Source organism: Periophthalmus magnuspinnatus, chromosome 16 (genome assembly GCF_009829125.3).
Source record: "Periophthalmus magnuspinnatus isolate fPerMag1 chromosome 16, fPerMag1.2.pri, whole genome shotgun sequence".
NCBI classification, from domain to species: Eukaryota; Metazoa; Chordata; class Actinopteri; order Gobiiformes; family Gobiidae; genus Periophthalmus; species Periophthalmus magnuspinnatus.
The window spans coordinates 13341899-13454425 of NC_047141.1; the positions used below are offsets into that span (position 1 = coordinate 13341899).

Below are 112527 nucleotides of genomic sequence, written 5' to 3' on the forward strand. Positions count from 1 at the left end.
CAGCACATGTGGCCTTCAGCCTGCCTTGATGAAGCCATCAAGACAACATCATCTGCAAACAGCAGAGTTGGGATCCTGTAGTCCCCAAACTGGCTCCCCTTCGGCTTCTGACTGCACCTAGAAATTCTCTCCATAAATACAATGAACAAAACTGGTGACAAAGGCCTGGTGATGCCGACGTAACTAGCCTTGATGTGGTGCTCATCATAAGGGCTTTTGTGCCATCCAGTATCTAATCCTTAAAAGTAGACATTTGTCATTCAAAACTGACTTCAACTTTATAATATTTTACATTATATATATAGAAGGGCAGGGGACAACTGCCATGTATGCACAATTAGGTGGCAAGATTTAACTTTATGCCAATTAAGCTAATATGATTTATTGAACATGTTACTGAAAATTCATGTGGTTTTACCATATTGCAATATATGGGGCCTAATGACACTTGCATTTGTGTCTGGCTAGTTTAAAAAGAGATAACCAATCTACAGATTTTGCTAAATTGCTGATGTCCTCAGTTGTTGATCTGAAATGGTCAAGAAGGTCTTCAGGGAAATTTGCTGTACTAACTGAATATGATCTGCAAAAGTCAAGGGCTGTACCTTTGAAGGATGCAGCCCACAAAAGAGTGTCCTTCAGCGGATGTGGAGGCAGTGTCTTCACATCTGTGGTATATATGAAAAAGTAACATCCAGTGTTTCTGACATCAGTTATAATGTAAAAGTTAAAAGGAGATAAAAGGCATACAGAATTTAGAAGGGGCAAGGTCTATCCTAAACATATTCCCCAATTAGTTTCACAGTAAAACAAAAACAGGTTTTTAAATTAAGTCTTTCACCTGAATTTTATTTACTGTGAGGTACTTTTATACGTACTTAAAAGTAATCAGTTATCAGTATAAAAACATTGAAACCATTTATTTTAGTTTCTTCATTATTATTACAATAATTTCTCCTGCCTATTTGTCCATGCAGCCTTGAGTGCATTTTTTGCAGTAACTTATAGAACACTGATACCACCTACTGGCAGCAGGACAATACACACGAGGGAAAAAAAGGAAAATCTTACTATGCACTTGCTTATGCACAAACTAATAATTCATCAGGAAATTCAGGTATTTTTATTTCAAGAAAACAAGATTAATAAATATACAATGGCATAAAACTATTGGTTGATTCAAACATTGCATGGAAACTGCCAGTGAAAGTCTTTTTGGTCAGCGCTGCCTCTTTGCTTGAAATTTGTAGACAGCTGCAGAATTTTTGGTCTCATTCTTTACCTTAATCTTCCTTCTTTTATCCTGAATGAAAAAGACATGTTATACTTAACATCTGAATTATGTAAACATTTCAATTAGAGCCATCTCTTACCTGCAAATCTTTTCTGGTCTGAATTTTTTCACTAATGACAAACATCTTCTTTTCCCTGTCTATCCTCTGGCCAAGGATTTTATACTGGTGTCTACGCTGCTTACTTAGTTTCTATGGAAAGAAATATTCAAATACATTAATATACATTGTTATATAATATTATTCTCATGGTTGAGGCAGCGTATGTTAATGAACATTCATGACACAAATGCAAACATGCCTAGGGCCAATTTCCAACTATTCACTCAAGCACACGCACATAGAAACAGCAGTGTAAAACACTGGAGGCAAGGTGAAGTGTCTTGCCCAAGGGTACATCAATATGTACAGATGAGAACGAACCTTTGGGTGATCATGGGTAAGCCTACTGAGCCACTGTGTGACAATAATGACTAAAAACAATTATTTATTATTTTCTTTTTTTACTCACCTCAACACTTTGAGGATCTACAGCTCCTTGGATGCTCTTTGTTTTCAACGTATCTATAGTTGGCCTGTTGAACACTCTGTCCACCAGCTCAGGCATAGTGTTGAGGTGAGTCGCCAAATCAAATGACTGAACTAAAAAACAAAAAAACAAAAAAAACCACAGCACAAAAACATTGAATTGACCATGAAACGTGAGGCCAATTGTTAATCAAAAACTGGAAATATCTGTGTAATCCCTCAATTGTCCAGGTCTGATCCATAAAAACTGTAAAGATTGCTAATGGATAAGATAAAGGTCCAAGAGTACAATTCAAATTCTACCTTTTTTTTTAGAATCCACAAAGAATATGTGCTTGTTTTTTGGTTTGTTGTCTGTGTCTAGAAGATGAAGCTCTCCTTTTAACCTCTCAATTTTCTGAAAAGTACAGAATGAATTTCAGCAAAACAAAGCATCAGAGAGTATTTATCCACTGGGTTTACAACATATAACAACTTACCTTAGCTTCTGCAACTCTCTTCATTTCTATGTATTTGATGTCCTGTGTCCGCATCATCTTCTTCTGTTCCTCTGTCATCTCTTCGTCAGTGGATTTCTTTGCTACGTGTACTCCATCCTACCATAAACATAAGTGAAACTTTGAACAAGACCACAAAGCCTGATCAACAAGAGAATGAATGTTATTGCTACCAACCTTCAGCTGAGAATTTATCATTTTGAAGTAGAACTCATCGGGATTCTTGTCCAGTGCTTTCTTTCGCAAAGCAGCAAGTGTGTTTTGCTTCTTGTGATAGTCACTGTATATAAAAAGATAGTCTTTTATAGATGACAATACAGGGCATAAATAGAACTGCTGAATAGAGGCAGGAGATACACACAAAAGGTAATATTGCAACTACTTTTGGAAAAATTACTATAATTGGGTATTTAGTCTACAATACAAAAAAACAAACACATGAATGACATTACTGCCCTTTTGTGGTTAATTTTAATGTCAATGTTTAGTACGATACTTGAATCTCAACAATCACATTTACAGGCACCATATATCACATTTTTATGGAATCCTAGAATATTATCTGAATATTTTCACAGGAATAATGAAAAATATATTAAGATAGAATGTCACTATTGCCCATCCCTATTATCAGTGCTTAATACACCCGAAATACACCGTTATGTTGAAATTAGAAACGACTTCATTATCATTATGAGTAAGCAGTAGCACAATAGCAAGTGTAGTGAAAAGCTTTTCATTAACACATCTGCATACGATATTTCCATGCACAATAATTACAAGTGTGGACAGATTTTTCAACTTACTCTGCTCTAAGTTTGTAGTCTTTCTTTTTCTCCAATAATCCCAGATGTTTTCGAAATCCGGGCTATTGATAGGAAAAGATACCATGGTTAACAGAGTTGACATTACAACTCCTCATAGACATATGCTGTTTATTCACATTGACCCGAGCTAGCATGCTAACCAACAACAAACCTGAGATCTTTCATGGTGGTTTTTTTGTCGGGATTTCAACGCTTTCCTGAAAGACGACATTTTGTCCAACACCACTGAGAACTTCTAGTACAAATCAAACAACTTATGATAGTTCCTAGTGAGAATTTGTTAGCTTTTCCAGTGCTCTGCAGCTCTGTGCTATTCTAGGACACGTGGATTCCACTTCCTGCCCGGACCGGTGTAGTTCCTCTTCGCAGATTCGCAACGTAATAACGCAAGTTAGTGTTTATGATGGTAATTACAGTTTTGTATAGTGTTAGTAAGTAACAAAAAATCTATGTCATGTAGTGTAAATTAAACGCAACAACAGACATTGTGACTAGTTTGTAAGTTTGACTATTTTTTCCATGTAATACCCATTTTAGACACTTGGGGGAAGCGCAGTATCACTTTTTATTACAGCTAAAAATCATCTACATTCTACACATCTTCGTTCAGTCTCTCTTGAAGTTAAACGTTTTGGACTCAGGTATTAAGGTTATAAACATATGTTGCAATCACTTAACCATTTGGATTTCAGTGAGGTTTGCGTGCAACCATGAATGTATTTAAAAGATCAGCAACATTTCCCTCCACTTATCCAAATGATTTAAGACTTGAATATATGTTCAACATGTTATTTTTCATGCTTCCTTGTTTGTTCTAGGTTAAATTCAAAGGTGCAATGTGTGGATGGTCCATCACTGTGTCCATGGACAGCTTTGTCTGGATGTTCCACAGTATGGCATTATTTTATCTATCTTGCATTTATTCAATCACAGGTGTTTTTATTGCTCAGAATGACCTTGGACAAAATATTTTTACTGTGAGCAGGGTCTCCTCCACAGATCTGACCTGTAATTTCGATATCAGCTGCTTGTCTCCATGAAGATGGATATGTTTAATGCCATACTGTGGAAAATTTTACACAAAACAATAACATCTGCATTGAGAAAAGATTGTGGCAGACCCACCAGAATGTTACATAGTGTAGATTTAATTCCATATGTTCTTTGTAAAAGTCTATTGGTGCCTTTTGAACATTTTATTCATGCATTATAATAAAATAGCAGCAGCATTTACGGTTTGCCCTTTTATGTTATCTTATTTCTAGGGAACAGTACAGGAAGTTTCAAGGCGATGGGGTCATCACTTCTCTGGGGAAATACACTATCCTCTTTCCAACACGATTTTTTGAGAGGCCAGCAAAAGAAGGCACCGCTCAGTCTCCTAATCTCCTCCAGTCTCCCAGCCTACTGAACATGTGGGAAGAGAGGTACGCAGAGTGATATTCCACCACTACACAACCATTTTCCCTCCGTGTAGCAACTCCCCAACCCACCAACCAACCACCAGGAATGTGCTTTATACGTGTGAGATTTTGTCTGTGAATGGGATCAGTGTTTCCACATTATGTCATAGGCCTGTTTATCAATCTACTGTCTAATCATTGCTGCAGAGGTTTTGAGCCTAAGATCCCACTGTCTGTATACTGTAACATGTGTTTAAACTAGCACACTCAAGAAGCAGCCAGGATTTACGGGTTAAACGTTGTCTGCATTTTAACTTAGCGAACTCTTTCCTGTTTAGAATTGTATTAATCATTAAGAGTGTCACGCATGAGGAGCCACAAGAGGCTGGGGCAGTAGTGGAGGGTCATTATAAGGGCCATGATGCAAACTACATACACATATTATGCTGAAGTGTTTTCTAAATTTAGCGGATCAAGATGAGAATCTGCCTGAATATTTTAGAGCTAAGCAACTACTACAACTACTACAGACTATAGGGAAGTGAATCTGTACAGTGGATAGTTAATAAAATGGCTGACCAAAAGAGATACCGTGCCCAATCATTTACTCATTATGAGTGTTTAAAATAAGCCAGTTTTTCTAATGTTTATAAGTCAAAATATGATGCAACTCACTGATGCAGACTCCAATTAGAGAAGTTGTCAGTTTAACTTTAACTTCTTTCCAACTCAAATATTTTTAATCAATGAATATGGTGGTTACATATAAAAAATGCTTCAGGTTTTAAATAAACCCCCATCTCTTTCTTCAAATTGGCAAGTGCATCATGTGAGGGTTCCCCAGGTGTGCCACTATTGAAAGTTGTACAGTTACATTTAATACAGTAGTTGTAAGTTGCCATGGTACAGGGGAGAATGTCTTTCTAGTCTTTCAATTTTCTTTCCTATTATTAGTATTAGACACTTTTGATAACCACAACAATGAACATATACATAATTATAATTATTTTGAGTATCCTGAAACTTTATTCAAACAATATTATGTCAATCCAATAGAAATATATTAAACATATCTTCACATGTAAGGGTTTAAGTAGGAGACAAATCTGAAATGACTGTAAAATGTGTAAAAAAAATATCACTTATTGAATTTTCTCCATTTTTGTTTTTAATCAGCTTTTTTTACAGCATGTTATTCAAAACTATTTATTTAATATTCAAATTTTGCATGGCTTGAAAACACCATTCATAATATTATTGTTATTTTGTTAATCTGCCCAAGTTGATGCTTTGGATTATGGTTAATGGTTATATTTACAGTGGCACATTTACAAGATAGTGCAACTGAAAAGCTAATATTTACCACATACTGTATCTGTACCAGTATTATCTAAAGGCACAACCCTGGACAAGAATCTGTTGGTGGAAACTATAGGAATGCCCTTGTGTGCCAGCTTTGTTTACTTTTCTCTAGTACAACTGTCAGAATACCACTGCTGACACTTTGAGCTCAAGGCTTTGGCATGTCCATCTTCAGCACAACACGCCTGGCCTCCATCTGAGCAGCATCCCCTCCGCGTTACACCAAACATGGATTAAATAATTCAGAGCTAATCCTTTAAAATTGTTGGTAGCGGCTACTCCCAGAATGCCTTCCAAATTCTTCTCCCTGCCGGCTGTCAGCGGGGACTAGGTGCACTTCTGGGTGGGATTCTCACCATAAGCTCCTGACCGCGGACTCTTGTAAAACAAAACTCATCTACGATTAAGTGCTCGCAAAGTGCTTATTATCCCGGCTGGAGATTTAAAATATATTAGTGACTTGTTTTATATATACTGGGTAATCGAGGAGGTGCAGAGAAGTCAAGAGGTAGCTCTCAAGTGTGCTGAGGAAAAGCTTTTATCACCCATTGAAATTAAAGTATCTTCCATGGTGTAAGGGCTTGGAAATGGCTACTTAAGAGTCATTACAAGTCTGGGTTGGCTTCTGGATGCTGCCAAGGCAAGTGAGAGAGTGTGGAGATGGACAGATGTTATAAAGTAAGACATGACCATATTTGGAAAATGTTGGAGAATCTTAAATATCAGGAAGCCCAGAAGCTTTCAGAATGCACAGTGTTGCTATTTTTACCAGCAGTGTAATGACTAGCCATTGTAGCTGGTGGACAATAAATTAAATTGAAGTAACTCAAATACTAGTTTTAACAAAATAACTCTCCCTATTCTGAAGTATTTTAACTAACAATAAACTCTTACAATTTAAATCTACCTGTGATGGCCCCCTTCATTATGGTGAACGTAATGTCTAATCACTGTGGCCTACTGTTTGTGTTTGAAGGACTATCATTCACACCACACACACCCAGTGCACACAACTCATACTGACAATAGAAACAATGATTATTGTTTTTAAAATAAATGCTCCACCAAGAGCATAAAACTTAGATGTCTTGCACTCTTGTGTTGTGGCTCCATGAGTTGGGAATATGGGAGTATATTTATAGTTTAACTAAGTCTAATGGAAGTACATGGATGGAAGTAATAAAGCAGATATAAATCACTGGCTAAACCCCAACAGGCATAAGAAAAGAAGTTTTTGATCCAGTTAAGGTGCATTTTATTGGCCCCGTTCTGTTGGGAAATTTGTTGTCTGCATTGGAAACCTGTCAGGAGCAGAGAGAGAGCTGTCCAGCAAGATCTGATGATGACCAGTCATCAGGTCTTAAGAGTTATGGAGTAGAGTAAATGTGTTAGGTATGTAAACAGTGTAGCACTTCGATTCTCAGGCTGTGTGAAGAAGATGAGCACTTGATTCTCAAAAGGAAAACTAACTAATCAGCTAATCTTATAACCCATCACCTCAGAGGCTTGGTGTTGGTTAATATCTCTCACACACTCATTTTTATTACATTATTACAACAAATTTCAAGCTCTTGGTTCCCATTACTGTAAATGTCCTCAACAGTTTCAGATTTCTGAGTAAAGTTTGCAATCATTTAAGTTTCATTTAGCAGAGCATGACTGTCATCTAACTCTTCACACAGAGAGAAAATAAGTCTTCTTTATTTGCCAACTTGTTATTGCAACTGCAGCTTCTCTATGGAGGTAATGCTAATGAACAACCATGCTAATCTTCTGACTTGCGTTCCAGGTACACACAGAGATGGCCTTCATGAGAGAGATATAAAAAGACGGGCACTTAACTGTTTTAGTGGAGGGCTCATTACTTCACTTTAGCTGTGATGCATGGACAGCACCTCTCTCTAATTTGCTCCAGCAGTGTGACGGAGGGACAACGCCTCAAAGGGTAAAATTAGAATTCATAATGAAGGCTTTGAGGGACCATGGAGACACTGGTCTGTCACAGGACCATCAAAGACATGGGTCATATGTTGAAAGTTATGTGAGGGCAGAGGTGAGGAGTACAAGTATGATTATGGCAAGTTATAGTTTCAGGACCTGCTGAGAACAAAAGGAGACTCAAATGCTTTTGAAATGTGGGTTATTTTGTTAAAATGTATCTTTGTCAGCAGTCTAGGCCAAGATGTACAGGATTTCCTTTCCTTTCTACAACCACAATACCTTTTTTTTTACTTTTTCTACTACTGTAATCAGATTACAGCCCAGTAATCTAATGAGCTAAAATTACAAATACCAGCCCTAGTAACTCTTAAATTGGTTTAACAGTCAAAAAAATAAACAGGTCTTTTGGGGGCAGCTACAGATCAGAATCAAAACAGTCCTTGGTTTCTGGAGGACTGTACATGTGGTCTCTGGTGCCATTTATGTGAAATAAAGTTAAATAACAGGAATGTTTGTTAATTAGTGGGAAGATTTCAAGTTATTTATAATTTGTTTTTTGAGCAGTATGTTTTTTTTCCAAAGTAACTTACAGTAATCAGTAATGAAATTACTTTTGAAATAAAGTAATTAGAATCATCATTAGATTACTTTTAGAAGGTATAATCAGCAGTCACTAATCACATTAGTTACAAGTGACCTAGTATAGTTTCCCTGCCACAAGGGCTTTCTCCTTATTTAACACCTGCTAAATCTTCTTTTCTGTATGACTACTGGGAGGCAAATCATGCTTTAATGTTTCTGTAAAATGAACAAAAACATATTAAGAGAAATAACAAAATACATTTGGCTGAAAGTAAAGTTCTGTTTTTAAAGGTGTACTGTGCAGCATTTCCGGTGAAGGGTCCGCTCCCCTCTTGTCTCCATAGAGATGGTATTACTTTGTCTGAAATGCTCCACAGTATTAAACTTATCTATCTTTTATTTATTTGATTACAGGTGTTTTTTAGTGCTTAAAAATACTTCAAACATTCTTACTGTAAGCAGGGTCGCCTCTTCATAGATATGGCCTGTAACTTGGCCTGGTAGTGCTACCTGTTTGTCTCCGTGGATATAGATAAATTTAATGCCACACTGCAAAGCAAAAACATCTTAGTGGAGAGATCTCAATGAAAAACAGACTTTTTTTTTTCATTTTTACCAAAATGACTACACAAATCCTACAGCTATCACCGATGAAGAAAATAAATATAAAGTAAGTAGCAAGCAGTGGGCCTATGCCGGTAGCAGTGAAAACGGGCAATGATCCCAATATGGCATCTTGAGAATAAGCGGTTAGGCTACGTCTTCGGGTGAGTAAATGGTGAGGAGAAACAACTATAACATGCTAAAAGCTCAAAAGAGTTGATTTTGCATAAGAGGTCTGCTTTAATCATGATTTATGGATGTGTTAAAACAGTCTTCTTAATATGTTTTTCAATTATGCCAAACCTACTAGCCTAATCATTTACATAGCTGATATATTTTCACAGATTCTTGGCGAGTTTCATTTTCATCATAATAAACCCAGTCCCCAGCCCTTCTGTCAACAGCACAGCCATTACTACTGCAGACTTACTCTGATTAATGCCACTGACTCGAATTATGTCATGCCCAAATCTCTCCAAATATGAGCCATGCCAGCTGCGTCGGAGAGAGCGTCACTACCACCTGTTGAGGCAAGTCAGAGGAATTCATCTAATAAAATTAAACCAGGGATAGCCTTTTGCGTACTTACCAAATAGTACTAGTAATGTTAAATGTTACTGATCCGGGAAAGAACACTAAATTGGCCCCAGCTATGTTTTGCTATTACCTCACATAGCAACTGTTCTAACTCCCCATTCATCCTGTGTTAGCAGGTTTCATAAGGTGTTACCTGAGGCCAGAACAACCCGTGGTCTGTTACGTTTGGGTAAAATGGCACACTGGTCTAAAATGTCACATAGTTTTCCACTTGGATTCAGATCTGATGATTCAGTTAGTGGTAATTTAATAGCACTATGACATATTTTTATGTAATGTCTGTTTGTTGTCTGTTATGTAGTCTCGCTGTCTGAAAACAAGTTTATACAATTTTGCCACAGCTTGTAATTGGGATATTTATGTATTTTGGTGTTTTTATTAGTTTTACTTATTTGGGCATGGCAAGTAGTTAAAAGCCTATAATCCTATAATCATTTACTTTTAGATCATTCATCTGACCATTTTAGATTTTCCACTGTCCATGAAGTTCAAACATCTTTATCATTATATGAGGAATATAGGAGCGAACAGAAAGTAGCAAAAACAATACACACTTATTCTTTTGCATATTAAAGGAGCACTATGTATGTTTTCTGGGGGGTGGTCCATATCCATTATTTGCTTGTTTCGATGGAGATGCCATTGCTTTGCTTTAAATTTTGGCATTCATGCAAAGCAATGGCATTAAACTGCCTATCTCCAAGGAAACAAGCAAGTAGTGCCACCAGGCCAAGTTACAGTCAGATCATCGTACAGTGTTTATGTTTATGTTTATTTATTAAATATGGGACAGTGCACATTGATCAACATGTGTTAGTACAGCATGTAAAAGTGCCAGAGTTAGCCATGCAGGCTGATGGCAAGACAAAAAAAGGACATAGGCACAGAAAACATTCAGTCCATCACACATGACAAAGCACATTAAAGATCAGTGAATAATACTGTAGACATATTAGTAAAATTAGAACATGCTAAAAGCACAGCACATACATGAACAACAATAAACATAATTCACAGTCACTCAACAAGACAGAGACATTTGCTGTGATGCAAAAACACATACAGATTAGTTATGTTCACATATCTGATTGTCCAGAAGACACCGCTTCACAAATCTACTAAAACTAAACTAGTGAGGAAAAAAAATCACATAATTGAATAAATGGCAGATAGGTAAGTTGATGCCCTACAGTGAAACATTCCAGGCAAAGCAATAATATCTCCATTCAATTCAATGAAAGTTTATTAATATAGCACATTTATATATAGCACATTCAGCTGCACAAAGTGCTTCCCTTAAAAAGTCAACAAAAAACAAATATACAGATAATATGATACATAGAAAAAGAACAGTAAAACACTAATATATCCTGTCTAGGTAGTATTAAATGCCAAGGAGAAGAGATGGGTTTTCGGTCTAATCTTAAACTGTGTGAAAGATTGCAAGGATCTGACAGGCAGAGGCCACTGTTCCATAGTCTGGGCGCTGCCACAGAAAAGGCTTTGGGTACAGTCAGCAGCAGCTGGTGAGCTGACGTCAGAGCCCTGGGTGGAGTAAAGAGCTGCATTAACTCCCTCAAATAAAGTGGACCCATAGAGTGCACACATTTAAACATATTCAAAAACATTTTGAATTGAAATATGAAATAGGGAGCCAGTGCTGGTTACACAGCACAGGCATGATGTGCTCTCATCACAGTTTTTATCAGCAGACAAGCTGCAGCATACTGGACATTCTTTAAGCACTGCAGGGAGCCCTGGTCCAGCCCCACATACAAAGAATTACAATAATATAGATTCAACGTTACAAATGTGAGGATTGCCTTTTCAAAATCTGTGGAAGGTCGGGCTTTACTTTAACAAAGATTTATCACAAAGCTAATGTGCTTGTCCAGTTTGAACACATAGTCCACAATCACCCCAAGATTTCTCACTGCAGGGCGACAATAAGAGGACAGAGGACCAGTCACACTGTCATACTCAAGCAGTGGGTTAGTTTGGCCAAACACCACAATCTCAGTTTTATTTTGACTTAAGTTCAGAAAGTTTGTGCTCATATGACATTGATTTTTATTGCAAAGTAGTCTACAATTATGTAGCTATAGGCATTGCTATATTTAAAGTAGGCTATCATAAAATCATTAAATAGGCCTAGGCCTAATGAAAATGTTCATATTCCAGTGTTGTAATCACCAATTGATTTTATAATTGTGTAATAAGCCAATAATCAACAGGACTCTGTGTCCTCAGTTGTACAGGTATGAGTCATATAATAGTAAATTCATGAATAATAATCAATTCTGTTAATTGAACAAAAGTTTTATAGTGAAGACGTTTAGCTGCTCATGCAGGCTGAATCTGCAGTTCTTCAGTTCAAATGCATCACATTAAATTAAACAAATGTAGTATTTGTTTGTGGTTGGCTCTTTATCAAAACGAATAGAATCGACACAGTCTGTCCCTGTGCACCCATTCGCCCTTATTGTATGAGCGCAGAGTGGGCTGGAGTCACCGGGCCCTCGCTGCCTGGACTTGACTCGTTTGAAGTGGCAGGAGACAGAGGGAAGAGAGGGAGGGAGGAATGTTTTTAGGGGGGCGGGATCTTGTGACTCAACGTAGTCAACTTCCTCCTGTAGTGGGACAAAGTAACCGGCAAACGGCATCACTCTTCGCCAAAGCGCTTTGACTTACGCGCGGAACAATCCACAACAAAGTTTTCTGGAGCTGCAAGTTGATCCCTGCGTAAATCCGACGCGTAGCGCACTGGAGACGCACAACCGGTTCCTGGCAACTTTACCTTCACTGTTATCCTGGTAGGACCTTTTTTACGTTCTTTGTCGTGTTTTTACGCTCAGCTGTTGTCCAAAAAGTCATTTAACACTTGTATGGTATGGTAAACTTTTTCTAAGAATGAATGACACACAGATGGAGCTTTTGAATGAAGAATGTCTGGACAGAAGCTTTCACAACTGCAGTAGTGACAGTTTGGTTGACTCGTTTGATAAATGAAGCACTTTAGTTGCCTAATGGGAAAATATTAATCCAACCCTTTATTATGGAAATTATTATGTGACCTTTACTGCATGTTATAGTATTTTCTGTACCATTTTGCCTCACCATAGCCCTTTAGTGCAAGTAAAGTCATTTATTTCATTGTGACATATAGCATTAACCCCATTCATTCATTAATTAACTTTTTTAAATGAATGAATGAATGTTTTCCATCCTTCTGATTGTAATTTAACATTGCAAAGTTAAATCTATATGTTCTTGACCCTCAGTGAACTCCAGCCATGTGCTATACAGTTTTGCTGGATTCCCCTTAACCATGTGATCTAGACTGTGATTAACTTTACTGTCCCCTTATATAAACAAAGACTAAAATAGTGACACACAAAATAGATGGTATAATTGCAAACTCATACATTTATTACTGCATTGTTATAAATAATTAAGTGTATTTACTTTATCTGGAATTCAATTAACCTGTTCTACACATTCTGATAGCTAATATGATTATGCAACTGTATTTGATGACTCTCTCTGACTGTTTTGGCTCTGATCTCAAAAATGATTGTAGATAATAGCAGGTGTGGGCATGACAATGTGACAAATCCTAATATTTAACACCTTAGTCAAACACAAGTTGCGTGTAGGGAGTAGTGTGCATGTATTAAGGGAATGTGGATGACTTCATTTGAGGGTCTGGACATCTTGCTCTACAGGCCCTTACCACTTCCCCCTCGTGTCTGCGAAACCGCACTGACACTGTGTGGTAACCAGTGTACGCCTATTGCAAAGATGTGTGACCCAGTGAACTGCAGAAGAGGAAGTGTATTAAGAAAGCAATGAAACTGAATCGCCCAAGTCTTGGTATGTGGGTGTCAACTAGGATGGTTACACTTTGTTTGGTTTGACTTCAGTTTCGTTGAGATTTTGAGTTGGCTTGGTCGTCTTTTAGTGGTTTAGTTCTGGTATTTTAGTCCTGGTCAAGTCCTATTTTAGTCCTGGTTCAGTCCTCGTTGGGATGTGGTGTGTGTGGACTTGATCATGTGGTCTGAAAATGGCCACGCATGGTTCATAGCTGGACACTTGCACAAAGGAACTTCTGTAAACACATTTGTTAAGTATATTTGCTAATATTGCTGTTGTTGTCTCTTTGGGCAGTGCAGTAGTGTATGTTTGTGGTATAAATGGAGCTCAACAGTGAGCGCCCACCCTCCGGTTCCGGAAATAATTCTCCCATTCATTTTTCCAATAGACTTCATGAAAAAAGTTTGCAAGCTTGCTCAGGGCTAATCAGCTACGTGGTAACTAATGACCAGAAGAGCTAAATTTCACTTAAAATCTGGTTCTGAAACTTTATAAACCACCAAGTTATTAAAGCATTAAGAACATAAAACAACCGTGCTATGGATATTAGTTGCCACATAGCTGATTAGCTTCTGCAATGCCTTTCAACTCTTAACAGTTTAATTTTGGAAAAGTTTATGCGAAAAATCAATGGAAAATGTTCTTCCGGATCCAGTGTGGGCAGTCACTCTTGAGCTCCATAGTGGTGGTTAGTAGAGTGGCTGTATATAGAATGACCCAGGGAAAGGTTAAGGTCTAAGGTTAGACTTTATTGCTCCTGTAGGGAAATTTGTCCCCTATATTTGACCCCTCCTTCAGTGCAGCTGAGGCAACCTGTCAGGAGTAGCAGACGCTGCAGTGCCTTCAGTATTCCACAGTAGGGCATTCTATATGTCTATCCTCATTGAGACAAACAGGTAACACCACCAGGCCAAGTTACAGGTCAGATCTGTGGAGAGGCAAGTATACATACATACATACAAGTATTTCTGAGCAAAACAAAGAGACACCAGTAATAAATATCAGATATGTTTAATGCCATACTGCGGAACATTCTAGGCAAAGCAATAACATCTCCATGTAAACAAGAAGGTGGTGAACCCACTACCAGAAAAGTTACAGCTTTAATTTGTCCCATTCAAGCAACGCCATTGTTCTAATAATAACAAGGCAAGGTCTAAAATAAAAAATATTAATTCACTTGTGTATCATTACTTAAATTATTCATGTACATTTAGTGCCATTAATCCTCTTTTGCTCTTTTAGTAAGTGTAACCCGGTGTAGTGTACAAAGGAAAAAGAACCAGAATCCCCCAGGCTAAACTATCTCTGTCCTCCCCAGCAGCAGGAAGTGAGCATAGGGCTGTGGAGGGTGTGTCGGGCCTTGCAGTCTTGCTCCCACTGTTTTTACATCATCATAAAACACACATGACATAGATGCACTTTACCTGGTGCGTCATCCAGGCTCAGCTGATTCATAGGCTTCCCTCTAAAGGCTGGTGTTACAGGAAATCAATAAGAGCTTTGGCAACATATCCATAAGATCAAAAGAGGCAAGGGGCCTTTTCAATATTACACTATTTTCTGATCTATGTTATAATGTTGTTTCCTCATCACAAACATATCCGGAGTTGTGTTTTGTTTCATTTACACGTTTAACACACAAGCTCTACATATTTAAGTTCTTCTCAAATGGAAAACACTCCGTTCCACCTGGTGATGTCATGTGCTCCACTATGTTTTAAAACTTGATACACCTTCTCTACTGAACTAAAGGTAAAAGGTAGCTGTTAACACAAGGTGGAATAGAGAATCTTTGGAGATGTAGACGTAGACAGACTAATAATAAATGGTTACTCAGACATGTGTGAATGAAACAAAAAGCAATGTTTTTGAGGAGGTAGCTTTCTAACATGGCTTAAAACTCAAGAGTCAATTTTGTGTAATATAGGACCTTTAATTAAGTTTACATTCCAATTTACTTTTAGTTTACTTATATCTGTACATTATTAGTTAGTAGTACTTATGTCCAAACATTTTGTCTGTGCATGCATTAAATTTTTTCCTATATAAATAATGTAGCTTCTGTCAGATTTTCTCATACAGTGCTGACTTCCAGGACGTCCAGTTGGTTCCTATAGATTACACCTTCAAGAGGAATGCAGCCTGTAAAGCATCCCACTGTGCATCCTCCATTGACTAGCTATTTTTACACTCACTGTTTGTCATAGTAACTGTCTGAAATGCCCCAGCCGCCAGCCACCAAATGCCCGTCATTCTGTCCTATTTAGTATGTGGGGCACAGACACTACCACTGCCTGTATAATGTTTTTCTGTTTGCTCTTTCCTCTTCCTCTTTGCTGTCTCTCTGACCATGTCCACATTCTTTGGAGGGCTCAGTGTTTTTGCAAAGGTTAGTCCCGCGTGGAGCCTGGATCTGGGCCAGACCCGGACTTGCACAGGGAATCACACTAAAGAGATCGGACTGCTTGTGGCCGGGTTTCGCGGTTGGGCATCATTTGAAATCAAGCCAAGAATAGCAATGGAGAAATGGTGGTCAAGTGTTTGCAGGTGCTTAGGGAGCTGGATTCACATTAGTGTTAAGGCTCTCGGATTTTGGATAATTTGAGTCTGACTAACAGTTTGTGTCACACTTTGGGTATGTGCACATTTATGCAGTGGATTACTGCTGGTTGAATGGTAATGTTTAAATACAGATGGTCCATAAGAAAATGCAATGGGGTTTTGTGTGGTGCTGTATGTTCATTTTAGCTCAGGCACTTAATTCACTGGTTTTCACTGGCTCAGGGGATCACTGTATGAAGCAAGTCATTGACAATCCAATAATAAGTGATACTAAAACTATCGAAACTAGGTACTTTTGAATAGTCTGGTGCTGTATCAGAAAAAGTGTACCTCCAGATAGACTAGTATACGGTAGGAACCTACCTGAACCACTGAGGGATTAGACAGACACCAAAACACCACATGCTAATATAAAAGAAGGTTGTTTTGTTTTTTTATTATCATCGAGGTATAATGTGGGTATAATGTGCATACTCATTTGACTATTCCTGATAAAATTACAATGAAAGTAGTTACACATATAATATGTAAATGCAACTTCATTCAGCAACATGCCCACCTCACATTGTAAGTGAGCATGGTAATATCTCTATCTTGTGTGACAAACTCTTACTCCACATTTCCCTGTAGCCATGTTTTTTCAGTTGTTTCTGTGCTTTCCCCTGGTGTCCCCCCTCCTCTCCCCCACTCTTGGTGCAGGAGGGTGGAGGGGGGCGCGTGGCTGGCTCAGGAGTACGTCTGCATTCCCTCTGAGGGGGAAGTGACCCTTGGGTGCCTGTGCAGGGACCAGGGCCAGGTGCTGCGCTGTTATTGTGAGGACCGCTGCAGTCAGCTTCCTCAGTGGAACGCTCTGTTAGTAAACGTCTGAAACTCTATCCTATGACCCAGGGGCCCCATGGGAGGTAACATGCCCCCTCGCCAGCCACTCATCATGCCTCACGTTTCTTCTCGGCTTTGTACTCAAGTAAACTAGGTATGGTTAAAGGATACTTCAATGGATATTAGCTATGTTCAAAAAGTACTGGACAAATGGGGATGTTGGTTGGAAAAGTATTGTGATAGGTAATGTATATTATAGCAAATTCTATTCAATATTTGGAATCACATTCATAGGGAGATGCTCTATTTGTCGTTTTTATTTATTTTTTATTTTAGTTACTTAAGTATGCTCCCACTTACGCAGACACATCAAATTTGGGACTAAACCCGAAAGTGAAACTGGAGTAGATCAGGACAAAAGCAGGATTAAACCAGGACCAAATCAGGAACTATGTATGCTAACTAAGGAGATATGAGGTTCTACTATTTCAAACAATGCCAAGGTTCCACAGCTAAGGTTCAGTCCCTTGCAATAGTAAATGTACACCACCAGGACTTTTAACATGCTAACATCGCTATGAGCCTATAGTCAGACTTACTCTAGTATTTTGCTAACATTGACTTAGCTCTAAATTGTGAATTTAGATGTTTTCTAATATTGCTAGAGTGGACACTGAGTTATAGAATGAGTCTAATAGTGCCATAAGTAACTGACTGTCTGCTAATGGGGTCATTACATTCCTTTAGGGATACAATTACAGGTCCATACCTAGCACTTACCTGCATCTCTCAAAGCTAAAGCTGTTTTCAAAGGAAATGCCATCTTGTACGCTTCCAATTGCATCTGTCTTATAAACACACACTTACTGGTTTAATACAGGGTAATTACAGTTTATAGAAGAGAATAGCAAGACTTCACTTACTCCAGCAGGTCCACTTAGTCCATTACACTTACTCTGGAACAAACAATGCTACTATACTTTGAGATTTAAAGTAGAAGACAGTAGAGACAGTGGCTTTGCTCACACACCCAGTCTGATCCCAGCTCTGACCAGTGCAGGCTGCCTTTGTGTCTTTTTGCAAGACACTTCATACACATTGTCTGTGTAAATTTGGTGTGCATGAGTGATGATGATGGGAAGGGCTGATGGTTGCTGCAGTTTTCTCATGGACTTGATGTAGATATAAGTGAGCAGGCTGTTAAGTAGATCTACATCCGTTCAATCCATACTACACAGATCAACTCATGTGGCATATTCTTTATCTGTTATGTCATTCAGGTTTTGTTAACACTAATAATGATTGGTTCAAATGGAATCGCAGTGGTGTTATAAAGTGATTTGGCCCCTACTACTTCGACATAACGCTCAACACATTTCTGGGGCTCAATATTTATTGTCTGTACATTTCTTTCATTCTTGTCATTGTAGCGAACTTTTCTCCTTTTTTGTAAGATAAGATTTCAGCTGCAGAGAGTGAACTTCTATGACTCTTTTTTGCTAACTCCCTACAAAAGTGTTCCATTGTGACACTTATGTATTGCAGCTCATGTTTATAATGATACTGTACATTTACAATTTGTTTTTATATCCTGCTTTCGGGTTACTCTGTAAGTGGTGTAACATTTCAACATTATCGTCATATATGTAGTAATAACATATCCAACTTCAAAGTTTGTTACAGTGATGGATCTAATAGTGACCCAATGTACTGTCAGTCTTTGTCTCAAAATGAAAATTAAGACTTGCACTATCTTGCATCCACGTTTTGTTCAGTTTATTTCACATACACCAGATGTTATTAGTGTTGAGTGTTCATGGGGATTCATGCTGTGTCATCACGTTTTGTCCTGTTCTACGTTCACTCCGGTGACTCAGACCTGAGCAGTGCCATGGCCTAAAGCGTTGAAGGTGAGTTCATGCGCCAGTGAATGAGTTCACCATGTTCACCATAGGATGCTATTGGTATGCTAGTTACTAAGTGTTCCATTAAACCTGGTCATGCTTGAGTTACATTAGATAAGCCCATTCTCAATTCCTGGAACAACTGTGGGCAACTTAAATTAAAGAAGGGGTATTATGCAAAATCATTTTTTTAGGTGCTTTTTACCATCTTTTAACATTGTTCCCTAATCAGAAAGATGCCTGAAGAGGTTCTTGACATCATCCATCACGTTTTAGTAATTTCGATCTCTCCCAGGCCCTATTCAAACCATCCTTACGGTTAGCAATATGACCCTTCACTACAACTTCACAAACTTAATGCGATCTGCAGTAGATTCATTAGCTAAATATAAGTTGATTGCATTGTGATATTGCTCTGAACGGGGAGTGACTTAGCAAGACGAGCAAAAGGAGGGGAGCCTCAGGACGTTAAAAACAAATTCAACATTTTAATATGTTGGTTTTTGGCATGGGTATCTAAATATGTAATGTGTTAGCAGTTAATGCCCCATAGTGTAACAGTGTAATACCCCCTGTTTAAAAATATGCAAGCTTTACTTTTTTCTCCTGGTTTGGGGATAAAAATATGAATTTCTGACTAAATCGTTCCATTCCACAGAGGGAGTACCATTGCAGATATCCGTAAATAAGAGTGACACGTGGGTATTTAGTCAGCAAAGTGTCAATTAAACCAGTCATAACAAACAGAAAAGTATGAGGGAGACTGGGGAGACAGACAAGCTGAAATTCTGTGGACAAATTACAGTGGTTTTCTACAAGTAGTAATGGTGTAATATGAATTCACATAATCAATGGGTATGATGGGCTGTGGTTAATGGCTAAATCATAGGATAGCCTATAGTTAACAGAAGCACAAGAATGTGGGGGAAAAATACATTCTCCAGTTAAGGAGGTGTGTAATTTCATCTTAATACGCAAGGATAAAAAGAAAGATTAGGGCAACCCCGTAGTCTGCGTGTGAGAGGAAAGAGATCATCTTCTTTAATAGTGTCCTTTAATCAAGCGCTAAACCACAGCACTGAGAAACCACCAGACTGTTGTGCATGGCAAGCAGTACAAAGTGAAAAATCTATCAAAGTTAATATTACTACTGCACTGTGGAATTTTTATATGTGTAGGGTTGGGCCATACGGTGATAAAAATCTAATCGTGCTTAGGCCTGTCACGAAAACTACTATATAAATGTATATTGCACTGTTGTTTATCGTCTATATTTTCTTCAGCAATATGTCACACTTCAAAATAAGCTGATACTGAAACTAGTATTGAAGCAAGACATTAGATTTGAGCAGGTATTGGTATAAAAAAAATAATAAAAAATCACATTCACGGGGCAGAAATGAATCTTTCCAGTTTTATAATGATCTTGAGCTGTATCTCAACCACAAGTATTAAGACCACATAGACTAGTACACACCCATGGACCAGATCACATGAGATTGTCTAAAGGAAGAGTGAATTTTATTACTATCATCACAGTATTGGAATCGGTATTGAATATCGAGTCTATTCCTTAGCATCGAAATCAAGTTTGAAATTTTAGTATCGTGACAACACTAACTATAATAGGCATAATCATGATCCCATCCCCATAACAATATCGGTTACCTGGTTGCCTTTTACCCTACTTTACAAAGATGCACATAATCCTGTCTCTTGCAAACTCGTGGGCATGATTGACAGGCACATTAACCAATCAGAAACCCATAGTCTGTTTGTGTCTAAACAAACATGGCGGCTTATAAGTAAAAATTTAAAATGCAATTTGGAACATAGTATTCACATGGATCTTTTGAGCACATGAACAGCTTTAGACGTGGCCTGCCAACGAGCAGTCAGTTCGCTCTCATCTGAAAAGTATTTTAGCTAATCAGGCGTTTTAATGTGATCAATAAAATTCTTTACAAGTAGAAGCTGACAGATTTTGTCACAATGTGCTGCTTATACAATGTAGCCTCATAGCCACTCAGCAAAAGGCTGCAATTTTAAAAGTACGGTAATTTTTTCCACAAACAAAATCTGTCTGTCATATTCTGCATAAAAACTGCAAACCCTGTAGTTTAAAGATCTGTGCGAACATGCTCTAAACTCTCATTCTCCTAGGTTGTGTCAATTCTTCTGAACATGTTTAAAATGTGAACATTGTACAGAATCCCACTATTAAAACATAAATCGTGAGTGTAACTACAGTGCTCACAATTAGATATTTTTTCCAAATCGTTCAGCCCTAGTGCAAGGCTGAAATTGGGTACTCCAGGTTTTAATTTGTACTTTTTTCGCAATTCAGAAGTGAATTCACCCATTTACACAATTTTGACTACAGATAAAGCTGTTAAAAAATAACTATTCCAGATTTTTTTTTTCTTCAACTCTTTCCCAGTAATTAACCACTTACACGGATCCCAGCGAGTGTTTTTCTTTCTGCCAGACCAGCGGAGTCGACATCCTTCCCTGCGGATGTACTTCCTCCCTGTTTAATTGGGTAATATTTAAGAGTGTGTGGCATGTAGTCTTTAACCCCGTGGTGACACACAGCAGGCCTCAAACACACTGCTCTGCCGTGGGCCCAAAATGTCACCTTTCAAAACACTCTAAACTCCAGATACACAGAGACACAAGGCAGCAGGCATATTTCAACAGGGCCTGTACTCAAAATGTCTGGGAAGGTCATGTAAGCTTGCTACTGCTTATGTGCACCTATTTACAAGAACATACATAGGTTTCATTCACAAGAACCGAACTCAAACAAACTCATTTCAACAAATCAGTATTTTGCATCTGCTTGAAAACAAGTCATTGCTAGAATTTGTTGTAGTAGTAAAGGTATTCCAGATTATGAACAGAACTCCGAAGTGAAACAGTTTGCTGAGTTTTGGAGATATTCTTTGCCAGTTATTAACTATTGCAATTGGGCAAATCCAAACCAATTTTTTCCCAACTCACTGCATCATATTATAGCACGCTTTGGTCTTATTAAGCTGCAGCGTGTACGATTTCAGCTAATAAACTAAAACCAAAGCCTTTATGGTGTTGTTTCTATTGTACTAAAAATTAAAATGTGCGCTGTGACGATCAGCAGGCATTCCTCTTTACCACTTTGTAAAATTAGGATACCCAAATAAATTGCTCATGTTTCACGCAAGGCTATGACTCACAGTTCAAGATAGTTCAGTTAGATTCTGTGTCTTTTTCTGGGCAAATAAAGTTAAAAAGAACAATTTCGAGCTTCCTCCAAACATGACTTCCTCAAACTGTGTCCCCTCATGGCTCCTGTCTGCTCCTCTCTCCTCTGAGCTATGTCTCACTTACAGTATGCCAGCTCCAGACTTCGCAGGGATGTGCCCAATGTTTCGCGTGCACATTGTTTTTTATAAATACCGACTTTGATCTGAACATCTGATGAGCTGTGTACGCACTTTTCTGACCTTGTTTTTCTGAGTACAGAGGCTTTATAAATGAGGCCCCTGACCCGTACCACCTGCTTGACTCCATGGAGATATCATTACTTTGTCTAGAATGTTCCAAAGAATGGTATAAAACGCATCTTATCTTTATGGAGACATCTTAGCGGCTTACCCAGATCTGGATTTAACTTTAGATCCTCCAGTTAAGGGGTAAATGCTCTTTAGCCTGAACCACAAACCCACGCTGACATGGTAGACAGCTTCTTTCCTTTAAAACCAACCACTCCATGTAAACAGTGAGTCCCACAACTACCACTGCTCTCCACACCTCCTCCTGTTCCAGACCCTTCTGTAGGTGCCTGCCTTATGTGCCTTCTTGTTTGCTTGCCCAAGTGCCAAGTGCATTACTGTGGACTGCTTCCCAAACTCTTAACAAGCCCGGTTCCCACATCTGCAAGGAATGAAGCAAGCCAGTGACATCATGGCAGAGGAAATGGAGTCATGAGAGAGAGTGTGGGTGGATGGCAAGGTGTCGTAGCTCAGTTTGAGGGCATTTCATTCAAAATCACCCTTCTCAACTTTGCACTGAAGAATTTTGAAGAACTTAAATAGTATGGGAAATTGCCTGTTTGGATATATAAAGCGAATGGCAAGATGGCATGGATAATATAAAAAAAAATTCAGTATTTTTGTAGAATCCCAAAAGCAGTAGTACTAGTAGTAGCAGCAGTAGTAGTAGTAGTAAATAATCAAACGTTGATGGTTGACCTACACAATCAACAAAACCTAGAGCACTGCTTTTTTAAACCTTGCATTACCATTTCTTCTAAATGAGGAAAGCTTTTAGGTTGTTTGTAGATAGCTGATATTTTATTATCATTGGTTGACTTGTGTGGTTGTTTCTTCATGTTCACAGTGTTGCAAAAGGGATTCTGGGAAGTATATTGATGGAGAATGATTTATTGCACTTCATAAAAACTCATTCTATTATCTCATCTGATAATCGAGTGTAGCTGTGAGAAGGAGGGTCTGGCACCATGCAAGTCAACACTGGTCTTAACTTTTAACATTCTGAGAAGCAGATGTTTATGTATTATATCTGTTAATACATGAATTTCTATTTATTGTTGGCTGGAAATAGAAACATAAGGAACTTGAACTTGAACATCAAGTCAAGCTTCTAGTTTGGCCTCTATTACTCTCTATAGTGAAATTATTAAAAAAAAAAAACAAAAAAAAAAACACATGCAAATGCACATAGACAACTGGACTAGACAACAAGTTTCTGCAATTGAAAATTAAAAGTATTGGAGTAATCTTGCAAGCATTAAACAATACAACATAAAGCTATAGCATGTACAATGTAGGGTTGTCTAAAGTATTAAAAAACAGATACAAATCGATGCTAAAAATAGTATCAAAACTAGATACTCCAAGTATCAATATTATATGAAATATGAAAATGACATTTTATTGTCTAAGTAAAGAATCAGTATTGAGTATTGTGTTGATTAGTATTGTAATCGAGTTTGAAATTGACACTGACTACACCGATTAGTTCTAATCCTTCATACCTCCTGTATTTATCAACACTTTTTCTCCACCATTCACAGTCAGGTGGCAGAGACAAAAGTACAAACGTAGTAGACAGGCTGAGACAAGCCAGGCCCGCTGCATGTACTGAAGTGTAAGATTTATGTCAGCCGCCAAGTACGCACATCCAACTCTATTCAACAACCCAACCAAACAGACAAGAGTGCACTTGGCATGACTCCGATACACTTTTTTTTTTTTTTACTGTTCTTGAGCAAGGACCTAAGAGAGGTGCTTTTCTTCACCTTCACTGGATCCAACCCAAGCCCACTTCTGGTGTGCTGCAAGGAGCCTTAAATGGTAGACAGTGTCCTGGTTGGGCTATAAAAGGCCTCTAGTTGTTTGGTCGATTCATTGGTTGATGGTGTCCTAGTTTATCAAAATTGTAGTCAGCTAATTTTATTGAAATTATAAGGAATTATATGGGACAACAGTGGACAGGAAGTTAGTGAGAGAAAGGGTTAGCTGAAGATTTGGTATTTCTTTGGTATTTATATGTAAAAATGCAGATTAAACTCATGATTCATAAGTTTTTATATACATACATTGTGTCCTCCTAGTAGGTTTTTTGTATAAATAGTTGTTTTTGAATGAACACCCATGCAGTTGTGAATGCAGTTTGGGATACACAGATAAGTAATAGTTTTGAAAGATTTTACCCCTTTTTAGTTGACTAAGCGAACAGCAGGATCGACCAATAATGTCTGAAAGGCCAACAAATTATATAAGTGGACATTGGTAATTTACGATAAAAGTAAGGAAAAACTCAAAAAGAAAGGAACCAAACGTCTTTGGTACAACTTGCAATTGAGAATGAAAGGATGAGGAGAGAGTGGTAGTTAAGGGGAGCCATCACGGTCTGTGTCTGTCACCAGGCCGCCACTGCAGGGCTTAGGCAAAAACAAAAGACCCACTATGGAGTAGACCACAGAGGCATTGGCTTACAGTAAAATGAAATGCAGTATGATCACAAATGTGCAGTCTCTAATGTAGTGGCTATATTCTTGAAAGTGAATTGAAACCTTAGCAGTTAAATATTAGAACATTTTATTGTGGTACATGCACATTTTCTAGCCTCAAAGCCACACACTGTCAGACAAAGCCATCCACTGTCTTAGATAAGTGGGACTGTAACATCTCCCATTGTCTCCAACTGGATCTAAGCTACACTATTATACATGAATCAAAAGCCAATGTATGTGAATCAAGAGCCAATGTACCTGTTCCGGCCTGTACCTGCTTTTTTCCCATGTATTTGGGTAAAATTTGTTTTGCTCCAGTATAGATGCATTGTATATTGTCTGCTGTGTATTGTGTACTGAATACTGTAACAATTAGAAAGCATTTAATTGACCAAGAATCAGAAAGCGGTTTTCATGTTAGCTGTTGTTAGGATTACAGTGACGGTTAAACCCCAATCTGGCCTCTGAAAGTTGTGAAGTTGTGAAAAGTGCTTAAAATCTCACCACTGTGAATAATTAGGATGCTAGGAATGCATAAGGTAAGTGAGGAATAACTTTGGACCACTGCTGATTAACTAGTTCTGTTCTTCAAGTTTTTACTTTAAAATCAGGCACAGGCATCTTTTTAGTCATGATTCTGAGTTTAGCATGTTTTCTTTTGTGTTATGTCAAATGGCAATGATTAAAAGCCTGTATTTAGGTTCAGAAAATGATTACATGACATATTTAAAAAAAACAAAAAAAATTGTTATTAGAATGTATTTTATTTCATTAAAAACTAATTAGAAAATGTGTTTTTTAGGAATATAATTCAGCCAAACTAATAAAACTTTGCACCAACCACAAAAGCATTAGCTAAGAAAAATCCCACCCAACCCAACATAAAATTTTAATTAACCAAAATGCGTGAAAACCAGATTTTCACTAATAGTCCACCATTAGATGCTTGTAAATGCCATCTGTACGAAAAAAATCCCTGCTTCTATACAATGTTTACTGTATTCCTTTCAGAAATCTGGCAAACACCCTTTAACTGTTTCCCCATCTAAACCCACCATACGTTAGCAATTGCCTTGTTTCTTTAATGGGCCTAAACAGTGAGCTTCAAACGCAACCACATCCAATGCTGGCAATGGAAACGAGATCAATGGATGAAATGGGGGCCAGACGGTGAGCCAAACACAGAGTAAGGGCCAATGACACAAGCACCATGATTTCACTATGGAGGTATTCGACCCCCCTCCTTTGAAAAAAAACATCCTTCATCCCATCGCACACGGCTCTAGTAAGTGGAAAATGTTTAAGCTTTTGGTGATTGCTCTAGAAGGAAACTGCTGAGAAAGACTTGGGAGATGATGCGAGTGTCAAACTTACAGTAATTTGTCAAAAAAGTAGGTGCACGTCTTTTTTCTGTGTGGTGGATTGAAACGTTCATCTTGTGGCGATTGGTTCCACTGGGGTTTTGCATGGGATAAGATGTATTATGTGGCTTTTATATGAGCCATTAAATAAAAAAAATATGAAAATCTGATAATAATTATTATGATAATAATAATTTTGAAAGATCAACAAGCAAGCCATTTCATTATTCATTTGGTTTTGCTTGATCTTCTAAGTGCACTGTTAACGGTGCAATTGTCAATGGTGTGTCAATGCAAAGTTGATCATGCCTGGTATTCAAACAGAAATATTGGTGCCTCTGGTTTTATTGATAGAACTATTCTGAATGCCAGGTCAAGTGTTCAATCCCTTTCTTCATTGCCTGCTTACTGCCATACTATTCTTGGGCAAGGCACTTCACGCACCTTGTTTGTACGCTTGCTTGTATTTGTAGGAGTAATAAAATCTATATTGTCTGAATTCTTAGCACCTACTTATAATATTTAGCAGACGTGTCCAAATTGCCTGGCCTGGGAACAGATATCTAATTTTGTCCTCAGAAGTAAATTGGTGTAACCTTTTGTAAACATTGTACAAAAAAGAACAAAATAATGGCAGTAGACCTTAATGGAAAATCTATATGAATCTCTCTATGGTAAACACGTGGATTTTTCCACACTTTCCTGTCTCGTGACCCAACACAGCACTGCATATAGCTGTTAAGTTTACCCGCTGCTTGACCTAAATGTATACAGTATTTGATCAATGTCCCGGCTTGGAGCTTTAAGTAGACTGCACCGGAATCTGTTTTATTTTCACCTCTTTGCATTTCTCCAAGTCTTCACCTAAACACGAAGCCTTAAGAGGTGGGGATAGGCACGCAAAACGGGGTCACGCTAGCAATCTGGTTAATAGATTGAGAGAGATAGACACATCCGCAACATAATTCAACCAGCGCTATCAGTGTTTACCGGAGCACCTGTTTTCTACCGGCCAGTCCATTTAACAGCAGAGTATAGGGACTTGTTTGCATTTTATCACACGTAATGAATTAGACGGGGATGACGAATGGTGTTTTGCATGGGTGCATGATAAAGAGATCCCATTGGGTGACATAAGCAGATAAGGTGTTGACGGATTGCAGGACTCTTCTGGCAAAGTCAAGAAACTATAGCTGTAGGACCGGTGAACTTGCGGATCTCCTTGTGGCTTGAAGGAAATGTAGATAAAGGTATTTGGATGCAATGTAAATCTATTGAAAAGATCCAATCTGGCATTTAGCCTAGTTATTTGTGGTTACTTACTACCACTACTACTTCTGATATTCCTCCTACTGCTACTGCTACTTCAACTATTACGACTAGCCTGGTTTCTTGGAGGTATGACATTTATTTAGAATGACCTTGGTTTAAAAATGACTGAAGCACATTTTGCTCTCTACTATTGAGTTTTTTCTGTTATGGATGTCAAATTGAGGTCTTTTCACCATTCATATATAGATTTTAAATAGTTTTTTGCTATGGCAGTGGTCCTATTTTTATCACGTGAAATTTATGAACAAATCTATAATAATTTTTCATGTGATTTTTATAGGTTTGGGGACCATAGGAGTTACACATTGACTGGCCTCTAAGATTACCGGGTGACGCATTACAGCAGACAGAGCCAAAGTCTAAACTGTAAGTACAAAAAAATGTTATTGCACATTAAATGTTATTGCAACACATCACTTACATAATTTTATATTATTTCAAATACTATTGTTGGTAAATCAGTGTATTTATATATAATTTGTGTATTTGTCCTATAGTTTCAAATGCATTTTCCAGTTTGAGTTCATGAGAGTACAGGCAACACTTCTTATATTTTAATACAGATCGTGCTATGTTTGATGTTAGTCTTCACAGGTGTGGCGTCATGCTTTTAAGACAGGTATCAGTTAAAGACAAAAAAAAAACAAAATCCCTGTAAGTATTTATGTAAATTTATAGCGTCTGTCTGTAGGCTGCAGTGTTTTTCTTCCCATTTTCCTTTCAAGTCAAGGCCATACCTCCTCTGAGTAGTGTTTTATGTTATGGCCTTTCACAATAAAGGCTTTTCCTCCTTTGAAAATGCTTTCCAGGGAAATGTATGGCTCTGAGTCCATGCTTTTATCTGGACAAGCCTTATTCCTTAATCCCAAATGAGAGTGTGGTGCTTCTCAGGCCTGAGCTGAACTCTGGTGAGAAGCTTCAAGGACTATTATACTATTCGTACTGATGTTGAGTAGATATATGGATCCCTCAGATTAATAACTACTTTGTTTTAAAAAATTCTATATTAAATTGGACAAGTGATCTGATTAGTATTATGCAGTACTGTAATCAATATACCATACCACATATCCTGAGTTTTTATTTTACCATCATCTCAGGGGACAGCAGGGGCTCTCGTGCACACTGTTGTTGTGTTCTTAGGTAACACACTTTTCCTATCTTGATTTCTATGAATGTGTGTGGGTAATTGGTATTGGTCAGAGGGGCTGAGGGCACAGATTGGCAGCCCCGCTTCTGTCAGTCTCCTCGGGGAAGTTTATAATAGACACAAAATTTTATGGCGATATTCAGTGTCAGGAATTTTATTTAAAAATTGCCTTTGTTAGCGTAAACAGAATATGTGTCACTAACTTAAAAAATGTCTTAATGGTGGCTAGTCTAGCATAGTGTATTTAAAGCTACAGAAGGAACTGGCTGAGTAGTTATCACCTACTTTTAAAGCAACGTATCTATTTTAAGTTTCTTCATTGTCACTAGGCACCATATTGCATACCTATCTTATTTAATCATATGTCAAATCGTGGTAGCATGATTTATTATTTAAGAAACATGATTTTTATAATGCTATTGATATCTTGATTATCCAAAATGCAAGCTACTTGGGGTGCCACCAGTGGAGCTGGAGGAAGAATCTGGGGTGAGGGAAGTCGAGGAGTCTCTGCTTAGACTGCTGCCCCCGCGACCGGATGAACAGAAGAAAATGGATGGATGGATAGCAAGCTACTGTATTATTTTCTAATGATTAAAACAGCAATGATCAACAAAGTCTAACATACAAGATGTCAGCATATCTGATGTAGACAGCCATAAAAGTAAGTGGAAACATTTTGAAAAGGTCCTGGTACAGGTTAGCTTGATTTATGGACACCTTTGGACACCTTTCCAGCTTTGGGCTTGCTGTATTTCAGGCACATTCTTGACTGAGGAGAAAGAATCCCTCACCTCCAAACCCCCATTAAAAGATTCAGTCTGCCTTAGTAACCAATCAACACAACCCCCAAACCAGAATGAGCCGCTATAACAGCTGTGGACACGTGACCTAACCTCCGCGATGGAAAAGAAGGTGGACTTGGGGATTGTAAAATTAGGTCAGGAGAGATCTGTTCCTATGCACCCCTCCTCTCTCACTTTGCCTCAGTCAGCAGAATCATCAGGGGAACTTTGGAGTATCTGCAGCGGTCCTTAAATGGAAACCGATTTGATCATTCCTAGATTTCCACAGCCATGACATCACCTTTGAGTTAAAGCTCCATGCAGTCACAATGTGGAGAATGCACTGGGTTTGGTAGCAAGTAACAAGAGATCTATGTATGAGATCTGCATGAGCCATATTCAGATGCATTATTGTGTTGTACCAAAGTTGATCATTACATTTTATAGTGATAGGAGTTCAGAGTTGGAAGTGGTTGGATGGTAGTCACATACACATATCTATCTCCATGGAGACAAGCACACACCTGAAAAGTTACATTGTGCACGATTATTGGTGTCTTCAGGGGAGCTTTGATTGCAACACCTCTTCTACTTGTTTAGCTCTTGCTCTTAATAAGCTCCTCAGTTTGAAATCACATTTGATTTCATCATCAACTGAAGCGCACTGAGATCCTGAGCTTGTGTGAGGAGTGTGAGTGGTAATTAGTCTCCGCAGGAAGTCCCCACAAAGACATCCAAACAGAGCGTGTGTGTGCAGCTGCCCGTGCATTGTCCTCGTCTTGTCTGATGGGCTGTTTATTTTCCTGTTTGATCCTCCACACCCGCAGACGCTGTGTAGTCGTGTCAGGGTGCCACTTGTCTTTCACTACGCAGAAGGGATTACAGGTTCTGGTCTTTGTTTGGATATAAAACACCATTCTTTCTTCTGGCTGTTGTGGAGGATGTGTTGAGCTGTTTGGCCCATAAAGTGTGATTGCGTGTGCATTGTGTATAGCTGGTTGTAGCTATTTTTGTAAGTTCCAAAAATTCAGAAGGAAATGAATGTGCACAGGTGTTAAACAGCAAACTTGGAATGGAAACCGGAGAGCAGCTGGTTCTTTACTTTACGAGAACTGTTATGAACAATATGCAACGACACTTTTCTTTAACTTGTTATCATTTCAGATAATTTTCCCTAAAACCATTGAGTAAGTTCATAACTTTGAAGTGAATCTGACTTTATGCTCTTTGTAGTATAAATAATATTTATTTATCCACAAAAGTTATCATTTTGAGGGTATATTCCTTCATATATTATTCTTGTTATATTAAATCGGGCATGCCCAAACTGTGGCCCGGGGGCCAAATGTGGCTCTCAGACCAATTTTTCTTGGCCCTCAAGCTTTCAGGTGAATTGGCCCATATTACCTGAAACAATACTTTTTACTGTACATTTCTGAAAATCTGCTTGAACAAGCCCATATCAAATATTGTATGTGCCCCATTGAGGATGTAAGCATGAATAAAGGTCTAGTGGTTCAGTCTAACTTGTAATTTCATTTGAAGTATTCACTGTATAGGTGACCAGTCTATGGCCCTCAATCGGTCCTCAGCTTTGTCTGTGTTTTTATATATGGCCCTTAATGAGAAAAGTTTGGACACCCCTGTATTAAACATTTTGAGAACTTTTTCCTATTCAAGAGACATAATGTTTCTTTTAAATGGTTAATCGCCATGACTACGGTCCTAATTTTTCATCATTCTGAAACGTTTGGACTATAAAGGAGGAGTAAAGCTGTTAGGTTTTAAAATACTGAGCAGCAGTTGTGCCTTGAAAACTCTTTTTACTTTAAAAAATTTGAACTACCTTGATTTTGAAAAAAAAGTGAAAAGTAATTATGCAACAGGGATGTCCATTCACAAATGTACTACAGTATGGACATTATAGCTGCAGTTTGAGGGTAAGATCATATAAACTACAGTAGATTGTAAACATGGTACCTCATAACTACAGCATAAAAATTTGACTGCCTGCATCTCCATTTTCCACCATTGGTCCCCACAGTGAACCAGTTGTATTATTTTGGCATGTTTTATTCCGGATGCCCTTCCTGAAACATTAATCTATATTCGGGAAATGGAACAAATTTGGCATATGCATGGATCTATATAATGCAACCATTTGAACTTGTGAAAGTCTTATATATAGGTATTAAGTTCTGCTCCTAAATGGCCCATTAATCTTGCCATATATGAAGGAAAAATATGAAATAACATACAGCAAATGTCCAGAGCATGAACACTTTTATTGCCACTATATCTTTGGTATGCACTAATTATCCAAGTTCATAATTCTTTACGTCTCTAAACACCATATTAATACGGCTATACTGTCTCTCATAAAACTACAGGTTGCGGCCTTGGTGAAAAGATGAGGAAACTTCCCCGCCAACTTCTTTATAGCCGCACGACCCCAGGGCAATGTTTATATGTTACCACGGAGACAGGTCTGACAAGGGTAAAACGCCTGCATATACTGGAAATGACGTCTGACATCTTCCTCACATTGGCACATCTATATTAGCTATCCACACCAGCCTAATAGGTTTTTCACTATACACAACCTATAGTATTTTGGTCTGGCAGGATCACGGATGATAATTTGCAGCTGTTTTTAAGACTGCGGCTTGTTCGCAATACTTATAACGGCTAATACTCGGTGATGATTGCAACCGTCCACCTGTTAGCGCTAATTTATTCTCGTCTGGGGATGCTGGGAAATGTATTTTTGCGTGGGCGTTAACCTCAAGGTCAGGTGCCATATTGCCGCAGCCACGAGACCATATTCTCTGGATGAGTTCGAAATAATTACTTGCAGTTGTGGCCGGAGCACTGTGCAGATTGCAGAGTGCACGGCCTCGGAAACCTAAGACCAAAGCAGCGTTGTCCAGACTGATTGTGCTGACTTGGCGGCATTAACGGACCACCTGTGAATGACTTGATCTGCTCTCCCTGGATTTTTTAAATAGTAGGGTAAGTGTATGTTTAAGAGCGAGCTGGCTTGAGCAACTTTAGCTCTCGACTTACTTTCAAGAGGGGAACTGTATAATGTGAGTGTCCAGATGGAGTCGTTTTGTTCACACTTGGCATCAATATGTGTTCTTTGAGTTTTCATAAGGTCTCACAGTATAGAAAATGGCATGTTTCTGAGGACAATTTACTTATTTTTAGCATTATGGGTAAGCATGAAATGGCTGCTGTTAACAATTTTAGCATGGCAAATAGACAATGAGCGTCGCAATGTGAAAACACCATATGAGTTTTGGATATTATTACATCCCTGGCACTTTATCAACACTAATAACTTACTGTTGTTTTTCCACTGACTCATGTCGCTTTTCTGCTGGAGGGGCCGTAAACTGCTTGTCTCCATACAGATTTAATTGTTTTGTCTGGAATGTCCCACAGTATGGCATTTACCTTCTCTTTCTCTGTGGAGACAGGCGCGTGATGCTACCATACCAGGCCAAGTTACAGGTTCGATCTGTGAACAGGCAAGTCCGCTCATTGTAAGGAAACATGTTTTTCAATGCATTTTTGCCATGCAGTGGAACATTCATGGCAAAGATTAGCAATGACATCATGGAAACAAAGTGGCAGACCCCCTGCTGGAAATGTTACATAGTGCACCTTTATGATTTATCATTTTTAAGATGACTTAACCCAGGTCTTCTCCCTATAATTTTTAACAGTGAAGTTTGTCAATGGATAGCTAGAAAGATAGCTCTTATTTTACTTTCATTGTGTAGTGCATTGAATATAGTCGTTGTCTCAAGCTCTTGTATTACATTATATTAAAAAGCCATCCTCTGCCATTTTATTTCTTGAGAAAGCTGTCATGTTCTTTACCCATCACCTGTTCTTAAGTTCGCTCTCTAAAGTTTCCCATGACATACTTCATTTTGGTCCAGAAACAGAGCCAGAAGCACTTGTAGGATTCACGTTTTCTCCCACACAACTCATATGACTTACATCTCTCCAGTAATAGCAAAAATACTGTTTGACAAATGACAAGCTGTTCTTTGTGTAAATACTCTGGATACAGCAGAGTTTAGAATGACCTCAAACCAAGTCATTTTAAAAGGAGCACGATCATCTTCTATTATCAGATTATGGGATACAGGTCTCCATAGCGACGGCTTAAACTCATGTCTCTCAGGTCCACTTTTGGATACAGTGTAAGCATGGAATAATAGAATGACCCCAAAATCTCTCACTGTTGACATTTGGTTGTGTTTGTATCCCTCCTGTTTTGTCCAGTGTGGACATTATTTGTACATAAATGGTTATTGCATCAGAGGGACAGTGTCTGCTCTTTCCGTGAGGGTGGGGCTTGTGAAAATCCCATCCTCCCTAAGGCCCTACAAAGCACTAACTAAATCAAACCACACTCACAGTGAGAGCTTCCTGACCTTACATGTACTCCTTTTAGCAACACTGGAGTTGGACCAGGGACTAAAGTCTACACATTTAAAACTACAGACCCATCTTTCTTCTTTTTGTTTGGCTTTACACATATTCACATATTTCCTTTACGAAATTCAGATAACTCAGTACCATTTTAAAATATCAAAGGTTAATTTAGCCAACCTGAGATTATAGCACTAAATACTCAATAGCAATTTTGATACTTATAATAATTTTTAAGGCAATTTTCAAAACTAAATAATTAAACTGCGCTATTAATTAGTAAGTGTATCAAGTTTTTTCAGTACCAATACTTGCTTAAATGAGTAAATTGAGTATCTAGTTTTAATACTAGTTTAGTACTTACTGATTACATACAGTATCAGATACTTTTGACAAGTTAGTCAGCTAATTTAAATGTGGATTATTCATTTTTATAGTACAAAAATAACAAAAATAAAAACAAAAAAACATTAAAAAAGAGGACCCAAAAGACAAACAACTCAAAAATAAAAACTGAGAAATAAAAAAACTACAAACCAAAACTATTCTCCTCCACCACAGCCCCCTCTTCACCACTCATCATACAGCTTTTACATATAGAATCTGTTTAACTCTTGCCCAACTCCAGCTTGGTAGATCTTAAACAGTCAACCAAAACAAAGCAGGTGTCAGACGTGGGATGTTTGCCTCAACAGTGAGGGCTCCGATTTCAAAGGGATGTCCCATCAGTGGATCAGAGGAACAGGGCGAGCGGGAGGATGTGAGGAGGCTAGGACAGGGACCAGAGCCATGTTTGGTCACAAATCAGCCTGGGAAAGTAGACGAAAGGAGTTCCAAGGATTAATGAGTGTTTGTTCAAAGGGAAATGATATACTGTTGCTTTCTTATGCCTGACAACAAGACACTAGCATGTTTTTATTGTAGAGTTAGCAGCCTTTCTATAGAATCACACTCAACAACTGACATCTCTTAACACCTCACGGTATTGTTGAAAATATGTGTATTTGCTTGAGTATTATTTATAGTGAACTCAGTTGCCCCATGTGTGTGGTCATTTAGTTAGGGGCTCTCAAGTGGACATACAAGATTGGAATGTGCCAACACTATGCATCCTTCGATTGAGCAAGAAAATCCTGGCCAATGGTCCAATGTTGGTGTCCACTGCCCTTTTTTCTGTCTTGTAGAGTTTATGAATGTCACTATAATGTGTGAGCAAATTGGGGAGAAAGTCACCTAAGTAGTACTATTTAGCTGATGCAGTGTTTTTTCATTTGTAAAGGTTAGTGAATAAAAAATGTCCCACCATGGAGCTTTCTTACTGTTACTTAGATGGAAGCACTTGTGTTTACTCTTTCATGTGTGACAGAGGATGATCAGAGACACAGTGAAAGGAGGGTTTACGCTAGTTCCAAAATATCAGACACGATTTTGAGACATAGCTCAAGATTTTTGCCAAAAATTGCACTCTGAAACAAATATTGCACACAATTTCAACTTTTTTGATATGTTTATAGCCTTATAATATGAGCACAAACTGGAGGAGAGCTGTGGCCTCTTCTAACAGCCTTATGCATGCTAGTACAAACCTTTCTATTTCCACTACATTCATAAAATTCCTTTTTTGTCATGATCATGTTTCTCAAATCGCAGGCCACAAGCGACAGTCTAGTGTGTCTCATAATCCCTTTACCTATAGCCATTCATTTGCTTGACCCTTTGCTATTATCCTTAACTTCTTGGCTGTTACCTTTCTCACTATCACAATAACTCCCTAAGCCCTTTCAACATTCCTTACACCACATTGTTTACTAAACTCAAGTGCATCCCGGATCGACTCTCACTCTGTCAAGATGTTTCTCCTCAAGATTCACTCTCTCCTTTCTCACTCCAGCTCCAGTTTTCCTTCTGCCATCTAAACATTAGCCACTCTCCAGGCAGCGATTGTCCAAAAGGCTCCACTGGCACACAGGAGTCCACTGCATAACTCTGTCAATGCAAACCAGATGTGAAATGTATGGCATTGAGGTTTTTTTTCTTCAAAGGGAGACAAATGTGGGCCAAAAATGTAGACTTTTGGCTATCCTCTTTGAGATATAAAAATAAGTCTATTCTGGAGTCCCAAGCCTTCCCTCATGGTGGTTAAAGCAGTACTGTATGATTTAAAGTAATTGCAATGTAATTGTTTGGTTCCCGGGACGATCTTTGTGAAGAATGGGGGTTGGGATGTGGGAATGGGAAGATGACAATTGCATTTCAATGGCTAAATAGGGACATGGATTACATAAGTCAGTGGGGCATTTCAAATTGAATAACTGGGCTTCTTGTTGAACTTGAAAATGTTGTGTTTTTACCATAGCTTATTATAGTAGCACTACAGTTAGCAATTACAGATATATAGTTTTTATATAGTTCTGGTCATATTTCACTCTTGTTGCCACGATAAAGTTTTAAAAAATGACTTTGATCCTAAGGTTACGTGATACTCGATATTGAGTTTAAGCTTTTTAAAGCATGTTACAAATTGGTTGTATACTAGTGCAGATATGTATCACAAACACATCCATCCATCCATCCATTTTCTTCCGCTTATCCGGGGCCGGGTCGCGGGGGCAGCAGTCTAAGCAGGAACTCCCAGACTTCCCTCACCCCAGACACGTCCTTCAGCTCCTCCGGTGGGACCCTAAGGCTTTCCCAGGCCAGCCGAGAGACATAGTCCCTCCAGCGTGCCCTGCGTCTTCCCCGGGGCCTCCTCCCGTTGGGACATGCCTCGTCCTCCACAAACACACTACTTCAGAAAGGTTTTTGTCCTATCTGTGTTTTTTCAGTATCGATATATGTCCAAATCTAGTTCTTAGTTTCGGTTCTAGTTTTACTGTTGATTTCATTAAGAACTCGAATTTTTGCAGCTATTTTCTCATACTTGATTGACACCCCAAAATTGTATGTATGCATGATGGTGGAATCACAAAGTCACAAAGTATGGCATTAAACTTATCTATCTCCATGGGGACAAGCAAAGAACATCACAGAGCCAAGCTACTAGATCAGTGGAAACGCGATTATGTTCACAATAAGAATAGTCCAAGAATAAATGAATAAGTGCAAGAAATATATTATGTTTAATGTCATACTGTGCAACAAAGCAATAACATTTACACGGAGACAAACAAGTAGTTGTCCCTGCACCAGAAAATTTAAATAGTGCTTTTAGTTCTGAAATTTTAAACTATTCCTGAGAAAATTAGTGTACTTTGTAAGGTCAGAGAGTTCATACACTGCACCTTTGCACACCTGCCAAGCCACTGTCATCCAGCACGCCAACCCATTCCACGTGTAACCACATAGAGCCTGCCACACACATGTATACACACACACACACGCACACATCACAATAGAAAATCCTCACAATAACCCGATCCAGAAGCCTCAGTGTGTACCGCATTGACTGACCGCTTCAACAGCTCACCTCACAATGGGACCAAGGCTAATATTAAGAGACATCAGGCTTATCCCGACATTTGCCTGCTCATTAAAAGCTGCCAAGTATGGACAAATTACAAAGGCCGCGGTGACGTTTAGAGGAGCAGGTAGTCATTTGGGTCCTCTCTGTTTATGATGCAGGCTTTGATTTGGGGCCTGAGTCACCGCCCACACCGCACCATAGTGTTTAAACGCTCAGGGCCAATGACAGGTTAGTGCTGTGCTGTCTGCTTCTGCGGTCTCTTCTCTGTCCTCAAATGAGACGTCTCTCAGGTGCTCCAGAAACCAGCCCCCACTCACGTATGCCTTTCCTTTGGACTGCTGAGTGTGTGAGACCTGGAAGCTTATGCATTGTGTGAAGTTTTGTTGCTTTATTGAGTTAGTCCAGTTAATTTTGCATAGATCTGGATTAGAGATAGACAGAGATATGAATTTGGACTTAGTGTATCAGCTATTACCCTTAAGTCTCCAGCATAGGTTGATATTTTGCTGTGGTCAGTGTGCTGCTTAAAAAAAACACACACAAACCTTTATTAATTAAAAAAGAGATCACTGCACAAAACTACACTACACAGCTCTCTTATAGGTTTAGTTAAATTACATAATTGGGGGAAAATAATCAAAACTGGCTCTATATATCGCCTCTAAAATATCTGTAGAACTTATCGGCCATCAGTTGCTCTGGATTCTAAACAATCATCAGCCATAGAAAACCCATGTCGGTCGATCTGGAGTGTGATATATGTTACATGCTTTGATGGGTTAGTTTGCATTCATTTAAAGGTGCACTATGCAACTTTTATAGTGGGGAGTATGCTACCTGGTCTTCTCTGTAAAGCATTAATAGCCCTGTCACGATAACACATTTGATAGTGTGATATATTACTGAAGTAAATATAGATGATAAGTGATAATACTGAAACTAGTTTATGGCACTGACACAATAACCTAAAAGCAGATTTAAACTATTCTAAATGTACAATATTATTAAAAAAAATATATGTATGATCTGCAATAAATAAACAGCAGTACTTTAGTTTGCATCTGTAATGAGTCATAGAAGTTATTAATTTAACCTTTTGCAGCTTAAATCTTATCACCTGGCCAAAAAATAACCAAAAATTTCCCGTGGCAGGCCTAAGCGTTAATCATATCTTCTTTTTTTCATTTTCATGTGTTTTTCTGCTTAAAGAATAGAAAAAAACATGTATTCTTACTATGAGTGAAAATAATAAATGTCCCAACTTTTTACTAATGACAACAACCAACCATACATCCCTCTTTTGGTTGTCCCACACAGCCATTTAGGCCCTTGGTCCGCATCCTACTTTAGAGAACGACTGATTTTTTTGATTGATGCCTCATAAATTGTACAGAAAACAAGATATCAAGACATTATGGGAGTACTGTCTTTTAGATCAGGGGTGTCAAACAGATTTTCACCAAGGGCCACATCAGCAAAATAGCTGACCTCAAAGGGCCAGATGTAAAATAAATGTAACTACTTTTTGAACTTCTTAATTAACTGTTTCTGTATTTATTACTTATTCAGGTTTCAAATATTGCATATTCATTTGCATAGATGTAAAAATATGGCTGTGTAATGGCTTAAAGTGCCTATATTGCACTATTTTCTATGTTATAATTTTGTTTCCTCATCAAAAACATATCTGGAGTTGTGTTTTCTTTCATTCACACAGGTTTAACACACAAACCCTGCATATTTAGGCTGAGTTCTTCTCTCAAATGGAAAACACTCCACCTTGTGCTGTCATGTGGTAGTATAGGAAGTGCTCCACTGTGTTTTTAAACTCCATACACCTTCACTAGAATCATTTGAGTTCAGCCCTGGAATTGCTAATCTCTACGTTGTGTAATATAGGATCTTCAAATTTCTAAAGTACGACCCACCATGTCCCACCACTTTCAACAACTTATCTGAAAATGTATATGGTCACCCAACCAACCTCCCCTACATTCTTCATAATTTGTGACAATTTGCAAGCTGGACACCAAATGGTACTGGTCATTTGTTTCATTTGTATCACTCAAAGAAATAAGTTGCACAAAAATGCCTTTTCCTTTTTGTGTGGGCCACAATTATCTCTGAAGAAATGGACTGCATAAACAAAAACATAATTCCTACTATTACCACACTTTGTTCACAATAGCGTTTTGTCCTCCTCTTATAAACAACGCTCACCACAGATTGCACAAATGACTTAGGCATGATGACACTTTTGTATTGTTCACCATAGTCATCGAACAGTACTGTATCCAATAAGCAGCATTCTCTACACCTCCCCCTTACTTCCTTCATGACTGATTTCCTCTTCTTCCTGTGATAAGATTCATTGCTCTACATTTGATTACAGTACTTGATTTATCTCGTGCAGTGAAACCAAATATTTGACTCATGAGCAACAGCATTCGGGGGCCAGCTGTTGATTTGTGACCCCAAGCGGACCCAACCACCAGATGATATACAAGAGAACAATTAGTCTTGTTGATTCCAGTTCCGCGTGTGGAGGGGGGGCTCCCATAGGGGTTGACCTTGGCTGGCAGCCTCTTGAGTGATAGCATGGGCTCTTGTAATGTTGTGTCATGAACATAAGCAGAGGCATCAGAAAGTCTTATGCAATTCATTCCTTTGCCATGTTCCATTATTCACAAGTGGAGAAGGTCTGTAAGTGACCGCAGAGGCATTCTATCAGACGTGTTTTGAATATATTGGTTTGTCTTTTTGTTCATAAATAAATACAAGTGTCAGTGATTCTAGGGGTTTTATGTTGAATCAAGAATATCTTAAGAAAACACAATGAGAGCATCTAAATACCAGAGAGCCTTGAGAATAAATAACATAATAACATAGCCATCTGCACAGGACAGTTGTTCATTCTTACGCAATATATGCATGTGTATATGTGTGTGCATGTCTGAGTTAATGAAGCGAGCCCACTGGGACAGCCACAGTCTAGTGCCCTGCGAACCATATTTTTGTATTTTATTTTATTTTATTTATTTATTTATTTTGTAGACTGGCATTTTGACAGTACTCACATTTTAACGAAGTATGACAAATAAAATACTTTGCTCTTTACTTGGACAATAAAACTTAGGAGTGAGTATCCAGACCAAAACAAAGACTAGCAATTTAAAAAAAAAAAATCTAAAGCAAGTTTTGAAGGGTTGTTTTGTTTGTTTGTTTTGTTTTCTACATTCCATGTGTTCATTCATAGTTTTGCTGCTTGCAGTGAGAATCTACAATGTAAATAACCATTAAAATATGAAATGCATGCAATTCTTGTATTAGTTTAGCAGTCAATATTTCATTTACCCTGTGCCCTGTAAACTGTAAACTCAAATTTCATTTTAAACCACAAAATTTGTCAGAGAATTTATGCTATGCCTTTCCAAAATCTCCTCCATACAATCCTACAGAACCTACATTGCTCTCCACAAGTGTCCATCTCTCTCTGTCTCTCTCTTCTCTCTCGCTGTCTCTCTCTTTCTGCAGCCGTGGAGCATCAGCGTGTCTGGCTCTTGTCCAGCTGCAGACAGACCGCAGTGTCACGGTATGTGTTTATCCCAAACGTGGCCGCTTCACTTTCCTCTCTCTGATTTAAGAGGCGTCATCGCTCACAGATCCTGCTCCAACGTTTGTTTCGTCTCCAAATGTCACCTTCTCTGTCAACCCAGATTGTTGTTTGATCTGAGCTCTAGTGTCTTCTCCAGGGTTGGTGTATCTCATCTGAGATTTCTCCAAACATCTGGACAGTAATGAAGATTAAGCAGCACTTTTATAACAACTTCTTTTTTGATAAATCATAGAAAGCTAGTGAAAACATGTTACTGTCCACTAAGTTACTACCAGAGATTGTAATGTGAACTGCTGAAAATGTCTGCCATATGTAGTCCTTCTTCTTAGTGCGTTCTCAAGCCTTGAAAGCGTACAACACGGTGACATACATATATATACACATACATACATATATACATATATATATATATACACATATATAGACGCACACATACATGCATACATACATAATAATAATAGCCAAGTATGGTAATCATAATAAGTGATGCCTCTGATGGTAATCAATATTACGGGCATAAAAGTTGACCAGAAAACAAAACACAAACCACACCGAGTATGCAAAAAGGATAGAATAAATTAATTAATTAATTAGAAAATAAAATAAAACTAACAATAGAAAAAGTTTAAAGAGAATAATGATTGATTTGCATCCTTCCTTTGGTTCTCTGATGGTTACCATCTGCCCCCTCTCCAACATACAATCATCAATAATATTATCTGAAAGCAGGTCACGCTCCAGCTCAATGTTAAGTGATCAAGTGATCAGTATTTTGACATACAGCGAGGAGGTTGTACGTTCGACTCTCAGCTTTGGAGTTAGAATATTCTTCTGCAACTTGGGAGTGGTTGTTTCTTTTTTTAACTATTCCACTTTTCCCTATGAACCTAAAACATGCATGTTAGTCCTCCAGCCAGGTACTCCTGACCAGCTGGAGTAACGTTTTATTTACACTACACAGCTTTGTTTAGTATAGATATTAGCAGTATCCAAAAAAAAAAAAGTCTATCTGAAAGGTAGGGTTGTCAAAATACCAAAACTAGTATCGAAACTAGATAGTCATTTGAGCAATTATGGATACTAAAAAAAGTTGCATTCACAAGACAGAAATGAACCTTTTCTGAAAAGCTTTAGAATGATCTTGAGCTGTATCAGAACAAGTATAAGACTAGTATAAGCACGTGCACCACTATGGAACCTACCAGGATGACTGAGGGATTACACAGATATAAGAATTTAAAGAAAGAAACAATTTCATGTGTAAATGAAACTTGTGTTGTCTAAGTTAAGAGTGTTTTTCATTATCATCTTGGTATTGAGTATTGAGTCTATTCCTTAGTATCAAAATCTGGTTTGAAATTTTAGTATCATGATAGATATTTGTTATGCAGCTTTGGAATCAAATCTGCAAGCTTTTTGCTGTGAACATTTTCTATACCTGAAATCATTATTGGCCTTCTGCATGTTACTGAAAATAACTACTTGCAGATCTTTCCAAAGCTTTTGTCATAACACAATATGATTTAACTGGCCTATTTCATATCAGCCATTGTTTTTAAGTACACAAGTGCACTTAGCAACAGTACTGCCTGCTGTTTTATAGTTTCAAAGCTTTGATCATCTTTCTATGACCATATTTAGCCCTACTATATAAAGTACTAAACATTTTCCATTCCCCATTGTGCAATAGTTTAATGTGACTTTCTTTACCTTTCCAATGACCAAATGTAACCTTTGAACTTACAAAACACAAGTTCAAGTTGCACTATGCAGTTTTTTGGGTGGATTTATGGGTTATACATCCAGATCCAGTTACAGGTCAGATCTGTGGACAGGTGGCCTCCCTGTTTTTCAAGGTATTCTTTAGACTGGAACCCTGAAATTGAGTAAATGCAAGATAGTTGTAATGCAATTATATCTCCATGGAGACGTGGCATGTGACTCACCACCCGAAATCTTACTTAGTTCACCAAAGCTAAAATGACTCACAAGACATGATGTTAGTTGGTCCTTTTGGTTTTATCAGGGTGGTCCAGATCAGTTTCCTTGCAGCTTTTCCTAGAGACATGAACTACAAGTTGATATGTGGTTTGTGATCCATGCTGTCACAGTGAACAAGAGTATAGGATGACAAGGGACACATTTATCTGTATATAGTGGACAGGAGAGCGCCTGTCCCTGCTGTTGTTGTAACACTGAGTGAAGTACTTTGTCTGGCCCTGTGTATATTGTACTTGTAGGTTCTTTTAATGGACAGCAGGAAATAGAGGAGAGCTGCCCGGTTTATTCACAGCTGGATGACTGACTGTGCGTTTGGTGTAAGCAAAGTTTGGTCTAGGGATTAAGGCTCTGGCCTGTGGGACTGGGCCATTCTAGTGCCCAGCTATGGATGCAGTGTTGGACAGTGACAGTGCTTATCAGGATCGAACTCTGATTAAAGGTTAAAAGCTTTGCCCTAAACATCCTACATGTTCATAGAGATACATTAGCAAGAACAAAACTATGTATAAAAAAGTAAAGTTGCTGGGTCACTACTGGTTAATACATTTACCACACTGTAGTGTCAGAGTATTTTTGAATGAACGCCAAGTTTAGTATTTACCATCTTAAATTGGTTTAACATTAGACTAACAAAAAGAGGTGTGACGACACAGTGACGAGTGAGTACTTTTTCATATTAGTCTTATTAGTTCCATCTGATGCAATAACTTAAGCTCAGACATTCTTGTTGGTCCACCCGTTATCAAACCAGACTTCTGTATTCAGATAGATTTCTTCCATATCTTTTTACTGTTTTTCTTTCCAAATAAATGCTTTGTAAGTATAGTAGAATAGATGGTGTAGTTGTGTGTTTGAGTGCAGCAGTGTGTACTCTATTGACATTTCTTTTTTATCTTTATTTATATAGGGGAACACAATGAATCTGAACCCTTTTTCATGAGAAATAACTGTTCCCTTTTGATGAAACTGTTCCTGTGTTGCAATGATACATAATTTAAAAAAAATAAATAAATAAATAAAAAATTGAATAGGCTATTTATATGATGAGATAGGTCAAATATGGTTAGCTACAAATTATACATTAATTTGAATGAGCGGTTCTGAATTGATTCCATAAAGCACCTAGGCATAGCACTTGGATTTCCTTATTTCATGTTTCGACGTTCTTGAGACAACACTAACTGCCATAACAAACCCGTTATAACCACCTGACCTGTTGTTTTCCATTTCATCGCATTATACCCAATAACCTGATCACCATTACCCACTTACAGACCTTAGAGACAACATGCTGCAATCATTTAAATTGTCCCACGTGATAAATGGTATATTTAATCCAATTCCCCCAGATGAACTCCACATGGCCCATTACAGACCCGACTGCACTGCTGCCTACTCTCTGAACTCTATAATTAAATGCACTGGCGTATTTCTGGACCCATCCTGTGTGTAGGCAGTGGCCATTTTCTTCTTGAAGCCCACATTTTTCCCAAGGGGCTGCGTTTAGTCACTGCTCTGGAATTTTGGAACATTATTGACCCAAAAAGAGGCTGTTAGTCACTGGACATGAGGGAGATAGAGCGCCGCTGCTGCTGGGAAGTGTGGATGTGAGGGTGTACAGTAGGATATGTAAGCCCAAGGGGAGGTGCCATTTTGGGTCAGCTGTTTCTATGGAGACCCCCTCTGCAAGGGTCAACTCTCCAATGATTTTGATACCCAGAGGTAATGAGTCAAATGGAAACTTTATATCATTAAATTTTGTGGTTTAATCTCAAGCCAATGTTTTTCATGGGTGAGTTTTTATAGAGGGCTTTAGTTTCTTAGTGAAATTAGTCTCAGAGGAATTAATTGAGAATTCCCAAGTCTTGATATTTTATAACAAGAAGAGTTCATATTGATACTTTGCATTGGCATTGTGCTGGGGGTGTTTTTCATGTATGTTTATGGCGGAATATTCAGCAGTTCCCATAGTGACATAAAAAAAAAAAGTAAGATAGTCTGAAAACCCCAGAAAAAAACACATTTTCTACAACTGCGATCAGTGTAAGAGCTAATGGTCCTGTTTAGGTGTTTGATATTTAACAAAAAGGTGAGAGTGACTGAAACACTGAGTTAATGGTAGTTATCTTGTGACTGTAATATTATTTGATAAGGACTTGTTTAACAGCACAAATCAGCTCTGTTGTAGTTCCAGCTAAGTCAATTCTTAATGGTCAGACAGTGGCAAAACAAAGCACAATTTGAAATAAAAAAAAAATAAAAATCTTTCGAACTGTGAAAAGTCCTTAAATATTATGCATAATTATGAGCCTTGATAATTCCTTGTACAACTGTTTTATAATTTATGTATCTTGAAAGCACCTGGCTGTATCCCTCATTCAAAAGATATAAAATGTGTTTTAAATTGTTGTTTTAAATCTCTATGGTAATGTTCCACATTTCAGATTATTTTGAAATCCATGGATAAAAATTGCTAAACCATGTTGTAGAGGTTTCTATGAAACATGGACAAATGAAAGAAAAACAACTCCTGGTTTCATCATTTCCGTGTTTTCTATTAACTTTGCCTTTACAGTATAAAACAGAAGTGAAACAGAATTGAAGTTGACTGAGAATGATGCAATTGCTGCTGTAGATCTTATCAGGGAGGATGCAGCTCAGTTTTCATCTTATCACTTGCATGGTTAGTGACTGCATGTTTACGAGAGTTACCATAAGGTGACAAGAGGGCCATTACAGTGAAGAGGGCATTTGATAAACACACACTGGCAATAGACCACTGCTGTGGTTTGTCTGGGTACATTTTGCTCATAGATTTGTTACTTTATGTAACTGACATCAGGCAATAGCTGAGTGACTTATTTATCTTTATTCATCAACTGGTTCAGGTCAGTAAGTTTGCCCTCTTCAAATGACATTACATTCTGAAGCTATTGAATCAAACTGATAAACTTGACAAAAGCATTGCAGAACAACAATACTGACACTTAAAGATGAATCTCAGTGAAATGGATGCAGTTGGCAAATCGCAAAGGCAGTAGTTATGGAAGTGCCATAATTTCTTCTTATTTTGCATGAAACCTGCTGACCCTGTAGTTTAGATCTGTTTAGAACATGTCCATGAACTATTGTATTATTTTGTCAGTTCAGATATCAGTCTTTTTGTCATTTTTTTCTGGACGTGTTCAAAATGTGAACTTTGAGCAGAATCCTACATTTAAAACCTAAATCACAAATTTAATCTAATTGCAATGCTTGTCAGAAAAAAAATATTGGACTTTTCCTAAATTGTTCAGCCCTACTGACCATTTCTCTCTATTCTAGAAGTCAATAAAACAAATTCATCCAAATGTTTATTTTAGCAAAGCAACTTTAAGCTTTTTGGAAATCCAGACACACCTCAAACATATACCTCTTTTGATATGAGGATTTCCTCATACCCCACATGGTATTCCTGTTCATGGTTTAGCAAGTCAACTGTTACTTAATCTTATCTGATTGCTGGCATACACTAAGCATGTTTGCACAATCCTGTATGTTCCAGGTGACCTTCAAATACTTGTAGTGAAGGCGCGAGACAGAGAGAAGCCAAGGACTGCATTGGATTGAGCAATATAGGAACGTGCAGTAAGTTGATCCAAGTTACAGTTAAACGTCATTCTTGTGCTATGCAGTATATGGCAATTTAATCAAAATTGCAATGTGAGTTGGCACAATTATCAAATAGCAAAGGCTGCAATAGTTAATAGAATGTCCTCTGCAAAGAACAAAATATCCTGTCTTTGTATAGAAAAATGTTGTACCTGTAGTTTAGACCTCTACAAACATGTTTTGAAAATTATGTGATTCTTGTATTTATACTTCAGTCCTCTCTCAAACTTGAATGCTTCTGTAGTAGTTTACAATGAGCTCTCTGAACAGAATTCTACTTTTTAAACATATATCACAAATCTAAACACAATCCCTATATGATTTTGATTTTTTTCCAAAACCATACAGCCCTAACACGAATGTACAGTAAGTTAATCCAAACCAGTTACAAATAAACTGCATTCCACTGGTGGAGTCACCTATATTTGGTAATATATTTGCATTCGTTGAAGACAACAAATATCTGTGTTCTTTTGTATTGGAAGCTGAGTGACAGCAGACGTCATAGTCCAGAATTCCCTCCTCAAAGTCATGCCTGATCTCGTCTACTAGCAAACAAGCTAACGCACATGCTGTACCCAGGCACCGCACGTAATTCCTGTGCTGTGGAATATGGCATTCAGGGTTACGGCTGATGACAATCTTGGAATTTTTAAAGAATAGGTGTGTCAAATCTATAGTTGCTGTTAGGGCTTGACGGCAATCGAGGGGGATGTATGATTTCAGTTCACAGCGCATATTTTAAAGAGCCTATATTCCGCTATTTTATAAGGGCATGTTATAATGTTTATCATCAGTTGTGTTGTGTTTTGCTTCATTCACACATGTTTAACACACAAATCCTGCATATTTATCTTGTGTTCTTTTCTCAAACTGAAAACACACACACTGCACATTTTTTATTTAGTACTTTTCCACATTCAGTGCACTTAAAGAGCTTTACAACAAGGAACGACTCACCCATTCACACACACATTCATACACCAGTGTACACAGCCAACCTACCTCAGTGCTCAGGCATGTATACTTTCTATTGGCAAAAGACAAAAATATTTAATTATAAAAGCAACAACTATAGGTTATTCTAGAGTATTGAAGAATAAAACATTTCAACTGAAACTAAAATAGCTGTTAACCTTAAAACTGCCACTTGATGACATCGCAAGGTGGAACAGAGCATTTTGAGGGCAAGAGTCGCAGACGCCTAATAACAATGATTACTCAAACGTGTGAATGAAAGAAAACACAAATCCATGTCTGTTTCTGGGGAGGTAACAGCATTATGACATGGCTAAAAGATTACATGAGTCAGTTTTGCGTAATATAGAACCTTTAAACACAGCCAATGCATTAACCAGACCTAACAATGAACTGTCAGAACACATGGTTAGCAGTTTTTTCCCTTATAAAATGGAGAGGTCATTCTATTACATAAATAATTGCAGCCTCTGAGAATTGCGCTCTCAAAATTGCATATTAGGAGGTTGCTGCACCCAGTCAAAATGTGCATTTGTAGTCAATGATATCATTATATTGTACTTTAATTGTATTTCTTTTGGCTGATGATAATTAATATTTAGTTTGCTCTATGAATACTAGGAGTGCCATTAAAACTCACTTCAGCTCAATCAGTTTTACACATTGTGAGCAGATCTTCCAGACATTAGATAATTCCATGCAGCCGTATAATTGTCTATTTCGAAGTGAGGAAAAAGTGACATTGCCACCATAAAAACATTACTGTCACACAAGATTAAATAACCCCAGATCATCTTAGCTGGAATTTAGCTTAGTCAACAAGTCTGAATTTTAGTATCCGTGACAGGGTGATGATGTCATTATGTGGAGGGCCAACCACAGCTGCTGGTCCTGACAGTGTGCCATGACCCCAGATGAGAAGCACTGACTGAAACACTAAAGATGTCTCCTTGAAAGTGCTGATAAAAGGATATATGAGAGAAGTGATCCAGAGTGTGCACATGTCTGAGATTTTTAACAAAAAGAGAGGAGATTTTAGTAATTTTGGTATTATCACCATCATTTAGTTGATAAGGAGTCGAGAACTGATGATGTCTGTCTTGTATAAATGTTTTATCACTCCAGTAGTAATAGTTAGTGTTATTATGATACTAAAATGTAGTAGTTGTCTCTTGAATATGATCATGTGATTTTAGTTATGATGACGTTTAAGACCATCTGCTATTCAAGTATTCAGGAAAAGTTAAGGAAAGGTGTTAGTAGTAGTAGTAATAGTAATAGTAGTTGTAGTAGTAGTAGTAGTAGTAGTAGTAGTAGTAGTAGTAGTTGTTGTAGTAGTTGTTGTTGTTGTTGTTATTGTTGTTGTAATAGTAGTAGTTTTAGTAGTTGTTGTTGTAGTAATAGTAGTAGTAGTAGTAGTAGTAGTTGTTGTAGTAGTTGTTGTTGTTGTTGTTGTTATTGTTGTTGTAATAGTAGTAGTTTTAGTAGTTGTTGTTGTAGTAATAGTAGTAGTAGTTGTTGTAGTAATAGTAGTAGTTGTAGTAGTTGTTGTAGTAATAGTAGTAGTAGTTGTAGTTGTTTTAGTAATAGTAGTAGTAGTTGTCATTGTAGTAATAGTAGTAGTGGTTGTAGTAGTTGTTGTAGTTGTAGTAGTAGTTGCTGTTGTTGTAGTAGTAGTAGTAGTAGTAGTAGTAGTAGTAGTAGTAGTAGTAGTAGTAGTAGTAGTAGTAGTAACAGTTGTAATAGTAGTAACAGTTGTTGTCAGAGTAGTAGTAACAGTTGTTATAGTAGTATGGAGTATACAGTAAAGTATATAAAAGGGTTGTGATACAAATCCTACAAGACCAAGTACTCCATCTTTGTTTCCAATCTAACCATGCAACTCAAATTTCTCTGGCCTTCTAAAGACTCTTATTCATGACATGTAATTAATCAATTGCCCCTGTGGACAAATTTAAAAAAGTACTTTACACGCAGAGCAGCCACTTATTTCTGCAATGTTTTAGTTGTTGATGTCACTATCACTGTCATTATCAGTTTTTTTTATCAGCAGCCACATACCACAGATGTTCAAACAAGTTCCTTCTTAAAAAGATAAGGCCTTACACTTACACATCACTGTATCACTGTCCAACTTTTCAATATCTGTATGTACTCGCAATGCTATTCATTATTTATGCAGGGAGTGGTCTGCAACTACTCCTTCTCAAATACAAATACAGAACAACTTTGTGAGATCTGCTGGTGGTCTACCAAGTGTTTTGGATAATAAATATTTACAACACAGGAGCACATTTTGACTTTTCACCATGTGGTTGCAAATGTGAGCTCTGTCCGTTGTCCACGAAGCCTAGTGACGATACCGGTCCTGACCCTCCCCTCCACTTCAGCCACCACATTCTCATGCTGGTAATAAAAGTAAATAGTGTTTTAGCTGCCTGGTCCTTGTCGACTTGCTCTGTTTGTCTTTTTCCACTTGCTCCCACTTGTGCTGCGTGTTTGGTTTGAGTCGGAGTACAAGCCCAAGTATTTACTACATAAATATTAGAAGGGAACAAGTCAGTGGTGTTGAAATGGCAGTGAGTGCATTCTACAGGAGATGAAAAAATGATGAAGATACATTATAATGATACTCTAAGAGTTGATAAATATAAAGAACTATTATATGCTATTGCTTCTATTGTACTACTACTGCAAGGAGCATTATGCCTACAAAGTATTTTCTTTTACAACTAGTATTAGTACTAATGCTACTAGTACTAATACAACTAATAGTGTAATAATAATAATAATAATAATAATAATAATAATATAGTAATTTCCACTGTTTTTACTACTTCTTTACATTTACATTTTACTATGCATTTTATTAATTGTAAATGCTGTATGTTTTAACTGTGTACTCAGGACTCCCTGAGGTGAGGTGCAATGGGACCTCCTGCTAAAATAATAATAATAATAATAATAATAATAATAATAATAATAATAATAATAATAATAATAATAATAATAATAATAATAATAATAATAATAAATAATAATAATAATAATAATAATAATAACAATAATAACAATATTATTATTATTATTATGTACATTTTTTTTTTTTTTAATGGTCATTGATTAAAATTGGTGCATGTCATCACCAGAAATATAATTTTGGCCCTATTTGTCCCACATTATTCATCCATCCATTTTCTTCCGCTTATCCGGGACCGGGTCGCGGGGGCAGCAGTCTAAGCAGGGACTCCCACATTAATACTTTTTAATTCTTTAATAATGCTTATATAATGCTAATTATTTACTATGTGCTTTCCAGAGCTTTACAATGGCAGACCGCTTCGACTGTGACAACTGTAAGGAATCCCTGTACGGCCGGAAGTACATCCAGTCGGACGACAGCCCCTACTGCATCCCCTGCTATGACAGCCTCTTTTCCAACACATGTGACGAGTGCAAGGAGCTGATCGGCCATGATGCTCGGGTAAGAAAAGAACATAAGTGTAAACAGTTATCAAGTTTATCAGATGTCAACATGATACGATGGAGCGCAAGTCATTTTGAAATCTAAAGGTTGCCATTTTAAAACGTTCCTGGCCCCCCACCCAGGAGTCGAACCTAGAACCTTCTTGCTGTGAGGAAAAAATATTAGCCACTCAGCCACCATGCCACTCTTCTCTCACATGTTCCTGCTTTTGGACCTATTCAAATCAAGTTCTATCGTGTAACGTTAGAACGTGTAATAATTAGATTTCTTTTTCCAACAGCTAACCTGTTAGCCGTCGTTTGCACATAGGAAGCGAGCATGGGTGCGCTTCTGGCTACACCGCTCAAGATATGAACATCAATAACAGACCAAATAGGCATTTTCTTTTGCTGAGCTTGGTCCAGCTAGCATTAGCAACAGGTTTGGCTGACAGCATTGCTAAGCGCCCACACCGCTGGTTTAGCGGGGGGAAGCACATTACCTGCAACAGCCTCGCTCTGGACTGACTCTTTGGTTGCTGTGATACTCCTGATTGGAATTCCAAATATGGATCTCGGTTCTAAATGTGCTTTTATAACTGTTAACCTCAACGAACTTCATTTGGCTGAAGCCAAACGCTATGGGTGACGTCACACTATCTTAGTCCACTTCTATTTTACTGTCTATGTTCCATGCTTATTGAAATATTTTCAACAGACTACACAAAAAGCTCAATAATTAGAGTACTGGGCTAAATAATAAATGACTTCTTAGTAGAGTTCACCATTAAAAATTACAAGCTGCTTACAGTACCACTGACGCATCCCTCGGGTTAAATGAGGCATTGCCTATGTATTTACTGTGGCAAGTCACAGTTATGCCTGATTTAACCTGTAATTATACACCCAATTTGAGCCAAGTCCATATAGGCCATGGGTTCATTTCTATCTCGTAAAAAGTCAACCATGAAACAATCTCTTCTTTTTAATTCTCGGAAAAACAAAGATGTAACTTCCCCTAATGAAAAACACTAACAAGTCATTAATCATGTGTACTCAACAAGCACAGCAAAATTTACAGATTATGTTTAAGACCAGTGAATTATTAGCAGCCTCACAAGCCATGAAGGAAAATTAGACCGAGCACATTTTTGGCATCTCCGGGCCTCTGTAGCAAACTCCCCTTTTCGACAGGACATTTTTCAGACTGGAGTGTGGATCATTGTACAGAGAGAGAGCATAGTGTGGTTAGGGTTTGTACACAGCTCATGTGTCATTGTGACCAGGGACAACACTAACCACTGGATTCTTCATGTCTAATAACTCCACTCAAAATGTGGCAATGGTGTGTCAATGGCTATGTTGACATGCACACCAAAAATCTGATTGTTGTATGATTTCTAGAGCTATCAGGTTAGAGCAGTATCATCTGATTTCTTTCTGATTGTTTACTCCTGTGCAGGTTTTGATAAGGAAATTATGCAAAACAGGACAAATTAATATGACAAAAATGAAAGAGAAATGTAAAATATTGAAAGACTTATTTTAAAGTTGTCATCAAATCAAATACATCAGCTCAAAGGTCAATGATTTAAACTCTGCTCTAACTAGTACATACTGATGTTGTGTTCTTGGGCAAGACACTTTATGTAGTATGAATTTGGTGTGCATGATTAATCGCAGCAGGTGGACAGGCCGATGGCTCAGATTGGCAGCCTCACTTCTGTCAGTCAACCCCAGCTCTTAGAGTATCTTCGAAGGCACTATAAAAATCCAAGGCTATGTATGCATGTACTGTATGTATTATTATAAATTGCAATAATGAATGGAGATAAGATTCATAAATACTAAATGCATGTACAGAATGGATAAATACAGTCAAATACAATTCTGAAAGACATAGACAACTGACATTGGTTTCAATCAATAGTTGTAGTGCTTTATTAATGCTCATTAAGAGGTAGTCATTATGAAGTGAACCTTTTATTAGCATGTGAAATACGGCAAAATTAAAATGTAATTAAAACAGTTGATTTGATCCAGTGGCTGTCATGATTTCAGAATGGAACAATGTGTCAGAATCCACTCTATTGCCTTTAATAGAGGCGATTGTATATTTGTAAACATCCCTTTGCTTTCTTAGGAGCTGTTCTATGAGGACCGGCACTACCACGAGCACTGCTTCCGCTGTTTCCGCTGTGACCGCTCTTTGGCTGACGAGCCCTTCACCAGCCAGGACGACGCCCTGCTGTGCAACGACTGCTACTGCAACGAGTTCTCCTCCAAGTGTGTGGCCTGCGACAAGATCGTCATGCCTGGTAATGGACTCAACCAATCAGTTTAGACATGATAAAGAACAGTGATAAAACAGGGCTTGGAGAGATAAACATGCGTAGATACCTGCATTTGTAGATATAAGACATGAGGTCAGACATTAGTGGGCGTCAGGAGGGGATGAGGAAACCTAAACCTAAATGCCTAAATACACAAGGGTAGCATATATATCGGCCATACCACCTTGAAAATGACCAGTCTCATCTGATCTTGCAAGATAAGCTGGGTTGGGTAAAGTTAGTATGGGGATGAGAGACCAGTGGATTGGTAGTGGCTCTGACAAATACTGTTATTATGTCATTTGGCCAGACACATTGGCTAGATGCACAGATTCAGGCTGCCAGTCAGTCAGGGCAGCTGTGGCTACAATAATAACTTACCACCCTCGAGCAATGTAAAGTGCTATGTGCATCTTAAAAGGTTCTATAAATCCAATGCATTATTATATCACCATAGTTATTTGAATGCTTAGATTAATTTGAAAGCACAACTGAAAAACATATTTATTTTCATTTTTTGCTCATTTTTGTTCCATAGTCCAATCAGCTTGTGGTACTTATTACACTGCAAGTCAGGTGTAGGACAATCAACAATTTGCTGTGCACTTGTTTGCTTTTATAACGATTAAAAGTTATAAAAGATATAAAAGTTAAATTTTTCATGAATCTGAATCATCTTAATGATAATGAAGTAGATAGATAATGGCTCATTTTTCTTCAGTTCACTACTTGAACTAAACATTGTAGGCTACATACTAACAAACTTGTCTTGGTTTAAATTGTTGTACTCTCCTCTGAAGTGGTTAATGCACATGTCATGCAATGTTATACCTACACCATCTAAACAGTCCCTCAAATGGTTCCTTAGTTGCCAAGATTCCTGTGATAAGCTGCTCCCAGGTCCCATGTGTAGAGATATACTGTATTATTACTCCAAAAGGTCCCTCATTTCCTGATATTAAACCAGTATCTCTCCCTAACCCAGTTTTGAGGCTTCGGAGTTCATCTCGGTTCAGTTTTATGAATTATACAAATATACAATGCATGTACCTTTGCCAGAAACCCCTACAGCTTAGCATCAACGTCAAACATGGCGTTAGTTCAAGAGGACATATAAGGAGAAGACAGAGGAGCAGTTTATTGACAGTGGATATAAACAGGAGCACATTCTGCAGACTGTGCTTCCAGCTACGACTGACCTACTTCCAACCTAAGGATTAGGTGAATCGACTTGTGTAAATAAAACATTACATTTGTGTTTCAGTAACATAAAAGATGTGAGCAGAGGAGGAACACTTCTTTGAGGCTGCATTCAAACTTGTCCTGGTGTTGTCCTGGTTTGATCTGTTTAGTCCTGATGTAGACTTGGTTTAGTCTTGTTCTGGTCCTGGTTTAGTCCTGGGTAGAGTTGTCAAAAGTATAAAAAAATCTGATACCAATCAATTTTAAAACTGGTCTCGAAACTAGATACTCATTTGAGCAGGTATTGATACTAAACAAGTCACAGGACAGAAACAAACCTTTCCTGAATAGCTTTACAATGATCTCAAGCTGTAACTATAAGACCACATAGACATAGACTACAGTAGTAGTCTACTACTACAGAACATAACTGGGCGACTCGTGGTATCAGAATAAGTAATGAGTATCAAGTTCAAAATTTTAGTATCGTGACAACACTAGTCCTGGGATTAATCCATGCGATTTATGTGCATCCTAGAGTTGGTCATTGGTTTAAAATGGATCGTAAACTGCAATTGCACCAAATTGAAGTTAAGTCATTTATGAGGTAATATAATGACGTTTTGATTTGCCTAGTATTAACATTTGGCAGAATTTACTGGCTTTTACTACTGCCAGCAGGCACTTGTTTGTTTTCACACATGGGTTGTTAATGTGGTATAAACATCTCAAAACACACATGGAATTGCAATACATTTAAAGGGAAATTCAATAGGCCAAATATTAACTGGGTCATTGGGAAATGACACAGTTTGAATCTTAACCATTGTTTAATACACTTATTTATTCCTGAAGTAGTGGACTGTTGCTGGGGTGGCGTAGTGTGTTAAGGGTTTGACCTATAACCAAATGGTAACTCAACTTTTGTTGGAGGACAATTGACGAGTTTGAGAAAATTCTGTCATTGTAGATTGAGCATTTAAAGACTAGAGTATATGTTGATTGATCCAAGTCTGATTACTGTAAATGGGCACATCATATATTATTGCAGGATAGGGCCAAGGGTAAATAATTTTTGGCCAATATTAGCAAGTTCTGTCTGCTAACATGCTTGCATACATTGAAATGCTGTTGACTATTTACTCATTAAAGAAAATTGTTTTTTTTCATTTGCCAAAGAAATCTTCATATTATGCAACATATTACCATTCAAATCTACTCTAACTCTATGACAATAAAACTAGTAGAACTCAGAAGGCAGAAGGTAATGCTATGAAGTGGTTGGGGACATAAACAAAATCCGATTTCCTGCAATCGGAAAGTACTGCGGTGACTGCGGTATTATGATTCAAAATAAAATAAACCGTTCTGAAACAAAATGAGTTTTATATACCATCACGCAACAATTTCATCTTTTTATAGCCCGCTTAAAGTACCACCAGGAATACCGAAATGAGTTTACCAGGAGATTTAAAAAGGATAATAGGTCCCTTTAGCCAGTCATTCTTTCCATCCATCATTATGTCTATTATATGAATGTATTTTTCTTCTTTTTTTTTCTCAGGCTCGAGGAAGCTGGAATATGGCGGCTCCACATGGCATGAGGGCTGCTTCATCTGCCACAGTTGTGAACAGCCCATTGGCTCCAAATCCTTTATCCCAGACAAAGATGAGCACTACTGTGTCCCCTGCTACGAGGACAAGTTCGCCCCTCGCTGTACACGCTGTAAAAAGGTACTGTGTCAACAAACAAACTAAGGAAAAATTGTTCTGGATGCTTGCGGTACAGTCAGAAATATAGCACACTGCAATTACACTGACTCATATTGATACATGATTGACAAAGTGGTTTTAGCTTTACTTGCTCTTTGTGAGGACAAAATACGCTGTATGCCGACTTGAACTGGGGTGTTTTTACAGCATAAATTCTCAAACAAAAAATAATAACGAATTTAAACCATGTGAATCAATGTAAATGAAATTTAAATGTTTAAAGGTTATATGTAGCCAATTCATTAAATAAATAAAATAATATAAAATTTTACTGGAGACCTCAAGAGGATTAGGGCTGATCTTGACTGCAAATAAGGCTCCCAGAGAATCAGTGCATTGTTGACTCATTGATGCACATGAACACTGAACATTTTACATAAATCGGCCTACTTTATATCATATTTTAGCAGCAAAACCTTTCTCAAATTCTCCATTGAAATAAATTAGATTCCTGCTGAACCAGAAGTGCCACCACAATAAAAGTGCTGTTTAGTAGCATTTAAAGACAAAAACGAATGAGGTGGAATAAGGTGAAGAGTGATATCTGGCTATCCATTTGATCAAACTAGCAGATTTATAGAACATTATGCACAATTCTGAATGATGGCTTTCTGAATACACTATAGTGATATAAAACATCATTCATCATTTTATTTTTCTTTGTTTTAGACCCTAGCTAAAGGTGGAGTAACCTACCGGGATGAGCCATGGCATAAGGAGTGTTTTGTGTGCACGAGCTGTAAGACCCAGCTGGCCGGTCAGCACTTCACCTCCAGAGATGACAGCCCCTACTGCCTCAAGTGCTTTGGCAGCCTGTACGCCAAGAAGTGTGAGGCCTGCTCCAAGCCCATCACAGGTAATGACAGCTCCAGATTCAGTCAGAAATTAATTTAGGCCGCGCAATCTAATATTTCCCATACTGTAACTTAGGGCTGCAAGATTAATTAAAAAGATTAATCACAATCAAATCAAAATCACAATTTGAAAATCACAAAGCCTGCAATTATTGAAGTGCCATAATTTCCTCCACAAACAACAACATCCATATTTCCGTTTTCTTCCATTTATCCGGGGCCGGGTCACGGGGGCAGCAGTTTAAGCAGGGACACAGATTTTCCTCACCCCAGACATGTCCTCCAGCTCCTCCGATGGGACCCTGAGGCGCTCCCATGGTGTTTGATGGTGTATTGAAGAGTGACGTAGATTGTATCATACTGAACTATGGAAGCAAGCAGTAGGTGTGCTAACCTGCACAGTGGACATTTTTGAAGTTGTAGTGTCTTGTTTTGTATCGTCCTTTTGTATATTTATAGAAAACTGTCATGCAGGAGCACGGATGACACGGCCTTGTGGGTTGAGCATTGGAGAGAATCTTACTGCTAACCATAAAGATAGTTTGAATAGTACTTGAGAGTGATCGCTAGATTACTCAAGCATGCATGGATCACATCTAAATCCTGTCCAGGCGTTTTTTTGATGAGGAACAACATTGTAACATTATAAAAGAAAGTTCCCAAAAGTCGATTTTGCGTAATACACCCTCTTTAATTAAAATATTATTTACTCAGTTTGATAAGACAGGTAGATAACAGCTTTAATAGGCAGATTGTATTAATTTATAGTATGTTTTAATGAAAATATTTTTGTTTTACTTAATGTCTGGGTCATTCATGCAAAAAATGTATTTCTACTGGGATGGTAATAATCTGTCAGAAATGTCAACACGATTTAAAATTATGCATACTCAGCAACAATTCGTCTGATATTGAAGGGAAAACAAAAAAGACATTTCTAATAGACGTGACAGTGAAGCCCATGTGTTTATGGTTTGGACAAATGGACTGCTATTGTGTACAGCAGGGAACATGTCTGAGGAAACCGTAAACTATCACTTCACTTTCTGCTGTTTCAGCATTTGGGAGGATCAGCCAGGCTTATGTCATAACACTATTTGCTTTGGTCTTGCTGAATATGATAATATACGCAGCATTAAATGTAGCCCAATGCATACTTTGCATTAAGGCTGCAATTATTGAATAAAAATTAGCAAATCTATTATGTATGCTTGAAACCTGGCAACTTTGTAGTTTAGACACCTTTAAACATGTTCTCAAATACACTGAAACTTGTATTAGTGTAGCAGTTTACATTTCAGTCATCTCTCAATGCTCCTACGTGGGTACATTCAAAATGTGTTTTGGTATAAGATGGGACAAAATCTTGTGCTGCAAGATCTTGCTAGATAAAATTGCCAATTTGGACCCAATCTTGTTACGTATTTTGTCTTGTGTCGTGCCATCCCTATGTATTATAGTATTTTCTAATTATGACCCAAATAATCCATTATAAGTTGTTATTATTACATCACATTATCAAGCAGACCATAACACTAATTTAATAACAATCCCAAAAATAATTTTAAAACAGTTGAAGCAGCCCTATATTTTTTATTGAAATACCTTTTTCATTTTAAATTTTGTATCATTATTCACAACTGTTTATTATTCTGTGTCGTAGGTTTTGGAGGAGGGAAGTACATTTCCTTTGAGGACCGCCAGTGGCACCAGCCCTGCTTCACCTGCAGCCAATGCTCCGTCTCCCTGGTGGGGGCAGGCTTCTTTCCGGACGGGGAAAAGATCTTATGCCGTGAATGCCACACCAATCTATAAAACCTACTATTTGAGCTGCTGTACCATATCGTGACTCTGTGTTTGAACTCACAGTATTGGACACAACCATGCCTATGCAAAGATATACACAGGGTTTCTCCTGTGGTAAACATACTTTTTCCTTGTTCATAAGCAGTTTGATGCTGTATAGAAGTCATAGGATGCATTTTACAAGTAGAGTTATACATGTTTAGTACACCTTAGACACACAGAGAAGATTCCAGTGGGTTTAAAATGCAGGATTTGCATTAAGGACACAATGGAAGAATGCAATTGCTATACAATCCTACATAAAAGTCTTTATCACTAACTTGTAACGTAACTTAAAATGTAAGAAAAAATACATATACTAAAAATGTGCCTTTAAACTTAATATGCAAAATTAAAGATGTTATAAAACCAAAGAGATAAAAGTGCAAGTCACTTTTAAAAGAGTTTGTGTTGAGGTCAGAGAGGAGATGGTAAACCGACTTGTAATGATGGTGGCTTTTCTTAATGTGCTTTGAAATGATACATGCAGTGGTTCTCAAATGGTGGGTCTGGACCCAGAGGTAGTAAGTAAGTAAGTATAAATGGAGAATTTATTTTTTATAAAGTGCTTTAAAGGTTCATCAAAACCTGTAACAGATTTATTACAAAATTGCATCTTACAGTCCAGTAAAGTCACTGCATTTTGAATTTTGCATCTTACCCCAGTGATTTTGCTGTAGTATAAAAAGTAGGAGAAAGCACAACAAGTCTCTATAGAAAGTAAAATCAATTAATGAAAGAGCTAGAAAATGTTGCTTAAAAATGGTATTGGTATGTCAATCAACTGTGTTGCACTTTGGCTAAAGTTGCTCTTCTCTACAGTATGTGCACATAAGACACTTCACAGCCCATTACACATATATGCCACATATTATCATGTGTCATATTACTGCTTTAGTCTTTTTCTTTTTTTTTTTTTTATCGCACGAATTCCAATCAAGTTTGTCAATACACACGAAAGAGGTGATTAAGCTCAGATATGTTGAATAAGGACTCAGCAACAAACACTAAATACTTCATGAACTCCAAAAAGCCCTGGAAAAGCAGATGGGAACTCTCTAAACATGAATTCATTGAATAATGTCTGCATAATGCTACATTTATGGGAAAAGATGACCTAATATAAATGTTTTATGTCATTGTAGAATGTCTGATTCCCTAAGCTTGATTTTTCTCATCTATAAAACATACAGTAATGTTCAATGATTAGCTAAACAAGCTAAACTCCAGTGGCTCAGCATTTTGGAACTGTGCGTTTTGATTTGTAAATATTTATCTGTCACTAATGCTTATAGTGAGCAGCAGAACTATGCGCATTTTATCCTCTTTATCCTCTTTATTGCCACGCTTTCACATCTGTGTTTTATTGTTAGTGTGTAAAATTATAAATGTATTTCTATAACCTTTTTTTCGGCTTTGATGCTGGTGAGTCAGAGTTGGCATATATGCATTTCAACATATATAAACTGTGCCGTTGTGGTCACAGCCGGATGAACTTACTGTAAATCAGGAATATGTGATACGGCTACATGCTATGATGGTTAGCTCTATTTGTGAAGTCTAATGAAATAAATGTACGCTGCGGACATTTTTATACTTTGTGTGTTTTTTTGTGGCTGCGGTTGGGCGTGCATTACTTCTTTATGAGCTCATAGTATTCGGTAGTATTCATATGACAGAATACTGCAGAGGCTTTCAAGGAATGTTTTGACTGTACTTGACTGATAAAGCCCATCCAACAGGAGTGCAAACTTAATCTTTTTTATGTCACTATAATAAAATAATAATAATAATAAAAGTGTATGAATGCCTAGGTTGGTAAAGTGCACGCTCCAATGTTTATGCTGACTTGACTGTTTGATGGGACCGTACACACAGAAGGGGCAGACCCACTCTCCGGGCTCACGTCTTGGGTGCGATGTCCTCCTCCCTGCACCAAGTTGCGGATTTTTTCACCAAAAAAGGAAATGGAAAAGTTGTAGCAGCTCGCGCCGGGAGGGGGGGAGGGAAGAGAGAGAGAGAGCGTGGGGGGAAGAGGTAGGGGGGTGGTGGTGGAGTAAGAGAGAGGAAGAGAAAGAGAGAAAGGATGTGCACATGCGGAAAAGCTCTGTGGCATTTTCATTCTGTGTATGTGTCTGGTCGGGTCAACTGGTTTGCTTTAAAGTCCATGTGACAGACTTTCATGTTTATCCGTTTGTTAATTGGTTTGGGTTTATCTTTAGTAAATATTTAATATAGTTTACAGTTCCTCGCAGTCAAGTGGCAGTTTTGACGGAAAAAGTATGAAAATATATGAAGTAGCAATGAGTTTTAAATGGAATACCTGTACGTCACCAACACAAAGGCATTTTTTTCTGATAGTTTAATATAATAAAGCTATCATTTATTTTATTAGGTGTAACAATTGTGCAATTTAGATAAGTTTAGGCTCTTTTAAAATTATAAACATCGCCAAAATTATATTAAAAATGTTATTTTTTCCCGCCTTAAATTTAATGATTTCAACAATGTTTTCGTGAAATGTGTTTAACCTGTCATATGCATTTAAAGAATACGAGTGATTACAAGTACCAGGATGTTTTCACACTGCTTAACTCAACAGAAATGAGTTATACACTAGACTTTATGAACAAGTTAATATAAAACTTAATACACACTTCCACATGTAAGACAATGGCACTCCTCTGTCCTTTGTGTGCTTAAGCATATTACGCTGCTTATTAACTTGTGACGATTTGCATATTTTGGAACGTAATACATTAACCTTCAACCAAATGAGAAACAAAACCAAATCTATTAGGCTAGTCATGCATTTCAAAGTAAATTTAGATCATGTTTTCACAATATATTTCTCAAACAAAATTCTATGAACCAACTTTAGTTACATGTTGCCTTTTCCCTGTATGTAATCAGAGACGCATTTTGGCAGAGTGGTTAACAGTATCAGCTATAGGTTATGGTTTGTTCCTAACTCCAACAGATCCTACGCTTTTGCTAGTCTCGATGTCCTAAAATATTGTGCGTAAGCTAAAAAATATCTATTTACAAATAATTTGGAACAATGACTAACTTCTATAGAAAATAATCTTGAGCCTTTGCTTCTTGACCTTTTTGTCAACTGCACCACACCCAGACATTTCTCCAAAACATCTCTAATTTAAGCAAGCAGTTAGGAAATTCACTTTACTCAAACATATGGGAGGATAATTATTAGGCCTACATATAAACAAACACTATCATTTGAGCAGGGCTTCTCAGTATGACAAGATAAACACCAAATGTCACAGCCGCAGCCCATCAGGGGGCGCTTTTAATGCACTCTGTCAGGTGTTGTGTCAATGTTGTCACTAGTAATTTGTCTGGAAGCTGGCATGTTTCCCACACAGTCACTGCAAATGATGTATGTTAAATAAGCAAGTCATATCAGACCAAAAAATACTCAGGTCCAAGAGAATAATAGTTACTGCTCAAGTACTTTTGCATCATATTACTGTGTATAACTAGACAAACACACAGAATGCTTATCTTTAATATTGCAACAAACATAACTGTCAAAACTGTTATAAAGCTTAATTCTATATCTTAGTTTATCTCATAGTCTAAATAAATTTAAACTGGACAGTATTTAAAGCTATAGTATGTAACTTTTTTGCCAAAAAATAGATTAAAATAAAATCTTTTCATTATGGATGTGTGTATTCTGTGTCTTTACTGTGAGTGGGCTTGCATCTCCTCCACAAACCTGACTCTTACATGACTTGGAGGAAGGCCCCTTCCTCCTTATTTCCAAGGAAATGTTGTTCCTTTGGCTGTAATGTTCCACAGTATGGCATGAAACTTACCTATCTCTATGTTTTTTTCTTTCCATGGAGTCACGCAGTTGACTTTCCATGTCCAGAAAGTTGCATACTATACTAAAGTTTATACTACAGGACAACCATTCCACAACTCCACAACTGAGAATTGTTTTTTTGTTGTTGTTATTACTTCTTCTACTAATACTAGTCTAATACTAGTCATACTACTGGCATACTAGTCCTATTTTACTGGAGTAAAATACAACTTGAGTAAACTGTCCCAAGTACCTGCAAAAGTTTGTTTGCTTGTTTACTCTAATTTTCGCTATAGATAGTCTTGGCACCACTTATGTACGTACACACGTATTTGAACACAATATTATTTATTCATAATTAAATATTACATTACTGTAAAATGATAGATTGTCAATAATTAGGTTGTGGTGAACCATAAATGACAGTGTGTCCCACTATAAATGTTTGGAGGAATTTTAGAAATACTGAAGTAATTATTTTGCTTGTGGCAATGGTAATTTAAAAGCTTTGATATTACATAAAATATTGAAAAGGTTGAAACACCTGCAACATTTTTTTTCCCTGTTTTTTTTTTTTTTTTTTTTTCTATTTAAGAAGATTCAAACCATGGGATTCAAACCACTCTACTACTTGAGAGCCTGTACTACTACTTCTACCATTATTGCTAGTTAGTAAGGTTGTCAAAAGTATTGAAAATTTGATACTAATCAATACTAAAACTAATATTGAAACTAGATGCTAGATACTTGTATCAATACTAGAAAAAAGTCTCATTCACAGAACAGAAATGAACCTTTTCTGAATAGTTTTAGAATGATCTTGAGCTTCATCAGAACAAGTTTAAGACACATCGACTAGTATACACCCATGATAGACTAATATACAGCCATGGACCACTATGAACCTATCTGGACGACTGAAGGATTGCACCCATTGAAGGCCATGTGGTAATATAAAAGAGAGTACTGTGATTTAATGTCGAAAATCCCATTCTATGTCTAAAGAATTATTATGATCGTGGTATTGGAATCTGTATCGAGTATTGGGTCTATTCCTTAGTACCGAAATAGAATTAGAAATTTTGTTGCGGTGTCAACACAACTAGCTTATCCCACCTCTGACAATGAATTCTGTACAATACAGGTTAGCACAATAGTTATTTTCTAACCCCTGACATGTAAAAAGATGGTTACTTACTGATATATCTGAAGCTAAATTAAACCGTAAAAGTAATAAATAATGCGACTGTAAAAGTGTCATTTGGTCATAAACTTTGTAACACAGGAGATATTCCCGTTTGGACAAGTCGTATTCTCAGACTCCATTATAAGTGGATCATAAAAGCTTTTTCCGATGATTAACAGAGCCATCTAACCCGTCCCACATGTCCACACTGTTTACACTCCTCACCGGCACTTATCACTTAAGCCGCTATTAAGGAGCACGTATTTATTATTTTACGCTAAAATATCATTAAACATCTGTGTTTAGAAATAATGGTTTGGAGGAGCAGGCCAAAAATGTCATTGTGTTGTAATCCCTGGATATTAACAAAAGACGGCTGCTGTAGTAGAAATTAAATTAAATTTGAAATTGTATGTAATAAGTGGAATTCTTGTTTGCAGTTTTAAAAAGTCTTTTGATATCTTTGTTGCCACACCTTTCATTTTTGATCAAATACCAAAAAAAAAAATGTCCATACCACCTTAATTATTCTTGTCTGATCTGATCTCGTCTGAAGCTAAGAAGAGTTGGGCCTGGTTAGTACTTGGATGGGAGATACCAGCGAATACCAGCTGCCACAGTGAGGTGAAAGAGGCTCTGGTGCAAACTGCCATTGTGTCCTTAAGCAAGACACTTTACCCACATTATCTAGTATGAATGCGGTGTGTGAGTGATTGGTGGCACTGGCACAGATCGGAAGCCTTTCTCCCATCACTCTGCCCCAGGGCATCTGTGGCTAAAATAGCAACTTACCCCTACACAGTGTGGTGAAATCATCAAAGGTGCTGTATAAATCCTTATTGTAATTCAAGTATTATGCACTACTTTGATGGACGCAAGTGTTTACACAATGCTTCTAATTAGATGAAACATATTATTTCAGTTCTATCTTGTGACATACTTATTTTGTTTTGTATCCTTATATCTAATTAAATGTTCCTCTATTGTTCTGCAATTCAGTAATCCCTGAACAAGTACAATTATTGCATTATTCATTTGTTGATAACAGAACACAGCAGAGCACTTTGAGGTCATGTCCCGTACGTGGTCTAGACAGAACACCAAAACATGAGTCAGCTTGTGTGGAACTGCTAATATGACTGTTAGACCAGGCAACAGTATCAGATAAGGTCCACTGCACCAGCTTGTCATTTGCAGCTTTTTGGACCCATTTACTGTAGTCGGCTCTGTCGGCAGCCGTGGAAACAGCTGGTGAGAGCGGTTAGTGTCATCATTTGAGACTGCTCATCCACAAAGTGATGAAATGTTAGTGGGGATGTCTGTGTAAGCTGGGCTGGAAACGAACGAGACAACATGGTACAAAATATAGGAGGTATATTTTTAAATAAACTGTAAAGCCCAATTTTACAACCACTCACTTTTACGGGAAAAGGTGTCTTGTTAAAGCAGTAAAACATTTCAAAAGACCAAGACACAGTAGCAGTGATGGTTAGAATAAAGAGGCTTACGTTTCTACTGCTGCGGTGAAGATGGGTAGTGAGTAAATGAAACAGGAGACGATAGAAGGTATGGATAGTGTATTTCCATTGTTGACTGAGGAGGTGATTGTTTGACAGACAAATATATAGCAGAATGTGATCGGCTGACAACGATAGACAGGTTACAAGCAGAGTTGCCAGATTTTCAAAGCAACTGAGCCTTTGAAATGATCCCAAAGCAAAACCTACATTCCACAAAAAATACCCTAACTTTTCTTATCTTTACTGGATTTATTAAAGTGAAAAAGAACTATACAAATGAAAAAATCACTTCTTTTATGATTTGAAAGTTGGCAAGCAGGAGCCAACCTCCCAAAAATGCAATCCACAACATTCAAAATTTGCAAGCAACTTTTCAAAACTAGAAGCTTGTAGTCACTATAAAGAAGCGGACTTGGCAACTTTGGTTACAAGAGATATAACCTAAGAGCAGGCTTAGAAATGCAGTCTTCCTGGTTGAATGCTTCAGTTTCAAACAGAAAAACTACACAAAAGCAATACGTTATTTATTCCAGCCCGTAATTAACTGCACCCGAGACGTTTTTCCACGACTAGTTAAATGTTTATCCTCCATTAGTTCTGGCCCATTCGCTTTACCACAGCTCAGGGCTCAGAGCAGCTGGAGAGGATGAGCTGCGCGAGTGAGTAACCTCCCAGCATGCATTTGTGTCCCAGGCTGACTCTCCACTCTCCATTACCCACTGCCCTTGTGCCTTTGGGCCAGTGTGTCTGTGGCTTGGCGCAGTTCTCCTCGGCGTTCACTCCCCACTGAGGTCAGGAGGGGTTGTTTGTACAGAGCTCTCTCAGGCTGTAATGAGGAAAACAAGGACAGTTTTCCACAGTTCAGGGTCATGTCCACTGCGTACAACATAACTACAGCTTATATATAGGCCTATATATTAGAAACACATTTTATATATTAAATTACATCTTTGCTTCCAACCAAAATAAAAATTACAGCCATGAAGAATGTTTACAGTTGGAGAAATAGCCTGCCTTTTGGTTTAGTTTAATGGGGATAAGCAAAGCCCCTGGAGGACACCCACCTAGACTTTTTGTGGACATCCTAAACTTTATTTATGTATTTATTTTATTTTTTATTTTTTTGTTTGTTTGTTTTTATATATTTATTTATTTGCACTGGTGATACACTGCAGTAAATACCAAAGATACACCAAATTTTTGTTTAAAACAAACTCTCCAATAATACTTAGAAAGTCTAAAATCTTGAATAATACATAACATAAAACCCATAAAAATTTCGTTTAACATAACTTCTACAAAAATATTTTCTTGGACAGGAAGTCTGTGAACGTGTTGACTTTATTAATGACTCCTCTGTAAGTCTGAGAATAGACTTATTTGGACAGGCCCATCCTTTTTCGTGTTTAAACAGCTCACACCTGCACAAGACACAGACTGTCAATGGAAAATCTCATAGTGAAGGGCCATTACGTGTGAAGGATCCCTCACAAAGAAGAACATGGCGTGAAAATGCGTCATTAGAATAAATGTCTGTACACTCATCATGTCTAAAGCCATTTCTTATGATATAATCCAAAAGCGCTTTCCTGGTTTGCTGAGGCTTTTATTTTATGGAATTATATCTCCCCCTGTTGGTGAGATGTTGAAGTGCATGCTTTCGAAATTAGGACGTTGTCAAGAAAAATAAAATGAAAACGTAAGGAAATACATCATTTAGAAGATGGTCCTTATGTCAACTGTGTGGCAAACATTTTGAGGATTATTTACCTTCTTATCTTGTTGCCCTAATGGTATTACAAGGATTTAACAAACCACTATATTCTAAATCTTTTTGTTAGGACATTTTAAAACCTTACACAAAATATCACAGCAGCAGTTTGTAATCCATTATAGTAAATCTATCAGTCTAGTTTGGACCTTTAGTTAGCTCGACCCCCAGGTTGGGAATCACTGGCCTAACATAAGTTAAGGTTAAGCATGTGTTTCCTTTGTTATTAAGTAATTGACTAAATACAACTCTCTTACCAATCATATAGCCTATTGTCAACAACTCATCACCATACTTTATCCACTTTTTAATGTAAGATTTGTCTATGTTATGCGTAGTTATTCCACAATACCCCAGAAGAGGGCAATATACTTCCAAGCAAAGAGGACTACAGGTTTGGAGTATATCAGTGGCTCACATGTGTTTCAGACCTGTGCTTTGTATCATCTCATCTGAACAAACTCCCTGCCCTGTGTCTGGACCAAACACCCACAGTCACTTTTCTTCTATGTAGTCTGAAATGTTTCACGGTATGGTATTAAAATTATCTCCACGAAGATAAGCAAGTGACATCACCAGTCCAGATTACAGGTCAGATCTGTGGGGAGGAGACTCAACATTGGAATGCAAGGTTTTCAAGGTATTTTCTAACAGCAAAAGCAAGGCAGACCCCCTTCCCCCCCAGAAAAGTTAGATAGTGCCTCTTTTGAATTGTGACATTAGGAGTAATTTTGAGCACTTTTACTCATCTAATATGAACTATTTGGAAGTAACAACATACCCTGTCAACTGATTTTCCCAGTCTGTAATAATAACAGTGTGTTACAGTGTACAGTAATACAGTGTTAGTAGAGTGCAGATAATAATTAGAAGTTATTTATGTTATTATTATTGTTATTCATTATGTGAGATAATCTGTCACTAAAATAATCACATTTTGCATGCTTTTTCATTATTTTCTTAACTGTACTTTTACCTTTTAACAAAAAACAGAGACAATACCCCCTTAGACATTTCGGTGATTAAGAGATTTGTTGTCAATTTCCCAACTCTGATGATGTTCCACAGAAAACCATCAAGCCCCCTCCCTCCTCCAGAGCTCCAGTCTGTGTGTACTGTGAGGATGGGGGCGCCCATGGGTGGGGTGTATGATTCAGGGTGGTCAGAGTGCTCTCCTCACTCGCCCTGACCTCGCTCTCACCCACGCGATGACAGCAGACTTCTGGGAGACTTACACAGGGATTAGGCCATTTCTACAGAGCATTACCACAACACCCCAGGATGATGGTATCCGAGCAGGCTGACCAGGGCGTCTGAGGTGAGAAACTACTGCCACAACATAGACTAAATTTAAAGTAATATTAAAGCAATAGCAATCTCAATGTACTTTCCATGTATATTGATCCATTTTAAAACCAGTTGAGAATGAAGGTATGTTTTAACAATGGTTTAATAGGTTATGTTATCATCTCTTGTATTTCATATTTTCTCACCTTTGTGAAGGTCTTTTTCCGGAGCACCCTCCATTCCCAAATTGTGTGGCAATGACACAATGCCAGTTGTGTGTGTCTGTGTGTCTTTGAGCAAGACACTTCACACACATTGTGCTTCAGTCACAGCAGTAAAGGCACTGGCTTTAATTAAAGATGATCCAAATGACTACAGCATCTCATCCAAAGAGAAATTCTCTAAATTTTTCATTAATGCTAGCCATTTTCTTTATAAAACTATCGTAAGTATTTTAACTTTGGTGTTATCATGTTGGTGGATTATCTACCAGCTTGTCACCATGGAGATGTTATTGCTTGGCCTGGAAGGTTCCACGATATGGCAATAAACTAAACATTACCCATAGACACAAGCAAATGACAGCACCCAGGCCAAGTCACAGGTCAGATGCATAATAATGTGTTGTAATAATGCATGTTTTTTTTTGTTTTTTTGTTTAGCAATAAAAACACCTGCCATTTAATGCAATATCATGGAATATTCCAGGCATAGCGACACCATCTCTGTAGAGACATGCCAGTGGTGGATTCTCCACCAAGAAACTTAAGGCTATAAGTGCATCTTTAAAGAGAGGAAAATGGTTTAGCGGACAGAGACATTTAACGTTGTAGCTATTGAACAATAACTTAGAGAGATAAATGAGATGTGTCAGTGCAGCCTGTGCCAGACACTGGACAGTGCTTTGTACTGGCACAATGGAGAGATCTACACAGATGCAGTGATCCTTAAATGACGCAATACTCTCTTAGAGGCATGAAACGAAAGTTAATAGCCCGAGTCATAAAGTCATCCTGGCAGCATGACTGTCATTTCTACGGTTTATTTTGAAGAATCACCATTAGCATTAATTCAGTAAACTGTCGGCCAGTGCGTCGCATGGAGAGAGTGGGAGGTACACGGCGTCTACACTGTCTGCTGGAGCCAGCCTCAAAATTTATGCTCAAGTCGAGTGATGAATGTGTAATTTACAGCACACCCGACCGCTCGCGAGCTGCCCTCCCCTGGAATAATGAGAAACGGCTGCTCTGTTGCGCCCCCCACCCTTTCCCCCCGGCTGGCCACGATACACCATTAGTTTTTATCCCTGTCTCTGCTTTTACGAGCCGGGAGCCGACGCCAGCGTTTGGCCCTGATCAAGATCATCGTCCCATCACCGACTCTCCTCCATGCTGCAGACCCCATGGTGCTTCCCCCTCTTGGCCTCCCGTGGACCACTGTACCAGCCTCCAACGGCACTAATGACATCGCCTGTGCGCTCAGAGCGGTCAAGGAAAGGCTGCTTTTATGCCCTGTTCGAGCTATAGTCGCTTTAACAAGGCCAAATTTCGTGTATTGCTCTTAGTCTTCAAATTCTTCATTATTTGATATTATAAAGTTCTAGCAAAAGTGATGGGGTGAATTTGTTCATAGTGAGTGGAGCTATTCAGGGTAAAAAAAAACTATGTATTTCAACATCATTAGCCTCACAGTTTCTTCAGTATAGCTGTCAGCTTATATCCAGTGTAGGCCCACACTTTTTCAGAGAGATGAAGGAGATATTCAAAACCATGTCACCTCAGCGTCAGCATCAGTTAATTAACAGTGGATAGTATTTACAATTAACTTTTTTATAAAGGGAGCTCAAACCCCCAACCCCCTTACTCTATGCCCTGACTGACACCCCCTCAACACAGTGGACTCCTGCCACTTTCTCTGCACCACCATCACCCAGAACCTCAAGTGTGAGCCGACCATCAGCTCCCTCAGAAGACCCAGCAGCGGATGAACTTCATGCGGAGAGCAGCTGAGGAAAGCCAAGCTGCAAGCCCAGATGATGGTGCATTTCTACACAGCCACCTTTGAGTCCATCCTCTCCTCCTTCATCACCATGTCTCTAGTAGGTCAGATCACAACTGACCCTTCTCAGACTATTTGAGCCACTCCTTGGGTAGGCGGCTACGGTCCATTTGGACCAGAGCCTCTTGCCACAAAAAGTTTCTTCCCTTCTACTTTTGGACTCATGAACACTTTATAACACGTTTATAACATCACTTAAAGCAACTTTAATTGATCTGCTTGCACTGATTTTGTATTTGTGTACCTTGTTTTGATTTTATATTTACTTTTATTATTCATTGTTTTATATTGTTTATTCGCTGACAATGCAACTTCTATGATCACCTCACCACCTCCTCTGCCACCAGCAGATGGTATATAGAAAGTGTGTGCACATCAAACTGTGTAGTATGAAAAAGTTAAAAAGTAGCACAATATTTGTAGTTTTATGAACAATATCCCAACTTTATTGAAGTGTCTACAGAATAAGCTGTACATGTTGATAGTACTAATACTTCATTTGAGTAACACTGTGTGACATATTCAGCATCACAAGTTGTAGTTTTAGCAGGTAATGAAATGTGTAACTGAACCAAAGATTATGTTATTGCATTGCATTGTATTGTATAATATATGGAGTGCAACACCCATGGAAACATATAGCAAACATAACAGTCTGTCTAAAGTGCACATTTGCCTGGTTTTCTGGCATCTGTGAATCAAGAGTAGAAGGAATAGTTGTACAAATTTTCTGAGCCTGTTGGAAACATGGTTACAGAGCAGCTGATGAGTGGAAGGCTTCAGAAAAATCTGTGATAAATAAATGTGCATTATACAGCCCCAGGCCCTCTCCGTCCACCAGGCCTGTATTAAACCTTATGTTAAAATGTAAACACACATGTACATCTGCAGGCTCCACCCAAACCTTTTCGTGATTTCAAAGTTGAGCAACACCCAGACTTCTGGAGAACTGCAGACACATGCAGGGCTCAGACATGGTCACACATGAACTCAAATGGGTTACAAGTCAAATAGTTAGATTCAATACATTTGCTTTGCATCCATTTTAAGCATCTTAAATGTCAGAGCTTCATGCATAATTATGGCATAGCTGACAAAATGCCATTGTTATATCATTCTTCCAATTATGTGTCACTTAGCTTTTCCAGTTCACCAATTTGCCATATTCAATATTTACCAATAATCTGGGAAAGACAAGTGCCACCGACCAGGGATTCCACTGTAAAAGCTATGGGAAGTGTCTGGGAAATGTCTGAGAAGCCGGAAGTCTGGGTGCCCCTGACAAGTGCCTGCAGTCTGGCTCCACATAAACGGTTAGATTAGGATGAACTTCAATATATGTATGTTACTTTAACTTAACAGTTGACAATGGTCTTGGAATTAGGCTACATTTGGCAAGATTCTAATCTATATACTTCCATGTAACTGATGAACGCATAGGTCTGTGTTTTGTTTAAACCCTTCATGTTCAATACGAAGCAGCCATCACACACACTGAATCCATAAGTGCCATGCAAATCTGATTTGCTGATGAAAATGTACATCAAACTATAGGCAAAGACATAAGCTGAGGAGGATCCACAGTTCTTTGCTTCTCCTATACATTTTACATATTCGTCCCTTCACATATAGACATATATAATAGACCATCTGTTAATATACAATCACAAATATTTTCCAGTGCCTTTCTCTTCTTCTTCTCCTATAGTCCATATAGATATAAAGACATATAGAGTCTTATAGATTGCGTTATATCATGAACAGTGGATTGAGCAAATCCATTTTCCATCTCTCAAAAAAAAAAGAAAAAAAAAAATCAAATGAGAACCAGACTGGAACCAAATCCTCCAGACCAGCGGAGAGTCCTCAGTTTGATCAGATTGAGTTTTGGTTCACAATAGACGAGGATCAGCATGTCTCCGGAGTCACCAGTCTGTTCCAAATATCACATAATACTCCATTGTGTATCACTGTAGAGCATCTTCAATAACACATAGCAGCATGAAGTCAGTGGTCCGGGACACGACAGCTGTCAGTCAGAGTGTGTGTGGGGGAAGAGGCTGCGTGCTGGGGACAGTCTAAAGCCCAGCGGTCAGCAGCAGACAGGTGCGGGGTGCTTAGGTGACAGAGCTGGTGGTGAGGCTTGGAGAGGTGGTTGTCCTGATATGTCCTTTCCTCCTCTTGCCCCCTCCTCCTCGTCCTCCTCCTCGGCCTCTCCCCCGGGTGCCCTCTTGCTCCCTCCGGTTAGGGTTAGTTCTGGTCCCTTTGTTCTTTCCGTCTGGAAACAACAAAACAAACAACATGCATTAAGTTTTTGTATTGAATAAAATGCTCAGTTATGATTCAATAACAATTGCTTGAGACTATAGGATTAGTGGTTTACAAGAATATGGACCAGACTGTCTCTGAAACAGTTTAGCACAGAAAACCCCCCAGTGTGGGGCATGCACGCAAACTCTGCTATTGTTACACCATCAGCACTTATTGTTGCTAATGCTTTTGGAACACGCTTGGAAGGGTGTGCAATTGTTGTCACTTGAGCAACATGTTTTTGTGTATTTTTCACCAAAAACAAAACATTTGTGCACTTCAAACAAAGGCAGTATTTACGATCAATCAATTTTGAAATAAGGACAGGGGACGCAATCAAGCACTTATCTTTTGCATGATTCCAGTGAATGCTGGACAATTAGCTTGTTTTTACTGACTGATGTGTATTGCAACTTCAAGTAATGTACTGCAATTATGCATATATTTAGATCAGCAAATTTTTTGACCTACAGCTGAGTTTTCTTTATTATTAATTATTAATTAGAATTTTGAGCATTTTGTCTATAAGATAAGTGAAGACACTTGCAAGCAAATTTGAGCACATTTCTGCAGAGCTATATACTCTGATAATTGAGAAATATCTATATTTGTATTAAATCCCAGAATAGGTGCACATTCTTTGATGGTGGCTTGTTATATCTACACTAACCTTTGTTCTGTCAGGTGTCTGCTGTTTGGAGACTATTGTGTTTAGAAGAGGAGCTGAAACAGTAGATGTTTGTTATGAAGCAGAGTTTGGATCCAGGAAAACGAGTGCGCAGGGGCCAAGCCCTGGACAGTGTTCCCATCACAGACGACAACTGAACAGTCTATGGCGCCACCATCTTTGTCTACCGCGAAGCAGCACAGCCCAAAGCCCTGTTTATCTCTACAGTCCTTTCTACAAACACTCAGGATTCTTCGGTTTTTGAGCAAAATAAGAAAAAAATGTACTGTAGCCTCACTGAGAACGAAGGCTCAGGCGGTGAAAATCATTATGTGATGATGAACAGAACTCATCCTTGTCCAAATTCGCAGAGCCAATGCAGAAACATTTATTTAGCTTAGGCCAAGGTACACCACAACTGTTTTGTTCACAAGTAAACAGTGATGCTAAGACCCACACAGTAGTGCCTAAACAGGAACAAATTACAACCTACAGCCATTTGACGATTCGTTAGTAAACCCATTATTAGTAATATCATGTTGTACTCCTCAGCTGTAACCTTGGAGACATAATGCACATTGACATTTCAGACAATCTGCAAAGGCATAAAGAATCCTATGTATGTGGCTGGAACACAAAAAAAATAACTATGAAGATTTAGTTCATCGCATCACATTCTTGCTCCATCTGCTAATGGTAAAACACTGCAGCCACATAAAATATTCAAGCACTTCATGTACAGTATGTGATGGTACATGGGTATAGCATCAGACCAAGGAGAATGAGCTACTTACAGCATTAGCCATAGCAGGGGTAGAAGATTTGAGGACTAAAAAGTGGCAACGATTTAACAGTGTCATTGTGTTGTTGGACATGGAATAAAACTCCAAAAACATAATACTGAACCCTTTGTAAATAAATACACTATTTCTAAAAACGTTATGATTAACCATGGTGTATTGGGCTGAACAATGTCCCATATAGTCTGTTGCATTTATCTCAAAGGGTGTACACTATCTGCCTGTCTAGATATGTTTTTGCTTTGCCAAGAATGCTCCATGGTATGGCATTAAACGTATTCATCTTTCTGGTGACAAGTAAGTGCATGCGCCCCATAGGCCACGTTGTCAGTCAGATCTGTGGAGGATGTATGTTTTCCCAAGGCATTTATGAGTAATTTAATTATGTATAATTAAAGGCGCACTATGTGGATGGTCTGGCATTTACTTATGTCCATGGAGATGTTATTGCTTTGTCTAGATTATAAAGTTCAACTATATGGTATTTACATGGAGGCAAGGAGGTGACACAACCAGGTAAATTTACAGGTAAGATATATGGAGAGGAGAGCTTGCTCACAGTTAGATAGTGGATGTTTTTCAATGTATTTTTAAAGTGATAATGTGATTAAATGGCATACTGTGGGACATGCAGGCCAAGCAATAGCATCTCCATGGAGACAAGCAGGTGGCCCATGAAATGTTTGATGAAATGATAAGAGTTAAAATAAACACCGATACTCTTAAAAACAATATATCAGTTTCATTGTGTTTGGTATGAATGAGTAAGTGAAGCTTCAGAGCCACTGTTTAGTGTGGGAGCATTAATTAGAGCTGAGCAGATCACTAATGAAGCCCAGAGCAGGGATCCCTCAGTTTATGACAACCCTGATTGAACCTCCACCCTGTCCAAGCTAAACAATATCTGCCTGACAAACGCACTCACACATCCAGAAAAGTCTGTTTTCGCGTGAGACCCTTTGTGGAGCTTCAGGAAAAAGGGGAGAGGAAAAATGTGCGGCCAAATCAACACAAAGCGTGAGATCTGCAGACCACTAAATCACTAATGTTATACAAGGTCTGCCCCCTGTGTTTTACATAGCCAGCCTGCCAGCCAACTCCCACATGTGAGTCCACAGCTGTGCACACTGCAGGCACATTCTAACATCACACATGACACAAGGCAAAATGGATTCCTGTGCATTTTGGCAGCCATATGTATATGTCCTGCATCCATTATGGAGGAGAGGCATATCTTCTTTGCTTCAGCATATATTTAAAACATGGGTATGACTCATCACTTTTCAGATGACACTCACTTTCTGAACACGCCTGATGTCTGTACAGCCATGATTTATCTGCTGGTTTATAATATGTTACATGTGATTATACTTTTAAACTCTGTGCTAGAGCCAGAACCTAAGCATTAAACAGGGTAATGTACTCTTCAGTTCACAGTCTGTCACAACTTGCACTGGCCTGTACACCTACAGACATGAGCATATGTCTGCGAGTACGTTCTTATAAGTTTTAAGGCAGAGTGAACTTACTGTACAATACTAAAATTTCAAATTAGATTTCGATACTAAAAAAGAGACTCGATACTCAGTAGATTCCGATACCACAATGATAATAAAAAACACTCTTTCTTTCGACAATAGAATGCAATTTTCAACAGTGAATAGTAGTACTTTCTTTTATATTACCATGTGTTACATCTATGTAATCCTTCACTCATCCAGGTATGTTCCATAGTGATCCATGAGTGTATACTAGTCTATATGGTCTTATACTTGTTCTGATACAGCCCAAGATCATTCTAAATCCATTGAGGAAGGGTTTATTTCTGTCCTGTGAATGTGACTTTTTTGTATTGACTATCTAGTTTCAATACCAGCTTTAGTATCCATTAGTGTCCCATTTTCGACTTTTTACAACCCTAATGTTAAGGCAGGGTAATATGGCAAACCAGCAATTATTTTATTCAATTGGAATTTTTTCCTACCAAAAACACAGAAATATGCTTTTCAATTTTAATGTCATGAACACAAACATGATTTTATTCAGTGCCTCTTAACACATAGTTAAATTTTTCCTACAAAGTCTGAGCTCTGCAACAACTTGTTTTTAGTGGTTGTATTAAAAAGCCCCAAGTTAACCACTGACAATATGATACAATTGGACAGTCCAATTGCACAGCCCTATTGCATAGTTAGTCACTCAAAGACAAGTAAGTAGAAAATTACCAAGTACCGGTCAATAATAAAAATAAATATGTCCCCCTACTGTGTCCTCTGTAAAAGGACTGACCCTGAACATCTTGCCAACGTTCAAAAAGAATTCAACATTGATATAGTTGATCCTACTTTAACGGGGCCTATAATAACCATAAACAAGAACTTCAGCTGAATACCCTGCAGTTAAAGCAGTGCTGGCCGCTTACTTAAAAAAACAAGTTCCATTGGAGCCAGAAAACAACCTGGAGAGGGCCAGCTACTCACCTACAAACAAGCACTTGGAATGTATACTAAGACTAGGTTTTCCTCTACAAATCTCTAACATGGCATTGTTAGCCATGTTACAATTGAAAAAATGACATCCATTCAGTTCACAACCTTGATATGATACAGTAAAATATAATAACTTATGTTTAACAGTGTAGTAAAACCAGCCAATCTGATTTTACGTGCACTTTATTTCTCAGTGCAAACTGTACAAATAACTCAGGATTATTGGTATTTCTGTGGCACTGCTCGTCTAATAAAGAGGGAACCATTTGCGAGGGGTTTATTGTCGAAGCAGAGCACAAGGCCAAGAACGCCTAACAAGCTGGAGCCAAAGTGGATAAAAGACTGTAAACCTGTAGCAGAGGCGCTGATATGTGGAAGATAAGTCCCTGTGAACCTCAGGCTGCAGTGACCCTCACAGTGCAGCGTTGTTACATGAAGACAAGTCAAAAAGATCAACTTGGGCCAATCTAACCAAACCCAACACACAGGTCACAGACTCAAGAAACGCTGACAAACAGTAAGTTTTTCCACAACACACAGATGAATGGTTTGTATACAGAGCACATAGATTAGAGTTCATTAATTTGCCTTTCACAGTTTCATCTTACAACTGAGCAAAGCCCCTTTATGATCTATGTTCAGGCTGAAGTAATATGATGTGGTGGGGAGACTTCCAGAAGCTTGAGAACAACTTTGACATAGTATTTTACACAAAGTCAGTTGGATACTGCTTCGTTAAGATGTACATTCAATGTACGACTGCCGTGCAGCTACTATTTTTGATAGAAAAAGGTTCAGATTCAAAAGTATCTATAGAAATTCTGACACTGGATCTTATCACTATCCTATTTTTTATCCCTCATGATGGAAGTTTATTTTCTACATTTACCCAGCCCTCAGTGCCTTTGGGGCAACCTGTCAGGTCTACAAGAATGGCTCTGAGGATGCCAAATATCTAGATGTAATATCCTGTAAATACAATGAGAAATGTATTGTGGTTTGCCATACCAGTATTGTAATAAGTGTAATGTGACAGTGCAAGATTCATTCTATAAAGAGTAGCCCTTCCCAAAGCCTTCTATGCTCTATACTTCAGTTTTTCATAGTTTTTTCCTCTGATATTAATATGTACCTTTGACACAGGGCGTCTTGATGACCACACACTTCTTCTTCTCGGTGAGCGGTGTGCAGACAGGAGACGGGACAGGGGAGGGGCCAGTGCTGGGGGTCAGGCTCAGTGGCATTCGGAACCTGCTTTGGGAGCCCTTCTTAAAGCCACATGTTTTGTTTTTCTTTGCACAGGTGCTCCACTGACTCCACTCCGACAGCTCGCAGTCTGCAACACGAGGATCTGACACACAAGAACACAGCTCTGCCTTATGTTCTATAGTACAATACAAGTAAAGTAGCAGGTAGACATGTAATTCGTCCATTGTTTACACTACTGTTAAACGAACGACTTTATAAAACATGGTAACTTATTTTGAGTTGTTTAAATGTGCATTCATTATACAAAACATCCCTGTTTAAATAATTTTTTAAAATGGGTTGCAACTAACTCACCTAGATGACTTGTGGAGGAGAATATCACTAACGCTGTCTGTTTTCTTTACTTAAGCTAACTTCAGTTTTGTCCCCTACAAGGCCTAACTGTATATGCCACATTTGGAACTAATACTCGCTCAGGCCAAAAAAGACAAACATTTACTTCAATATAATAATGATGTCACTGACTGTAACACAAGCCTTTGATCAGGTCTACAGAGATCTGCAATAATATATGATGAGTGAGATAATAATCGAATTGCTGAAAAGCTTGATAAAACAGTAACTTTATTTACACTGACTGAAGCTAAAATGTTTGGGTCACTCACCAGTGCACTCCATGGTGTCATTGGCTGGCTGCTGGCCTGGAGGGCAGCTCACGTAGCACCGCCCACTGTGTGAATACAAGCCCTCCTTACATTTTGTGCAAAAATTGCGATTGAAGCATGTTTCACAATTGTCTACTTTACACTCTGCAAGACACAGGGAGACACAAGTAAAGAATTAAATCAAGCCATGAGTCATGGTCATTAATTCTGCTCCTCTCTTTGCTTCTATTTTAAAAAGCCTAATGGGTCTCCAGGGAGAGGACAGCATGAGTTTTATGTCCTCGCAGATTTATTAGAAATGAAACACTCGCCCTTCCTTTAAACACATGCACTGCAGGCCCGGGTTCACTCAGTGCAGTCAGACAACACATTTGAATCACATCACAATTCCCAAGTGTAAGGGCATAGGGGGACTAGCCACTATTTTACATGAGATGATAAAAGCTTGCACTGTATGTGTAATGTCAGTGTTAGTCACAATTTACTGGCAATAGTTACTGGTGATGAATATCTTAATGACTGCTGACACATTGGTAAATGGTCAGATTTCATACAGTGCTTTTCCACTTTCAAGGCACTCAACAACAATTGTTGGGCAATTGGGCGATTGTTTTGATAAGCAATGCAAGATGTGTTTTATCCAGCATGAAATATTGTGTTCTTGCTGTCATATTAAAGCTTTGTCAAAGAATCAATACACTTTAATAATCATAAACTCCACTGATCAAAACACTTATTATGTGGGCTTGTAGGCTTCAATCCTGTCTGAGCAGCTTTCCCTACCCCTCGCACTCACTCTACTGTCAAACAAGCACCTTTCTTCACTTTCACATAATTATGACTTAGTGGAGGATAAAAAGCAGACTCCCACGCTCCATCCCAGATCCATCATTTTTTACATCTGGACCAAAACAGTCGACCTTTAAGGCTTTTTTCACATCTATATTCATCTCATTCTTGTTTACTGAATAATGGCACTGTGCAGCTGTCTTCAGAGTGAGGCCAGGAGTGATCTAAGAGTTGCCTGGGAGCTCCACTTTCTCTCCTGCTGAACGCAACGACTATATTAGAGCCCTGACAGCTAAATATGACAGCTCTGAGGCGATAATGTAAGACAAATGACGCTAGGAAGACTTTGAGAAAATTATAGGATAATAACAGTTAGTTATTATAGCTTTGAAATATCCATCTTTCATCAAGTCTATGGACATATTTCTACTCTAAATTGTCTTGGTGATTCAAATTTTGATAAATATTTGGAAATATGTGCCCACTCGCATGATCATATTTTACCAGAATTCCCCATTGCATACAGGATTGGATACAATGTGAGAATGTAAGCAAAAACAAACAATGCCATGACAAGGAGCTGGCACAAAGTGTTATGATAGAGCAGGCGGTTTGTCCAAAACAAACCAGGGGTATTAGAGATGTTTGGGTTGGGGTTTAGCACTGATCCTGTTTGTGCTTTGAACACAAGAGGAAACAGAACTTAGTAATCCTTATTGGCTCCAAGTGTGAGGCTCGTGCTTTACAAACCACCACACAAGTACCACAAGAGGACCACATTACTGAAAGAGTTTCCTGAGAAATTCATGGAACCAGTAAGTGGTTTTCCATCTATTAAAACACATATTCCCAAATAGAACAGTGCATAGTCACATAATGTCTGGCATCTTCAGCCACCCACAGTTACTCATCCATGCACGCATTTACCGCATTTGTGTTTTATTTTGTGGACAAATTTTTTTTTTTCTTAGTTTTCAACAATGTCTTATTTGTAATTGCAATCCAATTTATCATAGGTAATACTATAAAAACATATTAGCTGGTTGACGAAAACTATTATGGATATAGAAAACAAAATGTGATTCAAAACATGTGATTTTAAAATGAAAACAGAATTGGCGGACTAATTTAAGACTAAAACTAAGAATTATTACAGTCAAAAGCCTAAGACTCACACTAAAATCAGATTTCTGAACACTGCTTTATACATAGGCAAGGTGGGTATACTGCCTTGCCCAAAGACACAACAACAGCATGCACTGGTCAGAACTGAGATAAAACCGCTGACCTTGAGGCTCTAACCTCTTAGCCCCATTGTTTGTCTAAATGTAAGTCAATTTTCTATCCATATCTTGTTAATAAATTGTCATTTCGATTAAAATACAGTTAAATTGAACAATTTCACAAATAAATGAAAGACCGAATGGGACTCACGCGTGCACCTGTTGTTCCCCTCGGGGTTCCTCATGCCGAAGTATCCGGCCGGACAGGAGGCCAGGCACACCCCAATCTGCCGGATGTCATTCCGCTCCAAGAAGATGAAGAGCTTTGGGTTACACTTGACACAGCCGTTGTACTCGGAGCAGCGATCACAGCCTTTGGGACAAGACGGGGGCCCCTCTGTACTGACTACACAAACCCAACACAACATGAGGCAAAGATGAGTTAGTGATCTCTGCAAGAAAACCATTGGTGAGTTTAAGATAGAATCATTCAAGAATATTCTAAAGTCCAAAAACATTTCATATATGCTACCAATCAAAAGTTTGGACACACCTTTTCTTTATGTTTCTTCCCTGTTGTAAGATTAATTACATTGTAGATTGTCACTGAAGGCACTGAACATATGTGGAATGTAAACAAAAAATGTAATCAAAATAGCTCAAAACTTGTTTCAGATTTAAGATTCTTGAAAACAGTTACGCTTTGCTTTTATCACTGCTTTTGACAATTGGCTTTTCTTGACCCTGACAAGGCACACATGTGATGTGCAAACCATTTCAGGTAACATCATGAAAATAGTAAGGTCAAGGGTTAGCAGTGCTGCCTGAATATAAATAATACAAATATTTAGTTCAGTTATTTCACATTTTTTCTTTGTTACACAATTCCATGTATCTTGTTTCATATATTTGACATCTCAAGTATGTATCCAAAATGTAGAATGTAGTAAACTCAAAAAAAAAAAAAAAAAAATAGAATGTAGAATGGGGCAGCTAACATAAATATGTTGGTGATTCTTGAGAAAATGGATGGATGAATGGATGGATGGCATTCTACATTTATGAGAGTTATATGCCTTTGTAGAGGAATGTCTGAGCTGTAAGAAATGCAAACAGTTTCTGAATCAAAACATAAAAAGGGCATGTTTCTCAATATATTTAAATTATTGTCAACTCCGTCAGATACACTAAAAACACATGAAATTTTATTTCAACAAAATTTTTACTTAAAATCTATGCTGTAATAAAAAATATTAATTGTAATTTTATACTTTTATAATACCAAAATACCAATACCAATTTCAAAAAATATTTTTCTATTTGAATATAATTATAAAATACATTTCTGTAAATAATCAACACAAATCTATAGATTTCAATGTCCTTTAGTACTTAAACCATAATAAACTGAATTGCCAAAGTCAAGTTTCTTAAAAAAGTTAAAAAAAAAAAAAAAAAAAAAGATGCTACAGTTTTGAAAAAAAAAAAAAAAAAGATGCTACAGGTTTAAAACTAATCATACTTCACAGCTGACAATTATTTATCTTATCTTATTTATTTCTTAGTGACTAGACCAATTCACGTCATGTATTACAACAAAATTTTGTATTTTAACAATATTAATTTTAATTGTCTCACATCTGTATTTAATATTATTGGCATATAGAATAGGGTGATGTCATCTGAAACACAGCAATAAGAGAGGAATGTCCACTCTTCCTCCTCCATCAACCCTGTCTCTCTGTCTGCATCCACCCTTTATTCTCCTCTACCTATCCAGGGCTCTTCTAGTGTCCATCCCCTTCTCCTCCATCTCCTCCGCCCCTCTGTTTCCCGATGGTGATTTTAACACTTTACATAGCATTAGACCCTTTGAAACACTAGTGTCACAACATGATTGGTCTATAACAGGCTCATAATATAAATGACAACTAACAATACTATTTCAATAGATGAAACATGTAATAATCTATTCAATTCAAATTACAATTTTTTGTTAAGAAAACTGAGGAAAAAAACATTTCATTCTTTACTAAGTTGGTGGGTTTGTAAACTCCATCAGCGACCTCTCAACTTCATCAGACATGAAATCTGACAGAGTTGACAACTGACAGAGTTGATAAAAATGCATATATTTCTCTTATAAAACACTTATGGTACACTGCAGATAGTTGGAACAGCAGCTAGCTGTTCCATTTATGGGCTGCCTTTATGACCTCACTCAAGACTTAGACTCACACCAGTATTAAATAAATGTATCATAACAGAGTGACAGAGTTGACACATTCCAGCTGTGATGGCAGAAACATTGTTTCAACATTGTTGGTCTTAAATTTCAAAAAGTGTAAACGTTAACAGACTATCTGTAGTAGTGCTGCATTCAGAGGAGTAAGGGTAACAAATAGAGCCCTTAAAGATGAGGTTAATGAGGCTTTTGAAAATGTCTGACGGAGTTGACATAAAGATGGGTGACTTGTAATATAATTTAATGCAATTCTATTCCCATCATTACTATTTTTTTAAGCAGATGAACACCCTCACGTAGGAAACACAAATTACAATGACTTCAAAATTTTCATTTATATTTACATCAAATTTGTTCAAAAATATCACAAATGTCTCCAGTATACAGATCTCCCTTCATTCTTACTGTATGTATAATGTTTTGAAAGTCTTTTTTCTACAAATTGCTATGTTTTAGAGAAGACCTGTTCTGTCTCGACTCTCAAGAATCAGCAATATCCAATTATTGTAATACAGTGACTTCTTGGGTCTAGTCCATAATATAAATTAGGTTCAACATTTGTGCTTTTACCTTTTAGACTTTTCATAGGAAAGTATGACATCATCACATTGTAGAATCTCTAAAGCACCATTAAAAAGGTGCCATTGAGATTGTGCTACCATCATAAAACAAGAGTTAATCTAACCACAATCATCTCTGTTTGGGGGAATCGCTTTGTGTTTACCAGAAAAGGGCTCGCTGGAGATGTTTAGCAGATTTTTAGTGGGAGGAAACCCCATAATTGGAGCTGACAGCCAAATACAGACATGACGCAACAGCAGATCAGCGGAGGGCATGGTCATAAAACTTGAGAAGGAAATGGACTGTACTTTCAGATTAAACTAAAACAATTGAATTTCCACTTTTATGAATACAAAGAAACAATAGAATATCTGAACTTGATTTTTTTTTTTGCTGGAAAGCCTACTGAGATGTGCAAGTTCATTTCCGCAGGGATCCAAAAACATAACACAAATAACAAATAGACACAAATAGACATTATACAAAGCTTACAAAGTTTACATAACAAAACAAACAGATAGACAAAGTTGCTCCCTCATGCCTCCCTCCAGCTCCTGCCAAAATACATCATTTAAAAAGTTCTATTTGAAAATATACAATCAATAGAGTTGTGAGAAGGATATTTTGTCATTGTATTTAGTCACAGAACAATAGAACATTTCTTACAAATGTTGCGCAGTTGGAGCCTGAACTGTATGATACTCCAATATATTCCTTTGATATTCGGAAAGCAAATGTATTCTGAATCCCACCAAATGACAAATTTGTACCAGATTGCAGCCAGTCTCAACTTGTATTATGAACACGCACTTCTATTCAGTCACTTCCAAGCATTGCCAATATATATATAAATCTATTCACTATCTTCCTAGTCAGACTAAATATTAAATAAACACTGAAATGAATCCAGATGCAATTTAAACAATTTAAAACTATCTTGGGTTTGTCTTGATAAAAATGTAACAAATAAAATACATTAGGTTCTAAAGTCATAAACAACTTTATTCCTCTTGGACAAATTTGCCTGAGTAAGGGGGTATCGTCAGCGACTTCCATATTAAATAGAAACTTTTTAGCAGAATAACATATAACAATAAAGTGGATTGTTATATACTTAAAGATACATCCACATCCATATCTTGAGGCATCTGTTGGCCTGATATGTGAGAATAATACTAGCCTTTCTGAGCACAGTTCCTCCAGATCAGTTCACTTGCACATGTGTTTTGCTGCTGGGGCCAGTCTTGTATTGTACGACTCCAAATCTCTGGGGCTGAGCTTGGCATTGACTGAAAGCTGCTTGTGTGTAAAGGAAGAATTATTTCAAAGCTAACACTAACAGCAGCAGCAGCAGCAGCAGAGAAGCCTGATCTCTGTGGCTGCACCAGGTCCAAATATTCTCCCAATAAGAATGGAAACGCAGCCCAACTCAAAGTCTACAAGTGTCCGCCATGGATTTGAGGAAGAATCCATCATAATCCCTGTGTAAAGAAGTCTCAGGTCCATATAAGTTCTGAACAAACTCACAGAGAATGAGACCTGCACCAAGTGTTACTTCACTTCTAATCCAAAAGAATGATGTTTATCTCAATTATGACCATTCGAATGTGAGCTAAGGTGCAACCATGCACTGAAACTTGGCAACTTCCCGTCAGTAGTTTCTGGCAAGTCAGGACAAAAAAACAAAATAGCACTGTGCACAATTTTAATAAAAAGCGATGCAAGTATCAGTATACTGACAAATTTTGTTAATTTGGCCAAAATCACGAAAGACACTTTTTACCTTATTTAAAAGCATTAGAATACAGTAAGTACCATCAGCACTACTACATTACAGCATGTAAGTAAACGTGTAGTTAAGGTAATTACCCAAGTAAACATGCCACCTGTTTAGTATAATATAAAACAGGGAAGCATCTGCTCCTACAACTCTATGTCAAGGTCAAGGATTTAAAAAAAATATTTCTAATGGAAACATAAGAGCGATGAAACTAAAGAGGTGACAGTATATTTACACAATCATTGTAAAAAGTCTGAGTGGGGGTTATGGCAAAACATTAATATCAAATTTTTGAGGGGACCAGATCACAATTGCGATTTCATCACAGTTCACGCACACTTTGTATTTTGTAAAATAAATAGTCATCTGTTTCTTCTAAAGTTCACACTTGACTGTGATTGATTAAATCCAGCTGCCACTCACTCAGAGCCTTACAGAGGTTAACCAACTGGAGAAGTGGGAAAAGGTGCCTGTGTCTGACAGACTGCAACAGGGATGAGATCATGATTTGATTTGTATCACCAAAACTAATACTGGCTTATAAAAAATCAGGTCAACCACATTATGGAGGATGAGAAAGATGCATTTACTATGGAAAATAATGTAATAACAATGTTTGATAATAATAATATGCATATGGATGAATGGCTTAAAAGATGATATGGGGAAAGAAAGACCAAAAGACAGGAGAAAAAATTATATTTAAAAAAAAAAAAGTCAGTCAATGATGGTTTTCAGATTTTAAACCATCCGACCAGTTATATTAGTGACTAAGCCATAGAAATTGCAATACAAATCCCCATTTTAATCTTATTAATTTTAGCTGCCACTCATCTCTACTAAATGTTATTGGCAGATTACATCACAACATAATTCAAATGTATCACAGCACAATCACACAAAGTAACTCAATACTCTTGTGTCTTCCGTATCATGCGAGTGTATGTGTATGGAGGACTCACCTCTTCTCTGGCATCTGACTTTGGAGAGCCTGTCGCTGTGACCCATGGAGCTGAGGAAGACCATCGCCAGCGCCACCAGTCCTAACTGCATAGTCCCTGGTGCCCCCCGGCCCACCTCACCACCGGGCGATCAGCTGACAGGGCTGTGGGGCTCTGGGCTAGTCCTCTCCTCTGTCAGCCCGGATCTGTCTCACTTGTGTCAGCGGGATGCAGCACTGGTTACAAGTCCAAACAAGCCCCGCGGCACACTGAACCTTGGCACTAGAGCGAGTGGAGGAGAGCTGAGGCTGTGGGGAGAGTGAGAGGGAGAGGGAGAAAGAGAGAGGGAGAGAGAGAGAGTGGTGGGTTATCTGTAACGCTGTTTGTTTGAGCTCATGGGGAGGTTCATAATGACACTGCATAAAGTTAAAACGTAACAAGTGTGCATTTTCTTTGGTTAAATATGCAATTCACGTCACTATTCTAAATCAATGAAGCAAAAATGCAAATATCTTCTTATTCATAACTTAAAATTGGCCATTGGTTAACTTTTTTAAATGGACAAAAAAAAAAACCCCGTAAAGAACAGTAAAAGAAAATTGTGTTTGTCATTGGATATAATATGTTTTCTGCTTGGATTACTGCCGAAACATACTCAGTAAAAATCTCTGTCAAGTAGTCACATAAGAAAATTATTTTAAATTCTATACATTGTTATTCAGTTTTGCCCCAGTCAATCTTTCAAATAAATGCTATGACCAAATTAAACAGCGTAGTGAATTTATAGTCTGCAAAATGGCGTAAATTAAACAAAAATGTGTAATAGATCACTGCAACAGTCTTTGCATTTTAAACCCCACTCCTTCTCTTCTCTTTAAAAAGTCCAGCTGACAAGGGCTGATCTTGTCGGGGAGCTGAGCCGAGCGTTGCACAGTGAGTTTATTTACTTTTAACACGTAATGAGTGAAAATGTCAGTGACACCTTGGAGCCTCGGTCATATTTATAAGACAGAGCCAGCGGAGCGAAGTGGAGTGGCCAGTGTCTCAGCACCTGTTTGTGGGTGAGCAGAGCGATGAGTACAGACCAGCCTGGACCACGCTCAGAGCCAGGACCTCTTTCACAACACAGCACTCCCACCAAGACAGAAACGCCAACAGCCTACCTCGGCCCCATGCTATCTGCTCCTACTGCATACGAGGGAAAATACTGAGAAGCTACGGAGCAAGATAGTCAGCCAGCTCTTTGTTGATTCTCGGGCAATTTCCTGAATGTCTCTACACACTTTTTACAGTGATTCACATATACATCTGTCCTGTCCAATAAAGCTTACTCAGGGAAAAAAACTAAAAAAACTAACAAAACAAATCTAAAAAAAAAAATAAAACAGAATACTGAGAACTGTCAACAAAATTTTATTTACCGTGATATTATGAGAAAGGGTGGTATGAGACACAATTTCCACAAAAGGAGTTTGGGTTTACGAGAACAAGACAAAAAGAGATTTTGACATTATTTCAAGTAAATAAATAAATGTAGATCAGATCATGATTTTGGCCTCATCAGTTTAAATTTACTGTACTTAATAATTTGCTCTTTGGGACTACAGTTTCACAAGAAATATAAATTGCCGGCACTTAATTTTTAACTCTACATTTTTTCCAATCTAAATGTAAACACATGGGGGAAAAAATCTCACATAATTGTACTAATTTGTGCACAATTTTCTGGGAATTTTGTCTTGCGAGATCTTGTAACACATCCGAATGAGTAAAGTAGAAATACATTTTTTTATTCAACATAAAGAAAAGATCATGCTAAGAAAACATTTACATTTATACCCAGGATATTATTTTTTAGTACTGTAACAACATTGGCAAGATTTTGTTCTAGTGACAGCATCAAATGAATGAGTCACAGAGATATATGCAGTCTGCTTTTCTTCCAATCCCAAAACTGGATGATAGAGAGGGTTGGATGAGGAAGGGCATCTGGCATAACATCTGTGCACGGCAAGATATAAATCACAAAACTCTCAGACGATATGCAATATGCTTTGCCAACTAATAACAGCATTTTTTAAATAAATCTTGAAAATTTGAATAAAAAACTATGAATATTTAATTAAATTTATTTTTTTTACTACATGCTTCCTTTTTCAAGCCAACACTAAAAACAATGCTGACAGTTTACCTAAACCTTTCAAGTAGAATTTAGAGAGCCAAAAGGGGCCAAGAATGGGATTAGTAAAATAAAATGTTGACACTAAAATACAAAGAAGACATCAAGTGAAAAACAAGGCAATGCCTAGGACAACTTGTGGTCCGTGTGAGTCATGCTGCTCAAGTTGTTTTGTCATTTGAACAAAGAATGTGCTCTATTCTTGGTTTGATGGTTAGGGTGTTTGGCACAGTCCTAGTTTTAAAGTGGAGCTATATTGCACATGAATAGTGGCCTGCTGTCCATGAACAGTGCCTAAACGTAGATGACCACAGTTGGGCAAATTTAATGCAACACTGGGAAATTTCATGTTCTGAATGATTGTTAGCAGAGTCGCAAAGTAAATTGTATAAAGTATTATGTATATTTGGTATATTAGTTTGTACTAGGGTGGTCAAAAGTATAGAATATCAGATAATAATCCATACTAAAAATACTATCAAAACTAGATACTCATTTGAGCAGGTATCCATACTAAAAAAGTCACATTCAGAGGACAGAAATGATACTTTCCTGAATATCTTTAGAATGATCTTGAGCTGTATCAGCACAAGTAAGACCACATAGACTAATATACCCCCAAGGACCACTATGGAGCCTATCTGGACAACTGAGGGATTACACAGATACAAGTCTGCATGCTAATATAAAAGAAAGTGTCTTTTTAAATTATCTTTGTGGTATCGGAATCGATATTTAGCATTGCATACATTCCGTAGTATTGAACTTGAGTTACAAATTTTAGCATTATGACACTACTTTGTACACCATAGTCTTCTGTTTTCTTTAGTGCAACTTAGAATCACTGTATTGCATTTGATCTTTAGGGGTAGTTACAAAACTTTCCAGCAGATGGTGCTAGACCTGTATCTGCTGACAAGTCAAACTGAACAAAGTTTGCTACCGCTACACCTCCTATCTGAATTAGAGCCCCTTATTGACTACAAAAGGACATTAAATGGAGAATGACTCACAAAAATTGATGGCCATTTTGATCTCTGGAGATGTCTTCTTTTTAGATAAATTTGCATGGTCTTTTTTAAAGATAAAAAGATTTGTTTTTTACCTTGGCATGTTTAAGTGAACATCTGTCACCTTCCTCAGAAGCATTATCTGACTGATGTGGCGTGTCACTTATCAGCTGATCTTCCTGGGTGTGGCCAGAGTGGCCACACCCTTCTCCGCCTGGTGGTCTCTGAAGCATGTCCTAGACATGTGGGAGCATAAATGTTCCTTCATCTCTGTTTAGAGTTGTTGTTCCCCTTCTGAGGAAGGTGATATATGCTCACCGAAACACGTGAAGGTAAATAACAAACTTTTTTGTCTTTAAAAAAGAACACACAAAGTTATCTGAAGATGAGTACACAACAACATGCGCAAAAGAAGCAAGACACAACTCAAGGTATGCACTTGATGAGGATACAACATCATAAAATGTTGAAAACCCATTTCAATTTTTTCTGTGTTAAGTGTCCACTCCAGTAATAAAAGTTGCCTAGTAAAATATCGGATTATCAATTGGATTGTTTCCTCATTCAGAACCATCGCAACACTTTTACTCACTCATCATTCTGATATATCTGTGCTCTGTGTTGAAGTTCTCTCCTTCAACCGTTAAATTGTGTCCCTTTGCACAGTTGGCCACATTGGACTGAGCTCAGTGAAACTAAGCTGGCCTCATGAAATAGTCATCAGATTAAATTGCCCCCTTTGTAAGTCCTAAGTTTGATCTATCAATTATTCATGTGCTGAAAGGGAGCTCCCACACTGGGAATTTATCGAACTGGAGAAGGTGCCACAACTCTGAGCTCAGAGTTACTAATGCAACCTGTGCAGGCCTGGGCTTTCTGCTCTTCACAAAGAACCTATTACTGAAAAACTAGACTATTTTGTAAATGTATGCGTAAAAGAGGATTATTGGAAGTAAAATACTCACAAGAGAAAGTAATAGAAATAAAAGAAAAACAAATTTAAATCCTCCCTTACACCTGCATTTTGGAATTGTTCACCTGGCAGTACATCTTCTTCTTTTTCTTCTTCTTCTAATATTTTTTTAATGTAAGATAACAAAAAAAAGAATTGCACAGTGAACATCTTGCACCGCATATATAACATGAAAGATGAAGGACATTCTGCAAATTGTCGTTGGCAGGCCATGTGGGCAGTGTCATGTCTAGAAACAGAACAGCAGTACAAACAATGTTTGGACCAATGACCCTCTGACTGGTGCCAATTTGATGCAGTTGCTACTTTTATAAAATCAATATTCATCCAATTTCCCACTGCACAATCTAGAATACATTTAGTCCCTTTTTTGTTTGCGTATTTAGTGTTCTTTGTTAAATGTAACACTTGTGGGTGTCACATCCAGTCAGGCTGAACATTGATGGCTCATTCAAACCATATTTAACATAGTTTGTGAGGATATCCAAGATTGGTGTTATCCAGCACTGGCCACAATCAGAAACTTGGAGGGAAGTGAGGAGTATTAGGAGGTGATGGAGAAGAAAAGCTGAGGGGGAAATGAGGTGTTGATTGGTTTTATATGAAGGCAGAGCACGACAGGACCCATACATGCAAGCATCCCCAAAGCTGTGGCTCATTATCAGCTTGTTGTGGCTGAGGGGAGGACCAGGGGCTGTGAAAGGACCGCACACGGCTCTTTGAGGCAAAGACCAAGACTTCCTCTGTCCCCAGCCCGGATAGAGTCAGTGAGGTCAGAACTCAGATAGCAAACCACTGGACAAACCAGTGAGTTTTAAAATTTCACTGAACAGTATTTGTTGACAAGTTAACTAATAGTTTAGGGATGCACCAATCCAGCTTTTTCAGTTCTGATACATATTTGATCCTATGACTTTGTAAGTATTTGTCGATACCTGGTGATAACCTCAAAATACCATTTATTTCCTTAAAGCAAAATCAACTTCTGACAATACTGATCTATCTATATCAATTTATATGCCCAATAAAGATATCGTCTGAACAATCCAGCACATTTTTCTGAATTGGAGCTGATATCCAATACCAATATCGGCGCATCCCCCACAGCCAACTAATTATTTTAATAGGATTTTAAGGATTATAAGATTTCTATGCACAAAATGGAGAATATGTCAACTGTAACTTTGGGAGTGACTGGACAGTTTAATCTGCCTTTTCACTGCTGTTGAGTTCTCTGTATACAAGGGCTAGTTTTAGTGTGAGATCCTATATCTGAGAGGTTTGCCACTGCCACACCACACCCTTTTCTCTGATAATTGTTAATTGAGGCACAGAGCATGGCTTTGGTCAATCAGAAAATGTCTCCACTTTACTACATCCTACTATTTAAAATGCACAGTGTTATTTAACACAGCATCATGTATGTTTAATTACTTTTATAATAACAGGCTATAATGAACAGTTGGCTTTATGGACTTTTACAGATCTATACAAACTTTTTACATTTTATCATAATTCTTAAGCTAAATGTTAAGTTTAAGTTAAATAGCTTAAATCTTATTTAGGTAGGCCTTTTTCAGACGGAAAAGACCAAAGGAGATCAGCACTGTTTGACAAAAAATAAATCCAACTGTGTGTTTGTTTGTTGTTTTTTTTTTAGAAATTAGAATAGGCCTGTTTCCTCTGAATTTCTTTTTTAGTAGCCCAAGCATACGTTTTTCAATTCGAACTTAAAAAAGTTACATGATAACAGACATAGGCCAAGTAATCTTTCAAAAGTCTTGCAGTCTATTACAAAATACACCAATTAGGTTAGAGTAGACAAACACATGTTGGCTAATAACTAAGTAGTAAATAGTGAAAATGTGCAGGGTTCTTGCAGATGGCACTAACTGTTTTCATTTTAGAGAAATAATCATTTAATTGCCAAATAGTGAAATCCACTCACCTGCGCACGTGGCCCATGAATATCGTCCCGTGTTTTTAAACAAAAGTTGTTCCTTCAGAAAAATCCGAGCGGTCACATCGTTACGTCTCCTGTGGCATCAGCCGCACGCTGCTGTGCACGTGACTTTAGAAAACGCGAATCATCGCCGCGGACTTCAGGACAAATGTCCCGTGTGGCGCAGTGTGTGAGTGGCGCTCTTTAGGTCCTCGCGCAGAGGCGCATCTGACTCGGAGCTGAGCGCACACGCGGTCATATTTGCATCCGAGGCGCGCGCTGCCAAAGGCCAACGCCCCGCCCATAGCCGCACTTAGATGCTACTTAGGCAATACAGCATGGATCCAGTGCACCAGGTATATGCAGGTCCTGTACGTGTGGTGTCTCTCAGTGTACCCAGGTTAGTTTAGTTAAGCTGCCTAAAATTATTGATAATCATAATTATTATTATTAGGCTATTAATGTTTTGTTTTCAAATGTTAGCACAGGGCTGTTTGCAGTCTAACATTTGGCATATATAAAATAGAGCTACTAAATTAAATAATAGTAATAGCCCTAAATGCACGTGATATAAATGTAAGGATTTATTAGTATTAGTATGATGAATTTCTACTTGTGAACATTCTATATTTTTTGAAAAAGAGTATTGCAGATAATATATAACAAGTCCACATTTTAGGATTATCCAGCAGCAGTGGAGAGCAGATGATGCTTGTTCCTGTTTTAGCCATGTTTGGAGGAGGACTACTGGATAAACACGAGCTCCTCTCTCTGTGCTGAAGGATTTATCCTGAGAATGGAGCCGTTTGTTTTTACACGCTGTCTCCAGTACCAGAAATGTAGCTCATATCCCATAAAACAAACATTAATGATTGTTATAGGGTTACTTTATTTGCACTGAATTTTAACTCTTAAATGTTGTTTTTCTTCAGACACATGCTCCAAAAATAACTGACTGCATCCCAGTCTGCGCAGACGACATCATTTTTACAGAGTAACTGGTGGAGACGAGTTATATTGGTTCTGCTGAGTGTCAGGGAATTCTACTGGTGAGAAGGTAAGAGGAAGAAGGTTCTGATGCTAATTATATGATGGAGTAGAAACAGTGTAGGCCTTACTATGCAAATGTACTGTTTTAGGGCCTGCCATCAGGTAGTCTTTATGGGCAATGCTTTACCTGAAATGTTTTACAATATGAAAATGTATGAAGGTGACCACAGTATTCGCAAAAGGAGTTTAAAAAGCCTGTGTCCAATTTTGAACCATGAGAGAAGCACATGTTTCAAACTGAACTCTCAGCCCTGCCCATCTAGTACCTTTTTTTTGCTCTGATTTTGAACCATGACTGAGAAAGAGCTGCCTGGAATACACATAGTCTGCTGTTCACATAATGTTCCCATTCCCATTGATGTTCTATTACTGATCAAATTTAAATGTCCTTTCCAATTAGTCTCTATGGTTATTCAATAAACTGACCCAACAAATATCTAGATAACACTGTTTGATCCACATTGTTTTTATATCACATAATAGTTTCTTTTGCAATATGTTGTACGAAGTAAAAGATGTTGATGATGATGAAAGTCTTTGTCATAGTGACTGACACAGGATAAATTTATAAGCACATAGTCAGTTGGTCAAGTTGGGAACCCGTGGGAGTCCTAACCCAGAGTCAGACAGTCCTTTCCTATCTCTGATATGGTTTTAGTACATGCAAAAATTACAGAGTCAACTCTAAAAAGGTAATAATTTGAGAAGCAGTTAAAAGCCAAAGGCAGTTATGGCCAGTGTAAGAGCGGCAGGACTCAGAGTTTTAGCAGAGACTGGGGGATTGGTGATGACTAATGATAGGTTTATGACTCCAGCTTTGTGACTTGACAAAACCAGAGACGTCAGCAAAGACAATTTGAATATCCATCAAGGTAACATAGTATAGTACTACCACAGCTGTCCCACAAAATCATCTTACAACTATCAAGTATTTTGACACATGTCAATAATACAATGCTGTCATACAGCGTATATTCAGCATACAGACATTCTAGACATACATACATTTTTCTGAGACAGGATGATCCTCAAATCATCTTTTTGTGTGTTCAGTAGGCAGACAAAATAATTAACAATGGCACAGAAAATAGAATAAATCTAGTTTTATTTAATTTATCTAAGAATAAATAAGAGTGGCAATTGGGGTGGGTTAACAAAGCAAAACATACTAGTACATAAGGAACTTTGATTTTATCAAGAAAGACAAAAATCTACTAATACTTACATAATACTGGATTGGCTGAACAAAATAAAATAGCCATGCATTTGACGCACCTATTTGCCCCTGCTCAGCCAGCTGTTCATCTTTGACATTTGAAAATCTCTTAAAACAAATCCAGAGAACATCCGCTGCCAACCATTCCTTCTGGTTAAAATTTGTGCAAACGATTTCATATGCAATAACATAAAAACACAGGCATTGTCAGTGTTGTATCTGTTGAAGGCGTATGATTAGCATACATCTTGATGATGACTCTTGTCCAGGAGCCAAATCACAACAGGCTTATGAATACACAAACGTGGTCTGTGTCATCACAAATGAGGCCGTAAAACACTTCATAAAAGAGTTGGGAGTATGTCTCTGTGTGTCTCAAGGCTACTACTTTATTGGTCTGTAAGGGGCACGTACGAAGATTATAAGTTGCAGCGAAATTCTGTGCTTGACGAACTGCAGACAACAGAGAAATGTGATTCAAATGGTTGGTACTGATGGTAATTACCTCTGGTTGCCTATATGTAAACACAGAAGGATGTCTGAAGAAATGGTGGCTGTATTTTATTGTGCTACCAGTCAGCCTGTCTCCTCTGTCAGGGTAAATAGTCCAAACAAACCATTTTGCTCAGATCCATCACAGTAGTGGTGATAGACCATGCTAACAATAGGGCAACAGTGTACAAGTTGTTGAGTAATATTCAGAGGTTGTTATTGGTAAAGTATAATGGGGGAAATTAAATACATTTAGCATAGTCATTACTCACCTGTAGGATGTGGTCACGCTTAGTGGCTATTCTTTCTTTATTGTTTGTTCTATGTCTATTGTTTGAGCTGAATCCCAGGAAAAGTAAAGCTGAGATAGATAGAGTCAAACATCAGGAAAGTTTGAGGAGTGTAACAGCCTTCTGGACCAAAGTGTCCTGTGGTGCGGGCATCACAGTCACTGTCCAGGGTGAGCAGGTGAAGTCTGGAGATACAACAGGAAAGCCCTCTTTTATGGGACATTCTTTTTGTATCCTCTGGAAGGTCTTTTGCTGTATTGGGCGTAAAGAGTCTATACATTATCCTGGTGTGCCTGAAGTACACGTGCCCGAGGACCTAAATTTCTACAAGATTATGAATGAAGTACAACCAAAAAACATATTATATGATGTAATTTTCTTGTTATTATTATTCTTGTGGTTTGGAAAAGATTTGGGTTCACTTTAATCTATATTAATATACAGTTCAAAGTATAATATACAGTTCAAAGTATTCAACTAACTTAGACCATTTGTTGAATACTTTGAACTGTGGCTGTCACAAAGCAGAGACATGGGACAAAGAAAGGAATCCTGTGAACCCAGACAGAACCTGGCAATGCAGGAAGGACATGCAGGCTCCACCCTGAGATATGACTGAAAACCCTTTGCTGGGACAGAAGAGCACCAGACCACCACTGAGGAACAATGACAATGTTTATTATTTCAGTCACAAATACACTATTTGTTCTGTTTCCAATCATATAAATGACAATGTGAATATTTTTTCTTTTGTCCGGTGAAGAACAGGCTACATGAGTATCTCCTTTGAACCTGTTCACACGTCCTGGAAAATGTATCACTTTTGAAAAATGAGGAAAAGCACCAGGCTGAAAGAGCTGCTGCCAACATGTGTCTGCCATACTTGCTCTTGAATGAACCATTACAATACAACCTTTGCATTCACCTATCAAATGTAAATTATTAAAATCTATTTACCAGAAAGGACTTCTTGAGTAAAGTGTTTTTTTTTGTTTTTTGTTTTTTCTATTCTAAGTATCTATTAAGTATCTTTCTGTTGACTGAATTCTTCAGCAACCTCACATGTTTACCTTTGTAATGTTCTCCAACACTTTAAAGTGTAAAATTATAAAAAAAAATGCATTTTAGTCGCATGTATATGTTCTGATAGAGTCACATGTGAAATAGGTAAATGAAGCTTATGTTATACTTCAGTTGTTGTGGAAGCACGACATTTAATGATGTATTTATTGAGAATTCCTTCTCAGAGGATTGACCGTTTGTCAAATAAAACAGATGTTTTGCAAAATTATAAAATATGTGATCTTTGACCACTGTTGTGACAAAAACAATTATGTGTGCCCTTATAACAGGAGAATAAATGCATTTTTTATGGAATAATCTGTACAGCCAACTACAAATCCTCCTGCCAGGTGTTAAAAAATCACTCTGAGTGATGTGTTTTTACAATTTTAACAAAAAGCATGTAATTTTGATAAATGCAGGAGGACTAAGCAGCTGACTCAGATGAACAACTCTGGCATTGTCAACTCATTCTTCCAGTTTTGCAGCTGTCATCTGCTTTGAAAGGTGCATTATTCACAAAAGCCAGCCCTGATTTTCACATTAAACTTACATTTATCATCATCATTTATCATGGATTAAAGTAACTTTGAAAATAATTTCTGACTTGAGGCACCATAGTTCAGAGATTAATAGTTTATCCATTTACAGGCCACACATATTTATTGTAAACACTAGTAGTGGCTCATTCATATAAGAATGAGGGGTGGCGTGCTCAAAAAGTACATCGCATTTACAACAGACTTATGTAATTTAAAGAGGGGTATTATGCAAAATGCTTGAAGTTTTATATTCCACAAGCTAATTTCCCATAAATATACAAAAGCATGATACAAAACAATACACTACAACTTCACAAACCTGATAAGATGTCCAGTAGTTTCATTTGCAGGATGCATATCGATTGTGCTGTGGTAGCACTCTGAAGGAGGAATGTATTCATTATTAGAGTCAAAATTGAAACTGAATTTTAACGGCTACTAACGAGTAACAAAAGCATAAGCAACTAAATATATGTCTTTAATTTACAAAAAAACGATTTATGTTCCTTACAGTATACCACTATATCTTTAATTTTGGTTGCAAAGTAATCATTCTTGTAAGGTGCTAAGGATTTTAAACATGACAGTGACTGTCTGAGAAAATATTAGCTTTTCAGTGACTGGTTTATTACCCACATAGAGAACTCTTAAGTTTAGTTTGCAGTAAAATGTCATTTTTGAATATATCAAAAATCTCTCTGTGGCAAGTCTTAAAATTTTAGACAAAATGTCTTGGAAGAATAGCTTTGGGCTGTCAGCTCTGGAGCTCTGGAGCTCCTTTGATTGTTCACACTTTTAAAGGTTGGATTGAGACTTGGCCATTGTGCCACAACTTAACTTCATAAATACATGGATAAAGTTCAGTCACAGTTTGTATTGAGCTCACATTTTACAAATTAGATAGTGACCTAACAACAGCATATCACTGTTATGTAATCCAACAATCATAGTTTAGTAAATAAGGAAGGTTTTTCTAAGGTGAGTGTAGTCAGTGCCATAAACCTGCAGATGTGCTCAGGCTTTCGTGCAGTAACACAAGCCAGCAGAATATAAAACAAAAGTAGTATGGGATTTATGCTAAATTAATGGTGACGGCTAAAGTGGTTGCCAGTTACCATTTAGCCCACTGCTCGTAAAAAGAAACATATGAACAGACAGGTTGGCAAAGGACAATCAAATTCAGACACAGTTCAGATTTGAACCATATCAAATCATCTGTTACCAAGTAAGGCCATTGGCACAGCCTCAAGGCCCAAGAAAAATCATAAAAATGGGATTGGTATTCAGAGTAAATGCAGGAATACAGTCATTCTGGCTATAACCAAAATATATATTTCCATGACTTTCAAAGGTACAGAATTATGAGCTGAACTGTCAAACAAACTGACGTTTGACTTTTACAGAATTTTCAAAGACAGAGTGAAAAATGCTGTTTAGGATGTACCTAAAGCTGTGCTAACCGTAGCTCAATATCAAGTCATTTTGTTGGCTATGTTTTTTCTAATGATTTAAATAATATATTAATGCATTTCTTCTATGTACCTTAACACATCCAGGTTGAGGACTTATGCTAATTATTAAATGTGCATATTTACCTTGAATAAACTTATCTTGAAAGCTTTAAACAAGCTTCTGTGTGCTGTGCATAAACCTCCTGGTGGCCCTAGACTAAAACACATACAAGAATGTAGACTCACTGAGCTGATCAAGAGCAGAAGCTAATAGAGGAAAATGGGCCAAAGACAGAGCTCAGAGTTCCTCTTTACATACATGGTGTTGACTGAGGAGGCCCGGGGAGTGTGTCAGAAGATCTGGAGATGATTGTGTGCTCCTCCATAGAGAAGGTGCAGACAGATTCCCTTTGTTTATGTTTCTCTTGAACCTGTTTCACCTCCCACAGATGTTCTGGAACTGTCCAGAGTGTTAATCACCACAGTGGCTCTGAGGCTGGCGCAGAGTCAGCTTCCCGAGAACTGTGTGAGGAGAGGCCAGAGGCTAATGAGGTCATTAACACTAAGACAGGATTTTAACAATGCATCAGTCATTCAAACCACACAACACACATGACAGCTCATTTAAACTAGACTCAAAACTACTCTGAAAGTAACAGAAATAGCATTCACAGTTAACAGAATTAATATGTGTGTTTAACTTCAAGTTGTAGCCAGCTAGTGTGGTGTCTGCAACTACCACAGGTAAATATTGATAATAAAGAAAGCTAGAAAGCTCTATCAAAGTATTACCAGGCATTTCTTTGGAACCATGCACAGAAAAAAAATGGTCCCAGGATGGATCTCTGTGGAAACCCATATAGGTTTATGTGGCCAGACTTCCTTGTCAAAACCTGTTTTCTTCTGATCTCAGAAGCTAAGCAGGCTTGGGTTTGGTTACACACTCTCCACATTGGCTAGTATGAATAATTCAAATAATAATACAAATGACATCTTTCTCCCCAGCATCATCTCACTATGAAGCTCATTCAGTGCAATATAAAAACAGAGTACTACTTACCAGAGCTGTCTGTGTCCTGCTGCCTCAGTGTTAATTTACTGCTTTACTTCACACATTGCACATGGTGATAGGATGTGCATCATGCCCAGAAATACACTGAGTGAATGATTGAATGGAGAAGAGTCTGCTGCTCAGTGTAGCAGCATGGACCAAGTCGTGTCCTCGTGTCACCTCATCGAATAGTTGCAGTCAAAGAAAATTATTGCACATTTTTTTCTACAAAATACAGGACCACAAAAATGGTGTTAGTGGCCGTGGACAAATTTAGGCTTTGGGAACAACATGGTGTTGTTCACTGAGAGATTGAGAGCTTATACTTGTCTTCACACAAGAAGTGTTTCAATGTAAACCATGTGTGAAGATTTGACTTTGAAGCTGTTTGATTCATCTTCAGATCTGGCTTTTCCACCCAAAATGTTAGCAATACGTATCGGAGTCTTAAGTTTTTGTTCTGCAAGATTTTCTAAAAGCTCAAAGGATCAAGTCACTTTTCGGGGATCAGTTGAAACAATGAGGCAAAAATAGTAAGGTTGTATGCGGCTGTACTGTACATACTGTAGACTAGAGTACAGTACCAAGACTGGAAAATATTGCATTGTGGTAGAGACTATTGAGTATCAACATAGTAGGGAAAAAAAAGGACAGATCCGTGCTACAGTTTTTAGGAGCTCCCAATTTTTTAAATAATTTAATAGCACCACAATGTGACATTTTGGGGTCAAGGCCTTCTTCAAACTTGTCATTTGTATCTTTGAACCCAACATACAGTCGCAACTTATTATCTGATATGCATGTCTCTACCTACCAGTTGAGTTAAGTGTCATGGGAATTATTACTGTAAATAAATAAGCACAAATTAGACAAGCAACTCTCCAACTTTGATAGACTGAATGGCACGAAAGAAGGCTTTGCCTTGTTTTAAAGGTGCATTAACTTTAGTGAAGACTCCTCAAATGCTTGTCTCTATGGAGATGTTATTGCTTTGCTTGAAATGTTCTATGCCAAACGTATCTGTGTTACATTTATTTCATTACAGGTGCTTTTTGTTACTGGAAAAGCAACAAACCTGAAAACATGCATTAATTTTGTGAGCATGGACACCTCTCCACAGATCTGACCTGTAACTTGGCTTGGTGGCAAGGAGACAGATAAGTTTAATACCATACTGTCGACTAACTCTATTGAGTCAAGCAGGTGATGAATCCTCCCCCTGAAAAGTCACATAGTGTACCTTTAATATTGTGCTTGAAAGCATATGTGTGCTGGAAGAATGGCAGGTGTGTAGCAACACAAAAAGTTCACTGAGCTGACTCACAATTGAATCATTTGTCACTGGGGAGAACTTCGCAAAAACGGTACCAGATGAAAATGGAGAAAAATAACCCAAACAACCACCACTGTAAAACCCTAATATAGTGCCACAGACATGGGTTACAAAGCATTTTATTGGCCATTTTAAAACAGTTTAGTTTAGTTTTAGTTGATTCCAAATCTTTCAGAATACATTTCCTCAGAGTGGATTTGCAACCAAAATAACGTAAATCACATGATATTAATTTCAGTAAGAAATGTCCAGTATTATCTTTTATGCTGCGAATTGAGATGGACATGAAATGTTTAGTAATGACTCGCTTCAGCCAGAACTAAATTTGATCCATCTTCCTATGGTATTCACTAAAAAAAGACAACTGGGATGTAATCAAAATCAACCAATGATATTTTACAGGTTTACTTGTTTTCCTTGATCATACAAATAATATAATTATGTTTGAGCCATTTTCTAATTTGTCCAAAATCAGACCAAAATGTCCCATTCCGGCAATACGGTTAAGAATTTATTAGGGAAAAAAAGTAGTCTGTTTACAATTTTGAGTAAATAAATGTTTTTTTATGGAATGTTTTGTGAATCCACATGTTTCTGGCTGTGTACCTGTCCTACTCCTGCTTCAGTTGCAACTCTGAGTCATGCCATCAAGATCCTGTTCAGACCAACATCTGTAGCAAGAGAGGTGGATAACAGATCAGGAGATAGTCCAGGCATCAAATCACAATAGTATCATCATTTGCCAAGATGCTTCACTCACCTCACATCTATACTTATGAATGGGATTGTATTTCCATTTGGATATATTAGTACTATTTGTGCTTGGTTGACGTGACTCTCCACAACCTGTTTCCTTGCATCAAACAAAGGGTGGGATCCATAGTAATTAAAACACACTAACTCTTCCCTCTCTCCACACCACACATTCAAATACCCTTCAGATGCTGAGCAACCACCACAATGATGGCATCTTTCCTACATACTTCTCCAACTTAGCACTCAAAAGCATAACATTTGATTTAACGGAATGTGTGCTTTGTGCCATATCTTTTGATAAACAGAGCGATCTTTTGGTTCGTCATCAAACTTTTACTGGCAGTTCTTAACATGTTATTTGATCCGCTATAGGGTCCACCGCACCACTTAAACTCAATTATTGGCCTGTGAGCAATTTGTAGACTGTTAACTCTGTCCCATACTCTTTAGTGTGAAATACAAATGTGTCACAGACTTTCAGTTCTTCTGAATTCACCAAGTATTCCACTGAATAAAATATTTGCACATAAGACTAAGAAATGAAATGGTTGTTGTTGTCATTGTTGTTGTTGTTGTTGTTGTTGTTGTTGTTGTTGTTGCTGTTGTTGTTTACTAATTTGAATATATAAAAAAAAAATCTAAATGATTTCATATTTAAACATTTAAACTTCGTTTTAAACTAAGTTTCCCAAGCCAGTCTCTAAAATGAAAGCTAAATCTGTTACAAACACTGGGCATTTTGTGTGTGTCTAATTCAATGTTCACATTACAGTTGAAAGCAACTAACAAATAAATCATAAGAGACCCAGACAGACAGTCATGCAAAGTGCACACTTTTGAGAAGTGAAACCAGAATCAAGAGAAAAGTCAAGAGCACAAATATGGCCATGCTACCATGTGTTTTCCAGCTTTTACAGTACAGTATCTCATTTGCTTCGTTCAAAATCACATTATTTTCAAATAATTTTCGTGACCAGGTAACATGAAGACGCACAAACACTTATTTCATATGTTTTTCATTGTAGATGTCTGACATTTAGGAAAGACAAAAGATAAAGTGAAAATGTGTTTTTCATGTCACTCATCGATGTTTCACACAGACTCAGAGGTCTGTCCAAACCCAAGAGGTTGTCATTTATGTGCAACAGGTGCAGTTGAACAGAGCAGGTAATAAACAGGGATTAACATCTTTGAGTGATGGATGCTGTGTAGGAGCTGGATAACTGTTACAGCAAGTATGTTCTTTGATTGAGTGAGGCTGGCTTTTGGAGCCCATTGTCTCATAATAAATGTGTCTGATGGATTACTTTATGTTCATTTACAATTTATGGAAAAGACTGAATTTATTATGTAAAATGTTCTGTCAAGTGAGATTTCATGTAGGCCACCTCTTGTTAACTGTCATACATTGTCAGCCAATCACAGCCTGTTACCATTGCCCTACAACTAATCACGTGCTATTTGCATCTAATTAGAAAGCATTTTATTGTCCAATAATCAGGAAGTGCATGTTAGCATGCTACTTGTTTGTTAACTTTACTCTCATGGCAAAACTCTGTCCTGGCCTCTGAAAAGTGTGGGAAAAGAGCTTATAAACTCATTGTGTGGAAGAATTAGGATGCTCGGAAGGCATAATGTAAGTGAGGAATAACTTTGGACCACTGTCAACTGTTCAAAATGAGTAGTTCTGTTTTTCACATTTGTTTTATTTCAGATGTCATTACACTGGTAACTTACATATTGTATTAATAATCATAAACACAAGCCCAATTGACTATATTGGCTTCCCCTTAAGATGCCATGAGATTTATAGCCATTTCATGAGGAAATTCAATAAATTAAGCTGTTGTTAACTTGTTGTTTAGCTAGCAGCAATATGTTATTTTCTTGTGGGTTGTGTTCACCAACAACAAACAGCTGGGGAGATGCACGGGAGCATTAATTACCACACAAACACCTATTTATCATCACACAGTATGGGGTAAGGAATTTATTTTGTTGAGCATTTTATACAAATATAATAAAAAATAATTTCCTAAATCACAAGTTTATGAAGAAATGTGACAATCTCTGACACGCACTCAGAGACAGAAGCACGAAGAAGACAGATTTTGGCCTCTTGTCTAATCCAGGCCATCTGCCCCAGACGCTCCTCACTCCTGTTTCAAAAACAACACTTCATATCCTGTTGTGTGACTTCCATAGACAGACCAGTGTTCCTCATGTCACAACAGGCTGCCCTCTGAACCCAGCTCCTCAGCTCTGTTATTCGGGACATTTGGAACTGTTCATTCTGTTATATCAGGCTTTTTTTTAAGGATATTACTATTTAGGATACAAAGATAGTAAAGAATATCCACACATGTTTTTACTGACCTTATTGTGTGTGCTTAAGAAATACTGCCTTAGGAGCATTTTTTCACTGCACTTGATCCACCAATCGGTGCTATTGGGTTTTCCCCAGTACAAGCTTAACATACATTGTCTCATTAGCATTTCATTAACATAAAATAATAATAACTGAATAGAATCCATGTAATGTATGAAATGTTCAAACCTTAAGGAGCCCTCAGAGTTAAGAGAGAGAGAGCAGAGGTGTAGCAGACATTGTGGAGTTCCACATTCCTGAGGCACAGGAGGTACATTCAAATGTATCTGCTCACTCAATTGAAATATTTTGCTGAGTTTTAAGTGCTTCTTAATTTTTCACACTCTCCAGTGCTCACAGCTGATCCCTTCCAGATGTGTTTCGCACAGGAGGCGTGAGGAAGCATGGTCCGTGACACCTACAAACACACATGCTGCCCATTCAGCTTGAAACAATAAGCCCATTTCCCCAAACAGATAATGTTCCTATTTACAGTCGGATGTTTTAATGGAGGCGCTGGAATAAACAAAAGTTAGTCTTCATGCATGAGGTCTGTGTCAACACAGACAAATTGTCAACACACCTCAACATCAAAGTACCTCTCAGCTTCAATCATACAGACTTTCTCCATTCCTACTAAAGGTACATGCAACAGATGGGGTCATAATGCAATTTGGTCTCTGTGCATTCTGACATTGTATCATTAGGCACGACACTTGAGTGATTAGTGTAGGTGTTTGGCACAGACTAGCAACAACATTACTGTCAGTGAGCCACAGAGCAGCTGGCCATTAACATCACCAAATGTGGGGAGTGAGGCATCATACCCATTGCTGCTGGTTGCTTGATCTAGTGTCGGGAAACACTTTATAAACACAAGAGCAAACAGGTCCTTGTCCCTCATCCCACTTGTATAGATCATGTCCCTCTCTTTTTTTATTGACGCCACATGAATTGTACAAAAACTGAGATTTAAAATAGCAAACTTTTTGGGTGAACAGGCTTTCCTGGTTGTAATGAGTTGGCATTCATTAAAGAGAGAGAGAGAGAGAGATACTGCTGTTCCAATCTCTCTCTGGGTTTCCAGTTTCAATGCATTTGGTTTAAGCCTAAAAGTACTGTCATATCACTACAGCCAATTATTAATCAATGCTACTGCAGCCTCTGCAGCTCAGTGAGTGAATTCAGGAGGTTCTGAGCTCACACCTCATGGCCTGTCCATTTATTGAGAGTGAGAGAAACTTGTAGGCATCCTCTATCTGCAGGTTAAGGCCCTGGCAACCCAGATTCAGTTGTGATTGCAATACCCTTTTTAAATTGTAAGCGTGCAGACTATTTGCAGTTTCTTTAGATTTCCTCCTCTTTCCTCCCAACTCAAATTTTGAGAGTTGGTCACCCTACCAGTCAGCTGTGTGGGAACATCCAACTTCCTAGAGCACTACTGAATGACATCACTGTTTACGTTAGACCACTTTACTGCTCAGAGACTCAATGAGCTATAGGTTATGACAGATAAAAGGCCCCAGGGGAACCCGCTGTTACTCACTGAATGAAAAGAAACTGACTCGCCACAGAGTTTGTGCTGATCTCCTGCTTCCCTGCTTACACGCTGGATAACCACAAAAAACACACATCGTCACAAATGTGTCAAAATTGCCTCCGAGTTCAGGAGAGTGGAAAGAATGATCTGAGGAATCCACATTCAGCTACAGCCGAGTTAATGGTGCACAAATGATGGAATGTTTTTGGAGGCAGGTGAGGCGTGAAAGAGCCCATAAATAGGCTACCAGTCTCGGGATTTGACAAGGGTTCAGCTCAACAATCACCCTTCAAATGCATCGTCTTCATTCTGTGCTCCTACGGACGGAGTGAGAGGAAGGACAGCGCGACCTCAGTGACACCAAACTCTAAACGGCGAAAATGACGAGACCCTGAAGACCAAGACTTTTGCCAGATCAAACCTTTTAGAAAACATTCGATGGAGAAAGATTGTTTAATTTACAACCTTTTAGGGCCGCCACAAAGAATTTAGGGAATAGGATTGGCCTGCTATTTAGCCAAAACTGCAATTGGAGTGTTCTCTTTGGGTCGGTTCAAGCTAATACAGGCATTCTAATGATTTTCCCCATAATGAGACGAGTCCACGCTGATTTTGAATTAGGTTTCCAGCACTTTTTTTTACTTTTACAATACATTCACACTGTTTTGTAACATATTGGCAAAATATTCCAATAATCATAATAATGTATGTAATACTATTAGTACAATGTGTACTAATAGTATTGAAAAGAATAAAGAATAAAGAATAAAGAATAAAGAATAAAGATGCTTGTTCACTACATGGTACTGTCATGGTTTTACTTAGAACCCAAAAGTACAAAACCACTGAAAAATGCTAACCACATCTACTAACTGGAGTAGTATCGATGACAAACTGGTGGCAGACGGATGAAAAAACAAGCTTCTTATACTGCAGGTAATGAGGGAAATTGGATCCAGGTGTGCTGTCAGATCAGGTAAGCTGACGCCCAGGTGAGAGGAAAGACAGAAAACACAGAAGGAAGAGGGAGACAAGAGCAGAAATGGGGATCCTGACAGGTACTTACTTCAAATGCCATAGCTGCCCTAGTAGGACAGAAGCAGGGCTACCCCTCCGAACACCTCACCCAATTGCATACATAGGCAACGTGAATGAAGTGCCCAAGAACACACAACACCACTTCATCCTGTAATACTTAGACACCCCAGGAACCTGTCTGTAGACTTCAGCTCTGTGTTCAACCCCATCCTCCCTGCTCTGCTCCAGGTTAAGGTCTCTCACCTCAATGTGCCCAACTTCCTGACCAGAGGCAGCACCCATGCGAACAACACCACCCTCATCGGGCTCAGCTTGGACAGCAAAGAGTCTGCTTACAGGAGTGAGGGGGACTGGCTGGTGACCTGGTGCTGTGGCAACAACCTGGAGCTCAAACCTTCTTACCCTGGACATGGACTATTTGAGCCACTCCCCTCATTTTCATCTTCTCTGCCTTTGGACTAAAGAAGACTTTAGCTATACTTTACCTACATACCTCACTTCAACAAATGCGTCATCTATTTACACTGTTGTACTGTATACATATTGTATTGTATATTTTGTATTTACATTCAAAGTCTATTTTTATACATATAGCATATGGAAGCATATAACACTTTATTGCTCCCATGCTTTTATCTGTGTAATCCTTCAGTTGTTCAGGTATGATACATAGTAAAAGAAAAATTCAATTCTGTCAGGCGTTTTACTACTTGTCCAAGCCGCAAGCAGCGAAACATCTTCACTCCAGTAACTTTTTGTCCAGTTGACAGAATTGGATTTTTCTTTTACTGTTTCCATGCTTTTGTTTTATTTGATGATCGTTTATATTTACTGATGTTATTCATTGTGTTATGATGTACCATATCACCAAAGCAAATTCTAAGTTTGTGAGTTTTGTTCACTGACAATGGCAATAAAACTGATTCCTGAACCCCAAAACCACAAGAAAGCTGACTCATGCAGTATTTAACATTGAAAAGCTTCCTCTCATTTCCACATCTTAGTCAACGGACCCCATGTGTAGAGTCAGTCCTAAAGAAGTGGCACATGTGAAGGTCTATGAACTACATGGGAACTCCTAATCCTCACCACAGAGCCTGTTGGTGTGGTGCATTCTTTAGGAGAGGGGTATGGTTCCTCCTGGAGACAGACCACGATTAGCTGCTTATCCCTGCTCCACATTTTCACCAGTGTGCTAGCTCTCATAAAGAGCCCAGTAGGGGAGAAACCATACTGCTAACTGCTTTTTATATTTGAGGTCATGAGTCTACTCTGGTGCATGCTATAAAGCAAGTTCACATATCAAGCATCAAATAGAATAAACTGAAAAAAAAAAAAAAAAAAAAAAAAAAAAAAAAAAATTCTATTAAAAGTCTTAGGTAGATTCTGTTTTTGTGAAGCTGAACTGTGGTAGAAATACAATATGTGATCTCAATAAATAACAACCAATATATAATAGTATATTCATAAGCAGCTTTAGAATTCCACACAAGGTGGACAAAATATCTTGCTTAAAGAATACAACTGAAGGGATTCCAACAGATGACTTTGGGGTTAGGGGTCAAATATAAATTCATTCACTACATCCATCCTATTTGACCTGAGCTGTCTCATTAACAAAGTTCATACGGATTACTCAGTTATTTTAAACCATCTTGTGTACCATGCAGTTTGAATTAACTGTAATTTCATGGCCACATACTGTATTTGCCACAACACCACAGTATGTTGCTTATAGACATATGCAAGACCTTGTTTACAGTCCCTCCCTCAGTCAGGAGCCAATGTCTGCTGAGTTTTCTCCACACTGAACACACATTTGGGTAAGTTTGTCATCGGCGGAGAAAGATTTCATGTGGCCAAACCACACTACTGGCAGATTGATAGGAATTTGCATGCTAACGGGTCCAGCTTTTCCCAGTCTGTTCTCTTTAAAAGGTCATTATGGGCTATTCCGTGGGGTGGTTCTGCACACTACATCTGAATACACAATATTCTGAAATTCAGGTGTTGAGAGTGAGTCAACATCTCAATTTCAGAATATTGTGTATTCAGATCTAGTGTGCATTCCTCATTCAGCTGAGAGAGACCTCTTAGAGCAAAGCAGGGAGGATGGTTTTTCTCTGTGCCAATGTGCCAAACCTACAACTACCGACGGATCACTGACTTCCTGACTGGAGACAGCACACGTGGCTCAGGAACACTGAGGATCTCCTCAGGACTGCATACTTTCTCCCCTGCTCTTCTCCCTGTACATCATCTATAGCCCTCCAGCCATGACACCAGCCTCATCAGGCTCATCTTATATGGCAATGAGGCTGCCTAGAGGAAAAAAAGCACAATATCACAATTGTTGTTTTGGAGATATGCAAAATTAAAATATTGAGTAAGTAGTCTAATATTAAACAAAACATTTTTGCACATGATGGATTGCTTTACTATTGTCTGAATATGGTAATCTGAATAATCCAAAGAATTATTTTGATTTTTGGCGATTTCTCCCACCTCCTACTCAACAATTTAAAACAGGTGCTATCAGATTACAATCCCTTTCTCTGAACTCCTTCGTCATGCTGGTGGAGGTCCATCAGACCCACCAGCATGCATTGGCCAGTATTCAGCTGATGCCCACTTATGCCCTTACCCCTTCTCTCTGTAGTGAAACCTCTTGGCCCTTATAGCTCATCTTATGCCTGGATCTGACAATACGCACTTTAAGGGGCTTGTTCAGTTGCAGATCTGTTCTCACGGAGCTCAGGCTGGAGAGTGGAGCAGCTTGTGTGGCATCTCCAGAGCTCTTTGGCCCGGGGCAGTGCCAGCAGAGTTCAGGTGGTCCAGTGGTCTCTTTGATCCTCAGTCTAATCACCAGTGTTTGGGGGAAACAGTAGTCCTCCATGCACTTCCCTTTCAAACCATGACCTCAGCTCGGCTCCCCAGCGCTCCAGGCCCACACAGACCTCTGAGTGTCTGCTGCATGGGCCTATCTAGTTGAAAGGGCACCAGACAAATGATTGAGACAAGCTATGAGCACAAAAAGTCTTCAGAGCAGAGAGGAGCGCCATTGCCCACCTCCGGGGAGTACTATGCCCACTTAACTTGAACTAATTGCTGGCAACGTGCACTTGGCAATGGCATCGAGAGAAGCCAAAACTAGAATGCTATTAAAAGTAGGCTCTGTATCTAGGATTTGTATTAAATATTTCACTATTCATCTATCTAATATGAAGTAAACAAGAAAATCAAATATCAGTTTTACTGAGAATATTGTGTAGCATTCAATTTATTTCTTCATGGAGACAAATAAGATAAATACAAGACAAAGAAGCTTAATGCCATACATGTGAAAGCAATAGCATCTTCCTGGAGACAAGTACAACCAGAACATAAAAAAGAAAAAGGAAAAAAAAAAACATCTTGCAATAATAATAATTACAAGATGATAATAATATCAGAACAAACCAAACTGATTAATGATAAACCAGAAGTAGTTTTATATTTACTCTAGCCTTAGCCATGTCTCACTGGGCCAAAAACTTGGAAATACTAAGCATCTTTTTGTGAACTGTTGTGCTTTTTATGATTTTTAAAGAAATTCAGGTACATTTAGGATTTTGCTCACATAGCAGACCGTTCCCTGCCCCTGGACCCAGAGGTATGCCTGGGGCAAGGAAACACAGACTGCCATTAACAGAAATGGTGCCCAAGTGCTTCCTGTTTATCTACTCTGGGTACTAGGGCCAATCGAAACAGCTTTGATAGGAGATTTTCTAGCTTTCAGTTGGTTAAGTCAACTATTTTGTGAGGTCCTGCGAGGCGACTACTGTTGTGATTTTGGGCTATACAAAAAACTTCCTAATTAGCTATATTAACTTCAGTCTCATTTCTCGCACCCATAGAGGACAGTAATGGTAATCGTGTTACTGTATGTGTGTGTGTGCAGGTGGGTTAGTGTGTGTGGCCCTGATCTCTCTGAACTCACCAGTGCTCCTCTCTGGGCTGGGAATGATCAGAGCTGGTTTGTCTTGGATCAGCTAAAAAAAAAAAAAAAAAAATCAGTACTGCTGCCAACTCCTTTACTACGCAAGTGCCCGCCAACCACCAGCAAGTATGCTAAATCAGGAATGTAAGGAGGCATTTGTGCAATTTACTAACAACCACCTTCATGTGCGTAAGTGGTTCATTTATCAGATGGTTAATGTTGCTGAAATATCCACCTGCCTACCTCACTATGGAAAACCTTATCTACTAAATAGTCACAGTAGTGGATGGTGGAATGTTCTTTTGCAGGTAACAAAACAACTTCTGGTACAAGCACACTTTATGGAATCTTTTCCACAGAAACAGAATTTTTGTTTTTTCTACGATTTCAAACACATCAAGCTGGCATTAAATTGATATATAAACTACTGAAGAAATACAAGACTAGCATTCCTTTCACTACTCGTCTGTATATATATACATATATATATATATAATAATAAAAGTGAAAACCCCATGTTTACTCATCTTACCCCCCAACAAGGCTCTCGTCAGTTTGAGTCATTTAAATTTTAGGAAGTTGGATGGAAGTAATTATCCATAATTTAGCAGCAGATATATAAAACACAACAACTCATTAGATTGAATGTGTGATGATGTCACTTAGCTAATGGTGGGCTGAAAAAATAAATAAAAGTTAATATCTCATCTTATCTAAGGGCATAATGGTGGTTTACATGCCAAAGATTAGCATTCATAAACATCATTCATTAGCGGCATCTCCCTCCAGCGCTTGCCAGCAGATTATACAATGATTAATATGGTGCTAGCAGCGTAACCACAGCAACGCGGCAATGGAGAGGCGCTGGAGTTTTGTTAAAAAAGGGGAAATGACGCAAACGCTTCATTCATATTTATACAAAAAATAACAATACCATGACTTCATCCCCAGCTGCACCGGCTGCCTCATCATTTTTCTATCTAATTTCTGATTTATGGATCTCCAAAGTCACAGTAAAGGCTTTTGCTCAATGAAATTTAACACATAACTCCTGAAATTGGCATATGTGTTCCATTAGGGGCAAGATAAACACTGTGTCTTCAATCAGCAGACAGGGTCGTCCTGAACTATCATGGACACAAGATTAAATGTGACTTCATTGAGCACTTCAACAAAAACAATGTGGAGATTTTTGGACCCCCACATATAACTTTAGAGGACTTAGTTTGAATAGGCTACAATTTCATTTTACAGGCTTCTAGGTTTTAAGATCAAAATGATAGAATTACTTTACTACACATTTGTATGGTGTATAATTCATATTTCTACCTTAATTCTATTTATGCTCTTTATTGTTTCCAGATTTTTTTTTTACATTTCATTTTGAGCTTTGCATTTATGAGCTTTATATTGTTTATCTTAAAATTTGTCAAAGTTATTGCTTGTAACCTCCACAAAGTTGCCGCTATCTGTTTCAAGACAGAATTGATTATATATCATTAATTAACACCTATGTAGTATATTTCTTTAAAGATACCATCTGTAAGTTGTTTTTTTGTTTTTTTTTTTTCACTAGTAGCTGGCAGATGTGAAACCCCCCTCCCCTCACCTGGCCTGTGTGGAGGCTGATCTGTGCTTTTGTTCTGTCAGACCAAAGCAGACACACTTTCAAACAGCAGTATTATAGATTGCATCTAGTGGTGATATGTGAGAATACAACAGGTCAGCCAGTGTAATTACAAATGGTAGCTTTAAAACTTGATGGAGAGTGTTGTAATTCTAATGTTGGCTCACTAGTGGCAGGTGAGGCCTACAGATGTGTACCACCGGAAAGTCAATACCATCATCAAGTAACCTATTCTCTAAAATGAT

The 112527-nt window shown here is 38.0% G+C and overlaps 3 protein-coding genes across 4 annotated transcripts; 1 reads left to right on the plus strand and 2 right to left on the minus strand.

The window, feature by feature from the left end:
• Nucleotides 1-1107: 1107 nt before the first annotated feature.
• On the minus strand, nt 1108-3498 carry utp11 (UTP11 small subunit processome component). The gene is made up of 8 exons (XM_033980984.2): nt 3296-3498; nt 3124-3185; nt 2495-2597; nt 2300-2416; nt 2124-2217; nt 1804-1934; nt 1374-1484; nt 1108-1303 (listed from the first exon to the last, which is right to left on the minus strand). The coding sequence occupies exons 1-8, from the start codon at nt 3353-3355 to the stop codon at nt 1220-1222; spliced, it is 762 nt and encodes a 253-aa protein (XP_033836875.1). The 5' UTR covers nt 3356-3498; the 3' UTR covers nt 1108-1219.
• Nucleotides 3499-12234: 8736 nt separating this feature from the next.
• fhl3a (four and a half LIM domains 3a) lies at nt 12235-60636 on the plus strand. Of its 2 annotated transcripts, XM_055227598.1 has the most exons (8): nt 12271-12445; nt 27786-27871; nt 46514-46596; nt 50918-51082; nt 53207-53381; nt 56143-56312; nt 57021-57207; nt 58869-60636. In XM_055227598.1, the coding sequence occupies exons 4-8, from the start codon at nt 50927-50929 to the stop codon at nt 59018-59020; spliced, it is 840 nt and encodes a 279-aa protein (XP_055083573.1). In that variant the 5' UTR covers nt 12271-12445; nt 27786-27871; nt 46514-46596; nt 50918-50926; the 3' UTR covers nt 59021-60636. The 2 variants fall into 2 exon arrangements, with proteins under 2 accessions (XP_033836946.1, XP_055083573.1); XM_033981055.2 differs by lacking the exon at nt 46514-46596 and having other exon boundaries at nt 12235-12445.
• A 10491-nt stretch (nt 60637-71127) lies between these two features.
• On the minus strand, nt 71128-92703 carry rspo1 (R-spondin 1). The gene is made up of 6 exons (XM_033981160.2): nt 92494-92703; nt 86405-86691; nt 81068-81262; nt 78845-78988; nt 78103-78321; nt 71128-72982 (listed from the first exon to the last, which is right to left on the minus strand). The coding sequence occupies exons 2-6, from the start codon at nt 86493-86495 to the stop codon at nt 72822-72824; spliced, it is 810 nt and encodes a 269-aa protein (XP_033837051.1). The 5' UTR covers nt 86496-86691; nt 92494-92703; the 3' UTR covers nt 71128-72821.
• Nucleotides 92704-112527: the final 19824 nt, after the last annotated feature.

What these genes read in the sequence shown, in the direction of transcription:
- fhl3a (XM_033981055.2), top strand. Translation starts at nt 50,927, where the DNA reads ATGGCAGACCGCTTCGACTGTGACAACTGTAAGGAATCCCTGTACGGC. An exon ending in TGATCGGCCATGATGCTCGG is followed by an intron (nt 51,083 to 53,206) that starts GTAAGAAAAGAA and finishes TTGCTTTCTTAG; the next exon opens with GAGCTGTTCTATGAGGACCG. An exon ending in GCTGTACACGCTGTAAAAAG is followed by an intron (nt 56,313 to 57,020) that starts GTACTGTGTCAA and finishes TCTTTGTTTTAG; the next exon opens with ACCCTAGCTAAAGGTGGAGT.
- rspo1 (XM_033981160.2), bottom strand. Translation starts at nt 86,495, where the DNA reads ATGCAGTTAGGACTGGTGGCGCTGGCGATGGTCTTCCTCAGCTCCATG. An exon ending in TGACACCATGGAGTGCACTG is followed by an intron (nt 78,322 to 78,844) that starts GTGAGTGACCCA and finishes CTTGTGTGTCAG; the next exon opens with ATCCTCGTGTTGCAGACTGC. An exon ending in CAAGACGCCCTGTGTCAAAG is followed by an intron (nt 72,983 to 78,102) that starts GTACATATTAAT and finishes TGTTGTTTCCAG; the next exon opens with ACGGAAAGAACAAAGGGACC.
- utp11 (XM_033980984.2), bottom strand. Translation starts at nt 3,355, where the DNA reads ATGTCGTCTTTCAGGAAAGCGTTGAAATCCCGACAAAAAAACCACCAT. An exon ending in TGATAAATTCTCAGCTGAAG is followed by an intron (nt 2,417 to 2,494) that starts GTTGGTAGCAAT and finishes TGTTTATGGTAG; the next exon opens with GATGGAGTACACGTAGCAAA. An exon ending in AGAGAGTTGCAGAAGCTAAG is followed by an intron (nt 2,218 to 2,299) that starts GTAAGTTGTTAT and finishes TGTACTTTTCAG; the next exon opens with AAAATTGAGAGGTTAAAAGG.